Source organism: Macaca nemestrina, chromosome 15, assembly GCF_043159975.1.
Source record: "Macaca nemestrina isolate mMacNem1 chromosome 15, mMacNem.hap1, whole genome shotgun sequence".
NCBI lineage: Eukaryota > Metazoa > Chordata > Mammalia > Primates > Cercopithecidae > Macaca > Macaca nemestrina.
The window spans coordinates 40,334,101-40,478,279 of NC_092139.1; the positions used below are offsets into that span (position 1 = coordinate 40,334,101).

Genomic DNA, 144,179 nt, shown 5'->3' on the forward strand with positions numbered 1-144,179 from the left:
TATTGCTTATTTGTATTTATGCTGTTGCTCTAGATTAACCAGACTGATCTCTACATTCTCCACGTCTTTGGTCTATCAGGGTCTTGCTTTTACTTCCATTTCTGTTTCCAGCCGCGGTGACTGAGTCATAGCAACACAAGCTGCTCCAAGGCCTCTGTTCTCTGCTGACTCTGCAGAGTGGGTGTCTGTGATTTTACAGGTCTGCTCCTTCAGACCTTTCTGAAGAACACTAATAACTAAGGGTGTCCTGTGCAACTGCAGCAATGCTTTCCAGTAATGTGTGCTCTGGTGAGCTCAAAACATTCCCTGAGGACTGAACTTCCACTCAAAAGCTGGGTCCCAACATTCTACTTACTCTTTTTAAAGACTATACCAGACTCAGTAACCCCAACTAGATCCATTACGTACTATTTATTTCCTTCCTTCCTTCCTTCCTTCCTTCCTTCCTTCCTTCCTTCCTTCCTTCCTTCCTTCCTTCCTTCCTTCCTTCCTTCCTTCCTTCCCTCCCTCCCTCCCTCCCTCCCTCCCTCCCTCCTTCCTTCCTTCCTTCCTTCCCTCCCTCCCTCCTTCCTTCCTTCCTCCCTTCCTCCCTCCCTCCCTCCCTCCGTCTCTTCTTCCCTTCTTCCCTTCTTTTTTTTTCCTCTTTCTCTGTCTGTCTCTCCTTCCTTCTAAATTCTGAGTCAACACAGAAAAATTCAAGCCCAGATTTGGTCTTGGAGACTATTGTAAATAAAGTGATCAATTGAATCTCCCTGAACTGAACATTTGGACTGAACATTTGGAAGAGTGATGAGTGAGAGGAGTTAAAAGACAATCAATTCAAGTCTCACCATTTATTGAACAGATTTTCAGCCCCTTCACTGTAGGGTATTGTTTTCAGAAGATCTGCTTGCCCAGGATTCTTGGTTGTAATTCATCTCATGACTGGGGAAGATAAATATCTCTTTCACGATAATTTAAAGTGGTTAGTCTGCACACTCTCTAAACAGCTTCCTTCCATTGATCAACAAGTGGGCCATGAAGCCTCTTGCAGGCCTCTGCCCCTAATCACCCTTCTTGTTGACATTCCAAACTGCTAAGCTCACAAATGTACTGGGAGGACAGTAGCTAGAGGACACTTATTCCCTAAGAGAAAATCCTTGACTTTCACGGTATGTGACTTTGTTATTTTCCCATCCTTGTAAGGGCTTGACATTGTTTCAGAAAATAGTGTTGAATTGGGGAATGTCATTTTCAGTTTCTTTCTCACTGACCCGTGCCATTCAATTTCTTCATCCTCCTCAAAACCTTTTTTGGAATGAAGCAGGAAATAAATAAATAAATAAATAAAAACTGTCCCTAACGTAAAATGAATTGAGTCGTTTGAAGATTTGTTTTCTCTCAAACACTTGAAGGAAGATAAAGATTGAAAAGAGAGAAGCTGCTATATTTTAGATGTAAACAAGAACACTAAATAAACAAGGGCCATTGGATAAATATGGTAGATTATGTGGGGCTAGCATTTTGACAACTTGTGATTTGGAGAAAGTACAAGTTGGTACTTCCACTTTTTTTTTGTTTTGTTTTTGCTAATTGTATGCAGCAGAGCAATCCTGTAGCTCCCAAATCTTCTATTCCAACTGCCATTTGAAATTCTACCACAGTCCTATGTATCATCAATGCCCCCCCACCCACCCCAATCTGGCCACAAAGGATACTGAGCTCTTCTAAGTAGGGCTAGAATCAAACAGGAAACCATGTCAGTGTGAGCAAAAGGGTGAGAGAAGTAAGAAAGCTGGTTTAGATCAGAAAAGACATCTCCCCACAGAATTTTCTGGAAGATGACATTTTGTAACAATAAGTTTATATCCAGTTTGTAAATATTTTGGTTACAAAAAACAGGACCATGTCTAACGGAGGTTACTGTTGAGTCACTATGACAATGGCACAGACAGAAGCTAGTGCCTCCCTTAGACTAGGGCAGTAGTTCTCAACAGTGGGTGGGAGTGGGGTAGAGGACATTTGACAATGTCTGGGCACATTTTTGATTGTCATAGTTACAGAGGAGAATGCTGGCATCTAATGAGTAGAGCCCAGGGATGCTACTAAACATCCTCCAAATGCACAGGATAGCTCTTGACAACAAAGAATTATCCAGCTCCAAACGTCAATAGTGCTGAGGATGAAAAACCCTGAACAAGGACAAGAGGTGACCCCCTACTCCCTGCCTGGCCCTGTGACCTAGAGGACTTTATAAACTAAACATCAAAAATCAAAGACAATAAATGTTGTTTTTGGTTTTCACATTCATAATAAAATTCTTTACTTGATTGAACATAGAGTTTTAAGACAAGAGAAGCTGACAAGACAAGAGAAGCTTGACAACAGTACTGCCCATCATTAAACCTTTATTTAGATTCAGAGAACAGACATTGAGTTTCAATTAAGTTTCCCTTGGAAATAATCATGCAAAGGCTGTATCATTAAGCATTGTAATGTGTAGATGAGGATAAGTCTTCCTCATCCCTAAAGTTCTTCTGAAGTAGAATAGACACCCACCTGCCTGGAGTGTTTAGGATAAGAAGGAAGGACAGGTAGTCTTGGAGAGAGATACTGCCCCTCCACTCTGCTGGTATTTGCAGGTCTAGATTTTATCTTTCTAAATATTATAGAATGACTCAATAACACATTCTACTAAAAAATAGTAATGTATCGTTTAAAAACTCTTCAAAAAAATAACAATGCTCTTGAAACTGCGCTTGCTTATTATACTATGTTGATCATAATTTTGTAATGTTTGAAAGAGGTACTCTCTCCTCACCTCCCCCTCACCTCTCATATCCATCATCCATCCTTCTCTGCCTTGTTCTGTGTCCCTGGGGATGGACCCTTACTGATTACATCGTGTGAATTCTCTTGTTCTTTAGCTTCTACTTGCCTGAGCTAATGGGAGGTGCTGGCAGGAGAACAGAGAGAAAGAGTAGAAAGGGCTCAGAATACTTATTCTCCTGCCCTTACCCAGCCTTGGCACTTCTTTCCTGGTAGTGGCTACTGGCCTCCATGATTACAGCTCCTGCTTGGTGGAAACTTCTTTGCGGTTCCAGTTTTTTCTGGCTCTGTCAACCCTATTTTTATTTTTTTGTCTTTCAGGTCAATTGGTAAAGGCTTCTAGCTGTTGCTGGACTCAGAGTTCGTCAACATCTTTTATCAGTTCCATTAAAACTATGGGGAGGGATAACATTAGGAGAAATACCTAATATAGGTGACGGGTTGATGGGTGCAGCAAACCACCAGGGCACGTGTATTACTTGTCACAAAACTGCACGTTCTGCACACATAACCCAGAACTTAAAGTTTAATAAATAAAATACAATAAATAAAAGAAACTATCAACATCTCATAAAGCAACAGGAACCCTCATTCATTGCTGGTGGAGATGCAAAATGGTACAGCCACTTTAGAAGTCAGTGTGGCAATTTCTTGCAAAGCTGAACATCATTTTAGTATATAATCTAGCAATTGTGCTCCTTGGTATTAACTCAAATGAGATAAAATCTTATATCTGCATAAAACCTCCACACAGTTATTTATAGAAGCTTTATTCATAATTACCCCTAACTGGACGCGACCAAGATGTCCTTCAGCAAATGAATGGATAAACAAGCTGTGGTCATTCATACAATGGGATATTAGTCAGAGATGAAAATAAATGAGCTGTCAAGCCACGAGAAGACATAGGAGGACCTTAAATGCATAGTGATAAGTGACAGGAGCCAGTCCAAAAAGGCTGAATACTCTCTGATTCTAACTATATGACATAGTTGAAAGGCAAAACTACAGAGAAAGGAAAAAGATGAGTGGTTGCCAGAGATGTGGGGAGAGAGTAAAGGCAGAATAGGTGGAGCACAGAAAAATCTTAGGGCAGCAAACTATTCTGTATGATACTGCATTGGTGGATACAAGGCACTCTGCATCCTTCCAAACCCACAGAATGTTCAACACAAAGGCTGAACCCTAATGGAAACCATGGACATTCATTAATAATAATGTATTGATACTAGTTCATCAATCGTAAGAAAGGTACCACACAAATGCAAGATATTAATAATAGAGGCAACTGTGAAAGGCATGGGAGGCATATGGGAACTCTATACTTTCAGCTTAACATCTCTGGAGACCTAGAACTACTTTAAAAATGAAGTTCATTAATTAAATATATCAGTGAACCATATGTATATACGTTGGGAAAAGTCCTACCCTCTTCTCTGTGCATAACCCCATTATTATTTTTCTTCTTCTTTTATTATTTATCTTCTTCTTCTATTATTTATCTTCTCTTTCCTGGGAAATTCTATTTCGCCCAGGGCCTGACTATTATCCATTGTATCAAAAAGACGTTGTGAAAATAAAACAGCTAAAGTGATAATATTATCAAAACCTTGTTATTCATGAAATGCTTGTTAGGCACCAAAATATTGGTGGCTTTTCATATCACCAATGCTAAAAAACTAATTAAAGGGTATATATCTTTTTTATTCCTTGGCATTACCTAAGATTTAGAAAATAAAGAATGACCAAACACCCTGGTTTTCCTGGGGCAATCCTGACTTAGGCCTGTTTTCCTGAATGTAGTTATTAACAGAACTCCATTTTCCTCTCAAACATGTCCTGATATGGATAATAAGTTATGTTATTGTTGTGCCTGTAAGACTTTCTTTGCAAAAGGAGTTACAAAGCACCATGAACAGAGTCTAGTCATACTCACCCCAGCTTGTCTGTTTGGGCACTTTCTGGAACAGATAGACTAGACTGTGAACAAAGGTGTGTCTGCCAGGTCCAAATGTTCCAAAAACAATTTTTTTTTTATCAGATGAAACTATAACCTAGATCTTATAATGATTGAATGCAATTTCTGTAGTGAAAAATCACCTTAAGTAGTATAAGGATTTGCTAAAGTTGAAAATCAGGCCCCATGAGTTCCTCAATAGCTTGAACCGTGGAGAGTTGGTGCAGGCAGGGTCATTTGTCTACCACCCACACGGTGGATCAGGTACAGAGTACAGAGGCCTTGCTCTATACCTATATAGCTACTAGCCAGCTCCAGAAGCCAGTATTTCACTTACCAGGACTGTGACCTTGAGATTTCCCTTTATTATTATCCATTCATTCAATAAAGACCCACTCAATTCAGGCACTGCATTGAAAATACAGTGGTGCATAACACAAGTAAAAAATATTCATTCTAGTGGGAAGAGATAACCAATAAACAAGTAATCAAGTCAGTGAAATAATTCATATAATGGTGAATACTATGAAGTGTATAGATGCAAAATCATTGCATAGGAGAAAGGGAGGGCTTCTTTCTAGAGGTGATAGTTGTACTAATTCTGAAGAGGAAAGGGAGCCGGTCAAGGGAAATCTTGGATGTTCATCCCATAGCCCTTCTGGAATTAATGAAGCTAATGAATAAACAGTGTGCCAGGAGGAATATTATAGATGTTTACATGGTTTTTCTTGATAAGCACAAAGAAAACTAGTATTCTAGGTAATATTTGTGGGCACTGTAAACTTTAGAAATAATTGTTTTCTTGTTAGCAGTCATTTGTTATTGATTGGTCATTGTCGTCATCAAAATGCTAAATGATGTTGACCCATCTCTTCCACTTCAAGGCTTTCCCAGCCTGTTCCAGTTACTATGGCTGCATAACAAATTAGCCAGAGCCTTAATGGCTTAAAACAATGACAAAACTTGTTTTCTTTATGATTTTATAATTGGGAAGACTCCATGGAAATGGCTTATCTATGTTCCACTCAGCATTAACTAGAAAAGTGCAGTGAGGGGGTCCTTGAACCATCTAAAGTCTTTCTCATCACCTGTCTGGCAGTTGGTACTAGCTATTAGCAGATCCCAGCTAATGCTTTTGGCCAGAAAATTACATGTAACCTTTCCACGTGACCCGGGCTTCCTCACAACATGGAGGCTGTGAGCATCCTGACAGAGAGAGCGAGGGCCAACCGAGTGCTGTGTGGCTTCCTATGACGTAGCTCCAGAAAACACGTAACAGTACCTCAATGGTACTCAATTAGTTACAGTCACAAAAAAGGCTGTCCAGATTCCAGGAGGGGAACATAGATCCCATCTCTCATTACAGGTCGCAGTGGAAGAAGAACATGTGGGATGGCATTTATTGGTGCAGCCATCTTTGAAATACATAATTTTCCATGAAGCTCAATCCTTTGAGTTTCTTGTAAGACACTTCATTTTTCCAGTCCACATGCCTAAAATAACACATAAGACAACTGCAGAGATAGGAGAAATGAAAGAAACTGAGTGGGAAACTCGAAAATCCTCATGGGGAAGCAGGCAGACAAGGAAAGCCTAGAGAGTCATTCATTATTCATCTCTGTCTTGTGTATTTATGATAGGCATCAAGCTTGAATGAGTCATTGCAAATATGTTTAGAAAACTTTGGTTTGAACAAAGTAAAATGTTTTTCTATATTTCTTATCTTCTTAGAAACTTTAGTAACTACGTGTATGTCCTCCAAGAGGGACACAGAGTATGAAATTTATCTCCATCTTCTTTGACATGGAACCCTTTTTGCATGCAATCCTGAAATAGCTCATGGGACCATTAGGAAATTATTTTAAGCCAATTTGTCCTAAGAGGGGTTATAGTAGACCCACAGAGTGGGATGTTTCATGGGTTTTGTGAGGGGAATGGAAAAATTCTCTTCCAGGTTGAAACTGTGAAAGGAATGTAATGTCTGCTTTTCAACTCTGGTTGGCAGAACATTGTACCCTATAGTACCTGAATGAAATAGCTAAGCTGAGTGTGCTCAATGAGTATGTTGTTTCTGGTATGCCAGAATTCAAAACCAGAGCCCATTAGCATGAGTACTTCAAGGATTGCCTCTGATATAACCTTTCGGGGAAAGGCTGGTCCATCTACAAATGACTCACGATGTGATGAACAGTAGGAAGCCAAGCAAGTGAGTAAGGGACGACATATGCTGCTGATGGAGCCCAACTTCAGTCTGCCTCATTGGACCAAGTTCATTACCTGAGAGTGATGAAATGAGGCGAAAGAGAATGTCCTCCAACACGAAGACTGCAGAAACTTACAAAAGGAGTGTAGCCTAGAAATCTAGACCAGCCTCAAGATGCCAAGATTCCACTTAGAGAAAAGGGAAATACATCTGTGGAAATTAATGAGAAACACAGATATTCCATGGGAGTTCAGAACCTGGAAATTAGTGAGGCCAAGAAAAGAGAGGGATATGACAGAGGGCAAATTTCACAGGAGTTTGCAACATAATATTTGGGTGGAAAGGATCTTGGTTTGCTTTTAGCAGCAGGAGGAAAATCTCCATTTCACATTCAACAACAAAAAGGGGATCCTGGTGAGGACTCATCTGGAATACCATCTTTGAATTTGGTGCCTTGTTACAGTAGGGGAGTAGTTGACCTGGCCAAAATTCCAAGAGCCGGCTGAATGCTGTTGGGTTTGGGTATATTGATTAAATAAGTCAAATCCTCTTGGCCTTCTGAGCATCTTAGCTCCCAGCAATCACCTTAGGAAACATTCGGGAAGACTGTGAAAGTCCTGGAAAATTCCAAGGGAAGTATTTCTACCTAAAAGTATATGAAGATTGAAACAGCCAAGGAAGGAAGGAGATTATTGCTCTTGGAGAGCGTGGAATTTCAACCAGAGACCAGAGAAGACACTCCATCCTCAAGATGCATTAAATTTTATACGAGGTCTTTTGTGGACTGTTTGGACACATCCTGCCTCTGGGCACTTCAGATTAGCTTCAGCACTAGTGTGTTTGATGATTTTTCAAAAACCATGAATCCTCTCTGACACTGGCAAAGAAGCTTGGAAAAGATGAGATACCATACATTATTTACTAGCTCAATGATTGCTAACTGGTATTTTTCTTCTTTTGATTGGATTAAAAATGTATTTAAAGAATGAAATGTATTAAACAGAAGCTATTTACACTTAGGCAAAAGTCCTGTTTCAGAGTTGGGCAAGTGTTTGCTGCAATTAGGATCATAATCACACCTGTCCGATTTCTAGCATTAATTAGAAAACCTACCCAGACACTGAAATAATAAGATTGTCAACTTTTGCCCTCTCTGGGATCAGTGCCAAATGACTGATTTTCAGTGTCCTGGCTCCATGTTGCTCTCATTTTGATCTCTCTTCTGATTCTTTACTTCTTACTTGCTTGCTATTTTCCTCCTTGTCATTCTCTGCCCCCAACCTCCTTCTTCTTCTGTCTAGACTTCTGTCTTAGTTATAAGAAATACCATAGATGGGGGCTTGCAAACAACAGAAATGTATTTCTCAGAGTTCTGGAGCTGGAAGTCTGAGATCACAGTTCTTGTGTGGTCAGGTTCTGGTGAGGGACCTCTTTCAAGTTGAAGACTGTCATCTCCTCTTTTTATCCTCATCTCCTCTTTTTATCCTCCTCTTTTTATCCTGTAGAAAGGGAGCAAGGGATCTCTCTGGGGCCTCTTTTATAAGGACACTAATCCCATTCATGAGGGCTCTATCCTTATGACTTAATGTCCTCCAAAAGACCTCACCTCCCAATACCATCATATTGAGTTAGGATTTCAACATATGAATTTGGAGGGCACATGTACATTCAGTCTATTGCAGCGTGTCACCCCCCTTCTCTCTTCACTCCCTTCGTCCACTTCACTCCCTTCATCCTGTTTTTTATTCAATTCTTTTGCCTCTCCTTATAAAGGCATCCCCTTTTCTCATACCCTTGGTTAAAAACCACCCTGTATTTGTAAAACATTTCTTCTTCAGAGGAACTTTCTAGAAATTGTCTTCCCATACTCAAAGGATCTTGTGTGCAAGAAGAAATTACCTTCTGAGTACAGGTATCTTCTCCATGAATTTTTGATGCTCAGCTTAAATTTGGAAGGAAAAATTGATATCTATTAATTTACTTCTCTAAAAAATGACTGATTGTAAGGTAGGTGCTAGGAAGGAATATAAAGATTTGCCTCCTTTTCTTGAAGACATGCCAACTGGCAGACTTCCTAAAACTCAAGTGAGAAAATGATGACAGGCCTTATGGACAAGGTTTGAAGTAAGTCTCATAGCATAGAGAGAATTTGGATGTCCAGAGGTAGAAGGAGATGATAATGTGGTATTTTGGACTAAGGATGCATTATAATAAGGGACCTGTTTAGAGATTCTTGGGCAGGAAGGAAAGAAGTGATGAATGGTGTTGGAAAGTATGGCAAGGCCAGGGGTAGAGAGCTTTTAAGTATATCAGGAGATACATAGGAATATGAAGAAATGACAACACACACTTTGGAATCATATGGAACTGAGGTTGAATCCAGTCTTCTCCACACAGTCACACTGGTTGGCTCATCTGGTTGAGCCTCCATTTCTGATCTTTAAAATAATATTAATACCACTTACATTTCAGTGTTGTAAAAACAAATATTTCCAAATTGTAAACATTAAGTTTGGTAGTGAATGAAAAAATCCTTTGCATGGTGTCTGGTTTTTTGGTAAAAGCTTTAACACATGATGGCTATTGTCAATATTATTATTATGTTGAAAGCCAGTACGTTTGTTATTGGAAAAGAAGGGGGAACTTTAAAATTGTCATTAGTTTAAAGATGTTTTCTGTGGAAAGAAATGAAGTGAAACCTGTGTACTTATATATATATTTATACATATATATGTGTGTATATATATAAAATAAACTGCATTGTTGGTATCAATTCTCTACCCCTTTCTGTATCCATGTTTTTCACCATGCAAACGGTGTCTTTCTATTGTGGGGTATATGTGATTCTACACCCTTGAGCTCTGACACTGCCAGTGGGATTTGTAGCAGTTATGACGTAAGCAGGGCCTTGAAAAGTGCTTTCATGATTGAATTTGTTTGCTCTTTCCTCTCTGCCACTTTCATGAGGAAAAAACATGCCCAGGACAGTACACAGGTCCCAGGAGGAGGAAGAAAGTCGCTTCGAGCAGTGACACTTCCGTAACCTAGTGGAAGCCAGAACTGCCCAGCCAAGTGCCATCAAGATCAGCAAACTCTCTGTCAGCCTGCAGACAAGTTTTAATCTGTGAGTTCCAGTATGATTTGCTATGTAGCATTATTGTGACCATAGACAGTTGCTACAATATATATGTATGTGTGTGCATATATATAGCATATATATGTATATATATGTTTATGTGTATATAGGAAAGCCTGAAGAACTTTAATTATAATATTTCATTTCCTGCTATAAGTAATTGCTCTATGATATTATGAATATTTTTAAAAAATCAAATAGTTTAAAAAAATCAAAAAATATATTTTCCCAAGATAATAACCTGTATGTGTGTAGGATCTTACCTGACAGCTAAACATTTATACTTCAATGATCTTTGAAGAGGTATTTATTTTCCTTAGGAAGCTGGGGTGACTTACACAGTCTTCTACTTGGTCTAGGTCATTGTGTTGTATTCAGTGAGTATAATGGTATGGATCAATTTGTGCAATACCAAATTATCATTGCAACGTATTTTCTGTTGTGAATCTTTGTTTCTTTCTAAATTCCCGTAGAACAGAACTATCTACATTCTTTTCAATGAGACATCATCTTGATTGCTATTTATAGAGAAACCCTAGGTATCCAACCATTATTGCAAATGTGTCTCCATAGTCGCCAAAATAGTGCCAAATTTTTCTCATAAGAATTCACTCAAAGGTGCTTAAATATTGGCAGTTTCCCATCAGCAAATGGTGCAGGTAGTAGTAAGGAAAAGGAAAAATATGAAGAACAGTTTAAAGCATCAGAAAACAATGTGTAGGAGGGCAGACAAGGGGTTTTGTTAAACTCTGGGCAGTTTTGTGGGAGAGCAAGGGGGACACTGGATGAAGCTTTAGAAACAGGCAGCCATTAAATGAGTCTGGATGTGCAAAGAACTTAGAATTGTGCCTGGCATAAAATAACTGCTCGAAAGATGTTGAAATATTTTGTTTCAAACCTTTGGAAGAAAACAAAACAAAAATAAATTCCCCTTAAAGTTTACCTTTGAAAATAAGTCAAGAATTTTCTCCTTGTGTTTGGACATTTGAAGTAAACCATTATTACATTCATATGCTTTCAAGCACAAGAAACATTGTTGATAAAACACAATTGTACACCACCATCTTTTAATCAAGTGGCCCATAGCTAGATTATAAGAACACACAACAATATTTCTATTCTTTTCCTTCTCTGTTTAACAGGGTGTTTTTTTTGTTTGTTTGTTTTTGTTTTTGTTTTTTAATGGAGTCTCACTCTGTTGCCAGGCTGGAGTGCAGTGGAGCAATCTCGGCTCATGGCAACCTCTTCCTCCCGGGTTCAAGCGAATCTCCTGCCTCAGCCTCCTGACTAGCTGGGGTTACAGGTGCCTGCCACCACACCCAGCTAATTTTTGCATTTTCAGTAGAGACAGGGTTTCACCATGTTGGCCAGGATGGTCTGGATTTCCTGACCTCGTGATCCCGCCTCGGCCTCCTTCTGTTCAGCAGTTTTTGACAATTACTATTTGTGGATACTCTGCCACGTCCATGAACACTAGAAAGCTGTTCCCTGCTTTCATAGAGCACTGGCTGGTTGAAGCAATGAGATGCAGGAGTATAAAGAGTGCTAACAAAAACAGGCAAGAATGCCATAAGGGAGAAAAAAGCAACAGTACAATTGATTCTAAAGGAAGAGAAATTGTAAGAAATTGGAGGGGTGTTTTAAGTAATGTTTCTCATAATACTATTAAAAACTGATGTCAGAGGCATGGAGAAAAAACAATCAGGTTGGGAGTTGGTTACTTCCTTTCTAACTGAGAATGTAGTAGATTGAAGCATTGTTCTCAGCCCTCCACAGGGACTCTAAGTTTTACTTAAGTAATTGATCTGAGGTAGCTCAGAGGCACCTTGGATCTTATGAAGATTATATTCAGCTTTTGCCACTTGGACACCCAGAACTATATTTGTGGCCAAATTTCGCCACTGTTTCGATCCTATCTTATTTTCTGTTCTCTCATAGTATGTCTGTAAATTACCTTCAGTCCTTTTATAAGATACAGAATGAATAAGTAAGAAATGACTTTCTTATAGTCATTCATCGTCCTCACCTCTCAATTTTCTCAATTATAAAATGAAAGACTAGGATTAAGCTAAACTGAGTTTATTTTTTTCTAGCTCTAATGTTTTATGATTACATGAATGAATGCAGGATTGTTCATAAATGAAGAATAGCTTAATTTAGCCAATCTTAAAAGTAGTAGACATGAAGAATTTCTCTGTAAGAACATAAATAACTTGACTTAAAACCATTGGCTGAAGTCAATATACCAGAATTTCAATTGTAAATGCCTCCTCTCATTTATTCCCTTCTAAGAATGGTTTGAGCATATAAATGCATAAATAAATAAATGGCTTTGTGTGTCCAAAATTTACTGGCATACATCAGGTCTTATGAGACATCACATTATCAATGATACATTTCAATTGCTTTTAAAAAATAACCAGCAACTTTTCAGGTTTTAGAGATCATATCAAACATACATTCTTAGAGGAAAAAAAAAAAAAACATGTATTCAATCCTTAACTAAAAGTTAACAATGAAAACTCTAAAGCGTATTCCAGTCTTGTATCATTAGCTATCAATACCTGTTAACCAACCGAGGAAGCTTCAAAAAATGAAGAATTTATTTTTTCTTGGTGGTGGATTATTTTGGAAGATGAAAACTATGGAGGGGAGAAACTTTACTTAATGCTTTAATAACAATAAGAGTTGATATTATTATGTAGTACTGGGAACTGCCGAGCTGGTAAGTTTCTGAACTCTTCTCATAACAACCTCATTATAGATTATGTATGAATCACATTTTTGTTTTTTTATAATTCAATTTTGATTATATTTAGTTTGATGATCTAGTATCTCTGAATATGAGACAAAAACTAAAAAAGAATACTGGAGTGAAAATGCAAACTTGCTAAAAAATAGAGAGACATAAATTAAAATATTAGAAGTCAGAGAAGAAAACAGAAGTCTTGCTTTTCCACCTTGACGTTACTTAGAAATGATTTGGATAATCATATTCTTAGCACAAAATCAAATTTACAATTCCTATCATCACAGTTGAAATTTCTTAATCAACTAAGGAAGCTTGCTTCTGAGCAATGAGTATGGAATTTATTCATCTAAGAACTGACTAATTTTAATCATTAAGATAAGAATGTCAGGTGCTATGATGTTGATAAGTATTTCACAGCTCCAAATACATCACTTCCGTGGAACAGAAAAATGATAACATGTTTGAGACAGGAAAAAAATAAAACAGCTCTATGATTACTTTGGGTATAAGCCCTGACCTGAGATCTTAATAAGGGGGAAAAAACCATCTTTCTAAATGGAAAAACATCACTGAGAAGACAATCTTAACTGGATCAACATTCATGTTGAAAAAATGAATGTGCTTTAAAATTCTGAATAGATGTTTCCAGAGCTTTGGTTCCTGGGAAGAAATAAAAATAGCTGTTGCCGGGCGCGGTGGCTCAAGCCTGTAATCCCAGCACTTTGGGAGGCCGAGGCGGGCGGATCACAAGGTCAGGAGATCGAGACCACAGTGAAACCCCGTCTCTACTAAAAATACAAAAAATTAGCCGGGCGCGGTGGCGGGCGCCTGTAGTCCCAGCTACTCAGGAGGCTGAGGCAGGAGAATGGCGGGAACCCGGGAGGCGGAGCTTGCAGTGAGCCGAGATCGCCCCACTGCACTCCAGCCTGGGCAACAGCGTGAGACTCCGTCTCAAAAAAAAAAAAAAAAAAAAAAAAAAAAAAAAAAAAAAAGCTGTTAAGCCAGGTCAATGAGGAGGGGAGCAGTGAAGTTATTCTGTATCTCTAGTCATTTTTGGCTGTCAAATTTATTGCATTTTTTCAATAAAAATTGTTTTTGGTTTGATCGAATGCTTAAACTTGTTTGCAAGCCTCAATGAGCAGAGGATGGTGGGTTTCCAGAATCAGGCTGAGAGGCAAAGACAGACAGCTTGGTATTGCCAGGTAGGGTGCCCATAGGTGGTAATTAAATGTGCCAGATGTCTGCTACTGAGCACTGTATTGGAAGTAACCAACATAGGTGGACAGGTGTGTACTTTAAGATTGAAATTCTGGTTGATCCTCATTTTATCTTCAGTGGTTTCACCATTTTAATAGATCCTCAAGTTAGGGATGATTAATTCCTCTGAATGGCTAAAGATCCATAATAAAAAATCCAGAGAAATAAAATGAATCCACCTTTTTGGCAATGATTCCCATCTCCCAGCAACCCCTGTGAAGTTCACACTCCTGGGCAGTTGGAGATTCTGCTAACATAAATCATGTGAACCAACTGTGGGACAATGCTAGAGACCACCAGGATGAAGTATCTCTGTTTCAAACTAACTCTTGTTCCCAAGTAGTGCCTCTTATACCTGTTTCCCAGGGCTTATAACATGAAGAGTTGGTGTGAATGACTCCTTGCTACTGAGAAATCAGGAAAGGTAGAGAAGGGGTCACATATTCTGACACTCTTCTAGCAGTCTGACAACAGGCCAGGTCTGAATCACAGTGGACCACAGAGGGCCACAGGGAAGGGAAACTGCTTTACTTGAACAAAGTCACTATTTCCTGGAGGCTGAAGGGAGAATTTCATCTAAAATTCCCTTGCTAGGCTCCCAACAAAAGCAATAAAAGTCACTAGTAGTGCCTGGCTCCTTTATTCTATCCCTTTGTTTACTTCTGATTAACATTTTACATTCTTTTATTTATTTTGGATTGATTTTTTTTTAAAAAAATAGAGCCACTCAACTTCCACCCTGGAGGCTGACTAAAGGAAGTAGCAATGGATATTTTTGAGTGGATACAACTTCATTCAGGGATGGGAAAACCAGTGCATTTTTAGAAAGTATTTAGGATGATACGGTATCTTTCCAGATAAAGACAGGCCTCCTTCTCCTTTGACAAAGTGAATTGGAGGCAATGTAGATGTTACTTGTGTCTGCACCCTTTGATGTATAGTAGAGTCATTGGGTTTCACCTTGAAGGGCTCTTCAGGCTGCTGGGCGGACTTCCCTTTCCCTTGCTGCCCTGCTCCAATATCACTTACCATACAATATTCCTTTTGGCATGACATTTCTTTGCTTCAAGTTCCTACCCATCCACCCAATAGCTCCCAGCTGCGGTTGGAATAAAATCTGCACCTGACATTGACCTCCAAGATTCCATGTGACCTGACTCTTGTTTACATCTCCAAAGTCATGTTATACCCATCCCTCCAGCTCAATCCTACCTCGCTGCCTTAGGCTTGCGGTTCCTTCTCCTTGGAATATTCTTTCCCTGTTCTTTTAAAGCCACAGCTCCAATGTCATGTCTTTGGAGACACTCTCTCGTCTCCATCTCTCCTATCTAAATCATACACATCACCACACCACCTTGTTTTATGCCCTTTGCAGTATCTGTCACATCTGTCACTTTCTTCTTTACTAATTATTTCTTGACAAGCAGAATATGAACTCCAAGATAACAGAAGCATCTCATATAGAAGGCTGTATCCCTAGTACTTGAAACATTTTTGGGCACAAAGTAGATGCTCAATAAAGATTTGGTGCATGAAATAATAGATGAACTGTTACTATCATATGATTAGCTCACTGCAACCAGAGGCAATGGGCTCAAATAGCTTCTTTTTATCCCTACTTCTAATAAATTCTGCTCTCATTGCATATATTGTTTCTCCATCCCTTGCTATGCCCACACTTAAGTGTCCTTTGTTTAGCTCACGCTTCAAATCTCTGTTTACTTGTCATCTCTAGGAAATCATTCTTGGCTGTCCCAGGCCAGATTGGGTGCCGCTTCTACACTTCTTCAGTTGGAGCACTACTCACACTGCATAATGGCTCCACAGAGCAGAAGCAATTCTCTTTCTCTTAGCATCTAGAGTGTCCAGCACAGGATCTGCCTGTGTAAGAGCCTTAACACCTGTTTGTTGAATCCATGAATGTGAATTTAGACTGTTTTTAAACGTATTAACTTTATTACCTTTCTATGTTGTACACAGAACACTCATGATACTTATTTGTTGAGTACATGAATGCATAGTTGGAATCATAGGTTGTTTTTGAATATGCCAATGTGATTACCTTTCTACATTTGTACATAAAACACCCATGGTGTTCCACAGGAAAGGCATAAGTCATCAACCTGGTGCTTTTTTAATCTCCTGTTTAACCTAGTAATTAACACCTTTAGAGCTCTTATGTTTTGCCAGACTGCAGCTGAGGCTTTTGCTTGGGTAATTTCCCCCACGTCAGCTCTAGGAGGTAGGAAGTGTTGGAACTACTACCATCCAGTTGACAAAATTGAAGCTGAATTGCCCAGCATCACACAGTCAGTTAGTGCTGTGAGCAGAATTGGAACCCAGGCAGTCATGGATAGTAAAGTCATCACTGTTAAACATGAAGCAATGGCACAACCTCACAGCAAATTTGATACAAATACCACCAGTAACTTCTGTGCTTGCTGACTTAGTGTGGTTACAAATATCATACTTTAAAACTCTGATTAGGGTAATCTGCTTTTCAAACACCTCTCTAATCTCACGAAGAACTAAAGAAAAAATTCTCAGCTCTCCATGATAGCAATCAAGACTTGCTACCTCTGCTCCCCGTCTGCCTCGGCACACTTCTCCTACCATTACTCAACATGAGAACAACCTTTTGCTGGTCTCTAAATGAACCTTGATTCTTTCTCTCTTTGCTTATTCATTTTCTCCTTTGGCTTATACTCATCCTTCCAAGACAATCTCATAATTCTTTATTTTCTGGTTTCTTTCAAAACAAATTTACTTTCCATGTATTTCAGACTTATTCCTTGTTTAATTATGAAGCTTGATAGACTGCTTTTATTTGAGCTGGAGGATTTCTTTCCCTCCATGACTTCTGTTTAACTGTAGGAAAAATATGTCAAAAAGTAGATAAGATGGTAAACAAATAATCTTCTGCAAAATGCATGAAGAATAAACTAGGGGAGTAAGCAAAGCTTTAAGTAACACGTTCTTAAATATACAAAACAAGAAATTGGGTTATTAGCTCACATTATGAGAAATTTATATTAAGTTCGGAAGCTTCACATAAAATAAAAATAAATCTATTCAGTTTATATATTCTTTGTCACCTCTTTGGTGAAATGCTCCCTTGTTGCTTCCACTGAATTTCATATTTACCTTTGTTATACATCTCACCACTGTGGATTGTATTTCACTGTCTCTCTTATCAAATTTCTAAGATCAGGATCTGGCTCTTTGTGCCTAGGACGTGCTTTGGAACATGATATATCTCTAAAACAAACCAACAAACAAAAACCTTGCTACAAATAAAATAATACACACACCTGAATGGCTAAGATGTAAAAGCGAAAAACACCAAGTGTACAAGCTCTTTGCCAGTCTATTTGGCTGTGTCTCCTGGAGTTAAACATGCCAAAGAACCCAATAATTCTACTACTGAACATATATAGTCACTAAAACAATGGCGGTTGATGATCATCAAAAGACTTGTTCAAGATTTATAGTATCACTATTTGTTATAGTCAGAAACTGGAAATTACTCAAATACCCAGAAATAGAAGAATGCATAAACAAATTGTAGCATATTGTGGTATATGGGTGCAAAGGAATACTATACAGCAATGAGAATGCACAAACTAGAACAACAACAAAAAGCTAGACACGAAAAGTACATCTGTATGATTTTATTTATATAGCTACACAGTTTAAAAAGTGGCTAAATGAATTTATGAAATTAGAGATTGGAAGAGCAGTTACCCTTGGTGGAAGAAGTAGGGACTACAAGCTAGCACAAGGCAGCTTTCTGGTGCTGGTAATCTTTTGTTCTTAACCTGAGATCCGGTTATACACTTGGTAAAAATGAAGTTGAGAATCTTTTCTGTGTCCATCTTGTACCTTAACAAAAAGTAGAGATAGACAGTAAAAGAGGAACAGGGGAGGAAAGAATAGGGAAGGAAAGAGAGAGAGAACATTTTTGAATAAAGTTTTTTTTTTAAAGTCCTGTGTCTTTACAAAATCCCAAGCCCCACAATTTACTGCAACTGTTTATTCAGAACTACAAGAGCTGCATCTTACTTAGTTGGCTGGAAAGCTTGAATGGGCCTTTTTTTATATGGAAAATTACATCTGATTGAATTGTAACCACTGAATTCTCAGTGTTTGCAAAGCAAAAGATGGTACCTCTAAGAACAGATGCATCCTTCTAAGCATCCACATGGCTACCAGTGAGTGAATGAGGAATTCTAGCTCATTCAGTTGAAAACAGAGTTTTAGTTAGCTTGCCAGGGGAGGCCTGATTGTCAACTGTGCCTGAAGGAAGTGGGTGCTGTTAAGCATAGACATTTCTCCTTTGTGGACAGTGGAAATGATGGGCACACACACCCCCTGCTAACTTGCAGTGACTGGATTCTATTCACAAGCCAGTGCTGCCATCTGACAATACTGGCATTGGAATGGCCACATTCATACCATTTATTTAGTAAGTTGCAAGGTTATATTTCTTCCTCCTGTCACAGAAGCGGAATTTGATCTGTGTTTGTTGGCACGGGTAGACACATGAAGATCAAATGCAAGCTTTGTCAAACAGACGGTAGACTTCTACTGAGGAAAATTACTTTTCCCCCCCATTTTCCTAAGGCAAGTAAGTGAGAATGTTAGGAGTTATGATAGTGTTGAATTTCAGATCAGGTAAACTGACAACGAGCCCTGCTGTGAATTGGAGTGTTTTCTTTTGAATGTTTTGGCAGCTCTTTGAAAGCAGACAGTAAGCCTCAGACTGTCAGCCGTTATGTTTGATATTCCTTGATGTTGATACTGGATATGAAAGAACATTGCACATTTCGTTTAAAAACTCTGTGTGTGAGTGTGTGTGTGTGTATGTGTGTGTGTGTGTGTTCAGTATATTGGAAATAACTTGAGGGTACCACTAAGAGAATCCCAGGTCAAATAGTCAGTGAGTAAAACTATTTGAATGACATCGTGAGCTACCAACCTTTTCTAGAAAGGGACACACCTTTACTTTTTATAGACAGTTAAAAGCAATTGTGCCTGTCCTATATGCTTGTAAGTTTTATAATTGTCTTTGGTGTGTATGTCAGATTTTGTGTTCATATATAAATTCAATTGCCAGAGCCCCATCTATGTGATGAAAACACATGAAGCAATGTTTTATTAGAAGAACGCTCAACAATCAACTTGACTCTTTTCCTTTAATACTTTGACTAAAATTTTCCCCTAAGGTATCCAGAATTATTTGGATTCCTTGTAGATACAAAGCCTGTATTTTCTACTTTGTGCTTCAGTATTGTTTCAAGTCAAAACGTCCCTGGGACGTATATGCCCTTAGTTATTATGTAAGTAATTAACAGTTATTAACTAAATATTAAAGTGCATAATTTAAGATTCATTCCAGTAGATTTAACAGCAAGAGGGTAGCACCGAGAGGTCTGTGGAAGAAGTAAATTCCAAAGACAGAGGGAGAAGAGATTTCCAAAGGAGAAAAAGAATGTCTTAGCAGTGTTCTTAATCATCGTAAGGGAGTTACAGACTCCTTTTAGAATTTAAGAAAGTCTATGATGTCCTCAGAAAAAAATGTGCACATATATGAAAATGCAAAATGTGGATGATTGTCTTAGTTTAGATTCCTCAGAACCAGACCCAAGGCAAAGGTTTGAGGGCAGGTAGTTTATTTGAACAGTACGAGGAGCTTGGGTGGGTGAAGGGAGGAATTGATGTGGGGAGAAAAAAACAGGCAAGAAATGGTGTATAATTAAGGCACTTTCCACAAAAGTAACAAAAGTCCAGGGAGAAGCTCTACAATACAATGGAAAACACACACCTCAATATTATCTCAGCCAAAACACCCAATGTCCAGTCATTGGCTAGGGCTGCCCTGGTAGCATGTGAATTCATAGACACAGCCATTGGCAATGCACAGGGCAATGTGGGTTCTGAGCCTAGGGAATGTCCCATGACAAAGATGAAGGTGTTATCCCCAAACTGGTGTGTGCTATAAAAGAAAAACAAACAAACAAACAAAAAACAGAGAAGAAAAAAAGAGATGCAGGTTATGGACATGGGAAATCAGGCTGGCATGCCAGCAGTGGTAAGAAAAATCAAGAACCTATAGGTAGGCAATGTCTGCTGCAGATATGTCTTGGGATCCCCTATTCACCCTTTACAGGTCAGCCTGGACCAATTTATTAAAGAATTCTGATGTGTGGAAAAGGACACCTGAAAGTAACATGCCCATTCTGGAGATGAGTTCAGCTATTAACATCTTTGAGAAGGGCCAAGGGCCAAGTTATATGCCCAACCATGTTTTCAGCTTGTAAAATTATTCTAGAAGGAAGGGATTTAGTGAGTCAGTGGACACCTTCAGAAAGAGTGTTGGGAGTCTTGAGAACTCTTTAAACTCTTCTGACTCACTGTGTCTCACAGGGTCAGGCATGTGATCTCTCTTTATGAGAGAGTCTCCATCTAGGGAATGGGATAATAATGGTCTTTCTCATTCTTGGGAAAAAAGGTGTCCAGGCCCATGATGCTGTGGGACTGCCAGCATCAACGCCCCTGTGTGACACTCTTCCTATTTGTAATCTCTTTTCCCCAAGCAATGAGTTGAGTCAACAGGGCAATCCTATCTCAGACTTCAGGAAACGAAATCTCGGAGCATCAGGTTGATATACCAGAGTCATCCAGTGAGTCACTGTCACAGAAGGAATCAGGTATTAGAACATCTAAACTCCAGGTCATTCTTAAACTCCTCTGGCTTTACCATCTCCTCCTGAAAATGTAGAAATGGGTGCTAATAATAGGCCTGGTTCTCCCATGAGATAGAATGACTTATTCACAGAGTCATCTAGGGGAGGTGAGTTAACCCTTTTTGGTGATTATTTCCTGACAAAGGATGCCTAAAAACCCTGGAAAATGGTAATAGTTCATACACTGTTCCTGCAGCCACTGGACTGGAATCTTAAGTGGTCTGACCCACTTTATACCCATATCCTTAACATGTTGCTTCACACAATGCTTTTTGGCATTAATGGGAATGATCAGGAACCCTGCTGAAGTCGTTTCAAACTGTTAGATGAAAGAAGAAATGGCAGATTACCTTTGGAAACACTTGTTACTTTCTTATAATGTTAATGTACACTTATCAATATGGCCCAGCAATTTCACTCCTGAGGATTCACCCAAGAAAAATGAAAATTTTTCACAAAATTTCACACAAAAAACTATATACAGTTTACAGAAGCTTTATTCATAATCAATAAAATCTAGAAACAATCAACTAGTGAATCAATAACTGGTATACAGATAACATCCTGCAGTGCATCCAGTCAATGGAATAATACTCAGAATAAAAATCATCATAATAAAGTACTGATTGATGCAACAGCAGGCATGCCTCCCCAGCATACTCTGTTATGTGAAAGAAGCCTGAAACAAAAGATGACATACTGTATAATTCCATTTGTAAGATAGTCTAAAACCTATCTAAGAACAGCAAACTGATCAGTGGTTGCCAGGGCCTGGGGGTTAGGGAAGTGGTAACTATAAAGGGGCAGACAGGGATGTTCGGGGCTGGGGAAACTCTTCTGTATCTTAATTGCAGTGTCAGTTACAGGACTAGGTGCATGTGTCAAAATAGGTTAAATAAGTTGCATCTCAGTAAACTTGACTCACACCCACCGGAAAAAAAAATAAGAAAGAAAAAATGGTAGATCCATGCTAGGTCACGAAGGTAGAGGTGACGTGGGAAAAGAGATTAGAAAGAGAGAAGTGTCATAAGGAACTCTGTCATAAAGAACTCGGACAATAATGTAATAGTATGTTGTGGTTTTTCTTTCAGAGCCAATACTCTGGCCAGTAGGAACCCAGGAGCCCAGAAGCCCCAGGCCTGATCCATTCCGGCAATTATGGTAATACTATTCTTAAAAGCCAAGTCTCTCTCTCTCTCTCTCTCTCTCTCTCTCTCTCTCTCTCTCCCTCCCCCGCCCCATCACTCTATCTCTCTCTCACACACTCACATGCTCACATGATCACACACACACAGAGAATAACAAGCTTTGCAAAGTGCAAACATTTCCATTGCTGCCAAAGGTCAGGCTGAGGATGAGGCTTGAAACCTCGAATTTGTCCAGCTGTCATCTCCCAGTCTCAGTCAATACTGTGAATGTCCAATTCTATCCTGAACATATCTACAAATACATCTACTTGGAAAATACTGGCACATAAATTTAGAGAGGTTTAAAGTGGGAATGAATACCTCAACCTACGGGGTGGAAAAAACCTGTGCCCTGCTCTTTGTGGGCAACCCAACCTGTTTGAACTGCTAAAAACACTCAGGGCAAAACAAGGAGAGCAGAAAAAAATAAGCTTTTAAGAAAACAGTTCTCTCAATATCCCTAAGTTTAATGGCTCAATATTTAGCACGCGTTTCATAACTCCAGCTTTTTTTGGGTGGAGGTAGGTAGGGAAAATGGGAATATAGTAAAGAGTTTTCAAAACACTTGCTATTTGTAAGGCTTCTTTTTTTATGTACCATAACGCACACAGCCCTCTCAGGCATGGGGTCAGGCTGTTTCCTTGGATTGGAATTGAATGCGAATGAGGAATAGTGAGAAACTGGGTTAGGCTACCATGGAAAATATGAAGAGCCCTGGAAAACGTCATTCCAAGGTCTGACAATGATTCCAGGGTTACTGGAGAAACTTTTTTTTTGTTTCTCTTTTCCCTCTTTCCTCCAAGTACCCAGATCCCTCCAACAGGATCCCAGAAGTGTGACAGTAACAATGAATTTTCAATGCGTCCTGCGCCCAAGGGACTTGCAATTTAGTGGGACAGACAGACAGACAGACAGGTTAATAGACAACTAAACCAGTGGTCACAACATAGTGAGACAAAGGCTACCGCAGAGAGGCAGAGAGGCTGGAAAGCCAATTATCATGGATCTAGATGGTCATCGTTTCTGTCTTTGGCTCTACCATATGCTAGCTGTGTGGCTTTGGGCAAGTTACCTAATTTCTCTGAGCCTCAAAATTTTCATCTGTGAAGTGGAGATAATAATAGCACGACCCCAACATGTGATTGAGGGTTAAATGAGAAATTCATTCAAAGCACATGAATAGTGCCTGTCACATAGTTAAGTGGCCATAAGTGGTAGCCATGACAGTAATTTCATGGCAAGAGAGCTCACCTCGGGGAGGCTTCAAAGCATCAGGGATGTTTCAGCTGAGTCTTCAAGGAAAAGTAAGTACAAGTTAGGTAGACACAGTGTACCCGCTTATGAAACTGGGAGGACGTTTCAAGCACAGGGAGAAGGATATGAAAAGGGTTGTAGGTGGAAAATATCCTGACAAGTTCACATTAAGACCAGATTAATCCTAGCACTTTGGGAGGCCGAGACGGGCGGATCACGAGGTCAGGAGATCGACACCATCCTGGCTAACACGGTGAAACCCCGTCTCTACTAAAAGATACAAAAAACTAGCTGGGTGAGGTGGCGGGTGCCCAGCTACATGGGAGGCTGAGGCAGGAAAATGGCGTAAACCTGGGAGGCGGAGCTTGCAGTGAGCTGAAATCTGGCCACTGCACTCCAGCCTGGGCAACAGAGCAAGACTCCGTCTCAAAAAAAAAAAAAAAAAAAAATGACCAGATTAAGATCTCTGGGGAATCTAAAGAATAATGGAACCATAGTGCAAAGCCCCTCTCAAATGTATTCTAATATCAGTGTTAAATCAGAAAGTAAATGGGAGACAGATTTCTGATTTGACCTTCAACAACTAGGTTGAATGCTTTGTTTCTTCAAGAGATTTTTGCTTTCGTGAGTATTTAGGAATGTTGAATCGCCTTGTATCCTTGTAGGGTCATCCAGGGACCTCAGAGTTACCTATGAATGGAGTGAGCAAGGATTGTGGCAAAGACTGAAATATGAGCAGAAACCAAACTGTGAAGGGTCGATGTTGGGGGCTTTCTGAGGAGTTGTGCAGGGAAAATTTGGTGTAAAATTTCAGGCTGGTTGTGTGACATGCAAAGGTAACTCTGGTGGCCTTACAAGGAGTGGATTTCAGTGGCAGTTCTCAGTGGGAAGGAGGGGACTTGTTGGGAGATGAAAACAATCCAAGAAGCCTTTTAGCAATGCATAATAACCCTTGGCTCTTAGGGGCACAGTGCTGGGAATGCGTAGGGAGAGCCAATGAGGAGATGGAATGAGAAAAATCCTAAGAAAAATTATTGGGAGGCTGTTGAAATATCATCTCCCTCCCTAAACTTCTTTCTGCCCACATTTCAGTCAGGCTTAATTTCAACCTGTCATATATATACATACACACACACACACATGCACACACACACACACACACACACTAATGTGCATAGTAGATACATATGCACATAGGTATATATAATGTAATACATTGCCAAATGTGTACAAACATTCTAAATGACTCTTTCACACTTACATCAACCCGTAGTTACCTTCCTGAATCTAAAACCAGAAGCAAATCTTAGTTTTATTTATTTGTTTAGTTTGAGACGGAGTCTCTCTCTGTCACCCAGGCTGGAGTGCAGTGGCACAATCTCGGCTCACTGTAAGCTCCACCTCCCAGGTTCACGCCATTCTCCTGCCTCGGCCTCCCAAGTAGCTGGGACTACAGGCACCCACCACCACGCCCAGCTAATTTTTTGTATTTTTAGTAGAGATGGGGTTTCACAGCATATCTTATTTTTATTTTTATTTTTTGTAGTCCAGAATTACAGCACCATAGAGACGAAATATACAGGTGAGGGCAGGAGCTTCTCCACTCAATCTGTATACATGGGAGGGTGGGGACCTTCCTATCAGACTTCTGGTCTCATATGCATTTGGTGAGAATGTTGCAATCTCAGTTAGTTTGGGGCCATGTTTGTACACTAATTCAGATGTGCGCACGTGTGTGCACATACACACCAACTTATACACACACACACACACACACACAAAATTAGAGTGAAATCAGACTTAATGGAGTATGGCCACCTAAAGACTTCAGAGCTAGGAGAAGCAATTAGCAATCTACTACGTGAGTGATTTGGTGGTGGTGTCGTTACTATTCTTTCTTGCCATGGAACAATCCATAGTATTGTCATGTCATGTTTAATGATTCAGCAATTTAATATCCTTGACTTTTTTGTGGAATTTTTATTTAGTTGGGAATATTTTTCAGGACCCAGAAGTGTTAAGTTTTTGATATGTTTGGAACTTGATCTAAGATGTACTTCAGACACCAGACAGTGTTTTATGTTCCATGATGACTCTGAAATTCATGTAGCTTTTGTTGTCTGAGCTTTCATTTGTTCTGTGTTAATTTTTTGTGTTAATAGCTTGCCTCTTCATTTTCATTATTACTGACAAATATTTATTTAGTATCTACTACATATAAAATATCATGTAATTATTCGGTGTATGTTCAATTTGAAAAACTTTCTGATTTGGCAAAACATAGAGACTAATATAACAAAACTCATATGGTAGGATTTCAGAATTAACAAATGCCAACACTTAATCATATTTTCTCAAGATAAACAATGTATGTGTGAATAAAAGAAATAAAAATCGCTGGCAAAATTCAATTCTTTTTACTTCCTAAGTTTTTATTAAAAATGGCTCACAATTTAAGTGTTTGAATAGAAGGATTCAATATTTACACTACTTAATCACACTGTTCCTGGTATCTGTGCTTGGTACATAGTAGTTGCTCAATAAACACGTGTTGAAATGTTTTGTCCAATTCTTACATAGCCAGGATTGGCTCCTATGCCCACTCTGCTATACTTTTTATACATTTTGTTTGAGAGAACGCATTTACTTGCTTGACTTCTAAAAACATCTATAGGCCGGGCGCGGTGGCTCACACCTGTAATCCCAGCACTTTGGGAGGCCGAGGTGGGTGGATCACGAGGTCAGGAGATAGAGACCATCCTGGCTAATACAGTGAAACCGCGTCTCTACCAAAAATACAAAGAATTAGCCGACGTGGTGGTGGGCACCTGTAGTCCCAGCTACTCAGGAGGCTGAGGCAGGAGAATGGCGTGAACCCAGTAGGCGGAGCTTGCAGTGAGCCGAGATCACGCCACTGCACTCCAGCCTGGGCAACAGAGCGAGACTCTGTCTCAAAAAAAAAATCTATAAACATCTGAAAAATCTATAAATATAGCTAGATGACCTTTCAGGCAAGTTAATCTTTCCAGACCTCAGTTTCTACATTTGCAAAATGGAAATAAAAATTATGCCCAACACGTAGGTTTATTGTGGGGCTTAGTTGAACTAATCCATGTGCTTGCTGTTTAGTAAATGCTAAATAAATGTTAGTTAGTGTTATTCCTTTTATTGTTTTTTAACCAACACCTTTCTTCATGGGTTCACAGTCCACTGCAGAAGCAAACAGAAATATTTACAACTTCAAAGTGCTGTAATAGACATTAGCGCAAAGAAATGTAGATAAGGGAGTGAACAGGGAAGTGAGGAAGGCTTCACAGTGGAGAGGTGAACTTTGATTCATTTCCTGGAGAAGAAATCTAGTTTCACTAAGTAAGGAAAGAGGTTGTTGCAGGCGGAGGGAGTAGTGTGTGCAAAAGATGACTGCATGGAAATGGGCTTATATAATGTCTCTTAGGAGGTGAGAGGTGGGTTGAGGGTATATAGGGTACCATGCAAAAAAAAAAAAAAGAATAGTAGAACAAAGAGTGTACAACTCCATGTGTTTGTGCATATCTGGGGCTGCTTCTTTATAGGAACTTACATTCAAAAGTTAAATATTATTACATTATGTAAGAAAAGACTTACGCGTAATGCTCTTCTTCCCCCCGCCCCACATTCCCATTCCTGCAGCACTAGAAACCCACCGATATGTCTTCAAGGGAAAAACCGTAAACGTAGTGAGGATGCTATGATATGAGTTGTTGTGATGCCACTAACATTGATGACAAGGACCATGGAGGCATTGGCAAGGAATTTACAGCTTCTCAAGTTCCAATAATCTTATTGTAGTCTGGAATATGCAATACGCCTTCTTACACATCTGTCCTCTAGATGGACCCAGTGGGAAAGTTCACGGTCTTTGGACTCAGAGAGAGCAATGCTACACCCCTGGCTCTGTTTTGCTGATTATTCTCCATGTGGTCTCCGGACCCCTTCTCTCTTTTCTTCTGCCCTGCTGTTGTACCAAGAGGCTGACTTCAGGGACTACATTCCCTGGCTCCTTTATCCTTTGGCTTTGATTGTGTATAGGCAATGAGAGGGTCTAGCAGGATGTAGGAGGGCAGTAAGAAGGAGAGGCTGGGATATTTCTTCTTCTTGCTTCTTCCTTGCTCATCTGTGGTTCTGATGGTGGCTGTGCTCCTCCATGGCTCCAGCTCCAGACAGGTGTCCCGTCTCCTTTGCTTCTGCCTTCCCCAAGCTCCAGAGATATCCACTTCATTCCCATGTCTCCTTGGGCTTCCTTGCTTTTGACAGTTCCAGTGCCTGACCATTCCCCGTTGGTTGCTTTAGCTCTGCCCACAGATCCATAAGGAGCCCCTATATTAAGTTATTCTCAGTTAAATTCTTTTGAATATGTCATCTCTTTCCTGCTGAGACCCTTACAAAATCAACTACTTACTACGTGACTTTGTCCAAGGGCCATAATCTTTTATGGCCTCAGGTTCTCCACATGCAAAATCAGGATAATAATGTTCTCTACCTCATGAGATTATTAAAGGAAACAATGAGATCATGTGTTTTGATAGAATATATTTTAAAGCCTCTAGCATGGTGCTTGACACATAGGAGGTGCTCAGGAAACATTAGGTACTATTAGGTAATATTGGGAAATATTAGGTACTATTGTCATTGCAACAATTGTGAAAACTTCTGCCACTATTTATATTTGATATAACTGAGGGATATTAGATCTAGAAAGTAGCTGGGCCATTGCCTTGGATGACCTGCTCATTTTATATTTGAGGAAACTGAGGCCCAGCATGCTTGTCCAAGTTCACACAGTTAATTAGTGGTGGTGCTAAGGATAGTATGAGTCTACATTGAAAGGAGGCCAGCTGTGTTTACATCCATTCTATTTAACTTCTTTAATTAAGGTGTTGATTCCTTCGGTGACGTCACCCACTTGTTTTAGAAATGAGTTACATAAGCGCGTCTCCCTCCACTATTTATTTGCTCCCTCTGAGAAGAGCATCGGGCTGTCCCAAAATAAGCAAGGATTCGAGAGAATACCCCTGTTTCATTGCTCCTGCTCCCTGCTGCTGACTCATTTACTCCTGGGCCTCTGAGCTCGCTCACATCAATCACCCATCCTCAGAAGAACATACTGCGTCCGGCCTCAAAGGCCTCGTGCAGCTGGAGCTCTGCAATGCCACCCCTGGGAGGCTTCATTGCAATGCAAGGAAAGGCCACTTTCAGGTCCTCCCCTCTGCACAGAGCATGGTACCCAGCTAATGACCGTGTCCAGCTAAAAACCCTTTTGGTTTTTAAAATCCAAGTCAGGCAATCCCAAGGGGAACAGCATCCAAACAGATGCGTCTTTTAACCACACAGTTTTAAAACAACTGGATAAAAAGAACATCTGTTCCGTCGTCCTATTACCAGGCATTCAAACTCAGTTTTAAATAGGTACACAAATAGCTGTGTATTTTGATGATATCCACTCTCAGGGCAAGTGGCTAATTTCCTTCCTAAGCTTGAATAATAAATGCCTAATTATCTTTTTATTTTTCCTAAACAGTAACAAACTTTAAATTACTTTCTTGCCGTTGCTTTCAAAACATGCTGTGCATCCGGTCTGTATCTGTCTGCCAGTGGAGAGCTGACATTACCTGATCTTATTTCACAGAAACCCTGTGTTTGCAAGATGTCCAAATAAGTGGTTGATTCAGGGCAAAAATATTAGTCAAACCATTTGTTTCACTGAGTTAGAGAATCAGTTCAGGTAAAGTAGGCGAGTCAGTAGCCCAGCGTAGGCAAAGCTGCTTGTCCTCGAATGATCTTTCCAGCTGTCATTCCTAGGAGGGCTGGGCTCTTGGGGCACTCCTAAAGGAACTGCCTTGGGCTCAAGGCAACATTCCCTCTCAGCAGATTCTCCTTCCCCATTTCCAGTGGTTATCTCGACTACTTCAACAGGAAACCTTAAACTCAGCTACAAGCAATTTTACTTTATCAAGTTTGAATGTGAAACAGAGCAAGCAAAGACCTGAGTTTTCTATTACTTCTTTTCTCATGAGTAACATGTGATCTTTTAAAAATTACAGTAGTGAGAACACTGAACATGAAATCTACCCTCTTAACAAATTTTGAAGTGTGTATCAGCCTTTAAAACACAACAACCTGACTTTTTAATGATCACCTTTCTAACTGGCGTGAGATGGTATCTCATTGTGGTTTGGATTTGCATTTCTCTAATGACCAGGGATGATGGGCTTTTTTTCATGTTTGTTGGCTGCATAAATGTCTTCTTTTGAGAAGTGTCTGTTCATATCCTTCTCCCAGTTTTTAATGGGGTTGTTGGTTTTTTCTCGTAGATTTGTTTAAGTTCCTTGTAGATTCTGGATGGATTTGGATAGATGGATAGATTTGTCAGATGGATAGATTGCAAAATTTTTCTTTGTCAGATGGATAGATTGCAAAATTTTTCTCCCATTCTGTAGGTTGCCTGTTCACAATGAAAGCTGGAGAGGATGTGGAGAAATAGGAACACATTTACACTGTTGGTGGGACTATAAAGTAGTTCAACCATTGTGGAAGACACTATGACGATTCCTCAAGGATCTAGAACCAGAAATACCATTTGACCCAGCAATCCCATTACTTAGTATATGTCCAAAGGATTACAAAGCATTCTACTATAAAGACACATGCACACATATGTTTAATGCAGCACTATTCACAGTAGCAAAGACTTGGAACCAACTCAAATGCCCATCAATGATAGACTGGATAAAGAAAATGTGGCACATATACACCATGGAATACTATGCAGCCATAAAAAAGGATGAGTTCATGTCCTTTGCAGGGACATGGATGAAGTTGGAAACCATCATTCTCAGCAAACTAACACAGGAACAGAAAACCAAACACTGCATGTTCTCACTCATAAATAGGGTTGAACAAATTAGAACACATGGGCACAAGGAGGGGAGCATCACACACCAGGGCCTGTTGGAGGGTGGGGGACTAGGGGAGGGATAGCATTAGAAGAAATACCTAGGCACACCTACTATGTGTCACGCACTTCTGCATGCACTAACTTATTTAATTTTTATATTAAAGAAGTGAGGTCTGTGATACCAGAGTGCCTGCGTAAGTTGTTCACTGCACAAGGGGCACAGTGAGGAGAGAGGGGCACTGGAACCCAGCCTGTGCTCTGCCCAACATGCTGCAAACTGGCCTGGAGGAAGGGGCATCATTTTCTAATTTGCACAAAGATATTATCTTAGTTTGGGTTCCCCCAAAGCAAGTGTGAGGCAAGAATTTGGATGCAGGTAGTTTTTTTGAGAGGTAATTCTGGGGAGAACAGTGGTGGAAGTAAGGTGAGAAAGGGAAGGAAGGAAGGCCAAATGAATGGATGAGTGGTTACCCTTATGAGCAATTGAGGCTTAATCCCACCATGGACCCTCTAAGACAATGGTCAACTTTTTTGGCACCAGGGACCAGTTTCATGGAAGACAATTTTTCCATGGACTGAGGTGGCGGGGGTTGGTTTGGGGATGATTCAAGCTCATTATGTTTATTGTATACTTTATTTATATTACAATTACATTGTAATATATAATAAAATAATTATACAACTCACCATAATGTAGAATCAGTGGGAGACCTGAGCTTGTTGCTTGTTTTCCTGCAACTAGACCGTCTCATCTGGGGGTGATGGGAGACAGTGACAGATCATTAGGGATTAGATTCTCATAAGGAGCACACAATCTGGATCCCTCCCATGAGCAGTTCACAATAGGGTTTGCACTCCTATGAGAGTCTAACGCCCTGGCTGATCTGACAGGAGGCAGAAGTTAGGCAGTAACGTGATCGATGGGGAATGGCTGTAAATACAGATGCAGCTTCACTCACTCTCCCGCCTGCCGCCCACCTTCTGCTGTGCAGCCTGGTTCCTAACAGACCACAGACTGGTATCAGTCTGTGTCCCAGGGGTTGGGGAGCCCTGTTCTAAGACACTGTGTGGAACATGCTCAGAGCTGTCCCAGTGAGGGGTAAAGAGCTTGCGGTATTCCTGCCACGTTAATTTCCATACCTCAGAAGTGACGTGTTGCTCCTACGGCACTAATGCCTTGGCACATGGGTCAAGCAGTCCTGTGGCCAGAGACCAACCTCGGGCAGAGAGACACAGGAGGCCGTCTGTGTGTTGGGAACTACTGCAGGTGACCTCAGGTGACCCAAAAGGGTATGGTGGGCCTGCTAGCCAGATTACTCAGAGACGTGGGTAGATAACCCACATACAGACACGTGTTTGTTCACTGGACATTCGTTTTTCAACTGTTCCTTTTACAGTACAGTGATTGTAAAAATGTCAGCTGTCTTGTCTTTGAAAGGAAAGTTGAATAGCAAAAGAATAATCCAGAAGGCCGGGTGTCCAACCGCATTCCAGGCCCAGAATCATTATTTTGTGTCATTTACATAAATTCTCAGTTATGAATGATTCCATTTTAGGACATAAATAGGCTGAACTTCTACTGCATATACAAGTTTTTCTAGTCTTTTCCATCTCCCTGAATTTGTTCATTGTGAAATAGTTTTGCCTGATGGCTGAATAAAGACAAAAAACTTCAAGAGTTTTGGCACTCCTCAAGGCTTCCATGCTGCCTCTGTTCATTTTATAATCTTAATGAATCACAGTGTGGCACACACTAATCATCCTAAAACTATGTCCAGAAAAGTTGCATAGATTGTGTGTGGCCGTGTGTGTGTGGCCGTGTGTGTGTGTGTGTGTGTGTGTGTGTGTGTGTGTGTGTGTATGTGTGTTTATACATCTAGCTTCTTCCACCATTCCCCCAGCAACACTGTTTGGGTAGCCAGTCCCCTCATCCTCTCTAAAGCTCCATGCCCCGTAGTAAACACGGAGGCCAGGGCTGTGCGGCAGGACTCCCAGCCAAGCAACAGTAACTCCTGCTGCCACCTTGAGTAACCAGGAATTCTCCATGTCTCATGAGTCCAGTTCATTGGGCTGACAAATGGTGACTGAGAAATCCTCACCTTTTGTGGTGTCATTTGTTGTTATATGTCATTTGTGTAGTATGCCCTAATCATTTTATGTTCAAAGAGAGAAAAGAAGAGAAGAGGGAAATTAATTCCAATTTCAGCAAGATGTGATGCAAAGAGTATCATTTGGGGGAAAACGAAGAACTATGACTATTTAAGTGGCAATGTTTTATGGTTACTTAAGTCTGGTGTTCTGTTTTAGAGGTGAAAAACTGAGACCAAGGGAACTGAAGTGGTTTGGTCAATGCCACATGGACTCATGGGCTTTGGACCCTGTCTCCTGGCTCTCTCTTTTGCAACAGGATGACGCTTGTGTTCCCTCTCAGGTCTTGCTAGCAGACACTCCCTCTGCTATCCTAGAGAAGTTGCTTCACATGCTGGTCGTTCTCCGTGTGTCCTCCCAGATGCATTCTCTGCCCTTCTTTGTCCTGCTCTGTGCCCAGGAGGCTGACCCTTGGGGCCCACTTCCTGTGCCTCCTAGCTTCCATGATGTGAGAGAGAAGTTGGAGTGTTTGTCTCCACATTCCTTCAGGTCGGTTCTGGTGTTGACAGTGATCACGCCTTTGCTAATGTCCATGACCCCAGTCAGTGGCTTCCCTCCCATGGCCACAGTTCTTTCTGGGTTCTGTGGCATTGCCCCTTCCCCTTTGCTTTAAGCCTGGGGATGGTACAGGCTCCCACTGTTGCTAGCCCCTGGTGGCTCAGCCCCCTGTTGCTTCCCCCTTCATCCTGTCCACACCTCTACATGCAGTCACTTCTCTAGAGTCTTCTCCGTTCAGTATCTGAGTGGACTGGGAACTTCCTGCCAGGCCAGAAGAGTTTCTTCCTTTGACAACTGGGGATAACAACAGTCTACTCAGAGTTTTAGCGAGGATCAAATGAGGTCACGTGTGCAAATGTGCTGTTTTTGTCTGGCCCAGATGAAGGTTTGTCTTCACCAGGGATCATATAAGGATTTTGGGCCAATCATAGCTTATGCCTTAACTAGATTTTACGTTGGCATACTGCAGGGGCACCCCAACCATCCCTCTCTGTTTCTCAGGTCAGTCAAATTGACCTCTGGCAGAGCCTTGCAGTTTTCACTTTGAAGGCATAAAATTGTGAACTCATCCCTTGATCTGGAGGCAAAACTGGGAGATGTCACACATTCTAGCTCCATACCTAAGGCAGCTGCCAGTATTGATCTGCGAAGAGGGCCCTGCCTCTTCTGTCTCCACCTGTTACTTGAAAGCCAAAGCAGAGTGACTCATCAGCGGCCTAATGCAGCAAAGAAGACAAATAAGTCTCAGCAGGTAGGGTGCCCCCAACCATGCTTCTCTCAGAGTTCTGAGGAGCAGAATCAGCCTAGGGAAAGAGGCAAGTGGGAAAAGTCTACTCCAAGGGCCTCTTGCCCCACCCCACTCTGCCAGTCTCTGCACTTTGGCACGTAGCTCCCCCCATCCTCATTCCCACCTGCCTCATCTCCAGAATACTAATCTTCAATCCTCTAAGGACTTAACCAAAGAACATCCCACATCCTTTTAATGCCAGCCTATTATACTTGGTAAAATTCCAATAACATGTATGAGTGCCTCAAACATGCTGGTACTATCTCAGAGGCAGGGAAGACAAAAATGATCGAGACATATTGTCATTTCATCTCTGCCAACAAATACCATTGTGATTATCTGTGAAATTAAATGATTACTTAAAATAAGCATTCCAAACAACCTGCTGATCAGAGGGGCCCTAGTCGTTGGCTCTAGCTGTGCTTTGTTAGTGGTTAAGAGTATGGAATTTGGAGCCAGTCTTCTCTGTGTTTAAACTTCAGCTTTACCAGGTACATGCTCTGTGACAGGAGGGAAGTAACAACTGCTCTGTCTGGAGAGTTGTGCTGGAGCCAATTAAAAAAAGCCGATTGTGCACATCTCTCCCAACTCTGTGTTCACCAGCCTCACACTGGTAGTTTAAAATCTTCCATGACAGGCCGGGCACAGTGGCTCACACCTGTAATCCTAGCACTCTGGGAAGCCGAGGTGGGCAGATGACTTGAGGTCAGAGTTCCAGACAAACTTGACCAACATGGCGAAACCCTGTCTCTACGAAAAATACAAAAAGAAAAAATTAGTGGGCATGGTGGCAGGCGCCTGTAGTCCCAACTACTCAGAAGGCTGAGGCAGGAGAATTGCTTGAACCTAGGAGGCGGAGGTTGCAGTGAGTTGAGACTGCGCCACTGGGCTCCATCAGGGTGATAGAGTGAGTGAGATTCCATCTCAAAAAAAAAAAAAAAAAAGTCTATGACGTAGTGAAGATTTACCCCTTCAGAAACTGGCAAATGTTACACATTGGGTGGGTTTCTTTTTTCTTTTCTTTTCTTTCCTTTCCTTTCCTTTTCTTTTTTCTTTCTTTCTTTCCCTCCCTGCCTCCCTCCCTCCCTTCCTTCATTCCCTCCCTCCCTCCCTGCCTCCTTCCTTCTTTTCTTTTCTTTTTTCTTTCCTTTTCTTTCTTTCTTTTTATTTATTTCATTCTTTCTTTCTTTTTTCTTTCTCTTTCTTTTTCTTTTCTTTCCATCTTCCTTCCTTCCTCTCTTCTCTCTCTCTCTCTTTCTTTCTTTTTGGCCTGTAGAGTCAGCTGTGAGATTTACCAGCACATCACTGACTTTTTACTTCATTCCTGATCTCTAGAATGGTTAATAGTAACAGTACCTGCTTCACTGGATTGCTGTGAGAATTAAGTGATACAGAAGACATTCATGTCACAATGTGTTTGGTAAATAAATATAATCTGCTCTTGTAAGTATTTTAATAGTCAATGGATTTTCTGGGTTTCTTTTGGTTAATGATGCAGCCATCAGGTGTCCTAGAAATTGCAGACTGTGCTGACCTGGAAGGAGGAAGTCCCTTCCAAACCCCTATCCAGACTCCTCTAAGACTCAGATTTTTAAAACAAAGCAAAACGCAAAAGCAACTCTTTACTTGCGAATGACTCAATTTCCTTTTTGGGAGGCTCAACTCTGCTTCCCAGGAATCAGCAGTGATTAGCGATAAAAAGAGTAACCCTCATGACCCCAGGTGACCATCAGAACGCTAGAGCAGGAAGGAGCCTGTTGATTAAGTGCTGACCTGCAAAATTACCAGCACAGGTGTCCAACAATTTCATTCTTGAGAAGCCAGAGTTGAGTTTCTGGGGTTGCTTTGGAGGGTTCAGGACATGCTGCAGGGTAATAGGAAGGACATGGGGTGAGGAAAAGGTTCCTGCCAAGTTGCTGAGAGACACATGATAGCTCAACAGGGAACCAAGAGTCAGGTTTAATATTGTTTCTGCACCACACTTAATAATTGAGGTCAATGGTTTATCAAGTCCTCACTGAGGGCCACAGGGAGGACAGGCTTCTAAGTGCAGAGAGGCAGCAGTAAAGGCTGAGGCTGCAGGAAACATAATCAGACTTTAAAACACTAACACTTACCTGCTGGTGTGGTTGAGAGGCATTCCAATAACCCTTGGCCCCTGACTTTCCACTGTGCCAAAATCCAAACTATCACACTAGGTCTTGAATAACCTTTGAAAATGTGTGCTTTCCCACCTAGTTAAGGCAAAGTTGCCTCAAAGACAAATACCACATTAGCACAGATGCTCTTATAAGATCAATTACCATCAATGGTCACTGCCTGGGAGTTGGACCTGAAAATGACATGCTGGATAGTCACACTCTTGTTAGATGAGGTGTGCATCTGATGATAAGTGGGAAACAGCTTGATTTAAGGGACATTTTGGTCCGATGGCCAGCACAGTAATGACCTTGGAAAGCATGAAGCTATGTCTTATTTTGAGCAATAGGGTACGGGCCGCAGGAGGTGCAAAATAAGTCAGGGAGTCCAGTTAACATGTGAGATGGGAGCTTAAGGATAGGGACAGAGCATGCAGAAAGCACAAGGCACACAGATTTTTGCTGGACGTTTTGCCTGTGCTAACTGGTGAATTAGACTGCACAACAGGAAAGAAGCTTGTGATAGCAAAAGGGGTCGAAAACGGGAAGGGCACTCAGAGGGCAGGAACTATGACGGGGCTCTGCAGCCTTGTGGGCAGCAGGGAGAGTGTATTTTTGGCCCGCGGGTCTCGTGAGCTGGAAGAAATCAGGAAAGGGAAGCTGAGCATTTAATCCTACATAGATCACAGGCTAATCATGCCCATTTAGTGTTTGAAAGTGAGAATTTGTCAAGGCTTTGTGACAGCCTTGAAACCGCAGGCATTAGAGGATAGAAGTCCTGAGCCCAGAGGAGGCAGGCACTCCCATCTGCCCAATTTGGTCTTTAACAGCTCCTGACTCTTTAATATTCCAAAGCAGAATCAGATGAAGCAGAAGTGCTCATAATAGTACTCCAATTTAGCCTGTATCTTCTCTCTCTTTCTTTTGTCCTGGGGGCCATGTGCCATTAGGAGCAGAGGTTGTGAATGTTCCAGAAATCCCTTGGGATGCAGGAGAGAAGCAGCCTTCCTCCCATGCAGAAAATGACTACTGAACACACTAAATACCAGGCACATGCCTTGTACTAGGGTGCAATTGTGAGGGGTGACACCCAGAGGGAGTGTCCTCCTCTTCTGTGTTACTTTTTGCCTGACCTTTTCAGTAGACGTCAGAGTTGGTCATCATGACTTCCTGAACTCATCTCCTTCCATCTTTCTTTCCTGAGCTCTGAGAAGCAAAGTCAATTCAAATCCAAAGTGCTGGGCCTAGGAGTTTTTTTCGTAATAATTCAAACTTTATTGTTTTACCTCTAAATTTGGCCTGCTTCTATAGTGCTTGAGACTTAGCAAGCTCTCGCTACTGTTAGCTGTTGTTGTTGTGGCTGTCAATATTATTTAAAACTGATAAAAACTGCACAGGGAAGTTGACACAGTCAGATATTAAGTTGATAGACCTATCGTTGAATGTCTGGAGCAAGGTAACCTCACCTCAGACTTGATTCCTAACAAACCTCAGTGAATATTCAGTTTTGAGTTTTATCGCATATGTATTACACATGACTATATGGGAAGGTGAAGACGGTCCAGTTGTTTGCTTTGAAAGAAGGAAAGAGTGAGAATATACAAATGAATGAAAAAAAAATATTTTGGTCACAGACACTTTTTCTCTTGGCTTTACAATAATAAAATATGTAGTGGGATTTTTATTTTGCTTTAGAATTTTTAGTTGTTTTTTCCTTTTTGAAGTGCTCCTTCAGAGGAAACAAATCTTTCTATTGACATTGAAAATGAGTCATAAGAGAAGTGTTGCTACTTTCCTTTTGAGGGATTTTTTTTTTTATTTAGTTTTGTTTCCATTAAGTTTTAGCAACAGGAAAATATGGACTTTCAGCATCCACAGGGATATGATCAAATGGAAACATATGCTCCCTGTTTGTCCATTATTACAAACCATGAGAAAACTCACAAATCGCTCGTAGACTTTCTAGAAAGGTTGATTTCACAAAATATTTGACCAAATAGCCTACCGCTTCCTTAATATTTCTGAAACCAAATGGGTATTTGTGTTTCAAACAAGCAAAGTTGATTTAAAAAAAAAAAAAAAAAGCAGCTGATGAAAGGCCCAAATTGCATATGGGTCAACTATTTTTATTGCAGAAACACTAGAGAGTGGATGAGAGATGGGTCAGTGGGCACAGAAGCCCACCTGCAACTGCACTCACACCTTGGCCTGCATTGCCAAAGAGACCAATATATCAGCAATTGATTGGAAATGCCACAAAGATGATCTGAGATCAGGAAAGCAAATGCCAATCAATGATTGAGCCTAGGCAATAATATATGAGCTAAAGGCATTTATCAAACCTGTGGAAAATTAGAAGACTTGCCTAACATGGCTGAGAATGCTACATGTGAACCAACTTTTGGAATAATTCAGCCTTTTTTTTTTTTTCAGTCCCCTAGAATAAAAAGGGCATATCTAAACTCTTGAATTTATTTTGATTAAATCAAGAATTTCCCCCTGTATCCTCGGGATCTGGTATTGAGTAGGGACATGATAAACACTTGTCAACTGGAAGGACTCTATCAGCAGCACCTGGTCTCCATTTGATTTTTTAACCTGATTAGGATGTCCAACTCTAATGACCAAAATGTCTGCCTTCAGTTACAGTACTTGTACCCCGAGGAAGTGAAATAATTTAGCCCCCTGGCCCCCCACCCCACTCCATTTTCTCAACTGCAAACAAAGTGATTGGACCTTATCTGCTTGCTTTCAGTTCTGTAAAAGAGAGAGGTCAAATCCACTTTATGTTGTCAAGGATTCCTTTTCTGTTTTGTGAGATACCTGGTTTTTAGATTCCTCTCCCTTTTAAATTTTTCTCCAGTTCTTCCTGCTTTCTGCATCCTCTTCCTGCCTTTCCATTGTTTTCTCTTTAACAATCACCCACTAGAAAATATGCAGAGGTAAGTGAAAAATGCATCTCATGCTCTGTTTAATGTATCCTCAAACAGACTTCATGGTACAAGGGTGGTTAGGATGCTGTGTTCTCTGTGGGTTTCTACTTTTATTGTATTATAATTTATATTTTCATGCTTATTACAACTCTGAGTGTGATTTATTTTACTATCCCAGATACGGTGAAAAATAATACTAATATGTGTGTTTTTTGTTTTTAGCTGGGTATTAGCAAAAATCATTCCATTTTCCCTGAGACATCTTGTTCCAACCACCTTGCAGTGCAGCTATTTTGATTACTTCATGTCACTATTAATCATGTGCCTAAAGGAAACAGATAAACTTTGAAACAGAATTCAGCTCAGGAAAGGTTTATTCATTATCTCCTGGGTGCCTGGCTCTGGTGCTAGGTGTTTAGAGGGTACAAAGGTGAATACGTCAGGGCCTATGGTGGAGACGGCAGGAGAAGCTGAGTGAGAATTTACACACTCCTCATGTATGACTTACGTATCAAAGGAAAGGCCCAAAGTGCTTGGAGTATTAAAGCAAGGGACAAACGATGTATGTGTATGGAAGTGATTTGTTTGGGTAAAGTCCTTGGGGTCTGTGAGAGTGAAGCCTTTCCATATCCTGGAGTGCTTGGGTGTAGAATTCAAATCTTCCTTAGTTGGCAAAGAGGTACCAAATGGAAGGCTTTTACCCAGGAAACCATGATGCCACTGGTGCTTTGGGAAGATGAATCTGGCAGGAGCATGCAGGGTAGTCCGGGGGCGGGGAAGGGAGGCCTGGAAAGAGCCTCTCCGTGTCCTGCTCCTGGTTGCACTGCTTCTTTGCCAATCCCTACTCCATGTGGTTGCAGCAGCTCACAGCTATAAAAATGTGTTGACCCAAGAGGTTTAATATTAACCAAAGTTATAGTCAAAGTCAATTTGGAGGATTCAAGAAAAAATCTGATGCTAATAGAGAAATAGAAGTCAATATTTGTAATGTGAGTCACAGGCTCAAAATAGAAAAGTAAAACACATCACTGCTACAGTTCCCAGAGGGCTGTGGGTTACACAGCGCAGCAGATCTGTGAACCAGGCCTCACCACCCTCTAGGTCTATTTTAAAATTTCCTCTGGCCCCTTCCTCTAATTCCTAAATTCCAGAGCATGATATTCTAGTGGAACTCACCAGATATCCTGCCCTGGTGAAGTCATAGCTTGTTTTGAGTGGGTCAATGGAAAAAAAGATTTTTTTTTCCCCTAGTTGTGTATAACCTTCCTCTCTAGTGACGTGGCATGGAACGAACTTATCATGATTTTATTTTGTAGTCCATACTTCATTCTACAGTGGCTATCATTGTTTAAAACTTAATCTCTTATGTGTTGCCTATTTTGAAGAAGGCAAAGGAGAAGAGAAGGAAGCAGAAATATTCAGAATGATATGTATTTTTTGTTTTATCACAAAATTTATATAGTAATACCAGAGAGGAGGGTGTTGTCCACTGGAGGGGCTGTGACATGTTGAGAAGCTTCTAGAATTTTCTTTGAATCTTCTTGTGAGCATTCATGATATGGCTTTATTCTGACTCAGATGCTAATCCTGGACAGAGGCTTGAATGTGTTTTCCTGAGTGTGACCAGAAAATGAAAAGATTCATGAAGATAAAGGAAAATAAAAGAGCAAATCATAGCACGCATACCCAGTGATCAGGAGTTACTTTCTTAACAGTGCTTCACCTAGTTTATGTTGTGGGAGGTATAACACACAAGGCTAAAATTAGCTGCTCTTCACCCAATGTGTTGGAATGCTATGGGGCTAGATAGTATCTTATCACTAGTGACCACAGGAAGGACAACTCATTAAAAACTGAGTCTTCAAGGGCCAAGGCGGGTTTGATAGAGTCTGAGATTTACAACCCAGGCTGCTGTAAATGAATCCTCTGGAAGGCCAGAGAAATGTGTGATACTTAGTTCTCCCTTGATTTCTTTTTATTGCTTTGCAAGAAGCCCAGTTTATAAAGTTCAGTGTGAACACTATCTGCTTCAAAGAGGGGCCTGGTGATGAGACCAGAGATGATCAGACAAGAAGGAAACAGGAAGTGGTGAGGATGGGTGCAGCCAGAGCAGAGCAGGCAGGCAGCTGATGAACAAAGCTGGGCAAGGAATTAGCTTGAAGGCTCTGTCTCAGGATTGGCCATTTTTCCTCCTTTCTCATCCAGACCTTGTCAAGATCCTGTGGTTTATCATAAGTCACCAATCCCTAACCAGTGTCTGCTTCCTCATCAGCACGATGGTCATAGTCCCATCTCCCTCTCAGCATGTTTTCAGAAGTAATTAATGCTTATGATATGTTTTGAGATCACTGATAAAAGACATTCTGCCTGCCCAGGGTGTTATTACATTATCTTATTTTCCTCTTCATAGTCAGGATCAGACCCATGATAATTTAGAAACGAGACAAATTAGTAAAACGTCATATGTGAAGGCTGCCTCAACAATTGGATATCTATTGAACTGGGCATTGCACTTGAATTATATACACAAAATGTGGTGCTGACCTACATCTTAAGAAATCTTAATTACTTTCAGATTCTGTCAGGTTACATTTCATGACTCTACTTAGATTTCCTTAGAAATGGTAAATCATTAAGAGCAAGGCATCCACTGACGTTGCCCATCAAAATGGACTTAGTACCTGGCCCCAGAAATGCCCAAACTACACATGACCTTTTGCGCATTTACTTCTGTCTCCTTAGAGGACTGTGTATGTCTTTGAAGAATAGGAGAATAGACAGGATGTATAGCGACTGGTAATTTCAGTTTATGATGCTCATGTGAAAATTGGATTGTCACCAAAACCCTTCAGGGTAGGATCCTCCTCTTACAAAACTCAGCAATGTACTTCATGTGAGGCATAGATTAAGAGAGCTTTTTCCTTCTCCAAGGAAGGGGCACTGGCTTGAAAGCTTACGTGGTTATTAAAGGTACTTCCATCAGATCTTTCGAAAGAAAGGTGGAGATGACCAAAGGGCAGAAGGTCACCTACGTAATAAGATCCACATGAGACAATAATTAAAATGGAATGCTTAAGGAGGATGCATCTGTCCTGACCATATAATTCTCAATAAAATTACTCTAAATTGATCGTCATTGTAAATGAGATTTTCCAAAAGGTCACCTCCCATTTCATCTAAAATTCTTTATAAGAAATTCATGGATGAAACTCAGGGGATAGCCAAATGTTTTGAAATGAATGCAAAATGTTATCTACTTGAGCATTTTTCTGGGAAAATAGTTTATCCCCCTTTATTTATATTTCTAACAAACATGGTCCATGACGCTTAAGAACCACAGTACCATGTGAAATCGTATAGATTAGTCATGTGAAATTGATATGCAGTATAGGTTTGTCTCCAAATGCAGATTAGGCATTTTATTTTCAGACAATATTTAGTTGTGTTTTCCTTGATGCCATCCTGATTTTTATTTTCCTGTAATCCTCATCCAATCACAATGTTCTACCAAAGCCTGAAGGTGCATATAAAATATGTGATGTGACCTTTTACCCATTTGGAGATATAGAAAAGCATCCTAGGAGGTGTGTCAATTACAACTCTTCTCAATAGAGAACAAAGATCATCTCTTGGAATATGGCCTAAGGTTGTAGGGAGGGGGACAGCAACAAAGGATCAGCGTCAAGGTGGGGCTGAACCCACGCATTCTAATCAGTTGCCATTTCCCATTCTCCACCCCATGCAACATGCGATGCTGGCATTTTAACCAACAGAGAGATGTTAGGGAAAGGACAGGTAGTACAGGCTGACACCATAGGTCTTGGAACATGGCAGGGACATACAGCTTGGTGTTTAAGGGCACTTAAACTCTGAGTTGGGAGAGTAAGTTTGGGTAAGACCCAATGAGCCATGTCTGTAAGAATGTTTGCAGGGTGACCTAGACTGAAGATCAGGCTGGAGATAAGGAGACGGAGTAGAAATTACTCCCCAGCACGGTTCTCTTAGGAAGTAGCCTGGATGTCTTTGGAAGGCATAGGCTTTAATCTCCCCTTCCATCACATGAATGGTGACTGGCGTCATGAGTATGTATACCAGGAAATGTCCCAGGCCACGTCTTGAGTGAGCAAGGGTTAGCTAAGGCGTATCACGTAGTTGGTCTGGTGAAGAGAGAAACTGAAATTGAGAAAAGCAAGAATTCAAGGGTTACCTTGCATATCAGCATGGCTGCAGAGAGCAGCATCTGTCAGTGGTCCAAACCACAGGGTCTATGGTAGATTGTCTACAGAGAAAACAGGCCACAACTTCTTTCAAGTCTGCATATGCGTGCTACTTCTCCCATCAATCGGGGGCGTCTATTTCCCTACCTCTTGAATCTGGGTTGATCTTGAGCCTTACACTAAGCTTTTGAATGATGCAGAAGGGAGGTTCTGGGATTTCCAAACTCAGGCCTTAAGAGATCTGGTAATTTCTACTTTAACTCTCACTATTCTGAGACACCACATGAAAAAGCCCAGGCTACCCAGCTGGAGAGAGAGGCTAGGTAGAGAGGAAGGCGCTGGAGCATAAGAGACCACATGGAGGTCTCTCAAGGAGAGGCCACAAGGAGAACCAAGGTGCTCCAGCAGCCAGCCAGCACCAGGGCCATATTAGATCCTCCAGCTCAACCCAGCCCAGCCCAGCTCAACCGACAGCTGAGTGCAGCTGCGTTAGTCCAGCCAATCCCACGTGAAGCAGAGACAAGCTGTTCCACTCAGCCCTGCCCGAATTCCTGACCCACAGGATCATGAGCAATGAAATGATAGTTGTTTTAAGCCACTGTGTTCTGAGGTGATTTGGCACACACAGCCATAGATAACTGAAACAATGTCCGAATGGTCCTGGGGAACTCAGGCAGAATTCAAGATTGTAACCTCTTAGATGTGCTAAGTGAGGTTTGGAAGAGGGAAATTTAGACAGAAAAGTGCCAGCCTTGTGGTCTTTCTGGCTTAAAATGAAACCCCAGAATCTTCCCAAAGTACAGCTCTTTGGGGAGAAGACTGGCAAAAATAAGAATGTACAGGTTTTTGTATGGACTGTACGTGCATATGGGAGAAAACCCATTCATCTTCCCCCTTGCTGGTGAGGAGACTTCTAATGGTCTCTGTCTTGGTTAGAACTGGTGTAGGTAGCCCTGCAGGCTGGATGCAGGCATGGCAGGTGGCGTTATTTCAAGCAGCTGGTGCTGTTCATACAACCAACTCATGTGCCCTCTGCCCAGCAGAAGACAGAGGAGAAGCCCAGGCCACCAACCGGACACTAAGGGAGGTTTTGTGCCAGACACTTGGGCAGTCACCTTAAAGATACAAAAAGATAAATAAGCTATAGTTTCTATTTGCAAAAAGTACACCATCTTGGGTTTTACTTTTTTTATATGTCTTACTTTCAGAGTTGCCCTTGGTGTCAAATTGTATCAAATCTCACCTAGCCAAAGCATGACAGGGATTCAGAAATCTCTTGAGAGAGCTGTCCTAGGCCCTGCTGGCTTCTGGGACAAGAATGCAAGCCTGAGTTCATACACTCCAGCTCTGTCTGCTGGCGTAAGAGTGCACAGGTCTTTGAGGTTTTGCAGGTAATTCTGATACCTACTATTTTTATTTATTTATTTATGAGTCAGAGTCTTGCTCTGTCACCCAGGCTGGAGTGCACTGGCGGGGTCTCAGCTCACTGCAACCTCCGCCTCCCGGGTTCAAGTGATTCTCATGCCTCAGCCTCCCACGTAGCTAGGATTACAGGCATGCGCCACCACACCCAGCTAATTTTTGTAATTTTCGTAGAAATGGGGTTTCACCGTGTTGGCCAGGCTGGTCTCAAATTCCTGACCTCAGATGAGCCATCTGCCTTGGGCTACACATTTTAAAATAAGCAGATGATTTATCCTCAGTGACTCAGTGAATAAGGAAATACTTAAATATTTAGCAAGAATTTACGGAATCTCTATTTTATATGAGCCCCAAGCGGAACCAATTGCGGAAGGATAGAAAAGTCTTCTTGACATGTTTTCCTGGGCACTGGGGTGTTTCTTAATTTGCTGCTGTTGCTTCTGCTATTTCTAATTGGTTTTGTTACCTCCATTCTTTGTGTTGAATTTCCCTGAGGTGTGGAGAAGTTGAGGCCAGAGTTAACGTTTACAGCGTTAATTCAAACCCCAGAAGACAGGACATTGATAAGAGAAGAAAGGAAAGGTAGAAAAAAGATTATCTACAAGCCAGTCCCTCCTGCTACTCTTTAACTGAAACCATGAAGAATGAACCCAAGCTTAATACATTTGTATGCCCTGTGTTGTGTATTTATGTGCATGATGTTGTGGGTTATTGTATGCATCACTGTTCCTTTGAGAACTTAGTGGAATTCCAGTAGGTTCCAATTTAACCCATCAGACAGTGTCATAAATCAGGAACAATTTACCTTCCTGATCTAACTGTGAAGGACTTTACTCAGATTAAAAAGAGTTAAAGTTCCAAGGGAATCACTAACTCTCCTTTGTTGGGAAAAGTCCCCCTAATCTGACGTCTCCTCACATTCCAGCCATACCTTATGGTGGAGGAACTAGGAGATTTCCGGGTCCATGGTGTATGATTTAATGATTTGTGAAAGGCAAGAATGTTAACTTAGTTGATTACTCAAAACTGACTGATAAGGTATCAGACAGGTTAATTTGCTACTTTTCTAACCTCTCCCAGAGAACTTGAACCAAAGCCTCCTTCTCCATAGGTCATCTTTATTGCCCTCCGCATGGAAGGCTAAGAATGTTTGAAGGAAACAGGCATTTTATTCCTGTGCTTTCATTTGCTCCATCATTTTATGCCAAGGAGACAGCCTTTATTTGTGATAACCTCATTATTTCCTCAACAACCAATGGTGATGTCACAGTTGAAATATTTTGATCTCAGATGGAGAAAGAACCCTGGCAGATAGGGCCTGTTTACACTGAGAAATAGGGCTTAGTGCTGAGGGTAAAGAGCAAGGCATTCTAGTTTTAATTCAGACACCAACAGTTATCAGAGTGTTATCTGGGAGACAAACTCCTGGGGATTCTGTGATCTAAAAGAGTGACTTTTGACTCGTACCTTGTTCCTGATAGCCATCGCCTCCATGGAATCCTACAACCCCATTTCTAGAAGGGACCAAAAGAGCATCAGTCTTTGCATTTGCCTGCAGAGGTTTAGGAGATCTCTGTTTACCTTGGTCTGGGAAGCTTGTTTTATATGTATTCTTGAGAAGATGCTTATTCTCTGAAAAGAGCCAATAAAGAAATTGTTGCTTTATATGCATTTATTACAGGAAATAAGGCTAAAGTCAAAAGTTTTAAAAGTGAATTATAGGCCGGGCACAGTAGCTCATGCCTGTAATCCCAGCACTTTGGGAGGCCAAGGTGGGTGAATCACCTGAGGTCAGGAGTTCGACACCAACCTGGCCAACATGGTGAAATGCTGTCTCTACTAAAAATACAAAAAGTTAGCCAGGCATGGTTGTGGGCACCTGTAATCCCAGCTACTTGGGAGGCTGAGGCAGGAGAATCACTTGAACCTGGGAGGCAGAGGTTGCAGTGAGCCAAGATCGCGCCATTGCACTCCAGCCTGGGTACTAAGAGAGAAACTCTGTCTCAAAAAAAAAAAAAAAAAAAGTGAATAATAAATTGAAATGGTCTCAATTGCATCCTTGAGTACTTGGCATTTAACAAACCAAAGGATGTTTTTAATGATAAAATAACCCTGTGAGAGGACATAAAAATTCCACAATAGAATTCTATCATGTATGAGAGATTTAAAAAAAAACACTACTAACAATAACATGTAAGATTACATTTACAGAATTATATACAGAAGATATAATAATAATATAGACCCCCAATATATGTCTAAACAATTCAAAATGACTAAACTTCTTTTCTGCTCAGATTTTATTATTTTAAGAAACACATGCATGTGCACATTTAGACTGTTAGTTATACATATATTTTTTCAATTTAATTGGGTGAGATATTTGTGGCAAGTGAATGCAGGCTTCAAATGCGGGTTGAGTGGGAAATAAAATTCAGATTTAAGGATGATCATCTAAAGCTATTATGTCATTAACATTATAGCAGGCACAGCAATACGTTAACATTATAGACCTGGGAAAGCTGGACCAAGTTGGGAGATGGTGATGGTCCTAAAAAAAGCCCTGATAATTATTTAGCATGAAGTTATATAGCCTTCAGTAAAAACTTTATTATAATTCTGTGCATTAAACAAATATCCAGTTAACTGACAATAAGAAAAATGAGAATCATCAGGTAAACCCTTGATCAAATCTTTTTCACCTGATTTTCTCCTAAATCCAGAGTCTTGAAGCAGTCTATATAGAGAGCACCCTCTGTGAATATATGGGTAAAATGCATCCTGCCCTGGTGGCCAGGTAAAGGAGCCACTAATTCTCCTTGTCTCAGGGTCACACATGCCAGGCCTCGAATCCCCTTGGCTTTCTAATAAGCCTTGGTTCTGGATTTTCATTCATTCCTTGTTGAAGGTGAACATGCAGAATTTATTCTGCAAAGTGTCGCTAGTGACAAACGAAGAAAAGAAAGAGCTCAACAGTTCCAACTATCTCAACCTTCATTCTACTGAAAACCACAGAATGCCTCACTTCTGTCTAAGGCAAGCAGTGCTAAGTAGCATTTCATTACTTAACGATTATTAAGAAATGAATTCTCTCAAACCTTAGGCTTCTTTGAAATAACTATTATGTGTTGTAGACTCAATGGACAAATATAGAACCGAATGCCACCCTTTTAACAGTGCTCTGAGACTGGCCGGGGAGGAGTGTGCTTATATTGAAGAAGCCTGGGAAAAGCTCTGCATGTTACCAGGAAGGAGAGAGGCCAGGAACTAGGGAAGAGCAGGCAGGGGCCAAAAGGGAAGTCAAATGTGGTACACCGGGCCTGCATCTTTCAGCCAGTCTGGCGAAGGTTCAAAACGAGCTCTGTAACCTCCTGGGCATGTGACCTGTGGTATGTACTTAACCTTTCTGATCCTCGGCTCCTCGCCTCTAAAATTATGATAATAAGATTGCCTTCACAGTGCTGTCGTAAGGATTCAATGGCATAATGTATGTGAATCATTTAGCACGGTGCCTAAGACAAACTCAATAAACAGACGATGTATGTCAAAAATTTTATTACCTATGTTGTTATTATTATTATTCAAGTAAGCTTCAAAAGCTGGTCCTGTGATAAAATACAAATAGACCCCAAAAGAGGTCTGTGAAATAAAGCCATTTGGAACTAAGGTGGCATGTAAGGTAATATATTTATTTTATGAGTGATTTCTATTTATTAATTCATTCATTTCACCAATATTTATTTCTTAACCACATTATTCTAGGCACTGTTCCAGTCTTTTTTTTTTTTTTTTTTTAAAGACAGGGTCTCACTCTGTTGCCCAGACTGGAGTGCAGTGGTACAATCTTGGCTCACCACAACCTCCACCTCCCAGGCTCAAGCGGTTCTCCTGCCTCAGCCTCCTGAGTAGCTGGGATTACAGGCATACACCACTACCGCCCAGCTAATTTTTATATTTTTAGTAGACATGGGGGTTTCACCATGTTGGCCAGGCTGGTCTCAAACTCCTGACGTCAAATGATCCACCCGTCTCAGCCTCCCAAAGTGCTGGGATTACAGGCATGAGCCACTGCGCCCAGCCAGATCCAGTCATTTCAGAGGGAAAAACAAATAAGCCAATAGTCCTTGCCTTCAAAAAGCACCTAGTCCACAAGGGAAACAGGCACATAGATAATATGATAAAATATAGGAAATAAATTAAGGGTACTATGGTAATCTTAAGACATGGGTGGCAACCTGGAAGCAAGGAGACTGGGACTGTGGGAGACATGGAAGCCTGCTTGGGGGAGGCACCCAATTTGAGTTTTGTATGATGAATAGACATTTGCCAGACTGTACAGCAAAGAAAGAATGTTTCATTTAGAGACAACCTCAGCAAAATTATCAAGGCATGAAACAGCATCATGTGTGAGGAGCATGGAAACCATGCGAATGTGTGAGGCAGGGTGATTGTGGGAGATGAGGCTGGAGAATTACAGAGGAGGAGAATTAACATATAGCATGCCACAGATGTGGGAAAAGGGGGTCGGAGGAAAACAGAGGCTAGAGATGAATAGTTGAGCTGATCCTGGAAGAAATGGGATGAGATGAGAGGTGATCAGGAGCAGGTGATTAGGTCTGGCCTTAGCAAAAGGAAGGGCACCTCATCATCTGAGAAGGTAGAGAAAGAGGCGAGTAAAGATGGGGGTGGATGAAGACAAGGTTATAGATAGCAGAAGAAAGAAGGTTCACCTAGGAAGCTTTCTCTAATTTTTGTGTACTAGAAGCATGGTTATTTACTGAGATGAGGGCCGTGGCATGGATTGAATTGGAGGTTTGAGGAGAAGGTGAAAGTTCAGAAGAGTGGTTCAAGGACCTGAGCATCTATAAATGAATACATTGTAGAGTTGTGCACAGGCCCAGCAGAGGTTAAGACAACACATTTGTGGTGGCACAATTGGGTAATTTTTCTCTAGCCATGTTCAGTTTCCCAGGTGTAGGAAAAATAAGGGCAGGTGATGGGTTGTTCCAGATGCAGTGAGAGGAAAGAAAGAAAGAAAGAGAAAGAGAGAGAGAGAGAGAGACAGAGAGAAAGGAAGGAAGGAAGGAAGGAAGGAAGGAAGGAAGGAAGGAAGGAAGGAAGGAAGGAAGGAAGGAAGGAAAGAAAGGAAAGAAAGAGAAAGAAAGAAAGAAAGAAAGAAAGAAAGAAAGAAAGAAAGAAAGAAAGAAAAACAAACTCAAGAAAATTGAGTGTGCTTCTAAGAAAAAAAGTCGGGGTGGTCATATAGAAGACACAAAGGCAAGAGGTCAAGAGACAGTGGTGACATCAAGGATGAAGGCATTGAAAGAACAAGCACTGCCATAGGGAGGGAGGAAGAGACTTGAAAAGACAGGAGGTCACGGAGTAGGTTATCAGTGTTGAAGTTCTCTGATACACAGCAGTTCTGGCTGGTGGCCAAGTCTGGGGTGTGGTCCTTGAAGTGGTAGCTGCAGTGGAACGAAGGTAAAGTTCATTTTTATTTAAAAAAAATAAAAAACCGTGAGGGCAGGTATTGAAGAGGCAGACTGTATAGTTGTTGTAGACTGATCACAAGAGGTGGATGGGTGACTATGGTTATGTTTTAAGTGCCAGCCTCCACCAAATGACTCGGATGGACAAAATCACAACGCCAGTGATAAGGGCAGAGAAGTGGTGCCATAGGCTTTAACTTCGAAGAGGAATGAGCTTTTTTACCCATGGGAGAAAAAGTAGTTCTGTATCTATGAAATTGCCATGAAACTGCTCTTCCTCAGGGTGACATAGCACAGAGGATCTCAGACAATGGGACATAGGATTGGTGAGTTTAGACAGAGACGGGAGAGAAGAGGAGGATCGGCCAGAGAGGACAGTCTAGACACTGTGGAGAAGGTAACAGTTGGTGTTGCAGAGAGTTCTCTAACACCTGGCCACAGTAGGTGTGGTCCAAATACCAGAAGCATAGGCATGGCCTGGCAGCTTGTTAGAAATGCAGGACCCACCCAGACCTACTGACTCAAAATCAGCATTTTACCAAGATCCCCTGGTAATGTGTGTGCCAATTAAAATTCTAGAAACACTACTCTAAAAATAGGCAGGGTGCTTACAGATGGGTAAGGGAAGAGTAAATACAAATTCTTTCCATTGCTCTCAGCTCTCTCTGACCATGCTCATATGAGAAACTCCTTCTCCACGGAATAATAGAAGGGGAGTCTATTTCTCACAGGATGTCAAAGCACCTTAGAAACATCCGTTTTAATTCTTTGCAGGCTTAATGAACTGTTTTCTGTCTCACATTCATTTATGCCAGGTGAGAGGGTGTCAGCAATCAAAACCTTGACTTCAGAGAGACAGACAGAAAAGGACAGAGAGAGAGAGAGAGAGAGAGAGAATGAGAACAACAAAAATAAATTGCCTAAGGGCACATTGCTTTGAGACAAGGAGTTGATGGGAGAGCCAGGAGACAGAGCCAGGGCCCAGTCTTCTGTACCACTACGTGTTCTGAACATCGGACCACACTTCCTCTTCAGCCAGTCCCTCCTGGCCAAAACGCTGAGAGGAAACGATGCCAGGGAACCGGTAATTGTATAGCTTTTCCAGCATACTGCTCCAGTTCCACATAACGGGGCATGTCAAAACCTACTCTCCCATCTGAACACTCAGCAGTGACCAAATGGGCTGGAGGAAGTGGGAGAAATACCGTGAAAAATCCTGGGCTGCACCTCAGAGACTAATAAATAATTACTAATGGGAAAGAAAACAGAGGAAAGAGAAAGAGCAAAGGAGCAGGCGGGACGGGCGGAATGGATTCTGGCCCACGAGAGGGGAACAGACTGACGGTTAAGTGCAAACAAAAAAATTTAACACACCGGGAGCAGTGACCCAAAGACAGCGAAAGAAGGAGAGTCAAGCTGGCTGGGGAGACTTTCTGTTCTCACATTTGATACGTCTGCTCACAACATGTTTCAGTGACTTATTGAAGCTCCGAATTGGGCTGTTAAATCATTCAGCATATGAGATTTGTCCTAAGTTAAATGGATTACTTCCCTTTGTAGGTTTTTGGATAGTGGCTTATTTTAAAGGGGAGAACTGGAGGGTCTCTGCTAAAATATTGATGTGAGGGAGATTTTTAACCCAGGCATCGGGAATGACCGAATAGAGACACAGGGGCAGGTGCCATATTGTAATTTGTCTGCCTCTTAAATTATGTAGTATATGTATCACAATATATTGAATTTAAAACCTGAAGTATGACATTCGGTAAATAATTTATACCAGCTCTTTCATTAAGTGTGAGCTGAGGCTTAGGATAATGAAACCTGATTTTAGTTAGTGCCTCATTTAAATACAGATGCGGAAAAGGAAATTTCTTTAGCGCCGCTAAGGCAAAGCATGCTTGCTGTGTAGAAAACTTGAACTGAATCTCTCTCTCTCTCCCTCTCTGTCACACACACACACACCCCTTCCCCAGGAGTAGCCCAGGAGGAAAATGAATAATACAGTAATTTTTTAAAACATGAAGTTCATTCAGGCTTCTCCTGCCTAACAATTTCTTTAAAATATATAACTAAAAAGATGATCGTTTCACTTGATATACTATTTTTTTTCCTCACAGAAGATTCTGATCCTGAGAAACATGCCTGGGATTTTGGGGATGACTGTGACCCATTCAGTAAACATCTATAAAGCAACTCCTCTAAGTCATTCTTCTCTAGGTTCTACAGGGAACCCACAGGGAGATAAGTTTCTGTTGCCCCGTCACTCGTGATCTAGCTCAGGGAGACTATTCATGCATGTTTGAAAATGGAAATAACCATGCAAAACAACCATGCCCACAACGTTACAACCAATGGGCATCTTGGCTTGCAGGAACTGGTCCCACCAAGATATGTTCCCTGTTTTGCAGAAAAGATGAAACTTGGGACTGATATGGCCACAAATACCTGAGCTTGAAAACTTCAGTGGAAGTTAATGTCTCTTTGCACTCCTTCATGTATTTGCTATTACAGTGCTACTTTTAACATCTTTTCTTTGTGGGCTTAATAGCCATCATGTTAGCATACTGCTTTTAAAATGTTGTAAAACCTTTAGAGAATATATTCAAAAGGAATGATTCCTCCCTCTCCCTCATTCTTTCCATATCATGTCGGAGATAATAAAGACATAAAGTCAACTGGCACACCTTCCAAGAAGGTTGAATTCGGAAAAAGATGGCTACTTGTCTGTAAAGCCGCAAGGTAAGCTATTTTTAAGTTGGTACACTCAAAGCCATGATTTTTCACCTTGATCTTGACTAATGTAATTAATTTAATATGCATTTGTAATAGAAAGAATATAAAATGTGTACAGAGTTCTTTAGGCTTGAAATGAGACATGAATCTCTTAGGTAAGTAGCCATTGGGCATAAGCCTGTGCCAGGTGAGGTGTCAACTGTATACAATGGTAGGGGTTGAGAGACAGGAAAGACCCCTTCTGGCTGGAGTAATTAAGGAAAGTTTATGGAAGAAATGGTGTCTTGTATGAGTCTTGAAATAAGGGTACGGTTCTGTTAGGCAGGCATTGAGAGTAGAAGGCAACATGCACAAAAACATAGAGCCGTGAAAAAGCAAGTGATAACTGGGAACATAAAGCTAGAAGATGTTGCATAGGCCACTTCAGGAAGAACAAGACAAGAAAAGGAGGTGCTCCTCCTCTTAAATTCCATATCTCACTCATGATATCACCAATGTCAGATGAACAAGGGTTCAGCAGAGAAAGGAGCCAGGATTGACTTGTTCATCCAATCATCCTCAAGTCTTCCTTATCCAACCACATACACATTTCTTAAATCAGCCCCTCGTGACAAGCCAGGCTATCTCTAGCTCATCCTATCATTGTACAGTCACATTACCAGTGTGATCACAGTGATCAGATCTCTCTCATCCAGCCATATCAAAATAATGTAGTGGTTCAACATTTGAATTTGAACCCAAACTTCCTGGGTTTAAAGCCCCACTCTCACACTTTTGGCTCTATGGCCGTGGACAGATTTAGCTCTTTCTGCTTCCATTTCTTTATCTGTAAGATGGTCAATCAGAGTAGGCTGTTAGGAGAGTTACATGAGCTAATATTTGCCTAGCACTTAGAATGACATCTGGCATGTCATAGGTGCTATATAATGTTTTCCGTTTTAATTAAAATAGAAAATAATCCACCCTTCCACTGACGCGTGATGTTAACCATGCCTCTCTTCCTTAACTCTGTAGGCTGGAATCTAAGCTGGGTAACAGAATGTAGAAACTTTTCCATGGCCTGGCCCCTGGTTCATCCTCCTATCTCATCTCCTACCCTCACCTCACAGTTTGTGTTTAGATAATATTGTGTCACATAAAGTTCTCCAAGCCCACCACACTCAACCATGCCTTCCTGGTTCTCCTCCGAAGAGTCTGCCTGCTTGCCTTGTCCCCATCCCCCTCTCCTCAGTACTGCTTACTCATTCCTGAAATGCCAGCTCAGGCATCATTTCCCCCCAGGCAGCCTTCCGTGAATGTGCAGGCTGGGTTAAGTGCCTCTTCTCTCCACCTACAAGACAATTGTATCACAGCACGAATAGTATAGTGCTGAAATCATCTTTATGATCCTGCTCCCAGATCTGACTGAAAACTTCTTGAGGGCAGGAGCTGTGTCATATTCATCTCTAAACCCCACAGAAACAAGGGCCATGCTAGATATATAGTAGGTTTCCATAAGCATTTATTGAGGTCAAGAAAATAATTAAACAGGGTTGGAAATTAACTAAATGTGGAAGTAGCAAGACAGAGGGAGATTGGAAGCTGATTCCAAAGTTTGAAGTCCAAGTTAACTCAAAGATCAAGGTCATATTTATAGAAACAGGGAAGTCAGAAGGAGGAACTTTTTTGAAAGGAAAGAAAAAAAACAACCCTAATGAGTTAATTTTTAAACAAACTGAGTTGGAGATGCCAACAAAATATGCAGTTAGAAAATAGACCCTGTGGTGCTGGAAAAATGCCATGGTAGGGTTGAGGGTCATTGAATTTGTCATAGTTTAGTAGATTATGCTGCCTAACAAACAGCCCCCAAATCTCAGTGGCTTATAATAGCAAAAGCCTATTGCTGCTCACACAGCACGTCTCCTGTGAGTCAGTTGTAGCTCTGCCTGGGGCTTTGTTACTCCGTTCAGGGTTACATATGCATCTGGTGCATACTGTTCTCCTAGTGAAAGGTCAGAATAAGAAGGGACACAGAGCCAACCACACAAGCACATTTAAAGTCTTGCTCAGAAGTGACATACATAATTTCCACTCACATCCCATTGGCCAAAGCAAGTCCCACAGCCAAGCCTGAAGTCAATGGAGTGAGGAGGCATGGCAAGGACAAGGGAATAAAATATTATGAGCAAATATTGCACTCAGCACAGTGAAGATAGATGGAATTATGTGTGTAGATCACATCATATATGTAATTTCCCATTGGACGGGAAAGAGAAACCAAAGAAGGAAGAAAGAAAATAGCATAAAGGTAATCAGAGAGGTAAAGAAGAGAACTAAAACTGTAAGTTCTAATGCAAGTTTTAAAAGACAGGATTCCAAGGGAAGGTATGTTCATTGTCCAACACTGCTGATGTCAATGAAAATGAGAACTACATATGACTACGAGGAGGAAAACGGAGCCACTTAAGTGAAAGGATTCATTAGATATCCTGAGACCATTTCTGCACAGATTTCTTGTCAAGTTATATTTGGCTAATGTCGATTTAAAATAACTTGCATTGGAGATTGTTTAGAATAGGTTTTCACAGCAATTCCTACAGCAGCTGAGTTGTATGGATTAGAAGTTAAGCGAAGAGAACATAATACAGCACTTCTAACTCTCATCAAATATCAGGAGAATTGTCATAAGGGGTAAGGAGACCCCTCCAGACCCTGGGCTTATCTGGAGAGGAAGATTACTGACAGTAGCTGCATGATCCTAGCCAATAGACTTGCTAAGAGGAGAATCTTTTACAACCAAGAAAGTAGAAAAATGGAGTGGTAGCCTTCATCAAAAATGGAGTTGTAGCCCTCATGAAATAGTCATCTCAGTGCCATTGGGGTTTTCAAGCAGAATCTAGTCCACCATACAACAAACATACGTGGAAAAGTGCATGCACTGGAAAAAAGGCCAACAGATGTATCTATACATCAATATATCTACATATATCTGTCTATCTACACACACACACATACATACATATGTGTGTGTGTGTGTGTATATATATATCACAAGTGAGGAATTCCATGTGATGACAGAGGCAGAGACTGAGGTGCTGCAACTGCAAGCCAAGAAATGCCAAAAATTGCCGGCAAAAGTGCAGCACAAGAAACTAGGAAGGGGCGAAGAAGATTTTTCCCCTATAGATTTCAGAGGGAGCAAAGCCCTTCCAACAGCTTGATTTTGGACTTCTAGCTCCAGAACTGTAAAGGAATAAAGTTCTGATATTTTAAGCTACCCAGTTTGTGGTTCCTTCTTATAGTGGTCCTAGGAAACTAATACACTTAAATACATTTTGAAAAGCAATAAAGTAGCTTTTGAAATGTTGGGTGATGACTATTGTAAGCAATTTTAATTAGTAGTATTCTTTTTCTTGAAGTTAAAAATCTGTATCAGTATGAGAGATTGATCGAATTCCATTTGTTTTGAAGGTATAGGAAAATGTGTGTTCAGTTATGGTCACATTTACCTGCCAATGACTTGTTGGGAATTAAGAAACATTCCTCTAAGAATGCTCTTTGTGAAACCGACTTTTCAGAGTTGCTAGTTTTGTTTGCCTTGTAAATCATATTTGTATAGAAAATTTAAAATTTAGTTTGTGGTATATATTTTTGGAAACTCGAAGGAAACTCCCTTGAGATGTTTAGGAATTGTAACTGCTTTAAGGAGAGAGAGAATATAAAGATTCTCATTTGATTAAATAAACTACTTCTGCTTATTGTTCGAAATGCAGCCTCAGTGGAAACTTTATATTCCATTATTTGCTTTTTCCTGAGAAGTTCTTGGCACATAGTGAACTGGAGGGTACAACGCAAAGTACATTAGGCTTTCAATCTGGGAATGCCTTTGAGACAGGTGGCCAGTGCTTTAGAATGCCTACTTGGAAGCTATGGTGGAATGTTTGTACAGGTACATAAGGCGGCACAGACATGCACACCAAGATACAGAGAGACATCTGGATGTGGAAGCAATTCTTATGGCCATTTAATGCCCACCATCTTTATTTTATAGGATGTGCCCAAGGCCATTCATGCCAAGTATGGACTAGGCTAAATTCTACTAAACTCATCAAGTGCTTGCTAAGCACCCACTGTGTACATCTGTTGGCCACAGTCATTTGGACATTGTGATATATCCAGAGCATGTGGTTATAGAAATATTGTTCTTACAAATCTCTAGATGAGACAACCAAGTACAAGGCAGGTACTGCTACACCCCCAGTGTCACATATCAGGTAAATGGCAGAAGGGAGTGTGGAACCCAAGTCTCCTCCTACCAATCCAGTAACTTACACTTACATTACAACTGGAAAAACTGGGAGCACCACAGTTCATTTTCACATACGGTTACGTACAAGACGCAACAATTTGCCCTAATTGTACCCCCTCACTTTCAGAGGAGTCATCTTCAACCCAAACTCCAGTCTGCTGAAGATATTATCATCAACAGCTTTGTTTTATTTTAAACCGAGGCTTTCTTGTCACTCTGAAATGCCACCAGCAATTACAGGACCAGAAGGAAAATCCATTTCGGTTCAACTGTTGTCATAAAATATTAATCATCTCGGCAAGTAGCCATTTCCAAACTGCCTGTATTCTGCATCGATATTTTCTTTAGAAACATACCAATACCTGTGTATCCATAGAGAATACAAGAGTTTGCAAATATTTTGAGAGTTTAGAGGCTAATCACTGCTGAGTCATAAAAAAAATCTCTTCTTTGTCTTGATGCCAACAGTTGTGCCATTAAAATAAAATCTAAAAATCTCATTGCTGCTCTATCCTTGGTACCATGGATATTCATGGATTTTTCAGCTCTACTCAGGAGCCCAGTTCAAGAGCCAAGAGCCCACCTAGTTGAAGTCCCTCATGAGGGCACCCTGAAGGGAGAATTTGGCTGGAGAAAGGCCAAGGTTAGATAGAAAACCTTAGAATTAACTAACTAAAGACATAATCAACAATAATAAAAATAAAAGTGACTGGTTTTGGACACCTAATATATACCAAGAGCTTTCAATACATTATTACTATCACAAGCCAGGGATGCTTACAAATTATGGATGCTTCTCAACATTTTCCAGAAATTGATGCTGTGAGTTTTATGTTACTCAAGTTTGTCCAACTAGAAAGTGGCAGACCCGAGGCTGAGAGACAGGAGTGTACAACTTAAAGATTCCATTCTTTCTTTCTATACCATGTTATTGCTCTCAAAACACTACCTCCCACTGATTGATTACTAATAGAATAGAAACTTATCAGCACTATCCTTACAGCACTATTCTCATAGCCTTCCTGCTTATAAATAGGCATCGTCATCATTTTGCAGAGAAGCTGAAGCTGAAGAAGTTCCATTTATGATAGTAAAAGGGGGTGCTATCCCACGGAGCCAGGTCTCTGGACCACAAACCCTTCTAGCCAGGCTGCCTCTCAATGGATCAATGGAAGGGAAGCTCCATGCACTTAGGACAGAAATGTCAGTCGCTGGAGTTCAGCTAGTGACCTAAAATGCTGATCTGCTCTTTACAAGCCCCAGATTCCCTCTAGAAACGCCCATTTTCCACCCTCATTTCCTTGAGCCCCACAAGATGCGTGTTGACGCTCACAAGTTGGCTCTGTTATCAAACAAATTCCCTAACAGGTCGTGGAGACCAAGGTCCTGAGAAATCATTGCATCCCGGATTGCCCATTAGTTAATTTTAATAAAGTGCTAAGTTCTTGGCACATGAAGGTTTGTTATAATTATTCATCATCAGGGTACAGTAGCTCACGCCTGTAATCCCAACACTTTGGGAGGCTAAGGCAGGCAGATCACTTGAGGTCAGGAGTTCATGACCAGCCTGGCCAACATGGTGAAACCCCATCTCTACTAAAATACAAAAACTAGCCAGACGTGGTGGTGCATGCCTGTAATCCCAGCTAAATTATAAAAAAATTTTAAAAAGAATAATTATTCATCATCCTATTTATAACAACATTTCTGCATGGAATTGCCTACTGCCACATCAAGTCCACATGTTTCTTTTTCTCCCACCTCTTTCTTTAGAAATGCTACCTGGTAAGTGATCAAAGCTGACACTAGTAATGAGAGATATTGTCATAATATATCCTCTGATGTGCTGCCTTGAGAAGAGTCTAGCATCACTTTTTTGGTGTTCCTGTCAAAAATTCATAACTTCAATCTAATCATGAGAAAAATATCAGATAAATCCAAATAGGGAGACATTCTTTGAAATAACTGAGCAGTACTCGTCACAAGTGAAAATATCATGGAAGAAAAGGAAAGACTAAAAAACTGTCACGGATTGGGAAAAAAAGTAAGGTGATGTAACAACTAAATGGAACGTGGATCCTAGATTAGATCCTGTAACATAAAGAGGATGTTCTTGGAAAAATTAGTAAGATTCAAAAAAAAATCTGTAGTTAAGTTAACATTGTACCATGAAATTCAACTAAAGTTGACCTGAGGATGCCTTCATACTTTGAGGCCTTAACAAATTACAACCTAACTTGGTACATAAACTAACTGAAAGCCTAGTTTAGTTATTATTTTGTAACAAATAGCTTTGTCTTAGTCAATCACAGGCTTCCAATGATTAGTCCATGTTCAAATAAGGCAAGCACAGAACGGGAGCCAATCAGGCTGTCTCTGTACCTCACTTCTGCTCTTTGTTCATAAAGGCTGCCTCCCCGTGCTGTGAGGTGAGCTCTCTGAACGTTTTCTGGTTCTGAGGGCTGCCCAATTTGAGAGCTGTTCTCTGCTCAGTTAAGTTCTGTTAAACTTAATTTTTCTAGTTTTTCTTTTAACAATACCAATGTTAATGGCCCTGTTTTGATCACTGTATTATGGTCATATAAGGAGTTAACATCAGAGGAAGGGCATCCAGGACTTCTTTGTACTATTTTTGCAACTTTTCTGTAAATCTAAAATTATTTCAAACTAAAATACTTTTTTTTTTCTTTTTCTTTTTTTAAGTTTTGGTTGGTAAGTTGGGAGAAAGCTTGAAATCAGACTGAGGAGGTAAAACCAGTTTTGTTGGGTTGGAATCCCAGTTCAACCACTTACGACCTGTGTGGCCTCAAACTAGTTCCCCAAACCTATCTAACCTTGGGTTTCTCAAATGTTCACATTCTGTCAAATGTGAACAATAATCGCTGTCTCACAGGTTGGTTACACGTGTAGACAATAACACATGTAAAGTGTGTAGCATAGTGCTTGACATACAGTAAGTATGCAAACTAGAAGTTTATTGTCATCTTTAATCAATATATGTCATTTTTCCTCTGAGATGAGTATATAATTTTTAAAAATCCTCAATAGGGCATTGACTGGTAACAGTTCATTGTATTGCCTTTATAGGAATCTTTGCATTTCAATAAAATTAGTTTGATGCCATGAGCGAATTCAGTAGCAGATTGTATTTTCTAAAGGTGACTCTAACAATATTTCCCATCCTACAATCTTTTCTAGAAACTTTCCATTCCTCCATCAAAGGTAGAATCTATGTACCCTCCTTTGGTATATGCAAGATTTTGTAGATGCCTTGGCCAATAGGGTATGGTAGAAGTGGTGGCATGTGATTTCCAAGGATAGGTCTTTAAAATGACATACATTTTAGCCTGTTCTCTTGTGTTGCTCATTCTTGGGACATAGCTACCATGCTGTAATAAAATCTAAGCGGCTCTTTAATAAAAATAAATAGATGGGTGTGGTGGCTTGCACCTGTAATTTCAGCTACTTGGGAGGCTGAAATAGGAAGATCACTTGAATTCAGGAGTTTGAGGCTATGTGATCAAAGCCACTGATCACGCCACTTCATTGCTGCAGCTCATGGAGAGGTCCATATGGCCTCTGACCATACCTAGCTGAGCTCCCAGATGATAGCCAGCACCCACTGGCCAACCATTTGAATGAACTGTCTTGACTGCAAGCACATCATCCAGCTCCCAGTCAAGCTACTCAGCTAACACCACAAGGAGAAGATATGGCCAGCCCCATTGCGCCCTTCTCCACTTACAAATTTGTAAGCAAGATATATTATTGTTATTTTCACCCATTAAGCTTTTGGGTGGTTTATTAGACACATCTTTATAACATATGATTCTCATAGAGAAGGGAGCAGGAATAGACATGAGATTTTTAAAAATGTGGACAGCTTTGAGAATTGGAGCTAGAAATGGGCTTGGGTAGACTTGAGAAATATTTGGTGGGCTTGAAGTATGTTCATCCTTTCCACAATGCAAGAGAAGTAAAAAGTAGTTTCGTCCAGCAGACTAGAAATGGGAACAAAATGAGAATATTGAGATGGGGCCAATAGAGTAGGGCAGGGCCCTGGTGTGGATTCTCAGGGAAGATGGTGTCCAGAGTCAATATCAAAGTTAGTCCCCAGGGCTGGCCTACTGCAGTAGATGAAGACTGGAGTTTGAGGTGCCAATTGATCATGCTACTTTTTCCTTCTTGGTTTAAATCAATTGAGAACAGACGCAACGAGAATTCAAGTCCAGTATCAGTGTTTTGACCTCCAAATGAAGGATTTCCTGTGTTTTGCATTTGAGAAAGACAGGGCTTGAGTTTAAGGGCAAAGGGGAGCTGCCCACTTCTTCACTTCCTCATCTAGAACTCACCCGCAGGAAGAGCTGGGTTTGTGGAGCAGACACTGGGCAGACCATGGGGGTCACTCCATAGCTCACACCCCAGGAAGGAGCCCCCAAGGTTTTAGGCCTATCTCTAAGAGGCCAGCACCACCTGACCTGCACCAGGAGTGCTTCCTATATGGAAGCAGACAGAGAATAAACAGCTGGGAGCAGGGACCTGCTAGAGACAGGGCCAAAAACAAACAGCCCAGTCCACACGGAGAACTGACCCTGCACCATCTCACCATCAACTATTAATAAGTCGTTCTTCACCCTGCAGAGGAGGAATTAGGAAAGACACAAGAGAGACAGGAGAAGCTTCCTCCCCATACTTTCTCAGGGGGCGAAGTGTCCTAGGTAGGGTCTGAGTCAAGACTTTAGGTGACAAGAGCAGTTTTCTAATTAAGTGCAGGCATGTGTCCATGCAGCATAGTGGCTCTCAAAGTTAAGTCAGCATCAGAAACACCTGGGAGGCTTGCTAAACTAGATTGCTGGGCTGCACCCCATGAGTTTCCAATTCATTAGGTCTGGGTTTAGCCTGATAATTTTTTTTAAGTCTGAGTCTCCCTCTGTCACCCAGGCTGGCATGCAGTGGCATGATCATAGCTTACTGTAGTGCAAGCCTCACAAGTAGCTGGGAACACACAGCATGAACCACTATGCACAGCTAATATTTATTTATTTATTTATTTATTTATTTATTTTTGTAAAGAAGAGAATCTCACTATGTTGCCTAGGCTGGTCTCGAACTTCTAGTCTCAAATGATCCTCCCTTGTCGGCCTCCCAAAGTGCTGGGATTACAGGTGTGAGCCACTGAGCCTGGTTGAAACGTCGCATTTCTAACAAATCCTAGGTAATGATGACACTGCTGGTCCAGAGGCCATTGTACATTTTATAATTCAGAAGACACATACACACAGCTTATCTTGTTTAATTCTCACATCATTCGTCATTGACAAATGAGGGAACTGTGGCTAATGAGGACTGAGGGTCTTACCTAAGCTCATACAACACTAAGCGAAAGACCTAGGCTTCAAATATGTCTTATGACGGCAACGTGAAGATTTCTTTTCACTTAACTATGGCTGTTTCCTGGAGTCAATGCAAAACACAGAGAGAAACCCAGGCATCCTGTAGACATTTAAGAAACAGAGGTGGGTATTTTGTATGTTATCATTTTAAAAATTGGACTATTGTTAATTTTGCAATTCCTTGGAAAAATTCCAAAATTTCTTGTAAATATCGACAAAAAAAGAACAAGAAAAGCTTGTATGTTTGTTTGTTTTATGTCAAGTAGAGCAGCAGAGGTAGGAAGGGTTGAGTGCCCTTTAGAAATAACCATGGTTATACTAGCAGCCACCCTATTACCTAAAGACTGGGCAAAATCTGGAGTCATTAGACTAAGGAGTTGCCAGCTATCGCTGATAATTATTTTTCAAAAAATCATTCATTTCTTTACAGATGAAAAGCCTTAACCAAAACAAGTTCATCTACAACAGTACTATTTCAAACAGTATTAGGGAAGATACTTTGAGGATTATGAGAGCTTTATATTACCCTTCCTATTGCTTCATTTGGCTTGCAACTGTGATGCCAAACTCTCCATTAGTTTTTCCTAACCACTTAATTAACTTTTTGAAAAACCAGGACCAAAGACCAACCATTGAGAAGGATTCGTGTGGGTCATCATCTGATGAGGGCAATTTGCTGCGCCTCCTTTTTTATGTTGTCAGAATGAGGACCAGAACTCTTGTGGACATTTCCAAAGATTCACACCAATATTATGATGTATCCTTATGTAGTTATCACAGGTATTTATATTTACAAGTAGATTGTGATGCCTTACCTAGCACAACTGAACCTATTATCGCAACTATCTGGGGCTTCTTAATGGCCTGGACTGTAAGGCAGCTGCTCCTGCCTTATGACCCCATTTTATGAACCAAAGCTAGTAGCAAGCCTGGCCAGCAATTCCTCAGTTCTTGTGATGTGTGTGTGCATTTATGTGTGTATGTGTGTGTAAATGAAGGTAGAGGATTGAAAATACGAAAGAAATTTTTTAAAACAATTGCTACTCTTCACTGAATAACCTGCTTATAAAAAGTGCACAAATTATTTTTATTATTATTATTTTTTTGAGATGGAGTTTTGCTCTTGTTGCCCAGGCTGGAGTACAATGGCACGATCTCGGCTCACCACAACCTCCACCTCCCAGTTTCAGGCGATTCTCCTGCCTCAGCCTCCTGAGTAGCTAGGATTACCGGTATGCACCAGCACACCCAGCTAATAGTAGAGATGGGGTTTCACCACGTTGGCGAGGCTAGTTTCGAACCCTTGACCTCAGGTGATCCGCCCGCCTCAGCCTCCCAAAGTGCTGGGATTATGGACAAGAGCCACCATGCCCAGCCAAAAAGTGCACAAATTATTAAATGCAGATGTAGATGAATTTTCACAAACTGAGCACACTTGAGTAACTAGATAAATAAATAGAACATTACCAGCTCCATGGAAGTTCCTATTGTATTCCTTTCTTGTCGCTACCCTGATCAAGAATAACCCCTATTTCTGACTTCTAACACTATACATGAATTTTAGACACATATATAAATGTATCATACAGTATACTCTTTTGTATCTGGCTCTTTTGCTCACCATAATGTTTATGAAATATCCATAGTGTTATGTGTACTTGTATAATGTTGACTCTCACAGCCGTCTAGTAATCTATAAGTTTACCACAATTTGTTGATTCATTCTACCATCAATGATCACTCAAGTAATCTTCAGTTTGGAGATATAAATAGCACTGCTATAAATATTCTAGTACACGTTCACTGATGCTCATATGTATATAAACTCTATTGCATATAAACCTGGGAGTGACATTGCCAGATCACAGGTTTGTATATGTTATGTTCAGTGCATACTGCCAGTTTTGAAAAATAGCGGGCTCAATTTACATTACCCTACACACAGCATGAGAATTTTCTTTGCCCTACATCCTTGCCAACAATAGGTATTGCCAGAGGTTTTGATTTCAGCCATTCTGGTGAGGATATTTGGTAACTTGTTTTGGTTTAAATTCACAGATGTTAGATATTTGGATATTGTCTTTGTTGAACTGCCAGAGTAAGCCTTTTGCCCATATTTCCATATCTTTCTTAAAATCTCCTTCTATCTTCTCTACTCTCTGCACTCCTTGGAGGATTGTTAACTCCTTTCCATTAAAACCCCCAAATGTCCAACAGCATGTAGACAAATACATTGTGGCATATGCATACAGCAGCACACGATGCAACAATAAAAAATAAATGACCTCTGGATACCCACAGCATACATAAAACTCAAAACCATCATGATAAGCCAAGTAGGCCAAATACAAAAGAATACATGTAATATTCTACTTGTATGACATTCTAAAATAGGCAGAACCAATGTAGAGTGACAAAACCGATCAGCGGTTTCCATGAGTCAGGAGGCAGAGTTCACTGCAAAAAGGCACGAGGGAACATTTTAATGTGATGGAAATGTCCTGTCTTGATTTCCGTAGTGGTTACATGGGTCTATCCATTTATCACAACTCTTTGAACTATATACTTAAAATGATAATTTAATTGTATTAAATTATACCTCAATAAAGTTTATTTTAAAAGAAACCCTTTGGGAGGCCGAGGCAGGCAGATCACCTGAGGTTGGGAGTTCGAGACCAGCCTGACCAATATAGAGAAACCCCGACTCTACTAAAAATACAGAATTAGCTGTGCGTGGCGACGCATGCCTGTAATCCCAGCTACTCAGGAGGCTGAGGCAGAAGAATCACTTTAACCCCGGAGGTGGAGGTTGCAGTGAGCCGAGATCATGCCATTGCACTCTAGCCTGGGCAACAAGAGCGAAACTCCGTCTCAAAAAAAAAAAAACAACAAAAAAACCCAAAAAAAACACCACCTTTTACTGAGCCCTACCATGTGTAACCCATAAGATATGGTGAAATTAGGGCTTTTCATGGGCCACAGTGATCAGTCAGGATGCCCATAGACCCATGTGTACTCCACCCAAGAATCCTATCTTTCTAGAAGAAAAGGCCGAGTTGCCAACACCTTTTGAAATAACTGTTTTGATTGAAGACATCACAAAAGGCTGGTTCTGGCTACCTTGGCCACCTCATACCCCACAAATGGTTTTGTTTCCGCTCACTTACGGCTGCCTGCCAGTCACCCAGTGAGCAAGCCAGCACACTTAACAAGCTGGCCCATCACCACATTTAAAATATACAACGCAAACGCAGGCGTTTCCAAACCCTGGGCTGGGGAAAGAAACCTCCCCAGTGAGTTTTCCCAACATTTTACCTTTTAGAAGCCAAGCTGCAGTCATTTTTTCCTTTGACTCTCAAGGGAAATCTTACAGGGACCATGTTTCAGAAAGCTTGTCTCCCATAGCGCACCAGAGCTGCGGTATTTTAATAGCCTCTCTCAGCCCCTCCCCTGGGAACATATTATTATGTGATCATTAGTGATGGGCAAACCTCACTGGGTTTCCAGGTTTGAGTCTGTGCCAGAAGTTCAGAGTTCCTCCTTTCTTGACAACTCAAAATGTCCCCTATTTTTTTCCCTTTTATTTATTCATTTGTTTGTTTATGTGTGCTTTGCATGGTTTCTTCCTATCTATCTGACCACACTCTCCAGCGTTTTCTCCACTTTACACCACAGAAGAAAGGAAGGAGATGGGTCAGGAAGCAGGAGTTTCTTGCTGGTTCCTCTCTGTTGAGGTGCCCTATTGGCACAACCAGAAAAGAGTGACTAGACACCCGCTGTATGCCCATGACCACAATTCTGGTGGTGCCCAGTGAGTTAGTAGGTGAATAAAGGATAAAGGCTTTTCTTAGAAGGGTTCCCATTCCAACTGGGATGCTGGGACAAACAGGCCAATAGATGTATTGACAAAGGCATGCAGACATTGCTCCACCAATATACTTTAAGGACTAAGCAGTCAAGGTTACAGGAAGACTGAATGCGGTGCATTAAGAAGTTGTAAAACAAATGTGAACATTCTTCATTTGTGGCGACAATTGCTGTTTCTGAAATACAAGAATAAGACATTGAATTCATTATATTGAAATTCAAACACTCCAATTGAAGATTCCTGTCTATATTTTCCCCTCTAGAGAATGGGAGCACTAATATTTATTCCATGAGCTATATTGTTGGTTATGGAGCTAAGTGGAGTACTGAACTTAAAAGTTAGGGAATACATTCAATTCAAATCCATTGAGCTTCGGCCAGAAGGCTGATACTCAGGCCTGTGTTTGTAAACTGGACCCACTAGCCAGGGACTCATAGGGTCATGGGGACAGTGGGGACACATAGTCTCAAGCCCTTCCCATCTTCCATTAGAGGAATCCCAGAATACAGCATGTCCCATGACCTTGAAGAAGGCTGGGAACGTCCAGGTCAGAGGCAACAGCTGGCCTAGGAGGGCTGCCAGAATTTCCGGGACACTGATGCATTCAGAATAGGAGAAAAGGGAACATTGGAGGGGGTGCCTGGCAGGGGGGAAAGGGAGAGGAAAGCAGAGGGAGCTCAGAACTGATAAATTCAGATTTGTGTGTTTCACTCAGCCTGAAAACACCAGTGAGTCACTTATGGTAATTTGTCTTTTCTCTTTAACACATTTTCTCCAGTTTGTCTGAAACTATACTGTGTCTACTATGAATAATTTCACACAGTTACAACACAAAATTTGTTCTTCTGCCCCAAAAGCAGCCACTTGTTTTTGGACCAGATTCTCCCAATGTGTACTAAATCAGGAAGATCATTTCTGCCACGGTTAAGGCCTTCCCACTGCTTTCTGTGAGGCTGCGCTTCTTAACATACCTATTCCTTACAGAAATTTGCTAACAGACTAAGGAGATGTGTGTCCTATTCATTTTTTTTGTTTGTTTTCTTTAGAGAACATTTTTATTCTCCCTTAACCTTTATCATATTGATTGCTGTTTGGAGACAGTCTTGGGGCAGAAAAACAATGTGTTCAGAGTACTGTAATTTATAAGTATTGTCATTTTATGATTGCATTGATTGTTATTTTAAAAGTGGTTTTACAAACTGAAAATTGACAGAAGGTAGAAATGCATAGAATTGGTGATGATATCAGAAATGCACAAAATATCTAAGACAAGGAAGGTAACTAGATTTCATCTCAGGTGCCAATCTATCAATTAGTAGTGACTGCTGGCAATGTTGTTCTAAGACAGAATCTGAGGCCACTTCCAGGCTTAGCAGGAAAAAGGGCCAAGAGTTGATTAGTAATGTCTGCCATAGCGGAGTTGATTAGTAATGTCTGCTGTTGCGGTGCCTTTATGGTGAGTGGGGAAGAGGATGGGCAATGGGGTATTAGCACAGACATTATGTATATTCTATTTCTGGTCTGGGCAAAATATTCATTCAAACAAGCAATACATCAAGGAAATTATGTAGGAACTGACCAAACTGAATAGAGACCTGAGCATTTCCTTTTGAGTATGTGGCTGGATCAAACCACATCTCAAGATACTGTTAACCTGATGATTCCTCATCTATGTAATCATATTTTTATCCTGACACATAAGTAAATGACTTGGAGATTGCTCCTAGTTTAAGGTGTAAATAATAAAAACACACTTAAAATTTGCACTGGAAATTAAAAATCCCTTTCACATATAAACATTCAACATGTTATCCAACCCCTGCTGCCTTCTGCATCTTTCTGGTGCCATGTTTCTTGTGCCTTCTAGACAGAAGTTGTGGGACTGATGCTAGAAGAAAGAGAAAAATTTAAATAAAGAAATGATGCTGTCATTATTTTTAATGGTTGATTTGTTTTTCTTGTTTACCTAGAAAACAGGTGGAGAGTAGAACAAAGAGATTTTTGGCCTGAGCTAGGACTGAGAAACCAAGTCTAGTTAGTGAGTCAAAAAAAAAGAAATGGTATCCCCTCTCTTACTATGCAAAACCTCATAAATGCATCACCTGTATGAAAACTCCTTGGACAAGTCTTAAATCTTTTCTTAAACTCTAATAAATTTGGTTGCTAATCTATAAAGAAAATGAATGTACACTTTCTAGTGTTAAACAGTCACTGTGTGTGTATGTGTGTGTAAGAACCTCAATTCTGCTAGTCATAGAGGGTGTAGGTTACCCTTCAGGCTAAAGCAGGGATTATTTGTTTACATAGGATCAAAAATAATAATATGGCATATATCAATGTTTATAGTAGGTCCTGAAAAAGTACAGATGTATACAATTGTGCCAAAGAGAAAAACATTTTCTTTACAGCATTGTATTCATCAGCCCTTACCACAATAAAGCTGCATAACAAATCACCCCAAATCTTAGGGGCTTACAACAATAAGCCTTTGTTTCTCACTCATGGGTCTGCAGGGCAGCTGGGATTATTCTGCTTCAGTTGGGGAGTTGACTAGGGTTGGCTCTAGGCTTTAGGTTGGGTTCAAATCTGTTCATGATCTCATTTTGGTGCTCAAACTCATGAGGCTTTCGCTACCTGTATTATACTCTTCTTATTGTGATCACAAGAGTGGACGGGGTGAGTGAAACAGCCTTTTCTGGGAACTGTCCCACAGTCATTTCTACCCACATTTCACTAATTAAAATTAGTCACATGGCCAACCCCACCATCAATGGGTAGAAAAATTGAGTTTGCTTCTAGGAAAATGAACTGCAGAGTTATATGGCAAAAGGTTCATACATTTTGTGAAAATAGGAAGTGCCAAGGAATTGAGAAAACAAACCAGCCTACCAAAAATATTAAGAGGCTCTATTTAAAACATTGAATAGGGAAGTGGTATCATGAGGTAAATAATAATAGTAATAGTAGTTAGTATTAAAAATCAGGCTTTGGAGCCAGGGTAATCTGAGTTTGAATATTGGCATCATTCCTTACTGACCATGTGGCTTCAACAATAGGCAGGCCTTGCAAATGCTAGAACTGGAAAAGCATTCATTAGCAAGATTTTGTGGATATCTATGCCTGTGCTCTTCCATGAACGGTAATCAGTTAGTCTTTGCTTGTATGTTTCTCCACTTGGGCAGCTCAAGTTTCTTAAAGATATTATCTAATCAACCCAGCTAATGTTGTGCCAGTTGGGGCATATAATTTTGCAACAGGATGCCACTGTCCAGTTTGTGACCAAGGTATGTGCATACTCCAGGTTCAATCAGCTGTGGTGGTGAGGGTGGAGGGGGAGTCATACGTAATTAGATTTCCTTGGCAGACATGGCTGGTTGTCTACCAAAGAGTTATGCTCTTACAGGAAAGCTGCTGTTGGGCTGGGGTGTCCTTTCCTGCATTTCCCAGAGCCTCCTGAATCTAGGTTGGATCATGTGACTAGGTTTTCCCAATAGAATGGAAGCAGAGATGGTCTGTACCACTTCTAAACAAAGGACCCTAGAAGCTGATGCCTTTTCTACTCTCTACTTTCCCATTCAGTACTTAAATGGTGAGAACTCCAAGACCCTAGAGGAGGGCAGAGCCACAACAGGGAAAGAAGTTGGATAACTGATTGATCACATGGAAGGCTTCCTGTGAATGATACACTAACATTTGAACTCAACTTTTTTTTTTTAATATCAGTCAATAAAGACTCCATTTCACAGCATTGGAACAGAGCAATTGCCCTTAAAAAGGGCTGATGGCATAGCAGTCATTGGGATTAGGGTGTGGAATGAAGCAAAACATAAAAGGCTAATCAGCAGAGCAGAGACTTCAGCTGCAAAGGTCTGAACATGCCCTGCTGGGAGGGCCTCCTGATGCCACACTCAGCTGAGAAGGTTGAATTCAATAGGAAGTCAGCTGTAACTGCCAAGGAGTGTGGCCTTCGCAAGGGATGAGCTCCAAATCCAATCCACACGGTTGTCCACATTTCCACTGTCACTCATCAGGGAGAGCTTTCACTTAACACAAGGATGTGAGGATTTCCTTTGTAAATCAGTTGTTCCCCTGGATATGGTTTCCGAAATATCTGTCTTAAGGTCTAAGCTGCTCTCTCTTTCCATTAGAAGCTCTGCTCACCCAACTCAACCAGTTTTAACAAAATTTTAAAAGCCATTGACTCTCTAGGGAAGGCTGATTTCTCTCTTGGCCTCCATCTGTAGCCAGCACTGGCACCAGCTATACTTACTCAAGCTCACTGATGAGGAGGAGGAGCAGGGAGCTGTTCTCTCATTCATAACCATATCTTGATCCCAGTTTCAAGCTCAGGGCTTTCAGAGGTGATAGTGGCCTGGGCCAGAGGACTCAGCTAAAGGAAGTCCATCTTTGTCTGCAGGGTATTCCAAGGCCAAATAGAAGGGAGGAAGAAGAAAGTTCCATCTCCTTCTCTCCCTCCCTCTGTCTCTCTCACTCCCTTCCTCCTCTCTCTCATTTTCCTGACACAAATCCAGTTATCCAATTGCTGCCTTCCTCCAGCTGGCACGCTACCCAGGCAGTTGAATTTACTCCATGCTCCAGCACTTTCTCTGTGAGCTGTGCTACAACTGTTTCTGCTTCTCTGGTTAAAGACGGTTCTGTCTTCCCTTGCCTGGATCTAAGCTGCTTGCCTCTCATTAACAGAGTCCAACCTCAGCCTGTGTGTTGCCACTACCCACTTTCCTAGTGCCTCCCCTTTCCTCTGACAGACACACCTTTATACTGTAGGACTGACTTCCCTTTGGACCCCAAGAGTCTGCTAGCTTAGTTGCTCCCAGCCATGGGAATAAAAGCAGAGCTCCCTTTTGGAACTCCATGGTCATCATCATAAACAAGAACCTCCCAGACATCAGTGGTGGAATGGGGGCCTGTTCAGCTGTTGGAAACAAAGGCTTTATTCTGAATCTTTTCCCGACTGATAACCAGTCTGTCATTCTAAGTGGGAAGGGTGGGGGTGGCAGGGCATTGAAGACAGGGGAGGAGAGTGCAGAGCAGAAAGCTTATTAACCTTTCCAAGAGGCTTGTGATTCAAGCTTGTAGAGCTTAACATTTTTTTTTCTCTCCCAATTATTTTAATGATGCTGCAGAAAGTCCTAACTTCTGTGCTGAGACTGTGTTGCTGCCACGGTCTGGGCTGATCACATGGTAACATTCCGACCCAGGCTTGGTCACCCCGTAAGAAAAATCAGCTTGGGAAAACCACTCCTCCTTCTGCATGCATCTCAGTCTCTCTCTTAAGGAAAAAAAAAAAGGCTCCTTTTTAAGAGCTTTGAAGCTTAAGTCTTAGATGTGAGCTTTGCTTCAGAGTTTATTAGTTATTATTTTATCCCCACTCACCACTCCCCTTGAAAAAGTTTATGTTCACCCAGAATGGCAATTATTTGACTCTAATTCAAACCATTTTGTGTCATTTAGATCCAGGCACATTGCTTGATTTCAATAATTAAGGGAAGGTACCAAATATTTTTGTTGCTAAAGGAGCTTTAGTCACATAAGCCAGTTTATCAATCATGTTTTTTTCTTTATTGATCTTAATGTATCCCTCCCTTATCTCATTTGAGCAAGAAAATAAAGCCAATAACATAAACTTAAAAGCTAACTACTGTAGTCTGTACTTTGAACCCAGATACAAAAGTAAACATTCCTTCCTATCAGGTTTAAGATCAAGACGTATTAATTTAGGAGGTTAACTAATACTTAGCAAGAGGCTGATTGGGGGCTGGAGATGTAGGAGGAAGAAGGCAGGAGGAACAGAGGAGAAAGTGACTTTTTCACTTCTGTGCATGCTTGTACAGTCTTATCTGGAGGCACTGATACATTTTAGGTAACCCACCATGAACAGCATCAGAGTTGGGAGAACTGGAAAGATGGAGAAATCTTTCAGCAACCCCAGTCCCCCTTTCCATTTAACAAGAGCAACTAGACCCTGATGAGATTGTAGAGAAATCCATTCTTGCCTGGATTGTCACCTACACATATCTTAAAGTTTTAACCATTTGTGTACATATCATCTACCGATGGGTAATTGCACTTATCATAAGTGTACAGCTTGGTGAATTGTCAGAAATTGAGCACCCCTGTGTAACAAGCACAGGGAACATCAATTGCATCCCTAGAAACCCCTTTCATGCCCACTTCTAGTCATTACCTCCCCAAGGGTAATCACTGTACTACACCTAATATTATAATTAATCTGTTTTTGAACATATCATCTGTTTTAACCTGATTTTGGCCACATAAATGAAATCATAGCATATCCACTTTTGTGTCTGACTTCTTTCACTCAATGTTTGAGAACGTCATGGTTTTCATGTGTAGTTGTAGGTTGTTCATTCTCTTTGCTATTAATATTCCTTTATACACCAAAAATTGTATATCCATTCTGTTGTTGGTGGGCATTAGGGCAACTTCCAGTTGGACTACTATGAATAGTGCTGTTATCAACATTTTGGTACATATCTTTTGGTGAACACATGTACACATCTTTGCTGGGCTTAATTCTAGGAAAGAAATTGCTGGATATATGGTATGCATGTGAATTATTTTAGTAAAACTGCCAAATAATTTTCCAAAGTGGCCATAATCAATTTATACTCCTGCAAGCAATGTCTGAGAGTTCCAGTTGCTCCACATCCTTGCCAGTACTTCATATTTTCAGTATTTATTTTTGCTCTTCTGAAGGGCATGTGGTGACAATTGCATTGTAATTTTACTTTGCATACCTCACACACATTAGTTTTCATTTCTCTGCTTTAGTTAATTTCCAATCATCCCCTGACCTAACCGGAGCCAACCTGACCTTCAAGTCTTCCCTTTACAAAGACTCTGTCTTTACAGAGATTCTCATAACACCTCTTCCACCTACCTACGTGGACATTTCCTTTTGTTGAGCTCTTGTTGAGCTTAGATATGGAGCCACTCCATTTATACTCAATTAGCTGCTGGGTAGTGTCATGGGCTAAGCATTTTTCCTGTGTTGTTCTGTCTTCCCAACTGGAGATGGGGTTCCTTGGCTCTGCAGAGTCCAGCTCTGTAGGCCCTGTTCACATACACAAACCCACTGGGCTAAATTCAGACGGGCATAGGCTATGCCTCTATTGGACTAGACTTTGTATTTTTCACCCAATCATTCTGCTGCCCGATATCTTTAGCCTAGCTGCTTGATATTGATTAAAACCACTCAAGGAGTTAAGTAGTGTGGGAAATCAAGTAATGTGGAAAAACAACAAAAAAAGCACAGTTCTTACAGTTAGAACTGAACTTGAATTTCATACTTACCAGTTTGGTTCTTTCTGATCTTAAGAACTTACTTTCTGATCCTGAGCTTCAATTTCTACATATACAAAAAGAAAATAGAGTTGTAATGAGGATTCGACAAGATAACAGCAAAGTGTCTGGCACATCGTAGGTGCTGCCAAAGTTTATTTCTTTCTCTATGCCCTTCTTTGCAGAGGTCTTAGCCTCTCAGGTTTATAAGAGGATAAAACTCAAAATGATTTGTAGATCTTTAGTTTGGTTTGGCAATGAAGAATTCTTCCTTGTCAGCCTCTCTGAAATCAAGCAGTACACTAAATGAGGTGGTGACTTTTGAAATAAATTTAATAACTTCTTCAAATAATTTTTTGAAACAAAATTAAGGAGACTATCACTTCTGAAGTGTAATTAGGGCCCTTTTCTTTGAGGCAAAGCTAGTTAACAGCTTTTATATGATTTCCATCTTGCTATCTACTTGGCCCACTCTGACAAGGAAATACCTTAAGTGCTGCTCATGCAAGTGGCATCCTTCTCTGCTCTTAAGCGCGCAATTAAGATTCAGACATCTCTGCTTTTAGGAGGGTGTTTGGAGAAGTAAATGAGGGGAGGGATTTGCATAAGAAATTTCCTGCTCTTCCCCGGAGGATGTTGGCAGCCTTTTTCAATGGGCAGGCAAGCTCTGGAGTCACATACTGACTTTGCCCCTTAAAATGACTTAAGTCTTGGAAGGGTGGCCTCTATTTTTCTTCTTTTTAAACATTGCTGTGCTGTGCCAAGGTGGGTTGGTGTATCCAAAACCTATTTGGCAGGTCATTAGTTTGTTTCCTCTGATAGTGCTACACTGCAGGCAGGGTTACAAAACACATTCCAGCTGGCTGGACTTTCTGATATCTCGAAATGGTTCCATGGCCTTTAGTTAGATTTAGTGGTCAAGATTCTGGTAGGTTTCCCTTTCTCTTTCCTTTTAATTTACAGCCAATTTCAGTGGAACTACACCGTAATACAGATCAATGTCTTTTATTTATATTTTAAATACCACAGGTCAAACTATGAAATAGAAATCTTGAATATTAATTCTTCAAGCATACTTTTTATAAAGTCATTTTCATATAGATGCTTGTTCTTTGCCCTAGTAGAAGAGGAATGAATGGAAATGTTAGAGTGAGAAACATGGGAAATACATTGGATAACTTTTCCAAGGCTCTGTCATTTAATTTTGTACTAAGAGAAAGGTGTTATTATCTTCATTTTAAGAAATGAAAAAAAAAAAAGGCTTAAAGGGATTTCATATATTATTCAAGGTCACACAGCTCCGTGAAGTTGGAATTAGATCCTTAGGTTTGTCTAGATCTCTTCCTTTTCTTCTCTTTTCTCCCACCTAGAATCCATGCAACAGTTCTCTCCTCTTCCACCTAGAATTCATGTAACCTCAACACAAATTATTCTGTATTAGAGTTAGACATTACCTAAATGGTCTCAGGTCCTACCAAGCACACAAATTCCCTCTATGAGGTCCATGACAGCTCATCAAACCTCTGGTTACCTACAATAATGATTAACTCATTCCTACACAGGACAACCGATAGCCATTTTGCATGGCTTTTCCTCTTAGACAAAATTCAGGGGTGCACAGGAGCAGATTCACACCTACTCTTACCAACTCTCAAGCTGATTGTGCACAACTCTTCCCAACTCCACACTTAGGCATGCCAATTTGGTGGCTTGAAATCAGCTATGGTGGATGTGTTTACATCACAGAAATTACCAAAAGCTATAGCTTAGGGCTTCTCCCTCCACAAGTACTACCCACTCTGCTACACCGAGAACCACTTGTTAAACATTTATCAGCACATCATTGCTTCTACCTTTGGGGAGTGACTCTGTCCTTTGGCCTTCCATAGAAGAAGTCCAAATCTTCTTCCGCAGCAGCCCCTCAGAAATTTCAAAACAGCTCTTTGCCCGCTCTGTCCTTCTATGATAGCTTCAAAAAAACCCAGGTTTGAGTTTCAGGTTGGTCTCTTAGTTGCTGTCGAACCGTGAACAATTTAATCTCTCTAAATTTTAATTTCTATATATATGAAATAGAGATGGTAAAAACAATATCTTACCTCTGGGGTGGATGTGAACCTTAAATGAGACAGTGGGCATAAGATATACTGTCTAACCTACAGAAAGCTCTCAATTAACTTTATTATTAGAAAGATTATTGTTATTGATCATAACACTGAAACACTTACAGTTATCCAGGACTTCCAGCCAATGGATTATGCTTGTCAGGGTCTTGGCAAGAGCAGAGACTTGGTTACAAGGGAGTTGTAACACAAGAGACTTGGTTACAGAGAGTTTAATGCCCAGACCATGTGCAGAACAGCGAGAATAGTTGAATAATTAAGGAAACTGGTAAGGTATGTTGAGACACCCAGGAGCTACCAACAGCAAGCAACTGTGACCACTCCAAGGTCTAAAGGCACAAGGAAAATGAGCAATAATGCCAAGAGTGACACCCCATGGGAGCTGGAGCATAGATAAGGGATCATAACGACTCTCACACATGAGACCCAGCAGGAAGAGAACAGGGGGAGCCATACTGTGACCTCTCCATCTCCTTCTACCTGCCCTCAAATCTCTTGGCAGTACCCGTAGCAGCCAGAAGCAAGAAGCCAGAGGCTACAAGGTCCTGGATAGCATGGTTCCATCCATAGATATCACCTAATGGGACACAAAACAGGATAGTGCAAAGAGAGTGGATTGGGGAGAAGGAAGTGCAAATGAAGAACAATCAACATTTGAATTTTCAATCTTTCATTCAATTCATTGAATCCACTTTTGGCATCTTTTTCTTGTAGAAGCTCCAGACTAAGAAACCATGTAAAAATTTAACTTGAATTTAAATTCCAGGAAATGGGTTTGGTCCTTGAGATTAATTATTCTTTAGATTGTCTATGGTGCATTTACAAAAACCTAGACCTGGGATTTGCAGAGTGCCTATTATCCTGCACATTGAGCATTGCCCATACCCCAGGAAGAAAGGTCTTGTGTTGCCGACTGATTCAAGTCGTTCCATTCATCAGCCTTATCCAGTGCTTGCCTTCATTTTATTTCCTTTCTCTTTGAAACTGTGCCTCTTAGTAAATGTCATTGCTATTGTCCATTCATGTGTGTTTCATATTTTAAGGGTCTTTAATTGTTTCATTCTAACAGCATTCCCCTCCCTTTTAAACTACCTTGGAAGTCTGTTTTAAAAAAATCTACAGGACCTGAAATATATTAAAGACTTCAGAGTTTCTCATACAATGTTTTCATCTTTTTTTTTTTTTTAAGAGGCATTTTGTAGCTCAAGGAGAGTCACTTTAAAAATCTCATTCCACTGAGATACCACATGCCCCTGTTTGTTCAGAAGTCTTGACTGACAGTAACTGCTTTACCACTCACCTGTGTCTGTCTAAACCTGCCAGATTCCAAGAGGTCATTGACTCTTTTCATAACTCCCTGTTTATGCAAAGTTCTGTGTCATTCACACAGTTAATAAAGGTGGTGTCATTTAGCCTTTAAAAGCTATTTCCAGGGATCATTTCTTACAATAATGAAAGAGTCAAATAAATCCCAATGACCTGAGCAGACAGATTCTTGAGCCAGTCAAACTTCTATATTTTTGATGTCCATGTTGACGTGTCTGTCTACAGAAAAAGGACAGAGGTAATGCCATCTCCCACAAGTGCTCATGTTTATACCACAGATTGATTTCTGTCCAACCCATTTTCATTCACTTTTCTATTATAAGTAAGTCTAACTCAGGTAATGTACATGAGTTAAGTAAAACAGGTATAAGAAAGCATACTTTGGCACACATAGATGCTCTAGGCCTATATCTGTTTCTTACATTTAATAGACATGTTGGTGTAATACGTATTTTACTGTCTTATTCTATATTAAGAAAAACAATATTGTGAGTGTGATGACAAATGGAAACAGAGACCCGTATTTGGGGGTATGGAAAACTGGGGAGCACATATCCCATCTAGAGGGATGCCCGACTGCTTTGGTCCAGCGCACTGATGCTACATGGGAAGGAGGGTGTGGCTGGTGTTGTCAAATCTTCTCACTCTCAAAAAAACAAACAACAAAAACAAAAACAAACAAAAAACAAAAAAGAAACACAGAATATTAGCTTTTTATATAAAAATTTCGAAAGTTTAGATTTTGGCAACAATTTTGCAAAAGTTAAAAAGCACTTTTTAGACCAAATCTGATACTTGTTAAAGCTAGATATTACTGACTGGCCACGAGTTAGGAGCTGCTAAACTCAGTGAGACCCAAATGCAAGGCATCTGGGCAGTTTGACATGGAGTAAGGAGAGGGAATGTTTGCTCTGATTAATTTTCTTCTACAATAATAACAATACAGAAATTGTGGAATGTTCTAGAAGCCACCAAGAAAGTACTCAACTTCTTTCAGGGCATTCCTGGATCCTAATCACCTTCTTCTCTACTTCTCAGAGTCACCTCTTCCCCACGCACAGACACTCTTACACACACACACGCACACACACGCTGGTTACCTAAGGATGCCTTTCCTTGACGTCCAGTCTGTGTTTAGAAAACTTAGCTTCCTGCTTGGGCATTATGCTATTAGAACTTGAAAATATTTCCATAACGATATTCCTGTTTCACTAAATCCTAATTTATCCTTGATTCAAAGTCATTTAAAGTCAGTTAGCCATATGAAACCTCTGGCTCCTATGATCTGTATACATACCCAGGTGCCTCTTTGCTAGTTGTATAAAGTTGATTGCTGATTTGTAAGCACTCACTTGGATCTCATTGAGAACAGCATCATGTCTACTAAACACTAGGGAAAATCTTAGGATTGTGCAATTCCTAGGGTTGGCCTGGGGTAAGAAAACCCATCTAAATGATTGTTTATCATTGTGTGGATAAAGGCTCCTCAAACAAGGGATCAGCATAGAAAATTAAGTATGCCAGAACAGTGGTTCCCAATCTATTTGGCACCAGGGACCGATTTCATGGAAGACCGTTTCTCCATGGACTTGGGGCAGGGGGATGGTTTTGAGATGAAATTGTTCCACCTCAGATCACCAGGCATTAGCTTCTCATAAGGAGCACGCAACCTAGAACCCTTGCATGCACAATTCACAATATGTTTCTAGCTCCTATGAGAATCTAATACCATCGCTGATCTGACAGAGGCGGAGCTCAGGGGGTGATGCTCGCTTGCTCACCACTCATGTTCTGCTGTGTGGCCCAGTTCCTAACAGGCCGCAGATCAGTACCAGTGGCATTAGGTACAGGACTGTGGTGGATGTTGGGGACAGCTGTGACAGAAGAGATCCTTTAAGGGATTTCAGAGCAGCCTAGTGGTTCCTGCTCCTAAAAGGGATACTTCACAGTGTTGTGGTATCTGAAAGCCTTAAGGAAACAAGACAATTCTGAAGTCACAAGACAATTCCCAGAGCAAGGGAAGAAGGAGCCCTTCCAGAGGCAATCCTGAGGTTAGCTCCCTCTCCCAGCCAACCTCTAGCTTGTGACCTCATTGCCATCCTCTACTTCCTCTTTCTTTGCCTCTGCACTGTTTGACTGGGGTTGCCATAATTCTGATGTGGCCTGCTGGCTGGATTAAGATCTTCTGGCTTTCTGAGATGGTCTGCATCCTGTTTGCTACATCTGTATCCCTAAGCTACTCATGTCAGTGTTTCCAATCAAAATGTATTAACTTTGAACCCTTGGATCCTGGACTCTACTTTGCTAAAAGGATGCTGGCCTTGACTCTGCATGGAGCCAATTTCCCACCCCCTCCAAGAGCATCTACCTCATGGAAGGATATACAAGTTCCTTCCTCTGACAACAACCCTTCTTGCCAGATGCTGTGCCTTGGAAACGCAGTCATATTTAAGAATGGACATTGCCCCATCGTTTGCACTAACTTAAGCTGACTGACTACTTGTGCACAGGACATACCAGAGTCAGAGCACTGGAATTATTATTTTATGTCTTTTCTTCTAGCTTAAAAAATATATTTTTAAAAACTGGTTTCATAATGGACAGAAAGTATTACGTTATTGACCTGAAAATAAAAAAAGCAAATGCTTATTAAGGCGTGTTGGTCACTATGTGTTAGAGGACAGGAATTCCTGGTGATGCAATCGGCTTCATCCAGCAACTGAGTACAGAAAACCTTTTCATATGTGCTAAGCTGCAATAAAGCCTCCGTGCAAACAGTCAGCTCTGACTGTGGATCCCAGCTTCTCTGCTGAGGTTCAGATCCCTCAGGACAGCATTTCCTGATGTAGTCAGTCACTCAATTCTGTATCCAGGCACTCACATTGATGAAATGCAAGCAAATAAAATGGTTTATGAGGAACGATTGCTACCAGGTCTTGGTAGTCCTGAGGGTCAATAAAAATGTCACTTGAGGAAAAGAATCTTCAGCATAAAGATTAATTATCTGTTAAATCATGGTAGTGAGAGTAGCTTTTTCTATTGGGTGATGAATTTTTATGCATGGTCTGACATGTATGAGTTTGACATATTACACAATTGGTATGACAAAAACAGAGAATGCACAGTGAGAAGCCCATGTGAAGGTGACTGTGAGAGGATTTGACTGCATCTGAGAGGCAATTCACTCTCTTGAGCAACTCAACTCCGATGTCTACTAAATGGAATTACTCCTATACACAGGAGTAGTTGCTGGAATTACTCCTAAGCGTATTACAACCATGGCCCACCACTTATTTAATAAGAAAATCATAATTAGTATGAATGTTTAAATATCTTCAGTGTAGGCAAATGTTTGGTTTATAAAAGTCAGGTCAATAAAACGACACTACTCCTTTATATATTTTATCATAAATAATAATTGCTTGTGGAGTATCTAAGGTACAGTCAGGAAAACTGAAATTACTCTAGGTGTATCAAACAGAAGGAATTTAATAGAGGGACTTGACAGAAATGTGGAGGAGCAAGGAACCCATAGAGGGGATGGTGAGGCAACCCACATGTTAATAACAGCAATTAACCTCTAAGGTTAGCAGGAGGAAATGCTGTTACCAGGGCCAGAATTTGTAAGCTACAGCCATGGTGAGGTCTTCCCAGTGGATTAAATCATAGAGGAGACAACCATTGCCAGGGATGTAATCTGAAGCACAGACAGAGGGGGAGAAGTACCCTGGCTTCTTCCATCTCTCACCCTCCAGCCTTCCAACAGAGCATCTCTTTGCCTAAATCTACAAGAAACCCAGGGAGAAAAGCAGCCTCAGAAATGCAGTTTCCAGAGCAGGACATGGGAATTATTACTAACTGGCAAATGACTAGGACATTGGTGTCTCAGAAGACAAGTATATTTGTATATTTGCCCTAGATAATTAACCTATCTCTTAAGTATACTTTGACGAGTGAATTTTAGCTCCATTTTTATTATTCTGATTTAAAATGAATGAAGGAAAATCACAATCAGGCTGTGATGTGTTTGCCAATAATTTGCTCTATGAGATATCTAGTTAGGTCTCTCTGTACCCACATATCTTCATTTTTCCTTAAATGTTCTTTGCTGTCTACCTCCTTCTATCTTTTATTTTAGCCTTGGGATTATCCACTAAACAGGAATAATGATTTCATTCATTTTTATAACCTAATCCCTCAGAGGGTGAGACAAGCTGGAAGGTGAGGGAGTACATGTTGGTAACTATTTTAGACATGCAAATTTTATAAGTTCAAATATCTTACTCAGTACTAGGACATGAGTAGGGAAATGCCTGGTTCAATGATATAAACACAGCAAACATTAGCCCAGAATGTAGTAGGAGAAATGCAAGCAAAAGAAGTATTTCAGAAGCATCCTGATTTTTAGATGCTAGAATTTTCTTTCATCTGAATTGCTGATGTTCATCACAGTTTTAGCAACTTTTTACTTGCTGCCATGGGGATCTGTTCTCTGCAATCCAAAATGCAGAATGACTTGATTCTGAAACATATTGAGTGCAATCTGCTTCTAAACCTGCAAGGCATATCTAAAATAATGTGCATGTTTTATTGAACCGATACTGCCATAGTGTCTATTATTTGCCTGCATTATTCCCAGGACTTAATAAATATTATCACATTTTACTTTTTCAAGCTATGGAAGGTACAGATATGAGAACAGGTCGTGTGCACTGGTCTATTATGTCTCATCATTTTGCAAATGAGGAAACTGGAACAGAGACACTAAGTAATAGTCCTACAGTTATAAAGTTAGCAGTTGGTAGAGCCAGGATTTGAACCCAGGTGGTCTAGTTCTAGAGTCTGTGTTCTTAACCACTAAGCTACGCTATTCTCTTCCATATGGCAGCCTCAGGTTAGACCTATTGCATGAAGGCTCACAGCTCTATTAGTGATCATTCTAGCAAACAAGGTGGAAGCTGCCTGGTCTTGCATGATTTGGCCTCAGAAGTTACCTAGTGTAACTTGCATTGTAATCTCTTGGTCAAAGCGGTGATGAACCCACTCAAAACTAGGAGTGTGGGAAGAGTGTCAAAGCGTCAAAGAATTTGCAGCCATGCTTGAATCCATCACACTGGGCAAAATACCAGAAGCAATAACCACAATATACGATACCCAGAATGGTGTGTTGGTTTTTATTTGCTGAAATGACCTTATGGTTTCCTATATTTGGTCCTCATTTATCTACAGCAGGAAATGGAAGGAAATAGAGTCTTTCCTTTAGGCAGTTCTCTGTTCCAACTTGTATTCTTCTAACGCCTCCCTTAACTCTGACAACATTCTAAATGGCATCGGACAAGACTTCCACGGACTCAAGTTTCATTGATGTAGTTGTACCCAAACAGAAAATGTTCTGTTGCCTATATTCAAAACACATTGCTAAGCCAATTTTCTCTAAATTCTCCTGAATTTCCTCCCCTGGGAGGATTTTACAACTGCCAAGTTTGAATATTAAACCTTTAGGTACTTTTGAGTAATACTCAGCAGAGAGAAAAGAAAAAAAAATATTTTAATAAAGTGATGTTGGGGAGAGATAGAGAGAGAGAGAGTGTGCGTGTATGTGTGTGTGACTCTCAGATAAAATGTAGGTATTTCTATTTTAACTTAACTGTAAACTACTGAACTAATTTAGCTCAATCTTTTGAATACAAGGTCAATTTATGAGGCCAGTGACTATCAAAAAATTTAAGCTGAAAAATAATGGGAAAACCACTCAACTCACCAAAATTCTGTTTTTCATTAAAATCTGAGTTTGTGACGAATGTGGCTTTGTAAAAAATAGCTCTGGTGAATGCTACTATTAATGTACTCAATGACATTTCTTTATGATGTTTTCCCAATGGAGCAATTTGATTGGAATAGAGAAAAATTTCGAAAGAAGGTTTCCTTCTGTGTCATGATCTAAGACACGAATTTCACATGCAGACAAACAAATATTGGAGTGATCAGGCTGGTTGGTCTGTTGGGTCGTTATGGCCAAGGTTAATTCTAATTATATGACTGGCTGCAAATTTGTCCTTTCCTCTCCCACCAATGCAGCAGCAGACAAAAGATGGCTGTTGGAACACAACAGTTAACAGTAACATGCTCTGCCACAACCTCTAAATGTGCAGACAAAAATGGTGAAGGAGCTAGCAATTAAAATTATTTTTATTAATTAAGGATGGGTCAACATGAAATCAAATCACCCAATTAGTTCAGCAAGAACTTGAATAAACCCAGTCATCAGGAATATCCTACATGGAATATCTGAATGACAGATGGAGTTGAAGGAGTTGACTTAATTAGAAAGCTTTTTCAGCCTTCCTATGGCAACTGAACTTCTTTTAAAGTCTACATGCTTCCTATCTTCAATGGGAAGCAATGTGCACTTGGAAGGTATGAGGGCAATCCAGTGACTATGTGAAGTATCTTATTTATAAATCCTAACAAATGGAAGAGAGAAGATTAGAATATATAATACAAGAAAATGTTACCTGAATAAAAGCAATTTGAACTAGCCAATTTATTGAATGTGTTTTATAATGTGTTCTGGAACAAATGAATACATGACAGCAAACACAGATATGTCTTACAAAAATTGCAACTTCAAAGATCATGAGAATTTTCTTAGGAATACAAGTAGAAAAAGAAAATTGAGTATAAGGATAAAAATCAAGCTGGCCATAGACTTAGCTACAGTAACATCTATTACTAGTGGTAATATAGCAATATCCTCAAGTTATTTGAGATGGAGGTGGGTAGGTAAGGTAAGGGTTCATGTAAAAATTCTAAACTAAGTCAAGAGGGCACACTTATTTGATGCCAACTGAATTATATGCAAACATTCAAAAATTATAGCTTTTATGATTAAATTGCTTAATATTTTAAATCACTTAGTGTGTGGCATATAGAAAGCATTATGTAACTGCTAGTTAATTCATTAAATAAGAAAAAAATGAATTTCATGAAGTCCATAAGCTCTTCATAATAAAATCTGCCTTAACAAGGGAAGCCCTGATAAGACTACAAATGTGTGCGCTAAACCTATTTACATACAGAATTAAAATTAAATCAATGTGGGGCCAGGCACAGTTTGGGAGGCTGATGTAGGGGATGCTTGAGCTCAGGAGTTTGAGACCATCCTGGGCAACAAAAATGCAAAAATAATAATAGAGCAACAGGATATCAGGAAGTAAGGGGGCAGAGATGGGAAGATGTGTCAGTGTACTGATTTCTTCACTTTAGTATGGAGAATGAATGAATAGATTATATCTAAAGTAGACGAATCATGAAATAGAGCTTCCTCTTATTCATGTGTTCATCTAGTGTTTTTGAAGACCACTATGTGCCAGGCACTGTTTTAAGTGGTATGGATGTAACTATGGTAATTCTTCATTTTATATCATTGGTAGGTTCTTAGAAACAGTGACTTTGAGCCAAATGAGGTACGGCAGGTTCTCTGATAACATGGTTCCTTTCAAAGTCATTTTATTATAATTTTATGAGAAAAAAATGTTTTTCTTATACCTCTCTTCACTTACGATTGCAGTTTCCAAGAACCTATTGACATGGTAAGTAAGGAAGGACTTTGTGTACAAACAAGGCATGCAAGATCCCTGCTCCCTCACACTTTATCCTCTAGTAGAAAGAGACTAGCTAATGCAACTAGATAAGATAAAAAGAAATGGATGGACAGGTAAATGAAAGACTCTCAAACATAAGTGGGATAATATATGACAAATGTCATTTCCAACTAGTAATAATAGATAATTCAATAAATGTGATGGGAAATTGGCAAACAAAAATAAATTTCAGATGAGTCACAGATTTAAAAATAAATGATTAATCCATTAAAATAGTGTGAGAAAGCGTTGGTAAATGTATAATCTTGGAGAACGAAAATACATTTTAATTTAAGGCAGAAAGCACAGAAATCACAAAGCTAGAGATGAGTACATTTAATTACATCAACATTTAAATTTTTTGTACAAAAAATATATAATAAGATCATAAGACAGTCAATAGACGGAAAAATATTTATAACACATTTCTGAGACAGGACACATTTCTTTAATAGATAAAATTCCTGTAAAAATAATTTTAAAAAGTAGATGTGATAATGGTAATGTAATTCTTTTTGTTTGCTTGCTTTTTAAGTCAATGAGGAAAAGGCAAACAAGCCAGAAAAATGGGCAACGAATCTGGTAAAAGCAAACTGAAATACAATGGCTAGTAAGTAGAAGGTAAGATTTTCAGTCTCATTCATAATAAAAAGAAATGCAAGTTGAAATAAGGCAGAATTGTTACCTTATCATTTTACTAACATTTGATGGCGCCCAGAGCTGAAATGAATTCCATTGAGGATAGAGTAAATCAGTACATACTTTTGTGAAATGCAATTCATGTACAATCTTAAATTTTTTTAATGCACATTTTCTGACCAGAAAATCTTTTGTTAAAAATGTCCCCTCTGCATATATTAGTAAAATTGTTTATAAATGTATTAATTAAAACATTCTTATAAGAGCAGAAAGAAAAAAAAACTGGAAATAGCTAAATGTCCATCAGGAGGAGAAATTAAATTATGGCAATAATCCTGCCCTTAGAAACAATGAAGTGGATATGTATGAATAGATCTCCAAGATTGATTGATTGATTGATTGATTGATTGATTTGAGACGGAGCCTTGCTCTGTCACCAGGCTGGAGTGCAGTGGCACAATTTCAGCTTGCTGCGACCTCCGCCTCCAGGGTTCAAGCGATTCCCCTGCCTCAGCCTCCCGAGTAGCTGAGATTACAGGCGTGTGCCACCATGACCAGCTAAGTTTTTGTGTTTTAGTAGAGATGGGGTTTCACCATGTTGGCCAGGATGGTCTCATTCTCTTGACCTCATGATCTACTCGCCTCAGCCTCCCAAAGTGCTGGGATTACAGGCATGAGCCACTGCACCTGGCCGAGATATATTTATTTTTAAAAAAATCAAAAACCTAGGAAGATGTGGATATTAGTGACTGTGATGTCAGACATTTTTGCAAAGGTTTATACACAAATATACACACATGTGTACATCTGTGCAAGTGCCTTGATTCTCGTGTTTAAATATGCATGTTAGCCCTGTTTACCTTTAGAAAAAAAGTCTTTTATTAGTATTTATTATTTTATTTTAATTTTATATATTTTGGCACTTTTTAAAATTTTTAACATGTGTATATCATTTTTTAAGTTAACAGAGGTCATCTGGGTAAGAGAACTATGGGTCATTATATTTTTCTTTCTTTACTTTTCTCTATGAAAAATACTTTGGCTAACTATAGTTACTCACACCTGTAATCCCAGCATTTTGGGAAGCTGAAGCAGGAGGATTGTTTGAGTCCAGGAGTTTGAGGCTGCAGTGAGCTATGACCATGACACTGCACTCCAGCCTGGGCAACCAAGTGAGACCCTGTCTTAAAAAAAGATACTTTAAAATATTATTTAAAATAAAATATGATGTCATTATTGTTTAATTTTTAATAGTTTCTAAACTTCTCATGTTAAAATGAGAGAGAATTCCCTAAAATATTCAGCTTTTTTGTAAACTGGGAGCAACATATCTGGTTTATTATGTGAGACATGTCTTGGGGGCGAAAGAAGACTAGCATTTGCCATTTATCTTGGGGGTGGGGTCCAGCTGCATTCTCCTCTTTCCCTGATGGCAGCCTGGCCCACATAGTTAAGACAGTGGCCTTCTGCTCCTAGGACTCCTTCTCCAGCTCTGAACCTGCTTCTTCCAAAGGAAGGCCTTTCAAGTTGATTAAAAACAGAAATGTCAGCAAGTATTTTCTCCCATTATATAGGTAGCCTTTCCATTTTGTTGATCCTTTTTTTTTTTTTCTGAGCAGAAACTTAGTGGTTTGATGTAGTCCTACTTGTTTATTTTTGCTTTAGTTGCCTATGCTTCCAGTGTCATATCAAAAAAATTATTGCCAAGACCAATGTCAATGAGCTTTCCCCCTGTGTTTTCCTCTAGGAGTTTCATGGTTTCAGACCTTACATTTAAGTCCTAATCTTATGGTATATGGTATAAGAAAAGGATCCAATTTTATTCTTTAGTATGTGTATGTTTGGTTTCTCAACACCATTTATTGAAGATAATTTCCTTTTCCCATTGTTTATTCTTGGTGCCTTTGTCAAGGATCAGTCAACTATATGTGTGGGGATTTATTTCTGTGCTGTTTATTCTGTTCCATTGGTCTATGTGTCTGTTTTTATGTCAGTACCATATTGTTTTGATAACCATCGCTTTGCAATATAGTTTGAAGAGAATGTGCTGCTTCCAGCTGTGTTCTTTTTTCTCAAAATTGCTTTGGCTATCCAGGTCTTTTGTTGTTCCATACGAATGTCAAGATTTTTTTTCTATTTCTTTGAAAAATGACATTGGAATTTTGATAGATTACATTGAATATGTACATGGCTTTAGATAGTATAAACTTTTTAACAACATTAATTCTTCCAATCCATAAACACAGGATAGCTTTACATTTAATGTCATCTTCAATTTATTTCATCAATGTTTTATAGTTTAAAGTGTACATATCTTTCACCTCCTTAGTTAAATTTCTTGCAGCATTATTCACAACAGCCAAGATATGGAAATGAACTAAACACCCATCCAGGGAAAAGTGGGTAAAGAAATTATGGTACATATAAACAATGAAATATTACTTAGCCTTTAAAAAGAAGAAGATCATGTCATTTGTGACAACATAGATGAAACTGGAGGATGTTCTGCTAAGTGAAATAAGCTAGACACATAAAGACATATAGTATATGATCTCACTAATATGTGGAACCCAAAAAAATTAAACTCATAAAAGCAGAGAGTAGAATGATGGTTTTGAGGGGATGAAGAAGGTAATGGGGAGATGTTGGTCAAAGGGTACAAACTTTCAAACATAAGAGGAACAGGTTCTGGGGATCTCATGTACAGCAGGAGTGGCGATGGGTGAGTTAATATGATAGTGGTAATCACTATACAATGTATATGTGTATCAGGTCATCATGGTGTACACCTTAAATATATTTAAACTTTGTCAATTAAATACTACATATATAAAATATAAATAAATATTTTTAAAAACAAGAAAAATCCCAGATATGCCTGGAGGCTTTCCTATTAGGTAAACTTGGTGGAGAGACCATAGTGCTCAGAAAACAGTGTGGAGCACGGGAAGAAAAGTAACTCAGAATACAATTCTGAAAGTGTTCATTAAAGCACACTCAATGTAGAATTAATTAGTCATTCATTTTATGGTTAATCCACCTCACTTAGGTTATTTCAAAAAGTGATAGAAAGACAATCACTTTCTATGTGAACAGAAAAGCTGTTCACATTAAGTTCCTTTTGTGGCTTAACTGAAGCTAGAAGCCAAATCAGCAAAACGTGGGAATTGCCCAATTTTGATTTTTAATTACTGATTGATATGGTTTGACTCTGTGTCCTGACCCAAATAGTAAACCCCACATATTGAGGGGGAGAGTTGGTGGGAGGTGATTGGATCGTGGGGACAGTTTCTCCCACACTGTTCTTGTGAGTGAGTGAGTTCTCGCGATACCTGGTTCTTTGACAATGTGTGGTGCTTCCCCCCACAACCCCTCCTGCTGCCTTGTGAAGAATGTGCTTGCTTCTCCTTTGCCTTCCATCATGACTGTAAGTTTCCTGAGGCCTCCCCAGCCATGCAGAACTGTGAGTCAATTCAACCTCCTTTATAAATTACCCAGTCTCAGGTAGTTCTTTATAGCAGTGTAAGTCCTACACTGATGTAGGGCATTAAACAAGAGTCAATTGATCTAAAATTTAAAAGTGCGTCTTTTGTTTGCTGCTGAAAATGAAAGAGGACATGTGGGAATGTAATTCAGACATCTCCTGGTAGCTCCATAATGAAAATCACTTAAAATATATGACCGAGGTAAAATTTTGGCAAATACATCAGTACTTAAAATAGCCAAATAGTTCTAGTTCTGTCTGATTCTATGTTTGGCACTTTGGGACACTGTATTAGCTCTCTAACTAAAGTGAGGTAAATCCAAATTTGCTCTGAACTAGATAAGAACACTCAAATAATTAGAGATCTTTTCTCCCTATAACGCTTTCATGAGAAATGAACAAGTAACAAGTAGACTTGATTTCTCTTTTCCTCTTCCTCCCTCACTCCCTCCTTCCCTCCCTCTCTTCTTCCTTCCTTCCTTGATTTCTTCATTCCTTCCTTCTTTACAACAACCACTCCATAATGTCTCAAATGGTAAAACAAATATAATACAATTTCTATATTTTTCCTGAATAACAGCTGGTTCAAGATAATACTTGGCCATAAACATGTTTCTGAGGTTTTCATTATAGGAAGCTAACCAAACTTAAAATTTTGAAAAATAAATTAAATTGTATTCAGGGATATTTTATTATAATTGTGTATAAGGTACATATAAGTAAAACATAAAATTTAATTTGCATTTCACCTTTAAGTTTTAAGTTTTCACCTTTAAGTTTTAAGCTTTAAGTTTTCATGTATTTTTCATCAGCATTCATTCCTCACTATATTAAAGTAACTAACTTCCCTGGAGCTCCATCTTTTCTGCCTACTTAGTAGTTTACTTGTGTAATAAGACATTGAAACAGTAAGCTGCTGAATCAATACCAAGTCAGCAAAAGTCAACTGCAAGAAAAGCAGATCTATTGCTAACATTAATTTTTAAGGCATTTAATGAAATTATAGCTGTTTTCCCTAATGATCTTATAACTTATTCTCTACTCTGGATCAGACCAAATACTGCCCATCTGTTAGCCACTGTATACATGCAAATTGGTGTTTTAATAATGAATTGTTTAAACCAAAAAAATGGCTCCCTAATAACCTAAAAATGATTAGTCTCACTTTGTAAAAAGACAGCTTACCTATTTGATATACACCTACTGACATGAGTGATCTTAAGAGACTAATTTTCAGGATATAATAGTAATTGACAATTGTGGGAATTGACAATTTGGATTCTGGAACCTAAATGAGTTCGTTTTTTTTTTTTCCAAGAATTTTCTCAATCTCTTTGCATTTATAAGTAGAGCATATTCCTGCTTCTGTATTTTCTATGCTATCATTTCAACTCATTTTTCACTCCTTGTGTTCCACCACATCTTACCATTTCAATCTCTTACAGCGTTCTCCTTCACCCCACGCTTCTGCTGAGTGCAAGGACTCTCTATCTCTTGCTTAAACAATTATAACAGCCTTTTAATTTATCCTTCTGCCTGTAATCTGGCTGTATTCCAAGCCATCATGCCCACTTCTACCAAAGGGATTTTTCTCAAAAGCAAAGTAAAGCCTAGGGGGAAAAGTCCAAATTCCTTTGCCCAGCAAAATATTGGCACCCCTTTCTCCTCTTCTGTGCAGTCATACTAAGCTGCTGATCATTTCTTTAATGCATCTTGATGTTTCATGCCTTTCTGCCTTTACCCCTGCTGTTCCTCCTGCCTGGAATTCCCTCCCCCACCTTGTCTATCTGCCCAACACCTGCTCAGTTTTCATGATCCAACTCAAGTGCTATGTCCTCCCAGGAAACCTTTTCTGACCTTCGGCTGCAGGTGGTAACTCTATTCTTGGTTCAATTTCTGTACCTTGTATAAACTTCTGTTTGGTTGATTTGTATACATCACCCTATTCATCTTTGTAGCTCCAGAAACTTAGCAGTGCTTGGAAAAGTAAAAGTCATTGAATGAGTAAATGAAGCAAGTGCAGCAGGAAATAGGTCTCCAAAGCCAACAGTTTTATTTCATTTGTGGCAAAGTGCCATTCAATTTAAATTCAAAGCCATTTTGATAGGCACAATCTCAGTTCAACAGAAACTCCGGTATTCATTTTGGGCTCCTCCAGAAGCTTACTGGATGACAAGAGTTCAAGTACAAGTAAGTTAGAGGGAGGTGAAGAAAACACAATTAGGGGAATGGGAAGGTGAGATAGGGAAGGGAAGGCAGCCTATGAAGGATGCATTCTTAAGCCAGTTATCACTGTGGCTGACTAAAATAGAGTCAGTTCGGATCATGCACCTCAGAATTACCCCTCCTAGAGGCAAATGGGTATTTATATGCTAACTCCCATTGGTCACTGATTGAGGGTAGCCCCTAGGAGATATTAATTCCCTAGGGCATCCGGCCAGCAGCACGTGGGCAGAATAAGCTGCACCAAGTGGGAAAAGCCCTTAGTTGGCAATCAGGTATGCTCTGGGGTGGTCAGGGCTGAGGGTGCTGTGGTAGACCTTGACATGGCAGCTACATCTGGTCTTCGGTGCTATTGAGTGGTTATTGTAAATATAAGAGGATAAAATATGATATTTCTCATAATCTCTCAGCTCACATATACCTCAGACTATTTGCTCAGGTCAATATTAATTAGGGAAAGGAGCAGAACCTTTTGTTTCCCATTAAGACAATTAGTGAAATATGTCCAGGTGAGAATATCCACTAAAAAACACTGTCAAATTGATTCTCTTGGGTTGCTATTGTCCAATTTGAGTATGTTGTAATCATAATTCTAAAGTCATTACCCTCAAACCCTTTTTGCCTTTGCCAGATTATCTCACCTGAATTAACAGGTAACCAAGATGAAAATAATTTACAATTTACAATTGCGCCCTATGGAGAGACGCACATGACTAACAGCTCAGAGATAACTATGCCAGGCTGCTAGGCTTTGTTGTGGCCCAACAAGCTGTGAAAGGTGTAGAAATATGCAAATCAGTAGATGATGAATGCCTAGGTATTAATTAGAACTTACAAATATATTATTCTTTTAAATTAAAATATATTAATTAGAACTTACAAATAGATATAAAATATTCTCCTGGAAGATTTTGTCTTGTAAAGAAGCAATGACCATACAGAAATTCTCAAGCAAAGCCAATATATAAACTCTTTGTTCATTTTGTTGAAGTTCTCTAGATAACTTCAACTATTTAATGAACTATTTGGAGATACTTTCTACCTACTGATAATGCCTTCTTTTTACTTTCTTTTATGACTTGCATCACCTCCTCTGCTCTTGAATGTATTACTTACTTATTGGAGATAAATATATGTCTGGAGAAATCACTCATAAAGAAGAAGTAACTCCAACAGTTGTGTCAATAACCAAAGTTTCATTTGTCAACTGGTTATTTTTTTCTGTGATACAATCAGATCTTTTCTGAATCCGGCACTTAAAATCTTTTAAAAACTTGAGGGCACTTTGAATTAAACCAACAATTATTTTTACTTTTTAAATAAACATTTCTGACCTCAAGCAGCTTACAATCAAGGAAAGGACCTAACTATTTTATATGTACTTAGCCCCCTAGTAACTCTTAATTATTTATTTGAATAATGTTTTTGAAAATAAAAAAGATAAAATATTTCAATGTACCCAGTAAGTTAAATCAAACTTAAAAGCATTTATAAAAGTTTACTGAGATTTATCACTCTGATAGGTACTACCAATTCATACAAAGAAAGTTTAAGGAATTAAGACAATTACAAATAAATGTGGCCAGGGAAAGGAAGCTCAAGACCACTCTGAGGTAGACAAGAAATAGTGTTAAAAGTTGCGTAGATGAAGTATGGAATGGGATTTCAGAGAAGAGAAAGAGCTGAGATCTGGCAATGTCAGGGAGGGCTTTATGGAGTGACCACAGGTCCTGTGTGCCTGGGACAGTTCTTGTTGACCCCTATTATTCCAGTGTATTCATATCTTCACATTTCACTCTCAAAAAAACCTATCTGTTTGTATGACAGATTATTGGGTCGCTTCCTTCACAAAGCAAAATGGAAAGAAACAATAGGATTGGGACCACTATGGAAAATGGCAGTGGCCCCAAGGGTAATAAAGGACATGAGTGGAAGTCACCAGGGTGAATATGAACATCACATGCTGGAGACAGAAGAGCCTGATTTTGCTGTATTAGAAGTTTCCCTTGGGAGATAAATGAGATGAAGATACCTGGATATGGAGGAGCAACATTGGGGGGTTTCCTGAAGATCAGCTCAGACAGAAACAAGATCTTATTTTCCTATTTTTACGTCACTAGAAATGCACTTGCCCATTCATGTTATTTTCTATTAGCTTTCCATTCAAAGTCCTACACATATACAATAATTGGTGTCCTGGATTGGAAGAGAAAAGAATTTTCCAATCTGTCATCTCCATAGAAATTCTTTGTCTTTGCAGTGCTTAGGTTTCTACTCCTGTCCTCTTTCAGAGTGAACTCTGAAGAAGCTGTGTTCCGGGTTGGAAGTGATGAGCTTCCAACAGATCACTGTTAAGTTCAGATGAAGAGGAACCTCCTAGCAAATTGTTACAGATAAGACCTTAGGTCTCATTGGCAAAGAATCACCTCTGCATAGCTAGCTCTGTCCCAGGATGGAGGGCAAGAAACCAGGAAACAGAAAGGTTGGGAGACTCAGGTGATTTGCTGGGAAGAAGGTTATCTTGAGAATAAGTTAATAAAGAGGAGAAGTCTCAGGCATTTCCACATTTGAGCAAACATCTTCTAGGCAATAACTGGGCTTCTACCACAAGGGCTGATTTCAAAGATCCATTTGAGGGTGAAAACTCCTGGCTATCATATTGAAGAAATTGAGAACATTTGCCAGATGAGCCCAAAGGGCCATATAGTGAGGAGTTGATCAAATTTATTGTTCAGGTGAAAAGTTGAGTTCTTCTAAGTCACCCCGTTCCTACAAGTGTCGGTCATGTTTGCATTCAATTTTTTAAAGTCTCTCTTTTGACCCTAGCTTCCTCATTATTTGCATTTTTTTAAATAGCCAAATCACATATCCTCCAAAGCTACACCCCACTCTAACTCAGCTTTCTTTCCTTCTACTCCCACATCAACCCCACTAGCCTCCCTCCACTTCATTATTCTTCTATATCTACAATCTAAAAACCTCACCAAGGATCTGCAAACTCTTCATCTATTTGTTCCACACTCCTCACCATTATTTAAGACTGCAGACCGGCTTCTTCTTCTGAAAACTCCTCTCTTATGAATTCTAAGACAAATCACCATTGTCTGCTTTTTATTTTTCTGAACACTTTTTCTGTGACATCTTCTATGCACTTCCTTGGCATTTTTTTCCTCCTCAAATGGTTAAGGCTTAGCTCAGAAATCTACAACTCAATTCCCTAATCCTCCCCGTGAACTCCAGGCCAGTGCCTAATTATCACTCCAGAAGAACTCCATGAGGATATTTAACCAGAATTTTCTAGGTACTTCTAGAAAGAATCATCCCCGAGTCTCTCATCAGGCTTTTGCTCATAGTCCCCCATGTTAAGGGTCCCACTAGTTTTTGTTTTTGATTTTTTTCACCTGGGCTCCAATGATCCCTGATACCACTTCTGTGCATAGTTACAAAAGCTAGGAACTGGTTCTATTACCTACAGTCTCTCACTATACTTTCTATACTGCGCTATTATGCTCTACCAAATATGAGATTTGTTTTTGTAACTTGCATCTCCAACCTGCCATTCCTCTGTAAAAACATTTCACTTTGGAGTAGGAGGCAAGAGTCCTAAGATCCTGTAGTCCATCACTTTTCAAATCTTTCTAGGTTGGATATTCTTTTTCTACCTGGAGATCCACAACATGAGCAGATCTACTCTTTTCCTTCCTCCGTGGCTGAGAGGCCGACCTCTATAGGCTGCAGAGACAGAGAGTCTGAATATTTGGTGTGCAAGCTCTGAATACTCCCCTCCTCTTGAGTATGAGAAGTATCTATGACTATTATGAGATGTTACACCTCTTATTGGGTTATGTTATAAGGTAACAGTGAAGGGATTTTTGCAGATGTAATTAAGATTCCTAATCAGTTGACTTTGAGTTAATCAAAAGACAGGTTATCCTGGGTAGGCTTAATATAATTATGTGATTCTTTTAAAACAGGGTCTAGTAGTCAGAAAGACAGTCTCCTGCTGGCTTTGATGAAAAAAGCAACCAAGAATGAGTTCCACAGCTGCAAGGAAGTGAATTCTACCAACAACCACCGGAGCATGGAAGAGAACCCTGAGGCTTATATGAAACTGCAGCCCCTGTCAAAACTGAATACAGCCTTACAAGACCCTGAGAAGAGAACTAAGTTCTTTCTGCATTCCTGACCCACAAAAACTCCAAGATAATAAAACGGGCATCAAGCCACAAAGTGTATGGTCATTTATTGCACAGCAATAGGTAACTAATACACTTGCTCTTCTGGTCAAATTAGGCCAATGAGAGTTGTCCACAGATGTTCAGAGAGTAAAAGAAAAGAAAGGTTGACATATTTATTTGCCCTGCCAGTTCCCCGGCTTCTGTCAATGGCTTGCCTTCAGCTGTGGCTTTCTCTGGGCTCTAGCAACTGGCCCTTCTGTGTTCCTGGTTTGGCTACCCAATGTAGGGCCACGATACTTCATGATCCCTTGCCACTTTCTCTCAATTCTGCCCATGGTTTTGTATAATGTTCCTTTGTTCAGCTCTTGTCAACTGCCCCTTTAGAATATGTCATCATTTCCCTACTGGGGCTCAGTCTAAAGAATAGTCTTAAAAATTTCTAGTATAGCCTTATCCCTATCCAACCCCACCTCCAAACTTGAACCACCTCTTTGTATTCCTCAAAACAACATCCTACATTTTTTTCACATGACGTCTTGGCTTTGAGTTGTTACCACTGTATAGAATTGAGAGATCATAAGCATCGTGGGGGGGAAAAGCCCAAAACTCCCAAAACATGAGTCTAGTGTAAGCTATGCCATTTGCTAGCCATGTGACTTTGGAAAAATGGCCATTCTAAGCACAGTTTCTTCACTTGTAAAAGAAGGGTAGTGACATTCACTAAGCAAGGTTTTTGTTCCACATTTCAGAAGTGAGTTGCTCTTCATTAAACCTGTAGAGAAACTTGCTTCTCAACTCTCTTAAAGTTCTTATCTCATATGCCATGTATTTTATATTTATTTACTTGTAAACATGTTGCATTTCTTCCATTGAATTCTAAATAAATTATGTGCAGAGATTATGTATCTTTGTATTAACTGGAACCTAATAACATAGTGCCATGGACTTTGTAGCTGCTCAATAAATATTTGTAGACTGGGTATGTAAAAGGAAATACTATAGTTGACTCTTCACAGTCTAATTAACAGAAAGTCAAAACATTTTAATATCATTGACATGGTATGCAAATGTATTGGTATACGATAATTAAATAGTATGTAGTGGATATTTAAAACAATCGTACTTGGCCAATTTGGCCTGGCTTTGGCTTTGCATATAAATTACCCCACTCCATTCATCCTTCCTATTATGTCTAATCAAATGCAAAATAGGTAAACGTTTGAATGACTAAATGCTGCTCTTTTGCTGTGACTCCCAGTTCCCATGAAAAAACTTCATGGAAGTAAAGCAATCAGAACTGGTGTTGGGTGTTGCACTAGTAACAAAGTGGTACTCATGCTAAAAAGCCAACAGGCTTCTCATGGGAGTCTTATTTTGAAGACTATAATTATTTTCCAGGAGCATATGTTCATTCAACCCATATTTTTGAAATCTACCAAGGGCAAAAGAAAATCACATAAGACAAACTCATCTTTCAAGACCCAGAACCAATGGCCTTAATTTGTATGTATATAGTGATACAAATTTGCAACTTTTTGTTGTCTTTACACATATCTTCTCATTTATTCTTCACAACCTCCATGAGAAGTCAACTGTTAGTCTCTACAGAGTATTCACGAGGGAGCTGAGGCTATGAGAATTTGTTACTGCCTTAGATCAGAGGTCCCCAACCCCCACGCCATGAATGGTACTGGTCCATGGCCTGTTAGAAACCCCCAGGGTCAGGCGAGGGAGCATTACTGCCTGAGCCCCGCCTCCTGTCAGATCAGCAGCGGCATTAGATTCTCATAGGAGCTCAAACCCTATTGTGAACCGCGCACGTGAGGGATCTAGGTTGCATGCTCTTTATGAGAATCTAATGCCTGATGATCTGACGTGGAACAGTTTCATCCTGAAACCATCCCCCTCAACCTGGTCTGTAGAAAAATTTTCCTTCACAAAACTGGTCCCTGGTGCCAAAATTGTTGGGGACCTCTGCTTTAGACTGACTGACCCAAGTGGTGACCTTTCTGATGAAATATCCACTGTTTGGCAATCTAATAAAAGCTGGGTGAAGAGAAAGAGAAGGAGAAGGAGGAGAAAGAGAAAGAGAAGAAAGTCATCCAAAGTCCTATCTCTTAAAACCAGGCCATATTGCAAACAGAAGGCCAAAGAATACATTTGAAGATACATAGAGTGAGTAGCAATCAGAAACTCTCTAAGTTCACACATGTTATCCATTTGACCTTCATCATGTCAGTCTGAAGCAAGCAAACATATATTTATTTACCCCAATTAACAGAAGAGATGACCATTTTAAAGTCAGTCATCCATGACAGAAGAAGGAATTAGAACCAAGGTCACCAAACTACATCTTGGACTGTGATCAACACAGCTTCCAGACATAAGGTGTACATCTTAAACTGTGTGACAGTCTACTCAATGCACAAAATTCATTCTTCTTAATTTTTAAGAAGATGTAGTTGGTACTTGCTGAAAGCAATGATCCAGATTTGGCCAACTTGGCCTAGTTTCTGATATAAATCACTTCACTTCTCCCATCCTTTCTACCACGTCTAATCAAACACCAAAAAGGAAAACATTTGATTTGCCTTGGCTCCAAGTTCCTGTAAAAAAAACTTCATCCAAGTAAAGTAAGTAGGGCTGGTTATAGGTGTCACACTTGTAACAAAGCGATACGTATGCTAAAAAGCAAAGAGGGTTTCTCAGGGCAGTTGCCACAGGTTTCCATGGAATGACAATTATAAGGTAGACGGATCATGTAATGCCTGCTGTGAACTTTACAATATGTGAGGATCACTATTTTAAGGTTAATATGGATAATGTTTGGCCTAGAAAGAACAATGCTGAATGCTAATAACTACAGAATGCAATAAAATGGAATATCATGTGAGCTGAAGTGCTAAAGTAAAAGTTGCTGAAGTATGACTGTAAGCACTTAATTTCATCCACACACAATCAAATGCAAATTCCCACTATCTCTTGAGAAACTGGCAAGAAATGACTGAAATGGAATAGCAACAACCTCCTTTATGTGGAATCATTATCTGGTCATCTTTGCTTTGTTACATAACTTGTCTGTACCCTCTGATGCACTTGAATTTGCAACTTCTACTAGTCCTTTCTTAAACAACTCCCCACTCCCACCTCTGCCGCTTCCACATTTGCTGGCAGATGCACCAAATCTGATAAATTCAGCAAGAATGAATTTCACCCTCTGAACTGAAAAACTTTGAACGAACCTTTGAAGAAGGTAGAATTGACAATGGTTAGTAGCAAGTGATATTTTCAAGGCAAACAGACACTCTCCCAAAGTATTAAATAACCCAGCATTCTGAATCACAGGTGGAAGGTAGCCATTAGTGAAGAGAGGGAAAAAAAAAAATACTTCGTCTCTATTTAGATTTGTCATTTCTGACTATTGCTCTTCCCTGGAAAATGGGTAGGTACAGTCATCCTGTACTTCGATCCCTAATCAGTGTTTGGAGACTATTTATTTATTCATGGACTTCTTTCTTTCCAGCGTTCAAACTCATTTCCACCACAAGAGGGCAGCCATCTCTTAAAAAAAAAAAAAAAAAAAAAAATAGGGCCAAAATTTATGTAAGTTGTGCTTGGGACAAGCATTCAGTAAGTATTCCTCAGAAATCACACACCCTACATAAAAGAGATTCTGTAATGGGCAACACTAACATGAAACAGTGTTCAGAAGTGCCCATTCTCCCTCAGATTCTAAACTGACAAGGCTTCCACTTAGCAAGTTATGAAGTTCTAAAGCTGCAAGACATCCTTGATGTCATCCCAGGAGATTTATTTTTTATGTTTTCTTCGGGTGCATCCAATAGTTACCAACTTTTCTTCATCTTTAAAGGCTACTTAAATCTCACTGAAGTTTTGTTTTGTTTTTGCAATCTAAGTAATGACAGAAACGACTGTTAACTTCTTAAACTTGATAGGAAAGGAAATAGTTTCAGAAGCCTGTGTCTAGGAGTAGAATATTTCATCGCCTAGTTGTTTGCGGTCCAGTGACTCGGAGTGACAATCAACTTCTATAGAACTTTTTTTTTTTTTGGTCAGGGAATAAAGTAGCATGTTCCTGAATAATTCCCCCCACCCCGTTTTATTTTCCTGGTAGTCAGGCTTCCTCCAAAATACCTTATTTGACCTTCATACCTTTAGAAACAGCAAGTGCCTGATTCGCCTCTGTGGGTTGCTAATCCGATTTACGTGAGCGGAACCTGGTATTATTTTAGCTCCCCCACCGAAAAAATAATACACATGGATAATAGTTTTATTACCAGCTCCCGCTTGACTTTTTTCTCTCTGGTTTGCAGGCCCGATAGCTGTGGGAAAGTAGACCGTGGCCTCTTCCAAAAATGTTCTGCCCTTGATTTCGGGAATCATTTGGGCAAGCCCGAGGTGCTGTGCTTGGGGGCTCCTGGAATCCTGGGAAGGCCAGAAAGCCTTGGCCCCAGACTCATCGTGCAGCAGCTCTGAGGAATGTTTCGGCTGAGGAGTGACTTGAGCGAATATTCAGCTGAGGAGTGACTTGGCCACGTGTCACAGCCCTACTTCTTGGGGGCCTGATGGAAGAGGGTGGAGTAGAAGGTTCCAAGGTCCCAAACTGAAATTGTCCTGTATGCTTGGTTCACACAGTGCGTTATTTTACCTTCCTCTGAGCTGTTAATCGCCTGCCTCTGAGCTGGGTGAGATAAACATCACAAGGCACAAAGTGGTTGTACCATGAAAAGAAATCAAATCCCTCCCATCCATCCCTCAGGCTGCCACACACACAGTCTACGTTACACACATGTCACGTAAAGCAGGATGACATCCATGTCACACACATAGACATATATTTACCGAAATGTTTACCTTCGGTTGCATATGTTCTCATATATGAATATATAGAAATATATGTACATATTTTTGTATATTGGATATATTTATATAACTGTAACATGCATATGGATATGAAAATAAATGCATACACATATTTATGTAAAAGGAAATTTGTACACATGCATTTACATATGTAAATACATACATCTCTTTGTATTAATGTTTAAAAACACTCAATTTCCAGCCTCCTGTTTTCTTTTAATTTTCCTCCTATTCCGGGGAAACAGAAGCGTGAATCCGACGTCTATGCTATGCCAAAATGCGCTGTAATTGAGGTGTTTGTTTTGTTTTGTTTTTTGAAATTGTATATTATCGAAAAACTCCAAACTGAAAGTTGAATAACGGGCCCAGAGGGGAAATAGAAGCCAGACCCTGACCCTGCATTTGTCCTGGATTTCGCCTCCGGAGTCCCCGCGAGGGTCCGGCGCGCCAGCTGATCTCTCCTTTGAGGACAGGGAGTGGAGGCGCGAGCGCCCCCCTTGGCGGCCGCGCGCCCCCGCCCTCCGCCCCACCCCGCCGCGGCTGCCCGGGCGCGCCGTCCACACCCCTGCGCGCAGCTCCCGCCCGCTCGGGGATCCCCGGCGAGCCGCGCCGCGAAGGGGGAGGTGTTCGGCCGCGGCCGGGAGGGAGCCGGCAGGCGGCGTCCCCTTTAAAAGCCGCGAGCGCCGCGCCACGGCGCCGCCGCCGCCGTCGCCGCCGGAGTCCTCGCCCCGCCGCGCTGCGCCCGGCTCGCGCTGCGCTAGTCGCTCCGCTTCCCACACCCTGCCGGGGACTGGCAGCCTCCGCCGCACATCTGCCGCCACAGCCTCCGCCGGCGACCCGAACGTTCTCGGGGCCAGCGCCGCGCGGATCACCGGGGACCGCGAGGCATCCGCGCGCCGCAGACCCCGCGCGGGCTGGAGCACCCGGCAGAGCGCGCCACAGCGCCGTGGCCTCTGCTGCCCCGGCTGCGCCAGAGTCGCGGACGGACGCGCAGAGCGCCGGCGACTCCGGAGCCGATCCCTAGCGCCGCGATGCGGGGCACCTACTGCAGGAGATCGGGGGCCTGGGAAGCGCCGGCCGAGGTGTGATCGGACCCCAGGCTAGTCACAAAGGGCATTTGGCCCCAGGGCTAGGAGAGAGAGGAGAGAGCACAACCACCCGCCTCGGCGGCCCGGGACTTGGCTCGACTCGCCGGAGAATGCGCCCGAGGACGACGGGGCGCCAGAGCCGCGGTGCTTTCAACTGGCGAGCGCGAATGGGGGTGCACTGGAGTAAGGCAGAGTGATGCGGGGGGGCAACTCGCCTGGCACCGAAATCGCCGCCGTGCCCTTCCCCGGACCCGGCGTCGCCCAGGATGGCTGCCCCGAGCCATGGGCCGCGGCGGAGCTAGCGCAGAGCCCCCGACCCTCGCTCCCTGAGTCCTGGAGCCGGCCCCGCGCGGGGCCACGCGTCCCTCGGGCGCTGGTTCCTAAGGAGGACGACAGCACCAGCTTCTCCTTTCTCCCTTCCTTTCCCTGCCCCGCACTCCTCCCCCTGCTCGCTGTTGTTGTGTGTCAGCACTTGGCTGGGGACTTCTTGAACTTGCAGGGAGAATAACTTGAGCTCCCCACTTTGCGCCGGTGCCTTTGCCCCAGCGGAGCCTGCCTCGCCACCTCCGAGCCCCACCGCCCCTCCACTCCTCGGCCTTGCCCGAGACTGAGACGCTGTTCCCAGCGTGAAAAGAGACTGCGCGGCCGGCACCCGGGAGAAGGAGGAGGCAAAGAAAAGGAACGGACATTCGGTCCTTGCGCCAGGTCCTTTGACCAGAGTTTTTCCATGTGGACGCTCTTTCAATGGACGTGTCTCCGCGTGCTTCTTAGACGGACTGCGGTCTCCTAAAGGTAGAGGACGCGGGCCAGGGGCCGGGGTAGGTGGTAGGTGGGAGGGGGATTTGGGCAGCCACTGCGGCAGAGCCCTTCCTTATGTCCAGGCCAGAAGTAAACAGACCCCTTTCCAGTCCACGTGCAACGGAGCCCGGCGGGGTGCCCCCTTCCAGCTGTCCCGGGCGACCATCAGCCTCACCCTCCCGGCCCGCACTCTTCCACCCTCTTTCTTACCCTCTCCCCGGAATACTTTTGGAGCTGTTAACACTTAGATGAGGTGTTTTGTTTATTTATTTATTTTTAAATTTTTAAATTTTTTAATTTTTTTTTTTTTTGAGTCAAAGAAATCCCTTTGAGAGGGTAGCCCCTGGGTTTCACCCGTTAGCTGAGAACCTGTCCACCCTGCCATGGCGATCTCCCTTCTTCTAGTGTTTCTGGGAGACTTGGTTTCTTTACTCAGAGCCCTATCCCATTGAGAAAAGTACTAGGAGTTGGGGCTCTCCCTTCTTGTTTCCAGAAATGCGAGGGGTCAGTACTGAAGAATCACTTGGTGCTGTGTTTTTAACAGCTGACACGTGCATTAATAGATATTCACCATGTATGTAATCCCAGGAAGATACATGAGTATCTTGACCCTACTACGGGGATGCGGGATGGAGTTGCCTCTCCAGACACCCCTGAGTGTAGGGGCGTGGGACACAAGTTGTAAGTGGCTTCAGAAGTTGTGGCCTTGAGCTTACAGGGTCTGGAAGTTATAGGGGTGTGTGTGTGTGTCAGGAAGTTCTATACAGTGCCTCTAAGGAAGTCACATGCACCATTTGTGTGTGTTTATATGCCAGAGAGCGCTCAGCGCTCTGCATTTGGGTTTGTATAGGGGACGCAGGGTGTCAGACCAAGCGGTGGTTCTCCCAGGTTCCCAGCATTGGCAGTCAGCGCTGTGTTACACACAAAAAAGTGACAGTCATTGGCGCTGGTTTGGTTGGGAGGGGAGGGCAAACCCCAAATCTGATGTTAGACAAGTTAAGAGTTGGATGGGAGCGATAAATCACCTGGTTCTGGAACTTGGGGCCCTTCATTATCCCAAACATTTGAGTTTCGGTCGGTCTTACCTAGACTCGCGAGTGTGCCAAGCCAGGAGGGCACCCTGGAGGAGGCACGCCAGCCAAATGGGAGCCCGGGCCGCGGGGGCGCGAGGGGGGAGGACTGGGCGGGGAGCTCGGGTGACTCACGTCGGTCCTGTCCGCAGGTCGACCATGGTGGCCGGGACCCGCTGTCTTCTAGCGTTGCTGCTTCCCCAGGTCCTCCTGGGCGGCGCGGCTGGCCTCGTTCCGGAGCTGGGCCGCAGGAAGTTCGCGGCGTCGTCGTCGGGCCGCCCCTCATCCCAGCCCTCTGACGAGGTCCTGAGCGAGTTCGAGTTGCGGCTGCTCAGCATGTTCGGCCTGAAACAGAGACCCACCCCCAGCAGGGACGCCGTGGTGCCCCCATACATGCTAGACCTGTATCGCAGGCACTCGGGTCAGCCGGGCTCACCTGCCCCAGACCACCGGTTGGAGAGGGCAGCCAGCCGAGCCAACACTGTGCGCAGCTTCCACCATGAAGGTGAGGCATGGAGCAGGGCGTGGGGGCGGGGAGTCACCCTGCAAAGCCCTCCACCGTGGGCAGACTGCAGCCATCCCTATAGAGGCAGCTTAGCCAGGGCGCCAGCGGACGTTTCCACTCTTGCTTCTGTACTATGGTTTCTGAATCTGATTTTAACTCACTGCTTGTGTGGTGGTGGAGCCAGGGATTCCCCTTTAGTAACTCCGCACCCTCTTCCTGGCTTGCAGCCAGAAGAGCTACTCCTCCCGGAAGAATTGGAGAGAAATCAAGTGATGGGGAAGATGAGGGCAAAAGGCATGCCCCTAGTCAGCTAAACGTGCAAGAATTCCACAGAGGGAAAAGGAGGAAAAGGGAGGCAGATTAAGATTTCTTTAAGTCTGTTTGGAAGCTTTTGCTCTATAAATCTGCTGCTTAAGCCAGGGTTTCAGGGTAGACAGAGCCAAGGGCAGAGTTTTCAGAGATAGTATTGAAAAATCAAAGCCCAGGGCCCCAAAGTCTTTCTAATTTATGGTTGATCTGGGCCTGGTGTGGAAGATTTTGAATCCCAATCTAATCCCCGTGGGAGATCAATTCTACAATCAATCTTATTGTTTCCACAATGACTTTCTTGTCCTGTGCTTAAATCCGAGATAGGCTCTGAGTAGAGACAAGGCAAGCCTTCAGATAAAAACGTTTGTAGCAGCTGCCTGTTTTTTTTCATGTGCACTGAAATGTGGATTTTTTTTTTTTCTTTTATGATACTACATGTGGTTTTTCTAAGGTGGGATATTTCTGCTTGTTTCATCAGAAGGGCATTTAGTGGACTGGAAATGTTTTACAGCAGCTGTTGAGATCTGCTGTACCTAAGTTCTTAGAGCAATTAGTCAAAAATATGTTCCACTTCAGTTCTTTTTCTACATTTTTAAATGCCTCTTTGGCTTAATACATTTAAAATAGAGCATGGGTTTCTTCAAATCCTAGAAAAGAGTACAAAATTGGATATCACAGAGCAACCACTTGAAGGATATTTGATGGGGTTGGGAGTGAAGTTCTCTTTCTTGCCTTTCCCTGCTTAGGTGGTAAATTTCAAGTGGGAAATTTACACTGATAATAGACTAATCAGAAATGGCACAGCCAGATGTTTTCTCCCAGTGTGAAGGATGACTTATACTTGTGAGAATATCTGTTGGTAATGGGAATAAGTCCCAAAGGCAGGTCACATAGCAGAAGATACTTTATCATTGAGGCAGCTATACATTATGACAGGGACACTGCATTGATCATCAGTTCATGTACAAGCACATTTCTAAGTGAGGTGCTCTCTGCTAGCAGAAATCAGATTTGAAAGGCAGTAAGATCTCACTCCACTCTTTCAGAATTCATTCAATGAAAGCAGAAGTACCCTGTTGTCATATGTAAAATTTGTGTGTATGTGTACATTCTGCCATCTTAACCCTGAAATGATTATAAATCCAGCTAATCATTCCCAGTTAATGCTGATTAGAATACTTTTTATTTTGTATAGAAATGTAGTAAGAATAGCTGTTTTAGAAACCTCTTCTGGAAATTTAGCATAGAAGCTCTTAACTTTATTTTTAAGGCCAAGAAGATGCTGTGTCTCTGTTATAACTTAAAAGGAAGATCATTTAGTTAACACCTAAAAAATTCCATTGTGTGAGGATTTTACCAATGATGTCTGCATATTCTCATCATTCATCTAGAAGTGGTTTGATCAAAACTAAACAGGCTACACATTATTAAACTGTGTTATTTTAACTTAAAAAGCATGCTTAAGTTTATAAAGTCAGAATTTATATCTTTGTGAGTGTAAATGTTACCTGAGAAACAGTACAGAAGTTACCAACTTGATTAAAATCAACTTATAATAACTTCACTTCTTAATGCACTTAGATAATGGAGAAAAGCTATGTAATTTTGCCCCAAATTTCAACGAATCCATTTCTTGTCTCGTTATGACTAACATATCATCCTTAGTCTGGATGGATATAGCACTTTTTTCAAGACTAATCATTGTTGTATAAACCCAGGATTTGCTTTTTATAAACATCCTTGTGCCATGCATGCTACTAAAAGAATTTTTGGTAAACCATGTGATGAAGGTTGCTGGCTCAAGAACGGAATTTAGTTTCTACAGCATTAATGAGCATTTATTTGATAAAAGACCATAAAGACCCAATCATAAGAATTACCTGTTGGGTTTTCTTTGTGGATGTGATCGGATGGTTTGGTGGAATTACTGGACATCATGATGGCATTCTTTCAACCAATATGAGTATAATGCAACCATATCACAGGGGATCTGAGACAGAATTATCAGTTGTATTTTTCCTGTTGAATTTTGTCTAGTCCTTTCTCCAATGGCTTTTATTTGGGAGGATATAAGCTTGCTAAAATGTTATTGTTTTCAAGGTCATTAAAAAGTGCTTCAGCTACATAGGCCTTTCGAAACTGCCATTGAACATAGAAAAGTCACTTCTGCAAGTGGAAAGAGTGTTGTGGGCATTGCTGTAGTTGGAAACACGTTGACACTGGTTGACTTCTCTGGCCCTCCAAAAAGTCTTTATGCTTTTTTGTCAGATGGGAATATAGAAAGACCAGGTGCTTGTTCTCCTCACTCTGAAGGACACAGTCTTCTTTTTACATGAAATAACTGGATTATTTGCCTCTATGACTGAAGCTTTCAAATAGAGATTAACCCTCTTTCCACAAATACAATTATGAAAACATCCGTATAATAGAAAAGTTCAAGAAACAACTATTGCTCTTCATTAGAGATTTTGTGGAACAAATTCCCAGTGCAGACAACACATTTGGACACAGATCCACCAAAGTCAATACTTCCCTGGTATGGTTCCCTAGTGGTCCCAGGTATTTCATTGTCATTACAGAGGCCGCATTAAGTAGGAAAGTTACTCTATTTGGAAATGGTTGTTGAGATTGAGGCTTTGGTGTCCAATGATACTTCCTTGGCACTGACATTTTCCATTCCACCTCTTTTTTAGTGGTTCCCCTAAATTTCTCTTGATCCCTTTGCAGTGAACTATTTTGTCTTCTTAGACTTGCTCTTTGTGTATTTTCTCTGAGATAATGAGAGAATACTTCATCTTTCCAAAGGTGTTGCTGTTAAGGGTGGGCAGAGGCCAAATCAGGGTTGTTGATGACAACCATGCCCTCTATTCCTTTAGTTGCCATTTCCTTTGTTGTATTTTTTTAATGGAATATTTTTAACCTTTTGTATTTGATATTTTTTTTCCTTGATCAGTTCTCTGTTATTTTATTATCTGGAAAATCTTGTCTATTATACTCGGCCTCTTTCATTCTGTGTTACGGCAGTGACTTCCAGCCTTACTGATTTGCCAGAATATCCCCAGGTTTTGTTGTCGTTGTCGCTGTCTTACTGGAGGTTTTTTAGCCCAAAGTGTGTTTTAAAATCCTCAAAGCATAATGGTAACTTACTTTTTTGCTAAAACTTACCATACTTTATTTAGAACGAAAGGGCAGCCACAAAATAGCAGCAACTCCGTATAAAAGAGACATGTTCCAGTGGACCCCATCACTTTTCTGCTCATTTCTGTCTGTTCTGTCCATCATACCTAAGTTGTATATTTCTGTTCATTTAGTTGGGACAGTACTCATCCAATGTTATCATTGTACTAAATATAAATGTGCCCCTAATGGTTTTGACTTTTGCTTCAGTTTTTGAGTCCTCGTGTATGTTAGGTAGTGCCATCTATTTGTGCTGGCTAGTGCCACTAGAAATTTGGGAACTGGCTGGGCATGGTGGCTAATACCTGTAATTCCAGCACTTTGGGAGGCCGAGGTGGGCAGATCACTTGAGGTCAGGAGTTCCAGACCAGCCTGGCCAACATGGCGAAACCCCATCTCTACTAAAATATAAAAAAGTAGCCAGGTATGATGGCACACGCCTGTAATCTGAGCTAATTGGGAGGCTGCGGTGGGAGGACTGCTTGAACCTGGGAGGTGGAGGTTGCAGTGAGCTGAGATTGTGCCACTGCACTCCAGCCTGGGCAACAGAGCGAGACTGTCTCACAAACAAAACAAAACAAAAATTGAGAAACCTGAGAACTGCAGTAGATTCAATTACATATATCTACTCTTAATTTGCTAGCTCTGTGACCTTAGTGAAGTTACACAACCTCTCTGAACTCCAACTGTTTCATTTACAAAATGGAGATAATGAGTGTTTTTCTCAAATTGGTTTGTTGTGAAATAATTCATATAAATCGGATAGTGGCAGAATACACTCAAAAAAAGCATTCAGCTGTCATTATCATTATGACTTCTTTCGTTAATGTTATAGCCTTCCCTTCTGTAAAAGGAGGCCAGAGTGGACCTAGGCTGGCTGAGAGAATTCAGCTGTCTTTTGAATTATTTTAAGGTAGATCAATGATTGATGTAGTCTAGATTATTGAATTAGGACTTCACTTTTGGAGGAAGGGTCAAATATCATTGTTGTCTTATTTTTCTTCACTTTCTCACATTTTTGCAGCCATAGTTCCATCCATTTGGTTAAGAACTTAGGAGCTCAGAAACTCGGGTCAAAGATAGTTCGTAATCCTCAAATTCCTTAAGAACTTCAGCTTATTCAGGAAGGGATATTTACAGAAAACTAGCAATTGTATCAGTCTCCAAAAAAGCATATATTACTTGAGGATCCCTGTATTTTTGGCATCCTCAGGGTTGCTGTGATAATTTAGAGAAGGTTCGTTTATTTAATTGACTTTATTTCAAATAGGTTTTAATTTTTGTACCCCTTAAGAAAAGATTCGTACTCTGCCCTGGCAGATTAAAGAAAATGATGGTATATTCCCTAACCTTGGCCAGTTACTGTCCTGTGTTTGAGGGTTTCTGTGAACTTCTAACTTACCTCTGTGACCTGTCTCCACAATCAGGGGTGTTGCAATGGATGCTTTTGTATTGAGGATGGGATCTTTCAAGAAACAGATTCACTGAGGTGCAGTGGGAAGGTCAGAGAAAGATCTTCATATCACCTATTATTATTTGGTAGTGTATTTTTTTCTCCTTTCTTAAGGCCACTAAGTGATTCTCCTTTGCTAAGGCTACAAACTTCCACCGAGACCTTGAACCACAGAAAATTGCTGTTGTCTGTGTTTCTGGTCAAATAGTGGCAATTTTATATGATTCAGTCTCGTCATTTAATTTTTTTGGAGGTTATTATTCTATTTCATACCTTTTTTTATACCCATCTTCTTAACTTCGTTTACCTGTCCCTCATACTTGCCTTGTAGCTTGTCCCTTCACTGTCATCATCTGGCCATGTGGGTGTGTACGTGTGTGTGAGAGAGAGAATGTGTGAGAATGTATGTTTCTTTATGGATTGGGATTTAGGGTTTTTCTTGCAATTGTGATTTCTCTGGGCACTTTTGTTAATATAACTAGTCAGTGAATGCGCTAGATAATTTTCCTTGCTTCCCCCTCTTTGAAAGAAAAGAGGTTCTTCTTAGGTGTATTCTTATCAGATAAGCCAGCAGCTCAGGTGCTGGGCTGGCTTTGGTGTCACTGGGATCTGAGGTGGCTGACTTTTACCTTCTTGGCTGAAAAATTACCTTCAGCAGAAATATCTGAATTGCAAGGAGAAGGAGAAAGAAAGAGGCTAAACACAGTCCTTGGTACTTGTTCGGAGCCACTGAGAGGAGTCCAGGTTCAAATGGTCGGAAGGTTATTTTAATGATTGTGTCTGGCCTAAAGTACCATTAGCTTCCAGTGGAGTTTAGAATGTGGATGGATCCTGAACGGTATTCCCCAGAGGTTTGGATTAATAGGCACAAGGGACCCCTAAAGGACTCTATTGGCCTGATAGTCCCCATATCCACATAGAAGAGCTTTAGAAGAACCTTCTGTTCTGAGACCCTGGCTGGGCCCACCGAGAGCTGGTCCATTCAACTCTTACTCATTTGCCACCACTAATGGTTCTTCTATTCATTTTTATATTATTTAACAAAAAGGCCCTTTAAAAAGGCACTCCTCTGTCAATCTACACTTGAATAAGGAAAACATCCTACAAAACCTTGACACTTCAAGTGTGGTCTGGCAGTTCCCAGAATCCCCTCCTCAGGAGCTGCTAGAAATGCTGAATCTCAGGCATCTCCCCGGACCTACTGAATCAGAGCCTGCATCTAAAGCTTTACGGTGTACAAGCTGTTTTATGTGAAGGCTGAAGTTTGAAAAGCACTGCATTAAAGCGTTACTCCATAGTTTGGCATACACTGCCCCGATTGAACTTGGTGTGTCCACTTAGCTTCCATAATGACGGTTGCTTTGATGATGAAGGCTTATATAGGTAGATCCTTTGAGTGAGTGATCTGACATGATTCTCCTTTGCTAAGGCATCTAGATTCAGTGCACAACTTATAGCTGTTTGTCTTTAGGGGAAATACAACTGCAAAATTAATAAAAAAAAAAAACAGAGTCTCTTAGGATAACATGGAACTATGGCAAAATAAGATTTTGTTAGCACTTGGGTAGGAATTCTGAATGAAGCGGGCAAATTCTGTTGGCAGTGAAATGATAGGATGTGGTAAAGTTAGAATAAAATAAACTTAAATATCTCAAACTCTCATGGTATATACTATCAGTTTAATAATAATGTTGTACCTTTGATGATTTGCAGACTACAAGCATTTAAGATACTGTATTATATATTACTTGCTTGGAGAACAATACTTCTTAAAAATTGAGATTCAGAAATTTTAAATCAGACAAAGCTTTTGTGCATGGCCCACTTAAATGGCTATTTTGAAATAATGATAGTGGGTATAGAAGGATTATTCTGTAATAGGATGAGACTGTTCCTTTTGTCATGTAGATCATAATCATATTTTCGTAAATTTTTATCATTTTTTTGGTTTTGTGTCCATCCTGCAGCCTATTACTGGGTAGGTACAGGGTTTTTAATATGGTTTATCTTTCAAAACTACAAAGGCATTACAAACAGAAGACAGGTCATTTATTTTTCTTCCAAAAGCGTCTAAAGTGAGATTTTGATATTTGAGGTCATAAAGAGGTGAGAGAACTGACAACAGTTGGGGAAGCTATTTCTCTTGAAATTGTTTGGCCTTAATTGCTACAGTGTCCTAGTACCACCCGTACGTTTCCAAAGAAGTAGATCCCTGTAAATGCCTTTGTCTCTGGACTTTTGAGTAAAATAGTAGGGTGTGCTTTGCAAAATGTCATCGTTGATGTTGAGTTTCAGAGTCTTTAATTAGGAAGCTGAAATCTGTATATCAAGATTTGTAAATCATCTAAATTGCAGAGTAATGTTTTAGAATACTGCTTAAGGGATTGACATTAAAGCCTTTTTTTAAAAAGAAATGCAATAATTTCCTCAAATCCTCACTCATTAGACCTCTACTAACTATAGTGCTGACTTTTTTTTTTTTTTTTACCCTAAAGTCTGGAATTCCAAAGAAATGCTTCACCATTTCCCCCATTATTATAGCCACCTGGAAGCAGTATTCATGTATTAGATCAAAAACACAACAAAGAATTATGAAAGGTTGTTTCCTGGTATGCAATGCATGATGACATGAACTTACAGAACAGAGAGAAAGGAGGCTCCGTTTTTATTTAAAGAGGAAATTTGTACGTTCTGTGACCGACTTTTACGTGGGTTAAATCAAATCCCACAAGGAGGTTTAAAAATTTTCGTAGATAATCAAATGTCATTACTTGGTTTACTGAAAGACTTTTGTTTTTTCTTCCCTGTTTTTCTCTATCAAATCAGAATCTTTGGAAGAACTACCAGAAATGAGTGGGAAAACAACCCGAAGATTCTTCTTTAATTTAAGTTCTATCCCCACGGAGGAGTTTGTCACCTCAGCAGAGCTTCAGGTTTTTCGAGAACAGATGCAAGATGCTTTAGGAGACAATAGCAGTTTCCATCACCGAATTAATATTTATGAAATCATAAAACCTGCAACAGCCAACTCGAAATTCCCCGTGACCAGACTTTTGGACACCAGGTTGGTGAATCAGAATGCAAGCAGGTGGGAAAGTTTTGACGTCACCCCCGCTGTGATGCGGTGGACTGCACAGGGACACGCCAACCATGGATTCGTGGTGGAAGTGACCCACTTGGAGGAGAAACAAGGTGTCTCCAAGAGACATGTTAGGATAAGCAGGTCTTTGCACCAAGATGAACACAGCTGGTCACAGATAAGGCCGCTGCTAGTAACTTTTGGCCATGATGGGAAAGGGCATCCTCTCCACAAAAGAGAAAAACGTCAAGCAAAACACAAACAGCGGAAACGCCTTAAGTCCAGCTGTAAGAGACACCCTTTGTACGTGGACTTCAGTGACGTGGGGTGGAATGACTGGATCGTGGCTCCCCCGGGGTATCACGCCTTTTACTGCCACGGAGAATGCCCTTTTCCTCTGGCTGATCATCTGAACTCCACTAATCATGCCATTGTTCAGACGTTGGTCAACTCTGTTAACTCTAAGATTCCTAAGGCGTGCTGTGTCCCAACAGAACTCAGTGCTATCTCGATGCTGTACCTTGATGAAAATGAAAAGGTCGTATTAAAGAACTATCAGGACATGGTTGTGGAGGGTTGTGGGTGTCGCTAGTACAGCAAAATTAAATACATATATATATATATATATATATATTTTAGAAAAAAGAAAAAAACAAAAAAACCCCACCCCAGTTGACACTTTAATATTTCCCAATGAAGACTTTATTTATGGAATGGAATGGAAAAAAAAAAAAAACAGCTATTTTGAAAATATATTTATATCTACGAAAAGAAGTTGGGAAAACAAATATTTTAATCAGAGAATTATTCCTTAAAGATTTAAAATGTATTTAGTTGTACATTTTATATGGGTTCAACCCCAGCACATGAAGTATAATGGTCAGATTTATTTTGTATTTATTTACTATTATAACCACTTTTTAGGAAAAAAAAAATAGCTAATTTGTATTTATATGTAATCAAAAGAAGTATCGGGTTTGTACATAATTTTCCAAAAATTGTAGTTGTTTTCAGTTGTGTGTATTTAAGATGAAGAGTCTACATGGAAGGTTACTCTGGCAAAGTGCTTAGCACATTTGCTTTTTTGCAGCGCTACTGTTAAGTTCATAAGTTCAAGTCCAGAAAAAAAAAAAAAAGTGGATAATCCACTCTGCTGACTTTCAAGATTATTATATTATTCAATTCTCAGGAATGTTGCAGAGTGGTTGTCCAGTCCATGAGAATTTACATCCTTATTAGGTGGAATATTTGGATAAGAACCAGACATTGCTGTTCTATTATAGAAACTCTCCTCCTGCCCCTTAATTTGCGGAAAGAATAAAGCAGGATCAATAGAAATAATTAGGAAAATGATGAACCTGCAGGAAAGTGAATAATGGTTTGTTGTTCTTCTTTCCTAAATTAGTGATCCCTTCAAAGGGGCTGAACTGGCCAAAGTATTCAATAAAACATAAGATTTCTTCATGATTGATATTGTGGTCATGTATATTTAAAACTGGTATCTCGTGGCCCTCATCAAGAGTTGGAAATTTATTTGTATTTTACCTTTACCTCATCTGAGAGCTCTTTATTCTCCAAAGAACCCACTTTTCTAACTTTTCGCCCAACACGCAGCAAAATTATGCACATCGTGTTTTCTCCTCACCCTCTGTTCGCTGACCTATCAACTTGCTTTTCTTTCCAAGGTTGTGTGTTTGAACACATTTCTCCAAATGTTAAACCTATTTCAGATAATAAATATCAAAGCTCTGGCATTCATTCTATAAAGTCCAACCTGTAAGAGAAAATGGTGCATTTGTATAGTGCTCACAATGATGACCTTGTGTTTGCATTTTTGCTTCCGAAGTTAATATTTTAGAGGGGGTGGGGGAAAGGTAATGAATGGCTGGAAAATTGCAGGCAAGTTATTTGATAAGTCATATTTGCACCAAAGGTGTTACCAGTGATTTAGTATTTTTCAAATGAACTTCTTTCGGGCAGAAAGATGTAAGGGAAAACTAAAGCCTACAAAACAAGCAAAACCTGGATAACCCGAGATGAAGTTTCAGAGATAATAGCCCATGCAACAGAGGCAACAGTGCCAAAAAATTAGAAAGGGAAAGTGTCTGAGATCAGCTTCTAGAAGAACATCTGCCAATTGGACTGACGCCCAAACAGAATGAAGTCAAATTAGGCTGCTCAGATTGAACACTTACCAGTGTGTCAGGGCTTCTGTACCCTGGGTTAGAATCAGACCCAAGGAAGGGTTCAGCAGATGTTTGGAAGAGCAGGGCACCCACAACTACCCACTATTTTACTGGCAGTATTTTAGGTCAATTTCCAGGACCTTGCATCCCCTCTGATCCTGCCAGGCATGATTGGTGAAACCTACTTCTAATCTCCTTGGAAATGGCTAAAAAACAGTGTGTTTATAGTGGAACAGACTGTTATAATCAAATTCTTCCTAGGAATTAACTTTTGATGACTATGAGCTTAGTTACGGTATGGAGGTTATGAGGTTATATAAACCTTATCTTTAAATGTGCATGATGGTTATCTTTTGCTAATACTGGTTAACTTTTAAAATCTTGTAGTTTCTTTTTACCTCGAGTTCTATTGTTCTTGATTAGGTGAGAACCATTAGATTATACTCAACTAGGGAATGGGGTCTTCTTTGTTCTCCAGCTGTTCTTCACCCTCTATTGCCATGGACACGAAGGACAGACTGCACAGTCTTAACATGTTAAAACTAATAACCCATGTTTTCTCATATTCACATTCTCTAGATGAGAGCATGAGAGTATAGCACAAGGATTTTATCCTTTGGCAGTTCCATCCACCCTTTTGATTTCTCTGCTTCATTGGTTCTAATATTCCTGGTTAAAACTGTTTTCAGTGGTATCAACTAAAATGTGTTTTCTCGCATATGCATATTTAATATGTAAAACACAAAATACATAAATATACATATAGAGATGTATGTGATATAGAGTACATATGTATAGATGCTGGCATTTTCAGTTTAGTTTCAGAGATTTTATAATCAGAGACTCTGACCCTCTTGGCAGCTCACATGAGAAACAATATTTTTACAAACATTCTACATTGTTACAGACATTTTAGCTCACATGCTTCATTCCGAGGAATAAAGAGTCAAAATGAACATAGCACTGAATGTCTTTAATTTCAGTCACTATTCTATAGGATCCTTTGAATCATTTCAGAGTTGCCTTTAAAAAGTCAACACATAGTCATTTCTGAATTTTAGGGGCCCACGGCCTTTCAATATTGATTACATTGATCATCTGTTTTTGTGCTTGTTTCAACTGCGTGTGCCTCTCTGGCATGGTTTTAACCTGTATGGCACATGCAGGCTACCATGTTCATTATTTGCCTTCAAAAATTAGGAGGAGGGAGTGTGGGCAGCTTACAGATCTATCTGTGCTTCCATCTTTTCATAATTTCTACTCGAATCGCAGCTTTAAATTGTACCTTAAGAGGCCAAGAATAGAGAGATGATGTGTAAACCTGGTCTATATAACAAGCTGTGTAATCACTACATTACCAAAGCAATTCGTATTTTTTTCCCTCAATTTTTTATTGGAGAGGGAAAATCATGTGCACAATTCAAAGGGCTTTCAAAAATAGCATATTTCTATTCTACTGGCATATTAATAAGATTCACTGAATGTTTACATGCCATAGCCTCCTTATCTGTTCTAAAGCAAAAGGAACATAGCCTTGCAGTCAAGAGCAATTAAAGCCCAGAGTAATTGTAGCATGGATTCACAATCCAAGAAATGTTAAGAATGTTCTGGTGCCATTTCTTTTCTGTTTATTTATTTTTTATTTTTTTATTTTTGCAGGGAACGGGTAGGCCGAAATGGGGGATAAGATGCAGGTCTGCTCAGCTTAGGTAAATTGCTTTCCTCTTTCCTCCGCCCTGCTGACATAAATTACAGCCTTTTGGTATTCTCCAGGGCAGAATTTTCTGACCATTTCCCTGCCTTGCAAACTTCAAAGTCAACTTCTACCTAACTTAGGGGACCAATGCTCTAAATAAAACTTAGATTTTAATGTGCATCCAAATTACCAGGAATTCTGTAAGGAGAATAAAACTTTAATGTGTGTACAGACCCCCTGGAATCATGTTCTATTATTGATTCTGTTTCAGTGAGCCTGGGTGGGGCCTGAGATCCTGGATTTCTAACAAGCCCCCAGGTGAAGCCCTTACAGGCCAAAGGACCACAGATTGAGTACCAAGGCTATAATGAATAGCTTCGTCGTCACTGTAGGAGTTGGACCCAGTTTAGGCCCCTCTCTAAGAAGCAGTACTTAAAGGAAAAAAAGAAAAAACCTGTATACAGGATGGCATCTTAATACTTTTCTCCATATCTGAAATGATGCCCTACATATTTTTTTTTTCAAAGGCATTTTTCCCCCTACAAGATGACTGGCAATTTTGTGTTCTAGCCACCCTCAGACATGAAAACACTTGGTTGCTTATCTTGTAAAATCTGCTCCGCTTGCTTGCTTGGGCATGTATGTAGTCAGTTTAGTCAAATACGTGTCAGTACATCTATGTGGATGGGGAGCAGGTGCAAGCCCTTAAAAACGTACTTTAAAAAAGTTTAACACTTAAGTCAGTCCACTGAGCTGATCCTGTGTGATCTTAGTGCCAAGCGTCTGAGTTAAAAGTTTTCCCTTTGAAGGCAGCAAATAGATGTCATACATTTGAAGCGTTTGTTTATACTAAATATGATGCTTGATTTTTTTTTTTTTTAAGTTCTAAGACAGTTCACTGTTCAACACCATTGGGCCTACACGGTGGTAGAAAGCTTCCAAAGCTGGTATTTGAGGTTTGATTTAATGGATATTGGCATTTTCAATGCTGCAGTTGGCTTCAGATAAGGTGTTTAAAATGGGCTCAGGCTAGAAAAAACAACAGGAATTGATTTCCCTCTGAGAAAGGGAGTCAGCAAATGAATAACTTTCTGCCTTTGCTTGGTGCTGGCACCTCTTGTAAAGTAAAATGTCCTGTGAGGGTCATCTGTGTAGCAGCCTCATTTTATTTTAGGGAGCACTTGGAAGATTTCTCACAAGTAATTCAGATTTGAATATTTGTTGAAGACATGCTGGAATGAATGGATTCCTAATCTCAAATACACCCCTTGTTGTGTGTACATACATACGTATATGCATATATGTGTGTATGTGTCTGTGAATGTATATGTACATATGTAATGATTTGTTCCTGTCTGGAGTCCAAATGCCAAGCGTAGGGTGCCTTCTTCTTTTTTATTGAGTTTCTCATTTTGCGTAGGTCTCTGAATTTCGCATTGAGTCCCTCTGAGGTGCTTAAGCAGTACTAAGCAAGACACTGACTTTAACACCACTTAAAAGCTTGCGTTTGCCCCGTGTCCTGGGCCCCACTCCAAGGCATTGCCAGGAGTACATTATTGTTGCAGTTCATTCTGATGAGGAGGTCTCTAAGCAAACCACCGATCTGCTTAAAGCCTCCCTCATAAGGAGCAGGATCTCATCTGGACTGCATTTACACTGGAACCGCTTGGCCACAACACTATGAGAGAATAATTATTGAACTATTTTACTGTACAACCATTTCCAAATTGTTGATTTTTTATTGATTTCAGGAGGCAAGCTAATTGCCCCATGGCAACTTGATGTTAACGTTTAATGAAGATCAGGAAACAGAGTTTATGAAAAGCTTTTGTATAGTAACTGCAAAGTTTCAAGAACTGTTTTATACTTCCTGACAGTGCTGGGCCTAGCTTAATGGTTTGTTTTTATTGCTTAAGAGTGTAAACCTTGCTTTAGCCCGGTGTGTGGAAACTATACCCTCATCCTGCATTACACATTTTCTCATTGCTTTTTACTCACTCCTGACTTCCTTTCCTGACATCTACAATTGAGACGTTTTCTGTTTTAATTGTCTCAAAATGAGTTTGTATCTTTGCATGTTGAGAATCTTACACACACACACACACACACACACGTGCACGCATACACACTCATGAAGTTCAGTGTCTGCATTGTTTCACTTTGTTTAGGGTGGAGTTTCTTTTCAGCACTCGGTTGCTAGACGACCAAGCAGACAAAAGTTAAAGAATGAAAAGGCATTTTTAAAGATGCCAAATCTTGGCGGCTGAATTATTTTATCTGTGTCTTTCTATGGAGGGTTTAGTATTCCTACCAGGTTACCATTGCTTTTGTCCGACAGATGGCTGGTAGAAGATTGTTTGAAGTCTAGCTCTTAAGGCATTATCTGTTTGAGAACTTTGTTAAGTGTTGTTCCCATTTGAGGGTGCATGCTTCCTACCTGGGTTGACCAAAAAAAAAAAAAAAAAAAAAAAAAAAAAAAAAAAAAAAGCCAGCTAGTTTCCAAGGGTGTGTTTTAAATCACTAATAAAGTGGCGCTCCAGCTCCCAGCTGCTTCAATTGTTTCAAGGCAAGAAGGAAGAGAAAAGGTTGCTTTTGGAGGCACCATTCAGATATACAGGCTTTAGTGTGTAGAGAATTCTGTTTCCAGGAAGCTACCTTTGCTTTTTTGGTAAATGGTACTGGAAAAGTTTTTTGTTTTTTTTTTTTTTTTTTTTTAATTCTTTAAAGCCTAATTTTAAATCAAAGTCATTTGTTCATTTCGGTAAGATGTTTCAGGAGCATGTTATAAATACAATCTTTATAGATCTGCCAAGTTGGACATGTGTTCACAAGTTCATCTTGCATGTGTACACAGTTTGTAGCTGACATGCGTTCCTCACTGAGAGCTTCCATTCTTTCTCATTCATTCTCTGAGATGCTGAATCTTGGGCTCTCCTCTTTGTGGGGTCTGCTGTGCTGGAATTAAGTCACATCTATGGCAAACTTCAGCTACTTTCCTGGTTCATTTCCAGACAGGGTTTCCTGGCATGGGGATCAGTTAGGGAGCCCTGAGGTATGCTCATCACAGACTCTTGAAAATTAGGATCTTCTGAAACCTGTCTGGCCTATATATGTAAATTTGACAAAATATTCCTCTGGAAAGAAATCTGACTGACTTAGAAATTGTTCAATCACTTGGTTTAACTGGCAAACCTACAGTCCTCCAGGACATATCAGTATTGTCAACATTATAATATTACAAACCATGAAAATAATTATGCTTGAACACTAAGGCCCTGAAGTGAACCAGACTGCAAACTTAATGATACTCAATCGGTAAGCTACATAGAAATAGGAAAACAGATTCAGGAGAAAATTTCAATACTTCCTAACCTCATAGGATGTGGAGCATGTTTGCTGCCACAAGATAGCTCAGCTGAATACTAGAAAATGGGGAGAAATGGAGAAGTTAGGGGTGGTTTGTGGTTAAAAATATGCATATACATATATACAAATATATATATACATACACATACAAACACATGCACATATGCATATAGAAAAGGGAGGTCAATGCTGCTTTCAATAGCAGAACAGTGATTATTTTTTTCTTTCCTGAGACAGAGTCTCGCTCTGTCACCCAGGCTGGTGTGCAGTGGCACAATCTCGGCTCACTGCAAGCTCCGCCTCTTGGGTTCATGACATTCTCCTGCCTCAGCCTCCCAAGTAGCTGTAGCTGGGACTACAGGCGCCCGCCACCACGCCCAGCTAATTTTTTTGTATTTTTAGTAGAGACAGGGTTTCACCGTGTTAGCCAGGATGGTCTCGATCTCCTGACCTCGTGATCTGCCCACCTCGGCCTTCCAAAGCACTGGGATTACAGGCTTGAGCTACCACGCCCGGCCCAGAACAGTGATTTTTTTTTTTTTTTTTTTTTGAGACGGAGTCTCACGCTGTTGCCCAGGCTGGAGTGCAGTGGCGTGATCTCGGCTCACTGCAAGCTCCGCCTCCTGGGTTCACGCCATTCTCCTGCCTCAGCCTCCCGAGTAGCTGGGACTACAGGCGCCCGCCACCGCGCCCGGCTAGTTTTTTGTATTTTTTTTTTTTAGTAGAGACGGGGTTTCACTGTGGTCTCGATCTCCTGACCTTGTGATCCGCCCACCTCGGCCTCCCAAAGCGCTGGGATTACAGGCTTGAGCCACTGCGCCCGGCCCAGAACAGTGATTTTTGATACAATTAAATAGCACAATCATCCCTTTCTTGGTGATGGTATGAAGCATTTTACCTGCATAGAGCAGGGTCCAGAAGCTCCTTTTGAAGGCTTCCTCTTTATTGAACTTTGGAGAAAGAACACTTCTCAACTGAACACTAAGAATGCTGGAATCCGCTTACCAACAACAGCTGCCCAAAGGAAAATATCTTTCTGCCTGACACACAAGTATCAGATTTTGTATGAATGTTATGTTTCGTGGAAATATATCCACGGGAGGTTGTCATATTAGACATCTACATGGAAGCTCCAACACTTCTGTCTCTTTCACGAATACCCTGATGCCTGAGCAGCCCTTTTGATGGCACAGGCAGGTGGAGGCCAGGTTGTTGTAAGGACACTGCCTTTGTGCCTATGTTCAGCCTCACCCTTGGTGTACTATCGAGCGCACTAAGGTACTATTAAGGATTCGGTACAAGGAGCAGAGACAGGGCTGCTTGAAATTCCTAAAACACAATCAGGTGCGTTCTTGTAGCATGGCAGGAATGTTGCAAAGCACTGTCATCCACAGAACCAAGAGGGATAGGACATTGAAACTGTGACACCACCATGAATCATGGGAAGATTAATTAAGGAACTTTTATGAGGGAGGGGCCACGTTTGTGTTTTATGTACTATTTCTGGAAAACTCAAGAGATGGCAATGTTTCAGTCCCAGTGGTGTGAAAATAAGAACCTTCGTCCAATGGCAGCTGGTGCTGAAATGCAACTTTCTGGAAGTCTCCTGTTTCATGGGTCTGTGAGATTTTGACCTCTGGGTCCCAACAGAGCCCAGGACCCACAATGCTGTTCTGTGATAAGGTAAGTTACCTGGGTGGTGGTCCTTTTTTTTGCAGGAGTAGAAATCGGTATCTTTAATCCTGTCCCCATCACTTACCTAATCCTCCAAAAGTGTGACTAGACTTTTCCTATACTTTCCATTTTACATGCAGTTCCCTTTCTATTTCTCTCTCCTTTTCTCTGGGTGTCAGGAACTTTTGTGGAGATCAGATGTGCTAGGGGAAGAGGAGGTGAAAATGTCAACCTTATTTGCTACAAAGTGAGAGCGATGTGGTCCTGTGTCATCACAAACCTGAGCGTTTGTTAAACCTGACTGAAGCTGTGCCTAGGATCTCCTGTGAGAGGCCAGTTTGGACACAGAACAGGATCCTATTGTGTTTGTCCTTTTCCATGGTAATGCGACTCGGCTTGGGAGGAAGAGTCATTTCACAGACTTCCCTCGTGGAAAATGCTGGTGGTGCGGGAGAAATGGCTCTCCTCCCATCCCTGGAACACCAGTTCTGGGATGCTGAGAAGGGCTGCTCCAGCTGGGGGTGGGGTAGTGGGGTGGGGAGGGAGCTGGCAATCCATTGGCTTCAGCGGAGTGTAAGCGCAGACCGAAGCGCTTCTCCTCTGCAGCCAGAAACAGTGATTCATTTGATTTTAATTTTAACATTAGCATTTTTCTCATGACTCACTGATAATTTAATATGGAATTTAAAAGGTTGAAACAGTTATTTACTTTTTAGGAACTTAAAACATTCCCTAGGTGGATATACATTTTCCCTCTGAAACAGAAGATGTACTCGTGGTTGATTTTTTTTAAAAAAATAAAAAGAAAGAAAGAAAGAAAGAAAGAAAGAAAGAAAGAAAGAAAGAAAGGAAGAAAGAAAGAAAGAAAGAAAGAAAGAAAGAAAGAAAGAAAGAAAGAAAGAAAGAAAGAAAGAAAGAAAGGAGGAGTGGGTATTTCTCTCACCCTTCCCTCCCCAGCTTCCACCTGCATCCATACACCAGTTGATCTCATTAATGTTGACTGACTGTCAGCCAGTCTGTTTCTTCTTATTCTTTCTCTTATATTGAAATGCTCAGAAAACTGGGTGAAAATGTCACCACAGCAAATGCTCCGCTGCTATCATTTATGTCCTCTGGTCTTTGTTGTAGCAGCATTAAGTGAAGGCAGTCTTTCTCATCTGTATTTTATGAATCTCATGAGCTAAGATCTTGCCCAAGATCGTAGATCTTTCTGAGTAGTTTCACTGAGGGTTTTGTAGGACTTCTGTTGAATGGGTGAGGAAAAACCTAGACTGGCAGAAGGTACTTGTCATAATTTAAAAACACACACACACACTTATTCTCACCAACTTTCTGATATTAAATGCAGTTGTAACTGGTAAATTTGCTATCTAATAATGAGTTGTAATAAAAATGTGATTCATCCAACAGCTCCCACTTCATAATTTTTTTGCACATCTGCAGAATAACACCAATGAGTTGATACTCAGAAACTTACGTTAATGAATAGGTAATAACTATTCGAAATCAGCGTAACAACGATAGTTTTGTGTCATCGCACAACGCCGAGGACATTCTCAGGAGTCTAGGCATTTCCACTGGAAACTTGCATATTCATTTTGATGACTATAATAAAGAGGACCTTGGACCATGCTAGATCTCTGCACAGAGGATCCTTTCCCTGTCATCTTTCCTGTCTTCCAGTTCTGTTCTCCAGGAGGAGAATGTATTAAGAAGGGCAAAAGCAAGTGGAAAGCAGGGTACTCCAGTTCTCAGTATTTATCTGCATGCTCAAATTAGTTGTGAGATGTAGCTCTAAGCATTTTATATTAAAATGAAGTATCACATTTTGTGCATAATATCCTTAGAACAGAACTGTGCAAAAGAGTAGCCACTAGCCACTCAAGGCAATTAAACACTTGAAATGTAACTAGTCCAAATTGAGATGTGCTGTAATTATTGAATAAGCCCCTGATTTCAGAGTTAGTATGAAAAAAAAAGATATAAGATAACACATTAAGAATTGCTACCTTGATTTCATAATGAAAGGGTAATATTTTGGATATAGTAGGTTAAATAACATGTATTTTTAAAATTTATTTTATCATTTCTTTTTATTTTTTAATGTAGCTACTAGAAAATTTTAAATTATACATATGGCTAGTATTATGTTTCTGTTGGACAGTGGTTGGTTAGAGCAATAAATCAGAGTGGACTCACATCACTCGCATTCGTTTCCAGACTGATGGAGTTTCTCAGGTAATAGTGAAAATGATGGAGCTAGAGCCAACACTTAACTAGAAAGTCGTGAATATCTATAGGGCCCTGATAAAGGTTAATGATGTTCATCTACTGTGTCTTAGCAGAGAAAAAGCTGGGAGCCATCGACATGGTAGAAAGAGAACGGGCTTCACGTTTTGGAAATCTGTGTTGCACTTCCAGCTTTGCAGGTTGCTAAATGCATGTCCTTTGGGAGGTGGTTTAACCTATCAGAGCCTCAATCTCTTTGCCTTTAAAACAGGTTATTCTAGCCCTTTCTCTTTCATAGGATTTTTTTAGAATGGATGAGACAATGCTTGTAAATGTATCATTATTCAAAGTAAATATGGTTTATAAAGTGAAAATTGAATAAGTGGACCCCACATTAGGTGTCTATGACTGCAAAACAAGTTACCTCAAACTTTGTGGTTTAAAACAAGCTTTTATCAACTCACATATTTTCTAAGGGTTAGGAATTCAGGAGTATCTTAGCTGGTGGCATTATTATGTCAGAATCTCTCAGGACATTGCAGCCAAGGTATCAACCAGGACTAAAGTCATTTGAAGGCTTGAACTAGGCCTGGAAGGTTTGCTCCTAAAATGGTTCATTCAACATGGTTGTTGCCAAGAGGCCCCTGTTCCGTCCCCTATGGGCCTTTCTATATGGCTGTTTGAGTGTCCTCATGACGTGGTGGCTAATCTCCCCACAGTATGAAACAATAAGAGAGAATAAAGAGGAAGCCACAAAGCCTATTTGACTCAGTCTCAGAAGTCAAACACTGTCACTTTGACCTTATTCTATTAGGAGCAAGTCACTAAATCCAGACAAGTCTCAAGGGAAGTGGGAAGGAGTATTGATTGAACCCCACCTTTTGAAGAGATTGTCAAAAAATTTGGGACATATATTTCACCTCCACAGACCTTTGCCATCTGAAAGTCGATGACACAATTTGGATGATTCTTGTCATATCTAAGTCAGCATCGAGGAACCATGGGAAAAAAGCAACAGGGACACATAGCATCCAATTCAAGAATTATCCTCAAACCCAGCTACTGAAAGGGGCTGCTATAGCCTTAACACCAGTTTTACCTCACAGCTGTTGAGATGACCTACCACGACCCTAAGAGTAATTTCACCTAAAAGCCATCATTCACCAATCAGAGCTTGCCAGCTCCCAGAAGCTTGCTAGTATTAATGAGCATTTTTTCAACACAGTACAGAACATTTCTCTTTCTAACAAAACTCCCAACCTTCTCTTTGTTCTTTGGACACAACAAAGACCACCATGGTCTATGTGTACGCCCCAAATTGCAATTCTATGATTCCCAAATAAAATATTGAGTTTAGAGATTTGTCTCTATATTTTATTTGATGTTGACAACCACATTTGAAAAAAGAAAAAAAAAAAACACTGTTTCTATAAAGGATTAAGCTCATGGCCTAGTTGTCCTCAGAGTAGAACAAACTTTTGGTTCTGTTGGAGTCTCTGAATAACAAAATCTCCAATTAAACTCCACATTCAGTAGAACTAACAATTTCAATACTTTGCCCATCATTAACCGGAATTCATTTTTTGAGATATAGCAGAACAGTCTCCTGGAGTTCTAACTCCTCTTCGGTCTCTTCCCAAGCGAAGGAGCTCCTGCAGAATCCAGGGATGCAGTAATAAGCATGAGAAAGACGTAACGGTGCTGCAGAAGTCAGGAGGCCATAGGAGCAGGTTGGGAATGACTGTGGCTCTTGAGCCTTTCACCTACCACTGCCCCTTCTTCATACCCTTAATCGGTCTTTCTTTTTTATCAATGGAGATTTTAAGAAGAGGAGACTGCTTTCCTAGATTTGAGAATAAATGTGGAAGCATTTTATATTTCCCTGCTCTGCTGTCTTAGGGTAGCCGATAGGGAATTTTACTGGTACCTGGATTAAATTAAGTCCTTAGTCTTCCTTATCCCCTTTTTGTCCCAAAGCTGTCTCCCTAGCTAGAGAACATTTATTTTGGGAAAGCCTTTATGATATGAAAACTCATCCTATAGATAGTTCCTGTCTTATATGCAGGTGGACAAAACATTTCCCTTGGCCCTTTGTGGAAGGTTGACTATTGGATGTCTGTTTCTTTCCTAGTAATTGTGGTTTTCTTCTCCTTTTCTGAGTTTTGGTACTTCCCAGAGGAAAGGAAACTCATAATCTAATAACTGCCACTCAGAATTCTCCCTATTCTAGAAAAATATAAAGATGGACATTTCTCCCTATATTTCAGGGACATTTAAATGCATAACACCAACAACTTGATAGAAACTTCTTTCTCTTGAGAGGAAACACAAGAAAATATAAATCAGCAGAATACTGATAACCGTGTTAAAATTTTGGAGTCAAAAAGAAAAATAATTGTAGGCTGGGTTTATATTTTTGAAATATTTAGGTTCAAGATTTACCATGTCAGCAGGTGGGGTGCCAATCTAAACTACGTTTTAAAGTGAGCTTAAATACCAACTAATTAATTGTAAAACTGATATTCTTGAGAATCTACAAAAAAAAAAAAAACAGAGTCTTTACCAATAAACAAGTAAACATACTGATGAATGAATAATTACTAAATACAATGTGCTGTAAAGGAATCAGGGCACTGGGCTAGAAAATACCAGGTACCTATTTAGGATGATCCCTCTGAGGAAGTCATCAAGCTGGAAGTTCATGGAAGAGACAGAGACCTACGGAGACCTGCTGAGCCAAAAGTTTGGATATGCGAAGGTAGGCAGAAGGGAGCATTCCAGGCCTCCGAGTGCCCCCAAAATGTTATGGAGTGAAATAGTTTGATGTCAGTGAGGAAGAGGGAGAAGGCCATGGCAGGAGGAGCATCTTGATCATGAAGAGCAGAATCAAATAAGACCAGAAGGTAAGCAGAGCTCATATATCACTCTGCTATTCTAAATCTGCCGGAAAGTTATTGAAAGCGTATGAAACAAGGGTGAAATGAGATGTAATGAATTTTTTTTAAAGGTACCATGACTGCCTGTGGAGAATAGATTGAATAGGAAAGGAGAAATGGAGAATGATTAGGAGACTGCAGTAGGAATAATTTTGAGCCGGCCTTCAAGATTTCTGCTCTCTGGTGTATGCACTCTATAGAACCCTTCCCTTTGAGAACAGCTGACCTGTAAATACGATGGGAGGCAATTAGTTGACTTTGAGTTAATCAGAAGGAGATTATCCTGCGTAACCTCGCCTCACCAGGTGAGATATTTAAAAGAAAGTAAACAGGCAGAGAGAGTACTCCTACTGGCCTGGGAGAAAGCAAAGAGCCACACTGTGAAGTAACCATGCGGGCCATGTGGCTAGGAACCGTGAGTAGCCTCTGGGAACTGACACTGGTCCCTGGCCAGGAGCTACCAAAGGAAGCAGGGACCTCAGTCACGAGGAAATAGATGTTAACAAGGAAGAGGACCTTGGTCCTCAGATGAAGCTGACAGCCCCAGTCAACACATTCATTTCAGCCTGTGAGACCTGAGCAGAAGTACCAGCGGCCACACCTAGACTTCTGCCCATGGAAACTGTGAGATAACAAATTTATGTTATTTTGGCGAGGTGCAGTGGGTCATGACTGTAATCCTAGCACTCTGGGAGGCCAAGGTGGGTGGATCACTTGAGGTCAGGAGCTCGAGACCAGTCTGGCCAACATGGCAAAAATGCGTCTCCACTAACAGCATTAAAAAAAAAAAAAAATTAGCTGGGCATGGTGGTGCATGCCTGTAGTCCCAGCTACTCAAGAGACTGATGCAGAAGAATCACTTGAACCTGGAAGGCAGAGGTTGCAGCGAGCCAAGATTGCTCCACTGCACTCCAGCTTGGGTGACAGAGTGAAACTCCATCTCAAAAAAAAAAAAAAAAAAATGCTATTATATTTTAAGTCACTACACTTGTGGTAAATTGTTACTTAGGAAATAACTAATTCATAAGCTATTTGCAGCATTCCAGCTTAGAAAAGACGGTGTTTGTATTAGATTTGTGGTAGGGAAGAGGAAGAGAAGTGAGTGGATTTGAGATCTTCTTTAGAGGTATATTTGATGGACTAGACATGTCAAGGAAAGAAAAGAAAGAACTAAAAGTAATTTTTAAGATTTTTTACATTTGAGCTACTTAGTGACTAGTGATCACAATGAATGCTATCACAATTTCAGCTGTCATAATTTTGGGAGGGGAAGCATGGAGGAAGAACATGATGCTGGGGAAACATCATGAGTTCAGTTTGGACATGTTGAATTTGAGATGTTTGGGAAATATGCAAATGGTATTGTCAAGTAGGCAGTGGGTACATGAGATGAACTCAGAGGAGACTCCTAGGTTGGAAATGGAAATTTGGAAGTTATTAGCATATCAGTACCAAAGACAGGGGAATGAAATAGGAAAGAAAAAGGAAAAGGGGCTTCGACCAAACACTGAGGAATTTTGACATTTAGAGGTCAATAGAGGAAGTAGAAGTGAAAAAAAGGCTGAAAAGAGGTGGCCTGAAGAACAAAGGGAAACCTAGAGAGTGTGGTACCATGAAAACTTTGACGACTTGTTCACAAAGGAGGACAGAGTCACAATATTGAGTGCTACTGACATCTCCAGTAAGAACAGGGGTTTGTGACCTTGATTTAAGTGAGCCATTAGAGCTTTGAGCAGGAGCCAGGTTATAAAAGGTGAAGAGTGAAAATACTGAGACAGTGAGCATGGACAATTCTTTGAAGACATTTGTCTGCAAATATAGCAAAGTGATAAGGCAGCATTTTGACGGAAGTTTGTGTACGAGTGCATGTTTGTTTAATGTGAGATATTGATTCATAACTATCTCCTAAAAAAGAGAAAGGTTGACGATAACAGGGGAAGAAAAGTATTTCAAATAGATCCAAGTATCTGAGAGGTTTGGAGGAGATGGATTCAGAATACTTGGAGGAAAGACTGGCTTTTCTCAGTTGAAACTAGAAAAAAGAAGGTGGAAGTAGAAGTAGGCAGTTTTTCTTTTTAATTTTTAATCTTGAAATCAGTAGAGATTCCTGTGTACCTTTCATACAATTTCCCCCAATGGTTATGTCTTGTATCATTATAGGACAATAGCAAATGCTGGAATTTGACAGTGGTACAATTGTGTCTATTTCTTTTTTTTTTTTTTTTTTTTGAGACGGAGTCCCGCTCTGTCTCCCAGGCTGGAGTGCAGTGGCCGGATCTCAGCTCACTGCAAGCTCCGCCTCCCAGGTTCACGCCATTCTCCTGCCTCAGCCTCCCAAGTAGCTGGGACTACAGGCGCCCGCCACCTCGCCCGGCTAGTTTTTTGTATTTTTAGTAGAGACGGGGTTTCACCGTGTTAGCCAGGATGGTGTCGATCTCCTGACCTCGTGATCCACCCGTCTCGGCCTCCCAAAGTGCTGGGATTACAGGCTTGAGTCACTGCGCCCGGCCCAATTGTGTCTATTTCTATGGCATTAATCACGTGTTTAGATTTGTGTAAGCATCACTGCAATCAAGGTGTTCCATTATCACAGAGATCTATTTTACGCTTTTGTGCTACTCCCTAAAAAGCATTCCCACTCCCTTCTTCTCCAACGTCCCTAACCCTCTGCAACCACTAATCTTTTCCCCAGGTCTATAATTTTGTCATTTAGAAAATATTATATAAATGAAATCATACAGTGTATGATCTTTTCAGATGGGCTTTTTTTTTTTTTTTTCACTCAGCATAATGCCCTTGATATGTATTCAGGTTGTTGCACGTATCAGTAGTTCATTCCTTTTATTCTATGATATGGATGTATCATAGTTTATTCAGTCATTCACCTTGTGAAGAGCATCTATTTGATCTGATTCCAGTTTTTGGCTATTATGAATAAAGCTACTATGAACAAACATGGTTCTAAAGCTTCTATGACCAATCAGGTTTTGGTGTGGATGTAAGTTTTAATTTCTCTGAAATAAATGCTCAAGTGTGCAACTGCTTGGTCATAAGGTAATATCATTTTGGGTTTTGTTAACAAAACGTCATACACTTTCCCACAGTACTATTTTACTATCACCAGCAATGTATGAGACTCAGTTTCTCTGTATCCTTGTCAGCATTTGGTGTTGTAACTATTTAACTATACCAGAAGTTGTGTAGCTTGTGTTCTTAATATCCATTTTCCTAACGCCTGATGATGTCGAACATATTTCCTCGTGCTTATTTGCCACTTCCTTCAATAAAATGTCTCAAATTTTTTTGTCATTTTCTAATTGGATTGCTTACTTTTAACGATGAGTTTTAAGACTTCTTTATATAATCTAGATATGAATCTATTCTCAGATATGTGGTTTGCAAATATTTTCTCTCTCAGTCTGTAGCTTGTCTTTTTGCATCTGAATAGGATCTTTTACAAATGTTTTTTCAATTTTTTTTTTATTTTTGATGGGATCAAATGATCAATTTTTCATTTATGGATTCTGCTTTTGGTGTCATGTCTGAAAACTCTTCACCAAGTTCTAGGCCTTAAAGGCTTTTTTCCATGATTCTTCTAAAAATTTTATGAATTTACATTTAAATCTATGATCCTGATCCATTTTGAGTTAATATCTGTATAACATGTAAGATTTAGGTTTTTGTTTTTTTTTTGGCTAGGGATATTCAATTACTCCAGCATCATTAGTTGAGAAAAAAAGTTTCTTCCTTCATTGAATTGTTTTTGTAACATTGTCAAAAATCAGTTTTTCATATTGAAGTGGGGCTGTTTTGGGGTTCTCTATTCTCTTTTATTGATCTATATGTCAATTTGTTTGCTAATACCATACATTTTCAGCCAGGTGTGGTGGCTCACACCTGTAGCCCCAGCATGTTGGGAGACCCAGGCAGGAGGTTTGTTCAAGCCCAGGAGTTTGAAACCAGCCTGTGCAACAAAGTGAGACCCTGTCTCTACAATTAATCAAGCAATCTATCAATACAATAGTATTATACATTTTCACAACTATTGCTATGTATGTCTTGAAATAAGGTACAGCGATTCCCCCCACTTTCTTGTTTTATAGAATAGTTTTAGTTATCCTAGTTCTTTTGCCTTTCCATATACATTTCAGAATAATCTCACCTGTATCTACAAAAATACCATACTAGGTTTTTGTTGGAATTTTGTTAAACCCGTATATCAGTCTGGGGAGAACTGATATTTTTACTCCATTGAGTATTTGAATACATGAACATTTTGTCTCTCCATTTATTTCTAATTTTTTAATTTCTTTCATCAGCATTTTGTAGTCCTCAGTATCGAAATCCTATCCATATTTTTTCTTAGATTTGCAACTAAGTATTTTATCTCTCTCTCTCTTTTAATGATTTTTACATAGTATTGTATTTTAAATTTGTTTCAACATGTTAATTGCTAATATATAGAAATACAATTGATTATTGGATGCTGACCTTGTATCTTGCGAACTCGTTGAATTTATTAGGTCTAGAAGTGATTTTGTAGATTTTATGGAATTTTCTATTTACATCATAATGTCATCTGCAAATAGGAGAGTTTTATTTCTTCCTTTCCAATCTGTATTCCTTTTATTTCCTTTTCTTGTCAATTGCACTGGCTAGAAATTCCAGTGGGTTGAACAGCAGTGATGAAAGTGGACATCCTTGCCTTGTTCTTAATCCTATGTGGAAATCATTTAGTCTTTCATCACTACATATGATGTTAGCCAGAGGTACTTTTTAAAAGATGTTAGATATTCTTCATTAGGAACTGGGTATAGGATTCTCAGGTGATTATTATGTTCTCAAAGAATTTCAAAAATATTGTGCCACTTCCTTCTGGCTTCCATGGTTTCTGATGAGAAATACACTGTCATTTGAATTGTTTTACCCCTCTCTGGCTGCTTTCAAGATTTTCTTTGTCCTTAGTTTTCAGAGGTTTGGCCACAGTGTGTCTTGGAATTGTTTTCTTTGCCCTTTTTTTGTTTGTTTGTTTGAGGTTCATTCATATTCTTGAGTCTATAGGCTATTTTTTCCACCATATTTAGAAAATCTTTTGCCATTTCATTTTTGATACTTTTTAAGCCTCATCTTTTATTTCTCCTTTCCTTCTGGGACTGATGACAAGATCTTTTGTGATAGTCCCACATAGACCTGAAACTGTTCACTTTTTTTTTCCACTCTGCTTTCTCTCTGATCTTTGAATTGGGTAATTTCTATTGTTTTATTCTAGTTCACGGATTCTTTCCTCTGTCTTCTTCATTCTATTTTTGAGCCCATCATTGAGTTACTCATGTCAATTATTTTGAAAGTTCCATTTGATTCTTCTTTAGATCTTCTCTTCTTTTGCTGATATTTGCTATTCTTTAATTTATTTCAAAGCTGAGTGAGATGCTCATGGAAGCAAATTTATGGTGGCTGCTTTAAAATTCGTCTCATCTTAGGGCAGCATCTGATGATTGCCTTTTATCATTAGTTTGAGTTCTTCCTGGTTCTTGGTATAACCGGTGATTTGTTATTGAAACCTGGACAGTTTGGCTATTATAGGATTTTAGATCTTATTTAAATCTTGTGTTTTAGGAGGCCTGCTGGATGAAGGGTGAAAAGTGCCACCTTCACTCTGCCAGGTGGGGATAGAAGTCCAGGTTTTCCACTCTGCCTCCACTGACACTCAGGGGATGAGGGGCTCTTTGTTATTGTTATGTGGGGGTGGAATTTCGGGATCCAAATCTGGCTTGCACTGACTTTGTGGATAGGGGGTATCATTATCCCAAGAGAGAAGGTGCTGGAGTACCTCCTATTCCTGCCATGAAGCCTAGGCTCTCACTTGGCTTTTGCTATCAGAGGTGTGGATAGGACTGAAGTTTCTTTCTGTGGTATTTGGCTGAGTAGAGTGGTTATTATCTAAATGTTTCTTGTCCTGCTAGACTACTCCTTACCTGGTCTTTTGGCCAGAGTGTAGGCTTTCCTATGGGCTTTATTTTTATTTTTATTTTTGGCTGTGTCCGTTTGTGTTTTTAAGATGTCACTTCTCTATTATCCAGTCTGGGATGTATGAAGTAAAAAGAAACCCCAGGGAACTTACCACCTGTGTTCTTCAAGTCCTAATGTCCCTAGGGAGCCTGCTTTTCTCTCTCTACCTTTCAGATATTCTTAATTTATTTAATATATAATGCCCAGGGTTTTTAGGTGAACTTAGAGGAATAGAGAAAAGTATGTCTACTGCATCTGCCTGGAAACAGAAGTCTCAGCAGATAGTTTTTATTTAATCTTCAAATATCCTTATAAATCTGCAGAGTAAAAGGTGATAAATGATTTCAATTTTCTGAAGGAAAAAATTGAGACACTTAAAGGTAACTTACCTGATCAAAGTTACCTAGAAATACAGTCTTGGTTTCAAGTAAAACCTTGCAATTTTAAATAGCTATTATTTTACTTTTCTTTTTTTCTCTCTCTGTTTGCTAAAAGGAAAAAAATAACTGGTTGGTAGAGGGAGGGGAAGAAATAGTTACCCACAAAAAGACTAAAAGGACTATTTTTTGGCTTGGAAGCAGTTAAGTGTTTAAAATTACTAAAGGAGGACTTTTCAGAAGTGATTACATAATCATCTCAGTTACTCCTTTATATCTTATCTTATAAATGAATGACTTCAATTATTTATACTGTGTCCTGAAACTTAAGTGTCAAGGTGCACATTTAATAATCATTGTCACTCCCTTGATTAAAGACTCACACAAAAACAGGAAAAAAGGATGAAAAGGTTTCATTACTATCTTAGGCCATTCTTGTGTTGCTATAAATAACCTGAGGCTGGATAATTCATAAAGAAAAGAGGTTTAATTAGCTGATGGGTCTGCAAACAGTGCAAGAAATGAGGTGCCAGCATCTGCTACTGGTGACAGTCTCAGGAAGATTACAGTCATGGTGGATGGTGAAGGAGGAGCAGCCATCTCACATGGTGAGAGTGGAAGCAAGAGAGCAAAGGGGCAGTGCCACACTCTTTTAAGCAACCACATCTCATGTGAACTCAGAGTGAGAACCCACTGTTGCAAGGACAGCACCAAGTCTTTCATGAGGGATCCATGCCCAAGACCCAGATACCTCTCACCGGACTCCCTGCAACGTTGTGGATGTATATTTCAACGTGAGATTTGCAGGGGACAAGCATCCAAACTGTATCAATTACTTTGCTGGGCGTTCATCTTTCATCAGAACACCTTTGGTCCTAGGATTTCTCTAGGTTGCTGAGCATTTCAAGAAAGATTTTAGACTGCTCCCTTAAAGCCCATTATCTGAAGTTCTTGAAAGGTTTCCAGTATTGCAGAGGCAATGATGAGCTCAGGGAATTAACTTCCCTGAGCAAATTTTCCCAATTCTAATATATTTCCTAATAGAGCATTCATAGGCCCTCTTTCCCTATTTGAGTTTTGATCATTTAGCACCACACTTTAAAATTTGCTGAGTCTGAAATCTAAAGGCCGGGGAAGATGGGAAAGACCTTTCAGGGACAAGTGAACTGGCCTACAGTTTGCTCCTATCATGGCCATTTTGATTTACCGAGTTCATATGAGTTTAGATGTGGCATATATGGCAGGAAGAAGGGTGGCAAATGGCATGATTTCTTCAAAAGAACATAGAAACCAGTAGAGGGTGGTTGGTAGAGCAGAGGGAGATAAAGGTGTCATCATTCCAATGGAAGGTTCTCTTTGCTTCCAGGGAGAGTCGAGAGTTATAACTTTCCCGGATTTACTGAGGGATGTGGGATTCCATCCCAGCTACCTATGGCTCAGGAATGTAGTGAATTGCTTCTGTCCTGTATTCTGCGCCCTGGTCTTCCCACACAGCTCAGCACAAGAAAAATGTTTCTTTGAAGGAAGCAGCCTCTAGGACCTATGACAATTTCCAAGATCTTTTTTTTCTAAGGTGCATTCTCTCAGCTACAGAAGTGGCTCAGTTGATACTTTGGAAGTTGTCTCAGCTGGTTCAAGAAGCTCTTATGTTACCTTCATTTTCATGGACAGCAATGAGCCTGACTCTCCTGCGTCTCCTTTGTCTGAGACATAGGCCATTGACTGCTTATGGAAAATAACAGATAATGATACCCATCTCCTGCTTCCACCCACCACTCAATGTAACCTTCTGCCATGAACATAACCAGCCACACATAAACTGTCTGCAGAGAAGGAAGTCCCATCCTATAAGCTTGGCAGGAGGGTATTTAGGGTCAACAAAGAAATCTCTGCTACTAGTTGGCAGTCATTTCCATGAGGCTAATTGTCACCTCCAGAAATCAGCCCAGAAGTAATAAATGCATTTTCCCCTGATAAGAGAAAGGACCTAAGGAAATGGGGATTGGAGATTAGCCCTTTCACAGGAACTGACTGGGCCTGTAACAGGCATCTGAGTCCTGCTAACCAGCAGATAAACTAGATAAGAGTTTACATTAGCTTTGGCTGCTATGAGGATGCCTCTGCTCTCTTGGACTCCAGAACAGTTGGTTCATGAAAGTACCAGGGTTGGCAAGTGCCAGGGGTCATACGTCTGAGTGTTTATGTTTTATAATCCTCCATTTGATGTTCTTTTTTCTGTGTGTCTAGAGATAACAGTTTCTCTCTAGATCCATTCCATCCTTCTAGGTCACTGTATGGCATTCAGGAAGGCATCTGTACAATTTCTTCTCTCTTCAGAAATCAAAACTACTGCTGACTGTAGCAAAGAGTAAGGAACACTTGAGAGATGGAACAATATTTCAAAAATACTTCTTAGAAAAGAATTGAAAGTCTTTGCAATTCTAAATCCTACGCTTTGTTTTCAAATGAATCAGATGATATTGCATCAACAAAAGCATATCTTATTTCAACATTTATTCCTATATCTCAGTTCGAATTTGGATACCCTTTCTGTCATTTTCATTTTCCTCACATGCCATGGAACCTTGTTCCGTTTGAGAAGGCAAGCTAAAAACTTTGCAAAGAATAATGCAGTTTACTTCTATGTTCAAACATTCAGTACTCTTCCTATATAATACTTCTAGTTGCAAAATTTTGTGCACCTAGAAGGATCTCTCTATCTAAATATTGATGTCTCAATAGGTTCATTGTATGGATGTCTTACTTATAATCTCAAGGAAAGAATTTATTCGTAATGCTGCAATTTCAAAGTGCAGGTGTCGTATCTTTATTCATGTTTTGCTTTCAGAATCCATTGAGTGCTTTAAATGGTAATGAAAAGGCTCAAAGGTTGATAGTTGTGCCTGGAGAGGGATAATGAATTAGAAAGATCTGCTACCTGATGATGCATTAATTTTCCAATTTTTTGGAATACATTTTTCAAAATTCAACAAATATTTATAGGATGACTATTATGTAGTGAATGGCATTATAGGCCATGGGAATTCAGCAGTAAATAAAAATAAAGTCACATTTTCATGAAGCTTTTAGGGCTTCCATATCTATTCCAGATCCATCCCCCCGTCCTCTTGTATTCAAAGTGCAGAGCATCCACGTTGCCTGGGATGTTGTAATAGAAACGCATGACTTCAGACTCCTCTCCAAATCTCCTGAACCAGAATCTAGTCTACTAAGATTCCTAGAGGATTCAGGTGAATATAAAATTCTGAGAAGTTTGCCAAATGTCAGTTTAAGAACCTAGGCTGCAGCCAATCATATAAGGTATTCCTTTGACCACAGAAATTGGCTCAAAAGGGTATGTTGTCAAGGTGATTCTAGTTAAGGAAGATTTTTTTTCTCCAGAGGATAAAATAATCCCTTTATTCCTCTGTCTGGTGTGCTGCCCAGGGATGATTCCTTAAACTGCTGCAGTCTGATGATAAAGGTGAGGATGGACAGAGACAAGGGAGACACAGGAACACAAAGCAGAAGCCTGATTGAACTGTACTTGATCCCCACTCTCCCTCTGGACCTTGTCAGTTACAGAAGCCAATACATCCCCAATCATCCCAACTGATGCACTTGCATAGGCTGTTTCCTAGATACTTGGTGGAAAAGCCTATATGTCAAAATACAACCTACACCAAAGTGGGTAAATGTGATCAGCTCAGGCAACCTGTCAGCCTGGGGACCATCCTTACCACCTCCTGCAAATGGGGATAAATGAAGCACAGTTTTGGAAAATCTCTGGGCTTGGGACCAATCTGGGTGGCAAGGTGGAGTGAAACAGTATATTTTGCTGATAGAGAAGAGATAGTGGTGAGTCATACAGATACACAGATGCTTGGGGTTGTTGTGAAAGAGAGAAGGGAGAAGCCCTTGGATGACTGAAATGGGATCTATGCAAGGTGACCTTAGGCAGAATCAGTACTCCCTGCCTGCCTCTTGCCACCCTCACTTACTCTCACTTTGTTTCTTCCAATACCCCAAGCAAATCAGTAGCTCTCTGTGGCCTTCTGTTCAGTGCCCCCTCCTTTCTCATCTTTTCTCCTTCCCCTCCCACCTCATCCCATTGCACTTTCCCATCAGTTTCACATGATGGAGTTGTGAGGAAATAATGGGTACTAATATTTGCTTCAAGAAGGAGTTTTCTCCTCCTCCTCCTCCTCCTCTTCCTTCTCCTCTTCCTCCTCCTCTTCTTCTTCTTCTCCCTTCTCCTTCTCCTTCTCCTACTTCTCCTTCTTTTTGTCCTTCTCCTTCTTCTTCTTCTTTTTTTTTTTTTGTTGAGACTGAGTCTCACTCTGTTGCCCAGGCTGGAGTGCAATGTTGTGATCTCAGCTCACTACAACCTCCGCCTCTTGGGTTCAAGCTATTCTCCTGCCTCAGCCTCCCAAGTAGCTGGGACTATAGGCATGTGCCACCACACCCAGCTAATTTTTGAATTTTTAGTGGAGACAGGGTTTCATCACGTTGGCCAGGCTGGTCTCAAACTCCTGACTTCAAGTGATCTGCTGGCCTCGGCCTCCCAAAGTGCTAGGATTACAGGCGTGAGCCACCATACCCAGCCAAGAAGGAGTTTCTTATGTGACTTATCCTAGCATCGACCTAATAAAGGGGAGAGAGATCTGGTGTGGACTCCCATCTTCCATGCAACAGCTGCCTCCACTGCCATCACACAGGACCATCCTGGAGATATAAAATAATTGTAACTAACTACCATTTGTGGAGCACTTATGTATCATTTCTGCATACTATCTACTTGAAATGCCGCTTTTGTTTTAATCATCTTAACTGTCAAGAGAATAAATGATTTTATATATATTTTCCAGTTGAGGAGCTTGAGGTCTAGAATGGTTAAAAATTCTTGCCCGGCCAGGTGTGGTGGCTCACGCCTATAATCCCAGCACTTTGGGAGACTGAGGCAGCTGGATCACCTGAGGTCGGGAGTTCAAAGCCAGCCTGATCAAAGTGGAGAAACCCCATCTCTACTAAAAATACAAAATTAGCCAGGTATGGAGGTGCATGCCTGTAATCCTAGCTACTCGGGAGGCTGAGGCAGGAGAATAGCTTGAACCCGGGAGGCAGAGGTTGCGATGAGGCAAGATCACGCCATTGTACTCCAGCCTGGGCAACAGGGGTGAAACTTCGTCTCAAAAAAAAAAAAAAAAAAATTCTCGCCCACAGTGATTAAGTGAGAAGGAGAGATTTGAAACTTTGTCCTTAAATGGACAAACGCCATGTTATACTACTCATTTGTGGTACTTAGGCCTTGGTTATCTAGTTGTAATTTATATTCTCAAGCAAACCATTTGTTGAAAGTTTTGACTATAAGAGCCTGTCAAAGGGGTATGGGTGCCTGAGTCTCATGACACATTCACATTCTCTGACTATGTGCTGAGCCAAGTTCATGTTCGCCCGTGGCTTTTACCAAGATGGTACGCTAAGTGTTTTAGTGCAGCAGTCTCACTTATACTTTCACTGTTACTGTGATACTTTAAACATCACTTAGCTATGTTTTGCTATTTTAAGTACAACTATTCATCCTATAAAGACCCTTGTAAAGAATTTAATTACAGCTGCTTTTGCTGATAGCTGAGGAAGACAATGCTCAGCTAGATAAACCAATATACTGGGATTTGTGGTTCATGAGCATCAGTGGAAGGACCAGAACAAGAACCCAAGTATCTTAATTCCTACACTTTCCAAAATCCAGGTTAACTGTTGATTTTTATTTTATTTTGTAATAAAGTGATATTTTGTAGATTTGTTCCCCTCAAGAGACCCTTTGCTGGAGTTTCAAAGATACACAATTTTATTTTAGAGGCAAATTCTTCCAGATAGAAAGAGTGAGGAATAGGGTAAATCGTGTCAACAAAAAATGATTAAAATTGTGGAAAACAAACATTTCAGAATTCTTAAATCCACCAAAGATATAAAATATACATAGAAGCATTTGTTCAAAAAATCCTGCCAAACCTTGGTTAAGAACTATGAAAATCTAAGGCCTTTTAGCCTGGGATGCTCCTGTTCAAACCCATCCACATGACCACTTCTTCAGATAGTGAAGAAGTTCTACTAGGGCATGGCAAGTTGAGAAAACCAGTAACTGTACTGCTGGAAGTGGATGGCTTGATTTGAAACAGAGTGCACAAGAAAAACCTTATACCATAAATGTTATTGAAAAGAATATGATCTCGTGGCAAACAAATAAGAAAGGCTATCATGACAACTAGCTTGAAGCTGTAATCCTGATAAGGCATAATAATAATTATAATAATAATAACAGAGAGAGACAGGGAATGATATGGCTGTAGAGGTCTTTGATAAGCTCCAAGATATCTCTAAACTTCTGAAAGGGTAAGTGTCTGTGCAAAGCTATGCATTCAGGAGAGACTGGAAAAGTCTCCAGCTATATGCTCATTCTGGCTGATTATAAGGCTTTGCATACCCAGAAAGTAAAAGCCAGGAACCAAATGCATTTCCAAATCCACACACAGTTCTACTGTCAAATGGTGTAGGCATTACTGGCTCGGAGTGTTGAGCACAACCTCTGACCAATAACTGACTGATGACGAGACTATGCCAACACAAGGAAAACCTCTAGGAAGCCAGACTCAACAAATAAGAGCAAGAACAACAACAAAAGTCTAAGCAAAGACATTAGACGCTGTGTACCACGAAGGAGGCAGACTCCACAGAATTAGTTCAGGTAAATTATTAAACAAACCAAGAGCAGCAACAAAAGTAAGCCCCCTCAGGGGCAGGGAATAGAAATCCTGAATTTCTACAATGTATTATCTAAAATGTACAGTTTTAAAAAAAACATTGCAAGACATACAAAGGAAAAATGTGACCTATGTTTTAAAAAATACGTCATTACCTACCATTTTTGAGGAGTCCAATTGTTGGACTCAGCCAACAAAGACTTCAAAGCAGATATTAAAAATAACATTTGAACAATTAAATGTTAACATTTAAGGAACGAAAGAATAGTATAAGACAAAGACTAATCAAATAGCACATCCTGATAAGGAGACAGAAGGGTGTGGTGGCTCATGCCTGCAATCCCAACACTTTGGAAGGTCAAGACAGGAGGATAACTTGAGGTTGGGAGGAGACCAGCCTGGCCAATATGGCAAAACCCTGTCTCTACTAAAAATACAAAACTTAGCTGGGTGTGGTGGCATGTACCTGTAATCCCAGCTACTTGGGAGGCTGAGGCAGGATAATTGCTTGAACCTGGGAGGCAGAGGTTGCAGTTAGTCGAGATTGTGCCACTGCATTCCAGCGAGACACCATCTCAAAACAAAAACAAAAACAAAAACAAAAACAAAACTATATAAAATAACGAAGTGGAAATTCTTCAGTTGAAAAGGAGAGTAACTGAAGTGAAAAATTATTATAGGAGCTGAACAGCAGATTTGAGGTCACGGAAGAAAAAAATCAATAAACTTGAAGAGAGATAAATAGAAATTGTTCAAACTAAAGAACAGAAAGAAAAAAATAAAGAAAAAAGAGGAAATCCTCAGAAACTATCTCCAGGATAGTCCACCAATCATGTGGAGTACTATCAATCATACCAACTCTCAATCATACCAACATGGGATACTCTCAGTCATACCAACATATGCATGTTGGGAGTCTCAGAAAAAGAGAAAAAGATAAAAGGTCAGAAAAAATATTAAGAAATATTGTCTAAATATTTCCAAATTTGATGAAAATCTAACCTACGGATCCAGTAAACTTAATGACTCCAAGTAGGATAGACACAAATACAACCACACCCAGACACATCATAGTCAAACTGTTGAAAAACAAAGTTAAAGAAAATCTTGAAAAAACAAGAGAAAAGTGACTCATCATATACAGGGAAACAACAACGTGATTGACAGCTGACTTCTCATTCAAAACAAAGGAGATCAGAGGCACCGGGATGACATACTGAAAAATGCTGTAAGAATATACCTGTCAACTAAGAATTCTGCATCCATTAACACTATCCTTCATAATTGAAGGTGAAATAAAGACATTCCCAGGTAAATCAAAGACGTCTGAATTTGTTGCTAACAGACCTATTTTACAACAAATACTTAAGGAAGGCCTTCAGGCTGAAAGTAAATTATTCTAAAGTGGTAATCCACATGAATAAATAAAAGCATGGCAAAAGATAAATATACAAGTAAATGCATAAGACTTTATGTATATACACATATTTCCTCTTTTTTTTCTCTTAACTGGCTTAAAATACGTAAGATTGTGTAAAACAATACTCATGAAACTGCATTTCTGGGCTTATAAACTATAAAGTTATAACATATATAAATAATAGTATACCATTTTAATTTCTTATTTTTTCATATATATATGATGTGTGCATGTATACATCGGTGTGGTTATGTGTGTGCGTGTGTGTGTGTGTGTGTATATATATATTAAAAAATGGTTGATTTAAGACTTTCAAGACAGAGCTTAGTTCATTATAATCTACTTCAGATTAATACTAATTTATTTCTTGGAAAATATAGAAACGTATTCTAATATAACTCTATTTTTCCCTCCCACCTTTTTGCTATTCTCTCCAAACTGATCTATAGGTTCAACACAATCCCTATCAGAATCCCAGCAGACTTTTTTTTAAAAAAAAAAACGACAAGCTAAATTATATATGAAAATGCAAAGGACCCAAAATAGCCAGAACAACTTTGGGGGAAAAGGTTGAAAGATATATATTTTTCAATTATAAACTTACGGTAACTGCAGTAATCAGGACAGCATGGATAATAATAAGGATAATAATAAGGATAGACATAGATTAAAGGAGTGGAATTGAAAGTGAAAAAATTAAGTCTCATATTTATGGTAAGTTTATTTTTGACAAAGTTACTCTAATAATTCAATGGGGGAAAGGATTGTGTTTTCAACAAATGGTACTGGAAGAATTGTCTATCCAGTTGCAAAAAGAATAATTCAGACTTCTACCTCATATCATGCATAAAATTAACTTAAAATTTATCATCTGCCTAAAAGAAAAAGATAAAACTCTAAAACTTCTGGGAGAAGAAACATAGTAGAAACTCTTTATGGCATTGTGATAAGCAAAGAGTTCTTAGATACGACGCTAAAAGTAAGATACATAAAATAAAAATTTTGTGAAATGGGCTTCATTTAAATTAAAACTTTTTGTACTTCAAAAAAAGAACACCATTAAGAAATGAAAAGATAAACCACAAGCTGGGTAAAAATATTTGCAAATCACATATCTGATAGCGGACTTATATCCAGAATGTTAAAAACTTTTACAAGTCAATATCAAGAAAAGCAACAACCTAATTAAATAATGAACAAGCCAAGGCGGGCAGATCACCTGAGGTCAGGAGTTTGAGAACAGCCTGCCCAACATGGCAAAACCCCATCTCTACTAAAAAAAAAAAAAAAAAAAATTTTTTTAAATTAGCCAGGCGTGGTGGTGGGTGCCTGTAACCCCAGCTACTCGGGAGGCTGAGGCAGGAGAATTGCTTGAACTCGGGAGGCAAAGGTTGCAGTGAGCCTAGATCTTCCCACTGCACTCCAGCCTGGGCGACAAGAGTGAAACTCCGTCTCAAAAAAAAAAAAAAAAAAAAAAAGAAATAATAATATCTGAATAGATATTTTGCCAAGAAGATATACAAATAGCCAATAAGCACATGAATAGATGTTCACCTTTATTAGTTATTTTTTTAAAATGTTCAATTTACACTGCAATGAGATACCACTGAAAAGGCCATAATCAAAAAAGCAGACTATAGCAAATGTTGGAAAGGATGTAGAAAAACTGAAATATTCATACATAACTGATGAGAACGTAAACCGGAAAACACTTTGGAAAACAATTTGACAATTTCTTTAAAGCTTAAACATAAATTTACTGCACAATCAAGTAGTTCCCCTAAGTTATCTACTCATGAGAGGTGAAAACAAGTTCTCCTAAAGACTTCAAAGTTTCTTTTGTATTTATTTTTAAATTCATGGCATTGCCATTATTTTAAAACTATAAAAAAGGTAAATATTGCTCAAATACATAATAGTCCCAAAAATAGTCTCTCCTAAAAACTTTTTTAGCATTGTTTTATGGTGGTAAAACACACATAATGTACAATTTATCATCTTAACCATTTTTAAAGTGTATAGTTCAGTGGTATTAAATACATTCATAATGTGCAACCATTACCACCAACCATTTCTGTAACTCTTTTCATCTTGTAAAACTGAAACTCTATAGTCATTAAACAATAACACCCCATATTCCCCTACCCCCAGCCCCTAGCAATCACCATTGTCCTTTTGTCTTTATAATTTTGATGACTGTAAGCACCTCATATATGTGGAATCATACAGCATTTATCTTTTTGTTACTGAATTATATACTTTAGCATAATGACCTCAAGGTTCAACCATATTGTAGCATATGTCAGAATTTCCATTTTTAAAAAGGCTGAATATTATTTCATTGTGGGTATATACCTCATTTTGCATATCCATTCATCCACAGGTGGACAGTTATGTTGCTTCCACGTTTCAGCTATTGTGAAATATGCTGCTACAAACATGGTTGTCCAATCTCTCTTCAAGACCCTGCTCTCAATTCTTTTCAGTAGATACCCAGAATTGCATTTTCTGGATCATATAGTAACTCTGTTTTTTAACAAGGAAATCCTATTTGGTTTTGAGCAGTAGATGTACCATTTCACATTCCCAACAGTGTGCAGGGTTCCAATTTCCCCACATCCTCACTAATACTTGTTATTTTCTAACAAGTATTTTTTTTTTTTTTGATAGCAGCCATCTAATAGGTGTAAGGTGGTATCTCACTGTAGTTTCGATTTGCATTTCCCTAATGATGAGTAATGTTGACCATATTTTCATGTGCTTCTTGGCCATTTGTATATCTTCTTTGGAGAAATGTCTATTCAAATTCTTGACAATTTTTGAATTGGATTATTTGGGTTTTTTTTGTTGTTGTTAATTTTTAGGAGTTCTCTATATATTCTTGATATCAATCCCTTATCTGATATTTGATTTGCAAATATTTTCTCCCATTCTTTGAGTTGCCTTTTAACTTTGTTGGTGGTGTCTTTTGATGCACAAATGTTAAGGAAATTATCATGAAGTACAATTTGCTTTTTCTTTTGTTGCCTGTGCCTTTGGTGTCATATCTAAGATATCGCTGCCAAATCCAACGTCATGAAGCTTTTGCCCTATGTTTTCTTCTAACAGTATGATAGCTTTAGGTCTTTAATCCATTTGAGTTAATTTTTGTATTTGCTATTAGTTATGGGTCCAGTTTCCTTCTTCTCTGAAATAAAATTTTATATGTATGTTTATAGCAGCATTATGCATAATAGTCCAAAAGTAGAAATTATCCAAGTGCCCATCAACTATTGATCAGATAAAATGTGGTATATTCATACAATGGAATATTATTCACCAATAAAATAAACTACTAATACATGCTACAATATGGATGAATTAAAAGAAAAACATTATATTAAATGAAAAAACTCAGAGGCAAAAGGGCACATATATGTGATTATTTTCATATGAAAGCTCAGCAAAGGGAAATCCATAAGATCAAAAAGTAAATCAGTGGGTGTCTGGAGTAAAGACTGACTGCAAATGGGCATGAGGGATCTTCCTGGGGGGAATGGAAATGTCCTAACACTGGATTGTGGTGATGGCTGCACAACTCTGTAATGTAAGTGCACTGAAACTTTCTGAAGTTCTTAAAGTGAGAAAAGTATAGCACGTAAGTTAGACCTCAAGAAAACTCTTAAATTTTTTAAAAATCTCTAGGTAAATTCAACCAATCAAAAAACAGGCAAACCAAATACAAAAAAAAAAAAAAATACTGTATCAAAAATGTGTGTGTGTGTGTGTGTGTGTGTGTGTGTGTATGCCCGTCTTGCCATGAACCTCTTGGTCAATATTGAAATAATGTTCCAGAAACAAGGCTACTTTTGTTAAGTAAAAAATCAACACAAATGCCCTGCACTTTGAAAATGTTAGATGCATCATATACTATGTGTTCCTAAACAGTTGCAAGCTCCTTTAGCTACTTGTTTCTTCTATTTATTTGCTATCACCTTCTAATGGTTTCCCTCAGGAATCCACCGTCGAAGCTGAGTCAACATTGACTGACACTCCTGAAAGACCCTGTTGTCCACGCCCAGTGTGGGGAGAA

At 40.2% G+C, this 144,179-nt stretch overlaps 1 protein-coding gene and 1 long non-coding RNA gene across 2 annotated transcripts; both read left to right on the top strand.

Annotated features, from left to right (window-relative positions):
* Window positions 1–52,043: 52,043 nt before the first annotated feature.
* On the top strand, window positions 52,044–95,700 carry LOC139358829 (uncharacterized). The gene is made up of 3 exons (XR_011614340.1): window positions 52,044–52,608; window positions 85,099–85,184; window positions 94,884–95,700. It is a non-coding gene; the product is annotated as an uncharacterized lncRNA (long non-coding RNA).
* A 4,966-nt stretch (window positions 95,701–100,666) lies between these two features.
* On the top strand, window positions 100,667–112,921 carry LOC105481543 (bone morphogenetic protein 2). Its single transcript, XM_011741188.3, has 3 exons — window positions 100,667–101,851; window positions 103,080–103,432; window positions 111,198–112,921. The coding sequence occupies exons 2-3, from the start codon at window positions 103,087–103,089 to the stop codon at window positions 112,040–112,042; spliced, it is 1,191 nt and encodes a 396-aa protein (XP_011739490.2). The 5' UTR covers window positions 100,667–101,851; window positions 103,080–103,086; the 3' UTR covers window positions 112,043–112,921.
* The last annotated feature ends 31,258 nt before the right edge of the window (window positions 112,922–144,179 follow it).

Excerpts from the sequence above, each read along its gene's own strand:
- LOC105481543 (XM_011741188.3), top strand. The coding sequence starts at position 103,087 with ATGGTGGCCGGGACCCGCTGTCTTCTAGCGTTGCTGCTTCCCCAGGTC. Across the intron at positions 103,433-111,197 it reads GCGCAGCTTCCACCATGAAG|AATCTTTGGAAGAACTACCA; the intron begins GTGAGGCATGGA and ends CTATCAAATCAG.